This window comes from Leiobunum rupestre, chromosome 3 (genome assembly GCF_980474605.1).
Source record: "Leiobunum rupestre chromosome 3, qqLeiRupe1.1.hap1, whole genome shotgun sequence".
In the NCBI taxonomy this organism is placed as follows: domain Eukaryota; kingdom Metazoa; phylum Arthropoda; class Arachnida; order Opiliones; family Sclerosomatidae; genus Leiobunum; species Leiobunum rupestre.
The window spans coordinates 5,566,045-5,696,918 of NC_143386.1; the positions used below are offsets into that span (position 1 = coordinate 5,566,045).

Consider the following 130,874-nt stretch of genomic DNA (forward strand, 5'->3'; position numbering starts at 1 on the left):
AGGAAAAAAGGAGGCGGTCTTATTTTTTGCGTCCTCGCAGCAGCGTTAATCGCCTAGAAAAACGTCATTTTTAAGAACCAATGAGATTGCAGTATTATTTGATTTTATTAAAGCGGAGGAGCATACCGGGGGCCCCAACGGGTGGAATTGGAGAAACGCTAAAAATAATCCCAACATATTCATTCTCCCTAAGTATAAATGAATATATTCTTGGTTTTACTAAATGATAAAAAAAAGTGTACGAAAATCGATTTTGGAAAATTAACAGTTACTTAAAAATAATAATTTTCAATTTTTATAAAAAGTGAAATACCTTTCGAATCGGAAGACTTCTTGAAGATTTATCCGACGTTTGGTAGGCTGTTACCGAACGACTTTATTTCCTTAGTTTTAGGGCATTTCTGATTCAACGCCGTAACGTTGATTTGCTCGTTCCGCATTTTACCTATTAATGAAATTAATAATAAAAAAGGCCAAATATTTGAACTGGTTACAATGAATGCCAGTTATAGGCAGAGCGCATTGATTATGAATACATTTTACTAAAAAACCTATTCAGTGCTTTCTTTCATCGAATTGGGGTTAGTCATTGTATTATGTTGTTCAGATGATAATTTGTGTGCCATAAAATCTTCATTGATGTGGTCAATATCCATGTTGTCAATCACCACTTGCACGTCGTGTCTCTTTCATGAAGTAAGAAATATTGCTTTATGTCTCTATAATTTTCTCCCCCATGCAACACGTTATCGCACTGAGAGTTACTAAGTACTCGAAGATAATGGGGTGGCGGAGTGGTTAGCACTTTCGCCTCGTAGCAAGAGGAGCCGGATTCGATCCCAACTTGTGGCACTGGGTGAAAACTCGGAACAACTCCTTCTGCGTTGAGTTTGCAAGTTCTCTCCCCCCTGGTTTAAGGGGTTTTCCCCGAGATCTTCGGTTTCCCCTTCCATAAAAACTTGTTGAGGTTAACGGTAATAGTTAGTGTAGGGAGCTGTTGGCTCGCGTGGCTTGTAGGGCTTGCCACCACCCTCCTACGCATTGTAACCTGGCCTCCTGAATTAAAGGCTTTAAAAGTCGCTCGATGACTTAGGCCTAGGGTGGTGCCTTGAGTATTAGCCTAGCTGATTATTATTATTATTTATTATTAATTACCAAAAGCAAAAGTCAATAGGACTTCGTACAAAAAGTCTCGCTCTCACTCGATTTCGTAGCTTTGGCCATGTGATTTTTAAAAGGAAAGTAGTACGGTTGGCCTTCTGCTCTGTGTTTTAAAGAAATTTAGGCGGTGGAAAAAGTACGGCGTGAGTTTAATTACATTTTACCTAATTTAAATGCGAAATTGAAAATTTATAATGCCGCGGAAGAGAAGTAAAAGCCAGTCAGAAATTCAGTTAAAACAGCAATCGTCACAGTGTAATTTTTACCTAAAAACTACAGCTGAAAAGACAGTTCAGTCAAGCCTTGGCCCTCTATGCCTGACAAAACCCAAGACCATTTCTACTGTAAATTCAAAAACACAGTGTGATTTAGCGCCTATTAAACTATTAAAGAATTCAGAAGTTCAAACCAACTTAGAAGTAACTGAATATATTGGTTCAAACGTATCGAGCTTAGAAAACATTACGAAAGTATTTGTCAATGATCTTCCCATGCAATTGAATGATAAAAGGAAAATAGCTGAAGAGGAACTGTTAGATCCTAAACTTGATTTAGGCCCAAAGGTTAAACGTTTGAAGTTTGTTAACCCACCCTAATCTATTAATTGAATATAGTGTGTCTGTTTTCTTATGTCTAATAATCCTTGCTTGAATCTTTGGTTTATCATTTTGAACTTCTTCAGTTGAAGCGGGATTGCTAAATCTTAACTCCGCTACAACATCGAGAAACCTCATTCCATGCCAGTGTATTGTACAAACAACTTAACTTTCTTCAAAGTTATAGTTTTGGAAATTTCCCAACGGATCAGTAACATATTGCATTAAAAACTCAGACCATAAGAAAAAAAATGAAGAATATGGTCCTCGAACACCTTTTAGTTTTACGTTAAGTTCGTTGTACTTCTTTTTCATATTTTCAAGAAGGGAATTAAGATCACCTGTTATTTTCAAATGTTCTATTAGAGATTTTCTCTTATCACAGCCTTCGACTTGAAAAAATGCATCTTGGTATTGATTTATAAGTTTATCTACATTCAAATCTGCAGGAAGAGGTGCTAAGCCTTGGTCTTTGTCCTTTTCTTGTGTTTTGGATTTTTTATCCTTTCTTTTTGCCATGATGAAATGGACTTATAACTGGGGGAAAAAAACAATGAAAAGTCGGTTGTAGTTATATAATTTTGCCTTACTTTATTTTATTTAGTGTAAAAAGCTCCCAAGTCACCTTGACTTTTGCTTTTGGTTATAGCAGGACTTTCATTCCTCAATTTAAGTGCTGACATCCCCAACCAATGATATGAGAGTATTGTATTACCTCATCAAATTGTCATTTTTAAATACAAATTGAGCTAATAATTATTTAAATAATAAATAATATTCCTATTAAATAGCAAGTCATAATGAAATCACCAAATTTACGACGAAAATTCATTGAACTCTTTTTATCGCGGCGGAGCCCCTATAAGATCGTATGTACCTGCGAAAGTCGGCCTTAACTGTGGCGGGAAAATAGTATCCATCCGCGTAAGAGTGGAAAAGCAATAGAAATAACAAGTTCCTGGACCCCCATCTAAAGCGATACTTTTTGTACGAAGTCATATTGACTTTTGCTAAAAGTGAAAAATATTAGGTCATTTTTTGGAAACTTTTGAAAAAAAAAACCATAAAATACTTATTCTTCTTAATAAAATTTCATGAAAAATATCATTCGACTAATATAATTTATAGACACAATGTCTACGAACAATTGCTAGAAATGGTCGGTAATGGAAATTGTTATTCACTGAGTGTTTTTGGTTGGGCAAATTGGTAATTTCGAAAACCGCATTTCAGATAAAGTTTCCCAAAATAGGTGGTTCTATAAAATAGGAGGGGTTTTGAGGGGATAATGTTGCTTGTTACGTCGTTCTGGCAAGTAAGAGGGCACTCGTATTCAGAATGATACGATTCTGGCGTTTCTGAGAGAAAGAGAGGCGCTCATTTCCGGAGTTATTTCAGATATTTTTGGGCGGTGAAACTGTAGTCGGTGCCTTGGTGTTTTAATGTAATATTTTTATGATTTATTAACAATTTAATTATATCTTACCTTCTAAATTATATTTAAAATAATCGGTGACTGTATCGAATTTATGGCATTTTAACAAGTAATTATTAGATATTTAGTGTAATTTATATCCAAGCCTTGGCCTAGATAATAACTTGCTCTTTAAAACTCCAGTCAATAGTTTTGAAAAGTATGATTGGTAGATTTTGTTGTGTACCTAGTTGTACGTCAAGTACTTCGAACAATCGCAGTGCAACCTTTAGCCCATTTCCAACAAACTAAAGCTTGATACATTGTAAGATAAGGATTATAAATAGAAATTCCCTGGAAGGCCTTAACATATCTTTAAAGAGACCTTGTAGAACACCTGTATCTACGACACCCTTAGGTGGTAAATGCCAAGTAGTGTGTGGATTTAATTTATGGAAAATGGCAGAAAAAGATACGAAGATAAACTTCCAACAAATGTTATGGTAATCGTGTGGATGAAACGGTATTTCGAAACTGGTGCCGAAATAGAAGTCGATTCTGTGATAAATATAACACCTACAAATGGTATGTATGTAATTGTATTTAACCCTACTAGATATATAAAAATTTTGCTTACACAGTATTTTTACTTTTCAAGAACCATAATATAATTCGCTTAATGAGTTGAATTTGCCCGAGCGAAATAACTCCGCTGATACTGGAACAAATAACGAAGATAATGGTTTGTAAATAAAACTTAATGTTTTTAAATATTTGAAGTTTATCTCTAATCTGTTATGAAATTGTTCATTCTAGATCATAATTATTGTATTCCAAACAACGTTGAACGTCTTTCCAAACTTATAAAGGTCTATCAAGGTGAAATCTTACCGTTACAGAAGATGACGAAAGATGTGGCCAAGATCAAATCTTCGAATGAAAGCCTTCTTGAAAGGAATAAGAAACTTACAGCTGCAAATTTAGAACTCTCAGATAAACTATAATTATTTAAATAACTTAAAATAAATAAGTCGGTCAAGCCCGTAATATTATCTTTCCTCGGAGGGGTTTCAGTTTATTCCCCATGCATCGTCTCACAACACTATAACTACGCTTAATCAAAACTGTTATAACGGCGATACATTTATTTTGGAAAAGCAATTGAGAAAACGAGCCGAAATTTTTAAAATTTAATTTAGAGTTTATATATTTCACCAAAATCCCCACGATAAATTTACGAGATTTTAATCCCGTTGCTGCTACATCGAAAATTTATTTGGTACCAGGTTGTTAATTCCGTTTGCAACGGTGAAAAAAAAAACACAAAAAATAGTGTATTGTTCTTTAAACCGGGTTATCAAAACACTTACTTAAACAATTATTAGTTATCACAGCGATAATGTAAAATTCATTATAAATTACACAATTCTAAATGTATTACCACTTTAGTAATTAAGGTGAACGAGAACAGGGTTGGTCTGGATCAATGCAAATAAAACATCGTAGACATGAATTCTCCCTCACATTATCAACACATACGATAAACAAAATAAAACATGAAAAATAACTGATAAATACACAGGGTGTTTTTTTTGCTCGAAAAAGTGATTTTTTCAAAAACTATGTTTTCTAGAAAGTTGAAATTTGTACTGTACATTATACGTGCTGGGGGACACTTTCTAAAAATAGACGTCTTTTTCACTGACAAAATACGACTTGAAAAAGTGCAAAGTTGGGCAAGCTAAAATAACTTTTTTTGAATTCCATTGGGAGAGTAGTGTAACTTTATGAAAGTCAGACATTTATTAATCTGGTGTTTAATACAATAAACACGGCTGAAAAATCGAGGAGACAATGGCGAAGAAGGTATTACACGATTTAATTTCGTAGGATGAAAAATGCAAATTTTTTAAAAAACAAAGAGACATTTTATTTATCTACTTACAAACAAAATTTATAAGTACGTTTCGAAAATACCACCTTCGGCTGCGATGCCGGCTTGGGCGTGAACAATCATATTGTCGAAGGCGGCTGGAATCATTTCCGGGGCTACTTCTCGGCAAGCACTTACAATTCGTTGACGCAGCTCTTCAAGGGTCTCAACCACAGTCTTGCTCATTACCCACGGTAATGAAAATTGTAATAGAAAAAACCAATAACACCTTACCGTTAACATTTCCCGGCTTCTAACGCACACAAAAAACCCTTAACTGAATAGTGAAGGCTAAACAACAGCGCATATCTCAAAATAAAAAACCAACCTAACCACGTTAATGAAAATGTATCACACATTTAAAGCCGATAAGAAATCACGTAAAATAAATTACATTGTTACGAGTAAGGTAAGTAAAACGAAGAGGCATAAGAGCGCGATGTATACAACTTCAAACTCTTTTCATAAATGACCCATTTAACTTCAATGACGAATTCTTATCGAAAAAGAAATAAGAAGCTTTAAAAAAACTTATTAAATACTGTTTTTCCTAATAGTACGCATAATAACCCAGCAAACACAAACACGTCCTATGGACATCCGATAGACGTCACACTCGGATCTTGCCTTCGTCCGTAGGACATCCCAAAATCCGGGGTTGACGTCGGTTGGACGTCCAAATGTCCGGTTTGTCTATAGCCGTAGTACGTCCCGGGGACGAGTTTTCGGAGTCCAACGGCGATTACGGCGGTCGTCCCCTGGATGTCTTTCTATAAAACCTAGAGATGTACAGGTCCAAAATGAACTTTAAAAACAGCGAACCTTCCCTAACATTCGGAGAATTCAACGCAAATCTTACTTTTGGAATTACAATTTAACTATATAAATTATCACAGTATAAAATATAGCTTTAGGCGAACCACTCAGTGAGAGTAATGAATAATAAACCTAAAAAGTTAAATTGAAACATGTACAGGTCCAAAATGAACTTTAAAAACAGCGAACCTTCCCTAATATTCGGAGAATTCAATGCAAATCTTACTTTTGGAATTACAAATCCAATATATAGAATATAACAAAATGAAATAAAGCTTTAGGCGAACCACTCAGTGAGAGTAATGAATAATAAACTTATAAAAGTAAAATTGAAACATGTACAGTTCCGAAATGAACTTTAAAAACAGCGAACCTTCCCTAATATTCGGAGAATTCAATGCAAATCTTACTTTTGGAATTACAAATCCAATATATAGAATATAACAATATGAAATAAAGCTTTAGGCGAACCACTCAGTGAGGGTAATGAATAATAAACTTAAAAAGTTAAATTGAAACATGTACAGGTCCAAAATGAACTTTAAAAACAGCGAACCTTCCTTAGTTTTGGAGAACTCAACGCAAATCTTACTTTTGGAATTACAATTTAACTATATAAATTATCACAGTATAAAATAAAGCTTTAGGCGAACCACTCAGTGAGAGTAATGAATAATAAACTTAAAAAGTTAAATTGAAACATGTACAGGTCTAAAATTAACTTTAAAAACAGCGAACCTTCCCTTACATTCGGAGAATTCAACGCAAATCTTACTTTTGGAATTCCAAATCCAATATATAAAATATAACAAAATGAAATAAAGCTTTAGGCGAACCGTTCAGTGAGAGTAATGAAAAATAAACTTATAAAAGTTAAATTGAAACATGTACAGGTCCAAAATGAACTTTAAAAACAGCGAACCTTCCTTAGTTTTGGAGAACTCAACGCAAATCTTACTTTTGGAATTACAAATCCAATATATAGAATATAACAAAATGAAATAAAGCTTTAGGCGAACCACTCAGTGAGAGTAATGAATAATAAACTTATAAAAGTAAAATTGAAACATGTACAGTTCCGAAATGAACTTTAAAAACAGCGAACCTTCCCTAATATTCGGAGAATTCAATGCAAATCTTACTTTTGGAATTACAAATCCAATATATAGAATATAACAATATGAAATAAAGCTTTAGGCGAACCACTCAGTGAGGGTAATGAATAATAAACTTAAAAAGTTAAATTGAAACATGTACAGGTCCAAAATGAACTTTAAAAACAGCGAACCTTCCTTAGTTTTGGAGAACTCAACGCAAATCTTACTTTTGGAATTACAATTTAACTATATAAATTATCACAGTATAAAATAAAGCTTTAGGCGAACCACTCAGTGAGAGTAATGAATAATAAACTTAAAAAGTTAAATTGAAACATGTACAGGTTGTAAGGGCCGCAAGGTGGCGCCAGCCATAGGAGCTGGCATATCGCCAGCTGATAAGAGCTCTTATCCCTTTATAAACCCCAGACAGAGTAAGAGTAGAGGAGAAGGGGGTCTAGACCGGCGGTTGATGTGGTTTGTTAGTTTGGGGCTCTCAATCCCAAGGGGTAATTGAAAGCAATAAAGCATATTGTTGATCCCATAAATCGTTCGTCATAAATTAGTGCGTTACATTTGGTGGCCCATGGGGGGAATTGAATTGGGAAATTAGTTACAAAGAGTACGAGAACGAAGACGGGAAACTGACAAAGCGGAATCTGGCAACACGGGAGAACAAGTTTCATTTTAATCCCGCCAACGTGCCAACGAACACGCTGAGAAACATCGGCCACAGGAAGAAGAAAAAACCCCGACTCCGAAACGAAAGGTTCGTTGAATAATCAAATATTAACAAAACAAATGACAAAATAGCTTGGTAATTACGTAAAGGATAAAAGAAATAATCCGAAAGCGTAAAATAGAAGCATCATAATGGATGCGCAAACAAAAGCCAAGGCCTAAGAAAATTTGTCCTTTTTTTGTTCTGATATTTGAGACTACTTTTGAACCCATACAACAATGTGGTCTGAGGTAATGTTACTTACTGGTTATGTGCTTATATGGTTCTTAACATGGATCGCAAGTTATGCGTTTCCAACTTCAAGACTTTGGTATATTTTGTACAAAATGCTATCGTTATGGCCAAAGGTTTTATGCCTGCTATTGGTAAGCATATTTAGAATAATTAGGAGTGGAAGTCGACTCATAGAAGGTTTGGTAGTAGGGGCCGACAATTTCCTAGATGGCTCGTACCAATGGACAAGAAGACCAAGACCTAATACTAATATTTCGTCTAGTCACAATCCCACTCCATCCACACCACAGCAACGCACTAGTCTAACAGTGGCCTCAGCCGAGCGACGACACCGTGAAGCCTTGATGATGTTCAGACAGGCAACTGGGCAAAATGGAAACCAAACACCACAAGGCACGCCAGTTCGAGGTAGTCCGGGATTACCAACAGGGATAGCTCCCATGATAGGGTCATCTACACAGAATCTATCACCACGACATGTACATTTTCATGGTACTGGTGTTCAAGGGTATGTACCGTCACCAAATAGATTATCTTTGGGTTCAACTATCCAGCCAGGGACGAGATTATCCTCAGGAAGCGGACACAGTGGAAGTACGGCAGGAGTAAACCCGTTCCAACAAAGCCAGGGACTAAGTACTACAGCTGGTGCGAATGTAAGTTCTATCAAAATACCAGTACCGACTTTTTCGGGGGTTAATGAAAATCCAAGAACGTTTATGAAAGAGTTATATACATTTGCTAATATTAAACAATTGAGCCTAGAAGGAATAGCAGCCATGTCCAGAAGTATATTCCTTGGTGAGGCGAGAGTATGGTACGAGGAATTTGAACTAGAACATGATCCCTCTACATGGACATGGCCACAGTTTGAAAGAGAGTTCACAAAGAGGTTTATGAACAGTGGTCGAGAGGATCAAATTCGAATGGAAATCGATTGGACCCAGCAACAACTCGATGAACCGGTAACACAATTTATATATAAAATAGAACGTAAGAATTTGTCGCTGTTACAACCAATGACGAAACAGCGATTAGTGGAAGTATTAAAACGAAATGTCTTGCCTATCTATGCACATCACTTGGTTACATTTCAAAGTGACAATATAGGAGATCTGAGACAAATGTTGATAAAGATGGAACAGTTATTTGGTCCGAAAGATATCTCAACGAACGTCGCAACAGAAATAGAAAAAACTATATATAATCAACCATGTTTGAATTGTGGAAAAACAGGTCACCCGCAGAGTCTTTGCCAGTCAATATCGGGACCAAGGGTCTACCGTCCCCCAGCATCTAGAGGAGGCAGAAATACTTATCGACAAAAAAAACCTGTCCCGACAACAGGAGAGTCTGGTGAAACGGGAAACGAGTAAGGGGATTGAAAGGTGCAGGGCATCAATCCACCACAAACGAACCTGCCATAATGACGATGCAACTTCTACAATCATTCGGTATTTATATTACTTTAAACAATACCAAAAAACAGTTGGCCTGTGTAGACACAGGTGCTGAAGCAAGTTTTGTGACCCTTAAATATTTAAAAACGATATCACTAGACAGTGAATTGATTAAAACTAATGATATATGTTTTCAAGCTAGTGGCGAGACTTTACCAATTTTTGGCCAAATAGAGCTATCAACCAATCTTGACGGAATCCATACGGGAGTAGTACTTTTTAACGTTGTTGGATCTCTACCATGTCCAATCCTGCTCGGGACAGACTATTTCACAAGCCTTGGAGCAAAGATAGACTTCAAAGAGAATACCTTTAAGTGGGACAAGCATTCAGTTACGTTGTATCCAATGACAACAGAGGACAGCGCAAAAGAGCGCTCTGTCTCGGAAAAGGTCATGGCTGAAGTGAAATCAGTAATCAATATAGATAATACAACAGAACAACAACGTGGTGAGTTAACACAATTACTAAAAGAATTCCCAGCAGTGGTAACTGACAAGAAAGGCAGTACCGATTGGATCTATCATAAGATCACTATCAAACCTGGTACTAAGGTCGTAAACCAAAAACCACGCCAGCTAACGAGAAAAGAACGAGCCATTGTGGAAGGTGAAGTAGACCAAATGCTACGAGATGGGATAATAGTACCCTCGACATCACCATATGCTAGTAGAGCGCATATAGTTGGTAAGAAAGATGGAGGGTTGCGATTCTGTGCGAATTATAAAGAACTGAATGAATGCATAGAAGACGATCCATATGGTTTTCCACGAATAAATGGTATTCTTGATTCAATAAAACAACCTAAATATCTAAGCAAACTCGATTTAAGAGCAGGTTTTTGGGAGGTGCCAATGGAAAAAGGAAGCGAAAAGTATACAGCGTTTGTGACGGAAAGTGGTAAATATGAATTCAAGTACATGCCCTTTGGTCTCAAGACGAGTCCAGCAACCTTCCAAAGATTGATGGACAGAGTCCTAAAACATGGAAATAGATTGGGAGTCGCCTGGTACTTGGACGATATCATCATAGCTAGTCAAACCTGGGCCGAACACCTAAAGGCTCTGAGATGGGTTTTGTCACAACTACAAAAAGCCGGCCTAACGCTCAAGCTGTCCAAATGTTCGTTTGCCTGCAATAAAGTGTCAATATTGGGACATCAAGTCAGTACCGAAGGGATATGTATAGATCCGTCTAAAGTCAAAGCGATCCGAGAGTATGTAATTCCAACTAACACCTCGGAACTTGCTACTTTTTTAGGAATGGTAACTTATCATACCCGCTTTATCCCAAACTTTGCTGATTTAATAGCACCGTTACAGTTTCTAAAACGCAAGAATGTTCAATGGAGATGGACGAAGGTAGAGCAAGCGACCTTCAACTCACTGAAAGAACAGATTGCAAAGGCTGTAATGCTGCATGTACCAGATCCAGACCTGCCCTATATTGTAACTACAGATGCAAGCCAATACGCAATTGGAGCCATGTTGTCGCAAATCCAAAATGGAATAGAAGTACCGTTATCTTACGCCAGCCGGATTTTCAGAGGACCTGAGGTACGATATAGCACACCCGAAAAAGAATGCTTAGCTATTGTTTATGCCATAGAGCAATTTCGACATCATTTACATGGTCAACACTTTACAGTAGTTACCGACCACAAGGCTTTGAAGTGGTTATTTAATTTAAAGAACCCTAAGAGTAAACTATTACGATGGGCTATTTTGTTGCAAGAATATACTTTTGATGTTGTCTATATTCCGGGGAAGGCGAATAGAGTCGCTGATGCACTGTCCCGCTCTGTAACGGAATTTGATAAAGGCAAAATAATATCATCAAAGACTCTAATGACTATCTATTTAGCCGCAGGAAGTCAGATGTTGGAACCCATTACAAAGCAAGACATCATGAAAGAACAAGAGGGAGACAAACAATGGGAAGACATTATGGTTGATCTCCGGAAAGGTAAAAAACATGATTTATATGAAATATGTAATAATATTCTGTGTAGAAAGGCCACACCATCGAAACCAAGGAAGATAGTAATACCCCATGGCCTACATAATAAGATGTTCGAGATGTATCATGATCATCCTGTTTCTGGCCACAGAGGATATACTGCAACAGAGAAAAGAATCACCACCAAGTATTACTACCCAGGACTGAGAAAACTGATAGCGGAAAGAGTACGTAAATGTGTCACCTGTCAACAATACAAAGCAACAAACCATAAACCAGCAGGTAAAATGATGTCCAATACCACTACCGATGGTCCAAATCAATTGGTTGGGATTGATATGATGGGTCCACTACCAACAACCGCTCGAAATAATCGATACATCGTAGTAATAGTCGATTACTTCACTAAGTATGTCGAGTTATTTGCAATTAAAAACATAACTGCCTTTACAGTCGCAAATGTGTTCCTAAAATATATATCACGTCATGGCTGTCCCGAACGCATCCTTTCCGACAATGGGACGCAGTTTACGTCAGCTGTATGGAACGAAACGTGCCAGCTATTGAAGGTAAAACCTGGACTCACCACCCCATATCACCCTCAAACAAACCTAAGTGAACGGGTCAACAGAGTACTGGGTGAACAAATAAGTATATACGTAGGTAACTCTCATAACAAATGGGACTTGGGCCTGGATTTGCACCAATTAGCAATAAACTCAGTATACCACTCTACGATTAAAACGTCCCCATTTTATCTAACTTATGGTAGAAATGTTACTCTACCGTGGGATGATGAGAACCAGCATAAAGCAGCAGATGAAATAGATCCAGCCACCTTAAGGGAGTATGAACAAAATACGTTAAGCGAGCTACATAACGCCTTAGATAGTGCACGCAAGTATGCAGTCATAGCACAAGCAAAACAAAAGTTGTACTACGATAAGCAATATACGAACTCTGAACTAGAGGTTGGCCAATTGGTATGGAAAAGGTCCCACAAACTCTCCAATAAAGAGGCAGGTGTGATGGCAAAATTGTTACCAAAATGGGAGGGCCCGTATAAAATAGTAAGGAAGCATGGCCCGTTAACATATGAGATACAAGATTGGCAAACTGGACAATATAAAGGCAAATGGCACATTAATGAACTAAAATTTTATATCAGACAGGATTCTAATGGCGACTTTCCTGACGTAATTGATGTCACTTTACCTACAACAGAGATGGACGAAGACGATTCAAATACGACCGAGACGGACTCAATACCCCAAGAGGAGGGTGATCAAGAAGCAGAAATGCTAGAATTTAGTCTTATAGAACCAGAATCAGTATTAGCAGAACAAGAACAACAGACCGAAACCATAAATAACGTGTCCAATGTGGTGAACGAAACATCGTCTGATCCCACATACCTCACGCCTTTATTGAAAGGTTGGGTCCGAGAACTAGTCTATCGAAAATCCCCAAAACTGGGCCGAGTAGGTGATGTATACTACTATACACCTATACCTACCGTACAACAAATACGATCTCTAAAAGAATTAGAACGGAAATGGAGGTATTTGGGAGATGCTACCAATGGGTTGGATACCAGTATGTTTTTATTTAAACCCACTCCACTTCCTGGAGCACCTACCACCCAAGAAATCGTCCGAAATGCAAAATAAAGGGGCCGATCTATATATTGATTGTCCTAAGGGTTGTTAATGATGATATTCTGACCCGAGTGTTTATAGATATTATAGATAATAATAAAACATCTTTCTATTATAGAATGGAGAAATCCTATGTCTTGTTCCTAGGTGAAGATGAGTTGCCAGTAAGGGCAATCGTCAGAGGTAATCTGCCATTTCCAGTGATTCCAAAGCACATTATCCGTATGCTGAATTACCAAGGTGACATTACGCACGCTGATGAAGATAAATTTCAACACCGATACGGAGTAGAAGGAGTAGTTTGCACCATAGTAATCCCAATGCGGTTTGGCGAGGAAAAAGCTTTAGACGTTCATGTAGGGGTAACCTCCATCCAACAGGATAACATACTTATAGATCCAGCTACGGAATACAGACTGATGGGACTCCCAGAAGAGGAACCATTGCCCAGAGGACCTTATTCCTTTTCTTCACTACCAGACACTCCACCAAAAAAGAGCGAACCGACTGTGAAGTTCGTGTCATCAGGATGTTCGACTACAGTGGAGCAGCGCACGGTTTCCTTTGCGCCTTCTGTTCCTAAACAATCTACAAGCAGGCAGATCATCCTCCGAGACGGCCAACAAACCACTACAAACAATGATCTGTCACAACGACGACAACACTGCTATAGATGCGGCAAAAGAGGACATCTGGTGAGGCAATGCCACACACAACGGAGGGTATTGCGTACCAACGAGCAAAGACGAGTCCACGGGTTGAACGAGCAAAGACGAAGTGCACTCCCTAGGCCGTACAAGTACAGATTCTAACTTTGTTAATAGTATAACGGACTAGTAGCTCGGGAATAAGAAAAATTTGACTTTGACGCGCATATACCAAAAGCATATATCATTAATTCAAATTAATTAAGTGTTTAAAAATTTTATAGTGTAGAATAACAAGTGTATAAAAAAATTAACCAACTAATAGCTTAGTATAAAAATTTGTATTAAATAGTAACAAAAATAGATATCAAATCGTATATTAAATAATTGTACATATGTGGGAAAAAGAGAGACCGAAACTAACAACAAAAAAAAACGGGGGAGAATGTAAGGGCCGCAAGGTGGCGCCAGCCATAGGAGCTGGCATATCGCCAGCTGATAAGAGCTCTTATCCCTTTATAAACCCCAGACAGAGTAAGAGTAGAGGAGAAGGGGGTCTAGACCGGCGGTTGATGTGGTTTGTTAGTTTGGGGCTCTCAATCCCAAGGGGTAATTGAAAGCAATAAAGCATATTGTTGATCCCATAAATCGTTCGTCATAAATTAGTGCGTTACAAGGTCTAAAATTAACTTTAAAAACAGCGAACCTTCCCTTACATTCGGAGAATTCAACGCAAATCTTACTTTTGGAATTCCAAATCCAATATATAAAATATAACAAAATGAAATAAAGCTTTAGGCGAACCGTTCAGTGAGAGTAATGAAAAATAAACTTATAAAAGTTAAATTGAAACATGTACAGGTCCAAAATGAACTTTAAAAACAGCGAACCTTCCTTAGTTTTGGAGAACTCAACGCAAATCTTACTTTTGGAATTACAATTTAACTATATAAATTATCACAGTATAAAATATAGCTTTAGGCGAACCACTCAGTGAGAGTAATGAATAATAAACCTAAAAAGTTAAATTGAAACATGTACAGGTCCAAAATGAACTTTAAAAACAGCGAACCTTCCCTAATATTCGGAGAATTCAATGCAAATCTTACTTTTGGAATTACAAATCCAATATATAGAATATAACAAAATGAAATAAAGCTTTAGGCGAACCACTCAGTGAGAGTAATGAATAATAAACTTATAAAAGTAAAATTGAAACATGTACAGTTCCGAAATGAACTTTAAAAACAGCGAACCTTCCCTAATATTCGGAGAATTCAATGCAAATCTTACTTTTGGAATTACAAATCCAATATATAGAATATAACAATATGAAATAAAGCTTTAGGCGAACCACTCAGTGAGGGTAATGAATAATAAACTTAAAAAGTTAAATTGAAACATGTACAGGTCCAAAATGAACTTTAAAAACAGCGAACCTTCCTTAGTTTTGGAGAACTCAACGCAAATCTTACTTTTGGAATTACAATTTAACTATATAAATTATCACAGTATAAAATAAAGCTTTAGGCGAACCACTCAGTGAGAGTAATGAATAATAAACTTAAAAAGTTAAATTGAAACATGTACAGGTCTAAAATTAACTTTAAAAACAGCGAACCTTCCCTTACATTCGGAGAATTCAACGCAAATCTTACTTTTGGAATTCCAAATCCAATATATAAAATATAACAAAATGAAATAAAGCTTTAGGCGAACCGTTCAGTGAGAGTAATGAAAAATAAACTTATAAAAGTTAAATTGAAACATGTACAGGTTCAAAATGAATAGACTTTGATCAAACATATTTTCTTCCTACCTCTGTAAAAGACACATTAAAAAAATCGAGTTAAAATCATTTAAAAAATCCAACAGTTTTTTAATAAAATACTTACTCTTATGATATATTATACTAGAGATTACTATGTTATAATCTTTAACGTTTGTGTAGAACGCATTATGGACTTTATGGTGACCGATTCCAAACAATCGAGTAATGGCGTCGTACAAAAGAAACTACAAACTGGGCTACCAGATATTTTAAAAGGACTTTAGCTCGGCCACCTTAGACACGGCCCACTGCGCATGCGCTCGCGTTCTCTCGCCCCATAGCGGCCCGCTCAATCAGCCCAAAATAGAGAATGCCATTTGTGGCCGCTACGTAGGCTGGAGCGCTATAATCTGACCCCTCTTTAACCTTGAATCCTACGGAGATATGTGGTTTTTTGATTTATTATGAAAAAGATTAAGAATTAATAGGCATTTTCAAGGAAATGAAAGGCAAATCAACTATTTTTATACGTTTTAATCACTTTTTCAAAATTTTTACGTTTGTTTTTCCCGCCGAAAATAATATTTTAAAATCACCAGATGTCAGATGCTCTCGCTACTGAGTCAGCTGTTACAGTTGACAACACGTCGATGAAAAAGACTGCTGGGATAATCACAATTAACGCTTGTAGCTAAGCCAATAGCAAATATTTTAATAACTGGGAAATGGAAAGTAAGTTATTATTTAAATATTTACAATCCATAATGTGGAGAAGTTTAAACAAAGTTATTATTTATCTGTTTCCAGGAATGACTGCCGTAAATGTTGTATTGGATGTTTCACATTTAAAGAAACTTTATCGTTTGAGGCTTAAAACTAAGTTCTTTAAGTTTCTCGTATCAGCCTGAAATTTAACCGTGTTATATTATCAACTAAAGGTGGAATTATTTTGTCACAGATAAATTTTGCAGAAGTTGGAAGCATGAGTGTCATTGCAATCACACTGTAAAAGAGGACATTTAGAAAGCTTCGGCAAATTGTTACAAATTCCAGGAGTTTCTCGTAAATATGGAATCGCTCCCTCTATGAAGGTCAAAACAATTGAGATAATCAAACAAACTTCTGCTTTGGATATTTTAAACCACCTCTGTCTGATAGTTAAATTAAATCAAGGAGCGGAGAGTAGTAAATCCCAATTCGAAATTTGATTCATTTAATCAATAAATCTAATATTTGTTTGAATTTGGTTACTTGATTTTAAGAGGCAAGGAAATGACTAAACATTATTTACATTTTTGAGGGACTACTAATTTTTAATTTCAGGTCAGTATATCCCACCCCCAAGGGTCTAGAGACGCCAGTGCATTTATAACCAAATTGTTTACAGGTTCTTTGAAAATGTCAAGCCCCACAATTGTCTGTTAGAGATGAATTCTGTACCTTTATCTGTGTCACTAAAGTGTAAACTGCATACTACACTTGATGCTGATGTGTCATTTATTTTGTAATTATCACGTGATGTGATATGATTTTCAGCCATCTTTCTCACAGAATTTCATCACTTTTTTAGATTTGCAATAAGGAACGCAAAAGCATTTTAATCTTGTTAAGTAAGGGTAACTAAATTGTTGAATAAAAATTACTTAATTTCTAATTACCTGTAAACTGTATTATTACATTTCAATAGTTTGTATAATCTAGTGAATCCATTGACTTATTGATAAATGAAATTCGAAACCATATAAATATATGTTGGAACTTATTCTTAAAAGGGTTTCAAACAATGTAAATCTTAGAACATGTTTATAATAAAAATGAACAAATTCCACCTAAATAAACATTTTATTTTCTTTAGAAGATAATGAAAATTATATAGTTATATCAGAAATGCATGTATTTCTGGTTATATGTATGGAAAAATGGCTACAAGACAAGGTAAAAGTTGTAAATAAAACTAACTAGGGTTAACTTTCTTGCTAAACAATTTGAAAAAAACTGAATTATAACCTAATTTTTTAAATTATAAATGGAAACATAACTTTCAATTACAAAATAAAAATGAAAAAAATTAGCTTTAAGAATATTTAGGTACTTTTTAGCAGCACGTACTCATCAGTTGTTGAGTTTCCCACCATAGAGTATGATGTTAAATCGGTTGTAAAAAGACGCGTTTTTAGGGTTGGGACGAAGCGCTCCCGGCGGACGACGATGACACTAATCGCTAAACTTTTGATTCGCGCCAATACATGGATTTGAAATTCTTTGAGCGGGCCGCTATGGGGCGAGAGAACGCGAGCGCATGCGCAGTGGGCCGTGCCTTAGATCAGCTTTTTCGCAGTAATTGGCTGTGATTGTAGAAATAATTCAACAAATGAAAATAATGGAAATAAAAATTAAGAAAATAATAATATAAAAAAATATAAAAATTAAGAACAGATAAAATTAATTAAATAATTAAGTAGTTTTGATTTAATACGTAATTTCATTAATTCACGTTAAATAAACTCGTAAATTTAAATAATAATATTCTTAATAAAATTAATATTTTGTGGTTCATTAATCATTATCAGCTCAAATACAAATACAGGTGAAAAAAATTAAAATTAATTGCTGATAAACGCACCTCTAGATAGCATTAATGGACGAAACATTTCGAACGAATAGTGGAGATCCATGCGACGTCGATTGGGCTGAATATCGGATGTCGCGAAATTGGTTCTACGAGGACTAAAATGGGACGTCCGTTATTTATCCCGTAGGACGAATTTTGAACGGGACCAAGCTGGGCTCTATGGACCATGCTGGGACGTCCCAGGGATGATTTGTGTTTGCTGGGAAGTTGAATAAGGTATGGGAAATATGTTTTTCCTGGTTAATTTTTGTAATGAACCTTTACTTGATGTAACAACTCTGTTAAAAATGATATCATGGTATTTTATCGCAATAAACTTTGTTACATTTCCCCTAGTCATTTAAAATTCATCAAAATATCACAGAACGTTCAAGATCTGTTTTGTACTTCTAGGTAGGGAAGGCCGTGATCTCAATAAAATCCCAACAGCTTAGGAACAATTTCAGAGTGGAACAAATTTGGATCAAAAGGGTTTCTATCCCAAACAGGCTTATCACCGCAAAAATCAACTAATAGGTCATACCAAGAGAAACCGGTCAACCCCATTTGACCTGGGATTTGGAAAAGCTTCTTCAATATTAAGACTCTTTTTTTTAACATTTTGCCAAGGTCTTAATTTCGAGAAGTCCATACCCTGTATTTTGCTGATGTACCACATGATCTGGCGAGGCACCAAACATCAGAAGAGTTGGATTGACGCATGCAGAGTCTAACTGCGTACGTTGTGGAATTAGGATGTATTCTTAGGTATTTCTGGGTTGCAATTTCTTCGTTTTTCAATCCTCCTTGCACGTACTTGTTTTTCGAAAGGTCAGCCCCTTTGAAGATGGATTTTAGAAATGCTTTATTTCTTTACGTAGCTTCAGGTGGCCCCAAATTTTTAAGCAGTAAATCTCACCTTCCGTTCGGAACTCTTTTACAGTCCAAAATGAACCACAATAAAGCTTCAACGTGCTTACACACACCTACATGACATCGCCATCCTTACATCCGCACCAAGCTCTTTCTATAATACTATCGGAAGCAGGTATTTTTATTGCTACATAATATTTAGAATAAAGGGTGAAAGAGCCCTCTACTTTACGTTTAATACAGATTACAGATTCCTCTGTTGCTGTAGGACCTGGACTTACACCTTCGGATACTTTATTGCATTTACACATCCTATATCCCCAAGTTAGATGTTTTTCGGCCTTTGTTGAAGAATGGTGTTTGGCGATTGAGCTTTCTTTAAATATTAGTGGAACTAACTTTAGTTGTTTTGTCCAATTACCAATTGAAAGTTTTACCTTCTTGTTTACAGCTTTTTTCTTCATTTTTGTTACTGAAAAATATATTTTAAGAATAAGAGAAAATTCAAATATATTTAGACCCTTAATACGAACATTTTAGAAGTTACTTCCAGGAACACAAATAGCAGACGATATTCAAATCAAGCGGTTGCAAATTTCCGACTTGAAAGGCAACATAAAATCAAGTAGTTGGGCAAGCCAAATGGCGCAATTTATATTATTACCTATTAACAAGAATTGTATCGTTTACATTATTATCGTTTAAGTACTGCTTGGATTCGTTGTTAATGGACAACGGATGGACTGGATTTAAAAATACCATTAGCCGTCGAGGCTCTAATTCAATTATAATTTTTAACACCTTGGAAGCTTGGATTTGATATATGATAACAATATTTAAAGTCTTTATCACGTACAGGTACATCATGCAGATCAATTCTTAAAACCAATTAATTGCACAGATAATTTAAAAAATCATACATATAAAGCTAATATGATCTGTTCGACTAGCTCATCATTCCATGAAAATGTAGTGTAAAAGGAAATATTTTCTATAGGCAGTTAATGTCCGTGGTTTTACTTTTTATTTGTAGTATAAAAATCTGTAAAGGTTATTTGAACTTTTGAACCGTTTAAATTTATTTCAACATTTCTACGACTATCGAAACAAACTAAACAGATATTTTTGTGGATTTTACAAATTGGCGGCAAAAACTCAACACCGAGAATAAAAGACACCCAAACAACAATTGCAATTTAAGTAAAAACGTCCTTAACGACTTGTCAAACTATAATTTCACTGGAATTTTGGTCCAAATAGCGCAAAATATTTAAATTTGAAACCTGGTGACCAAAATAACGATAATTGGCGTTCCATTGTGCGCCAATATTATAAAATTTGGCATCATAAAGGTATGAAATTTTTTAAATAGTTTTGAGACCCAATAAATAGTTTTAATCTTATTTCATATAATCGTACTCATTTTGCACCATTATCTTAAAATAAAACTTTATTTAACTTACGTCAAGTTGCAAAACAGCCAATAATGTGTAAAATCAGTAATGTTTTAGTGTTAATTTTTTAATAATTTGCATAAATTATGTGCACAAACGCTCAGTATTGTGATTTCAATGGCTTTCTGATATTTTTACATTGTTTATCAAGTCGCAATCGTAGAAAGGTTTTGAAAAAAAAAACCAAATTGTAAACTTTGGTACGATATTTGCTTTAGATTTCAGATGAAAACCTTTAATGGGAAAAGTGTGATATAACAATGTTAAGCCATTAAGACCTAAAACAAAAATAATATATTTTTCCGTCTGGTACTAAAAGCCTTTTATACCAGTTGTTTATTTAAATAAGTGTATCACTTGCGCGATTTGAATTATATCGATAATTATGTTATTACAACTTTGTTGTGCCAACCTCTTACAAGAAATCAATGTTGGCTGGTCTACTTCTTTAAGGATAACCTTTCATCGACCAATTTGCCAAGCACTTTTCCTCGAAACTTGTTATGGTCAGAATTATTTCTATTGAGCTTTGATGGTTCGAAATAATTTAAGCTCAAATGAAACATTTACCTAGTAGTTAGTATGATTTGGTGGTTAAATATAATTGTAATGAAACGGGAGAAATTGCCTACTAATTTATATTCTACTAAGTTTGCGGTGAAATGGAAATCGAGAAATCCCATTTTAATTTTTAAAATACAATAATTACGAAAAAAACCAGATTCCCTCTATTTCTTTTTAAATTAAAAATATTGATTGATAAGAAACATGAAAAGTAAAACACGATTTTTAAAACTAGTCATGGAAAGTCGTCGTTAAAAATAGGATTAAATGTGGGCTAAAATATAATTAGAATAATTTATATCAAACCTGCTTTTTTCTCTTTAGCACATTGCGAAAATGTTTAACAAAAATAAAATATTGTTATTTTTTCCATCTGAGCAAATAAGTTGATATATATAAAAAAAATCCAACACAAATATTTAAAAAGAAAACGCTATCACTTATAGTCAAGATTGTTTCGAGCTAAAATGTCATCGACGCTTAGTAAAAGATATTGAAAGATTATTGTGCACTGCAGTCACTGCAGATCGTGTTTTTTGAGTTATAACATTTTATCGACCTGACAGTTCTACATATTAATTTTAGTGTGAGCAGCGCTTGTCTGAAAAACATTGATCCAAAAATTCAATATGAAAGAGTACAGCTTTAAATTAAGAATATAAGCGTAGCAAGGAAAGTCAAGATTCCGTCAATCTTAAAATTCCTTTTGCTTGTGAAAAAACTAAACCTTCTTAATGTAAAAAAGCAAGTAAATAAATTTACTTAATACCGTAATGTAATGGTTGTGTCGTACGTAAAATACAATTTTAAATTCGGTCAATTCTCGTGGCGCGATAATTTAGATGAAACTAATAAAACATTTAACCAGAAACATATTTAAATAAAACTTGATCTAATCTGCAAGTGTTTTACTCTCTTTAATCTGAGGAGTGTTTAATTAACGAATAATCTCTCTAGATTGTATGGACATAGCACAATATTGTTAAACAATTTATACACCGCTGTGGAACTGTTGATAACGGACTTAAAAGATTAAATTTATTTTTTATATTAATTTCAAAGATATACAAATTTTAATAGCTACCAACTAACAAGTTGTAAGATAACCCACCGAGAATGACAAACATCCAACTTAGTTTTTATGAATCGCGAGAGGCTTTGAGCAATCTGCAATTGAAATATTTGAGTTAATTGTGTACAAGTATCTTGTTAATATTTTATCTCCGTTAAAGCTGATCGATTTTCAGCTAAGTTAAGGCATACTTTACATTGCTAATATGTCGTTTTCTATACAACTTATAATTTCTTTTTAATCTTAAAAGTTTTAGAATTTCTGTTTAAAGTTGGGTATTTTTTGGTAAATTTCTGATCATACTTTCCCGATTTGCTGCTTAAATTTAGGGTAAGTTCTGTTTCTTGGAGGCTATTCTTCAAACTGAGAAGACTTTCCAAACAAAGTTGTAACGAATATGATCAAATTTCAAATTTGAGTATTTAATATTTAATTTAAACGGATAATCTATGCAAAAACGACATGTTAAAGGAAGGGCCTCAATCCTATCAAGGGGTGTCCAAAAACAATTGCGGTTTACTTTTTAATTCTTTAAAATTATATTTAAATTTTATTACCGGAAGCATTAAGATGAATTTTCATACAGGGTGTCCACTAAAAAATGAACCAGGGCGATTATCTCAAAATCTGTTTTAGGTACGATTTTAAAATTTTCAAGTCGTATACAAGATGTAGGGGGAAACCTAATGTGAAAATGTCGATGACCTTGAACCATGTCTTCAAGGTCATCCAAAAACTAACTCGAGAACCGTAAGTGTTACAAAGTTGGTTCCAATTAGAAAAGTGTTCAACGTGACTTTTTAAGTACAGGTTGGTTTGACCTGATCGGATTTGACTAATAGGAAGCCGAGAAATGCTAGATGAAAAACAAGAAGGTCGTTCAGTTGATAACGTTTCGAAAGCGAGGTTCGGGAGCTGATAATTCTAACGATACTCGTGTTAGAGTACTGAAATTTGCTTCATATCCGCATCGGGATTGAGGCTCTTAAGTTGAAAAATTTCAATGACCTTGAACAATGTCTTCAAGGTCATCTAAAAACTAACGTGAGAACCGTAAGTGTTAGAAAGTTGGTTCCAATTAGAAAAGTGTTTCACGTCACATTGTAGGTCTAATTAGCTTTGATTCGATCGAATTTGACCAATAGGAAGTCGAGGAACTCTTTTTCAAAATCACAAAGGTCGTTAAAATGAAAATTGAAAGAAACCCACATAACTCGAAACCAATTCGTGTTACATCGAAGTTTGCTAGACAAACTCAATATGGTGGAAGGTTTAAAGTTTGTAAAATTGGATGACCTTGAAGACATGGTTTAAGGTCATTGAAATTATTATCTCGTGATCCATTTGGTTTAGAAACTAGGTTCGAATAGGAAATTTGCGAATCACCGCTTTCTCGTCAAAGTAGTTTTGAACCATGTCTTCAAAGACATTTAAAAATGCCCTTGACTTCCTTTTGGTCTAATCCGATCGAATCAAAGCTAATTAGACCTACTATGTGACGTGGAACACTTTTATAATTGAAACCAACTTTTTAACACTTACGGTTCTCGCGTTAGTTTTTGGGTGACCTTGAAGACATAGTTCAAGGTCATTGAAATTTGAAACTAAAGACGCTCAATCCTGATGAGGATGTGTAGCAAATTTAAGTACTCTAACACGAGTATCTTTAGAGTTATCCGTTCCCAAACCTCGCTTTCAACACTTTATCAATTTAATGACCTTCTTGTTTTACATATAGCATTTTTTGGCTTAATATTGGTCAAAACCGAGCAGTGCAAAGCTATTTGTACTAACAAACTCACGCGGAACACTTTTCTAATTGGAACCAACTTTCTAGCACTTACGGTTCTCGAGTTAGTTTTTGGTTGACCTTGAAGACATGGTTCAAGGTCATCGACATTTTCGCAGTAGGTTTCCCCCTACATATTGTATACGACTTGAAAATTTCAAAATCGCACCTAAAACAGATTTTGAGATATTCGCCCTGGTTCATTTTTTAATGGACACTCTGTATATTTCCAGCTTTATGAAATAAATATGACGGCCTCAAATTATTCTATGGGGTCTAAAATTATAAAAAAAAGTCCAATTTACTGGGTACACCCGACCATAACCTCCTAGCACTGCCTCTGAATCTCCAAGAGAATTTGCATTTACAATGTTTAACATTATTATGTGATTTCAAATTCTAATGTTGTATTCTTTTAAGTACATTTAGAGTTGTGTTTTTGTCTCTGCAGATGTGTGCATCTTGTCAAAATTAGTAGTGTCTCTAAGAAGAGAAGGCCTCACAATTGAAGAGTTTCAAAGCATGAAATCATTAAGATGCCGCACCAATATTTACTGAAACAGTCAGTGCGTCATTTAATTAAAGCTTACCATCCTTTAACTTTCAATTTAAAATCATGGTTAAATTGTAATATTCAACTTTTTTATTTCTTCCAGCGTTTATATTCCAGTCCAAGCTGACACAATTTTACTAAAATTCAATTGCTTATCAAATGGATGAAACGATATATGAACTAACTAACGATTTTATTATAAAATGCATTCTAGGAACTATAGCATTTTTAACACGGTGCTATATACTTACAAGCTCGATGTTAATTAATATTTCATTCGTTAAACTTAATATAAAAAAAATTAAATAAAAAAAAAATTTTAAATCCCGTTTCCTTCTTTTATTACAGAACAGAACCATTAGTCAATTAAGATGATGGTACTTTTTACTGGCAAAGCTTTAACATCAATATAAAAATACATTTAAGACAGAAAATGAAAAAGAGGGCTAGTGTTAAAGTGAAGTCACAAGGAATAACCCTAATGATATTGTGATGAAATTTGTCTTCACTGTTGTAATATTTGGTGGTGGTGATTAACTATTTCAACTAGCAATTAATAATAAACTTTAATACATTTTGCGGAATACAATTTAACAACATCTTGTCACTAACCAACGTATCTATCTAATGGTTTCTTTTTAATAATAAATCCTCGCACGTGAGAGTTAGCGCGCGGTACATTTTAAATAATGAAAATAGTATAAACATGACATCTCCCTTTTCTTTAAGAAAATGTCTTAAGGTAAGGTACTAAATATTTATCACATAACAAAACCCTTTAAAATGTAACGATACAATTAAATACGTCTTTCATTGATGAGCCGTTGAGGTGGGCAATATTCGTGGTCTCAAATTGTAGCGTCTGGGAGTACCTTGTTCGACCGGTGGAGTATCAGATCTTGCTTCGGATAGAACTGGCGTTCTAGGTTCGTTCAGTTTTTTATCTGGTAGTAAGACTGTAGAGGGGGGTGGAATAATTTTGTAAAAAGATGAGTTTCTGGTGATACGTTGTCCATTTTTTTCAGCTGTTATCATGGAACCATTTATGGCTACGATTTGGTAAGGTTCCGGATTAAAGAACGGTGACATTTTGTTGGTCCGATTAGCTTTCACTAATACGTGATCCCCTATTTGAAATTGATGTGGTTTTGCACGTTTTTTTTTGTCATGATACCTCTTCATCTTTTGTTTAGCAAGAGCATCTCGCTTCTGTAACTCAGTATGTTCTGAATTTGATGAAGGCAAAGATGGTAGTTTGCTTTTGACAGTCCGTCCAAAGAAAAGTTCTGATGGTGGCTGACCAGTAGTTGAGTGAGGGGTATTTCGGTAACTTATTAAAAAACGTTGAACTTCATCTTTCCAATCAGTTCCTGTGACTTCGGCTGCGCGAATAGCCTTGTTTAATGAAGCCATGAAGCGTTCAGCTGTACCATTCGCTTGCGGCCAAAGAGGTGTAATCTTTCGATGTTGAATTCCAAAACTTGAAAGATATTCAGGAAACGCGTGTGAATTGAATGGTGGACCATTATCAGATTTGATTACATCAGGAAGTCCAAAAAGAGCAAATATTTTGTCCAGAGCTTTTGTGGTTGCTTCAAATGAAGTTGACAGAACAATTTCAGTCATAGGATAACGAGAATGTTCATCATTAATGACTAAGAGATATTTTCCATTGTTAAATGGGCCAAGGTGATCAATCGCTAGATGTGTCCACGGAGTTTCCGGGAGCGAAGTCATGAGTAAAGGTGTTTTCGTAGTCTGCGGAGCTACAGCGAGACATGGAATACAGGATCGGACTACTTGATCGACTCGAGCATCCATATTTGGAAACCAAACTTTGGTTCGCAAAAGTTGCTTAGTTTTCACTAAGCCTAAGTGACCTTCATGGGCTATTGCGATCACTCTGTCCTGCAGAGACGTAGGAACGTAAATTCAGTGCCCACGTACCAAAATTCCATCCATAACGGAAAGTTCATACTGGACGTTTTTAAATCGTTGGAGAATATCTCTGTTTATGCTGGAGTCTTGAAGTTGCCAAAGATTTGTTTGAAGACACTTGATAACTGCTTTGACAATCTTGTCATTTTCCGAAGCTTCCTTAACTTCCTCATAAGTAACTGCTTTTGGTATAGCATAGTGCACGATCATATTGACATGATTCTCAGTTGCCGGAGATAAGCAACGTAGATGTTCGGTGATTTTATTCGGATGTCTGGATAGATAATCAGCTGGGTTCAATTTTCCAGGCTGATATACAAGCTTTAGGTCATATGGTGCTAATCGAAGGTTCCATCTCTCGATGCGAGCAGAGGTTTTCGCCTTCGGGTTTCTGAGTAAGGTTAATAGTGGAAGGTGATCAGTTACCACTGTAAACTGAGATCCATAAATATAAAGGTGAAAATGTTCACAACTCCAAACAACTCCTAAAGCTTCACGTTCAGTCTGTGAATAACGAGTTTCAACGTCAGTTAAAGCCTTACTGGCAAATGAGGTGATCGCGATTTTGTCTTTGAAGCCTTTTTGAGTCAATATTGCACCAAGTCCAGTAGGGCTGGCATCCACGTAGATAATTGTAGTTTTAGACGGATCAAAGTACGATAGAATAGTATCCTTTTGAAAGTGAGATTTTAGTGTTTGAAGAGCTGATTCGTGATCCTTTGTCCAATTCCAAGGAGCATCTTTCTTGGTTAAACTCCTCAATGGTAACATGAGGTCAGAAAAATTTGGTATGAAACGCGAACAATAGGTAGCCAGACCCAAGAGACTTCTAATCTCATCAGGAGTTTTTGGTTGTTCGATGTTTTGCAATGTTTTGATTTTTGTTTGATTAACGGATAGACCTACTTCTCCAAACACATGCCCGAAAAACTTTAATTCCAATTTACGAAATTCGCATTTATTGGCGTTGAGGGTGATATTATTTCCTTCGAGTCTTTTCAGAACTTGTGTAAGGGCTTTATTGTGGTCCGCCATATCCTTTCCGAAGACTAAAATGTCGTCAGAAATATTAAGCGCATTCGAAATATCTTGTATAATGCAATAGATGGTGTGGTGAAAAATTTCAGCTGCTGAACTAATTCCAAAACTAAGTCGCTTATATTGATAGAGACCTCGATGAGTGCTGAAGGTCGTAATTGATCTTGATGATTCGTCCAGCTCAAGCTGGTGATATCCTTTATTTAGGTCTAGTTTCGAAAAAACGCTAGCTCCATTGAGCTTCTGAATTACGTCTTCGATAGTAGCCATAACGTGACGGATTCTAATTATAGCTGTGTTGGGAATTCTCATATCAACACATAAACGAATTTTCTTAATCTCGTCAGTTAAAAGAACATCTTCAGGATTCATTATTTGATCTTGTGAAGTTGAGATGTCCTGATTAGAAATTTTCGCCTTCTGAACTAAGACGACTGGTGAGACCCAAGTCGTAGGACCGGTTACTGGTTCAATTATGTCATCTTCCAATAGTTGATCGAGCTCTACATCCAATGCTTTTCTCAGATGAAAAGGAATTCGGCGATGCGGTTGAATAACAGGTTGCACACTTGGATCAATGTCGAGTTTGACTTTGATATTTTTAACTCTGCCGATCCCGTTAAATAACTTAGGATATTTAGATACAATATCTTCATTAGTTAGTACGTTGACAGTTGATTGAAGGCGATTCGGTGATATGACTTCTAATTCTCTTAAAGTTGGATAGCCAATGATTGATGGTGATGATTTCCCTTGATCACGGGTCACATAAAAAGTTGAATAAGTTCGATTGATATTGGTGCGTATGGTGGTTCCAAATTTTCCGAGCAATTTAAGTGGCGTACTGGATCCGTAGGAAAAAACCGATAAGGTGGTTGGTTCAAGATGCGGTCTGACATTCATATTTTGATAGGTACGGTTATTTAAAAGGTTTATACTTGCTCCAGTGTCCATAAGTAATTTTACTTTATTGTCTCCGATGAAAACCTCCAGTAGGGGTAATTAACTAGATAGTTGATCAGAACAATGTGAGATGGTAAAAAGGAATTCAGACTCGTCATCCTTTTCTGATGTATGCCCAGATTTAATAGCGTTGATTCTACCCTTTGGTCGCGAAGTACCAGAGTTATTTTTCGGTAATGATGGTTTATTATTATTGAAAGGCATGGAAGTACTTGAACGGCAAACGTTACTTAAATGATTTTGTTTTCCACAACGCCGACATGTTTTCCCTTTCGCTGGGCACTGAGATTTATTTGGATGTGGGTACGCACCCCCACACAGGCCACAGGTTTTGAGTGAAACTGTAGAAGCTTGACGGTTTATATCACGGGAATGATGTGATTGAGGAAATCTACTTGGTTTGTTTCTTAGATGATTGGCAACTCCTTGAGTTGGAGTTCCATTATGAGCGATTTTCTCAATTGTGGTTGCCTGTTTTTCTGACATCTCCATTAGACGTGCCTTTTGAAGTAATTCATCCAGAGTTAAAGATTGATTTTCGAAAGCTAACCGCCGTAGCTTCTTAGATTTGCAAGTTTGCACGATATGCCGTTTTAATTCTAAAGCGCAAAACGTTGCTAAGGCTCTTAAACGAACGTGGTAATCGTCTACAGATTCATCTTCGGTTTGTCTAGATTCTCTAAATTTGAATACTTCAAAATCTTCATTTTGTTTTGGTGCAAAATGTTTAGTTAAAAGAGCCTTCGCGTCTGTATAGTTGGCGGTTAGTTTATTTCCTGGTAAAGCGTCAAAAATATCTTGAACTTTATCTCCAGCGCAATGTAGCAAAAGTGCTTTTTGGCGAACGACGTCTTTTATATCAGATGCTAATAAATAGTTTTCGAACTTGTTAGTCCATTTTGTCCATGCCGCATTCAAATTCGCTGAATCGGTGTGAACATCGAAAGGTGGAACGGAGGGAAGATACAGCGCCATTATTTGTTTTCAAAACAAAAAATTTCAAAAGCGCGTGATTTTTTTTAAAAGCTGACGTGGCAAAAAAAAACTAAGGATCAATTAGTTAATATTTGATTATTACGATTGTAATTGGTATGATTGTTTCCCCCGAAGATTCGAACACTGCTCCGTCGCCAATGTAATGTTTGGTGGTGGTGATTAACTATTTCAATTAGCAATTAATAATAAACTTTAATACATTTTGCGGAATACAATTTAACAACATCTTGTCACTAACCAACGTATCTATCTAATGGTTTCTTTTTAATAATAAATCCTCGCACGTGAGAGTTAGCGCGCGGTACATTTTAAATAATGAAAATAGTATAAACATGACAACTGTGATTTTCCAAATATACTTTTACTTGAATCTGGGCGCTTGGGAGAGCATATAAGACCAGTAGACGGTCATGAACACGCACATTAAAAAGGGGAAAATCCATCGCGAATATTTGTCAAAGGGGTTGGAATCCGTTCTCATTGGCGATGAATCCGGACAAGGACCAACTGACCTATCCAGAACATCACTTTCCTGTTTAGAAATTGGTTTTACCTTGACCGTGACGGAAATCTTGTACTTGTGTCGGTGTTGGTAAGCAACGCAGTATTCGATAAAAGAGAAGAAGATGGAGATCAGGCAGGCGAAGAGCCAAACATCAAGTCCGGTTATGTACTGCACTGCTGGCAACACGGACCTTGCTTGCACAATTTGGGTGACAATGGTCAACAGTGCCGTGACTCCGATGGACACTCTGGCAGGCGCCGCTTCCACGTCAATGTAGAATGATGTCCAGGACAAGAACACAACGAGCGTGCTTGGAATGTAGAAATTTAGGAAACTACCAATGACTCTTCGGTGGAATGTGATATTGGTCCATAACTCCGTATAGTTGCCTGAAAATATTTAAAATGTTTAAATGATAATTTATTATTTTTTAATGTTGCCAACAATCTATTCACTTTAAAGAGGATTAGAGAACTGTATGATTTCTAGCTGGTAAGAACTCGGTACGCAAGTAGGATGAGTTTCCTAATAAAAACTGGGCTAATATTGAACAAGACGAAAATGCAAAATTTCGGAACACATGCTATGACGCAAGTTTACGAAAACTATTTACTCCCAAAAGTGAATACGAATAAAGTTAGTGGGACCTGTCTTTCCTAGAATTAATTAATATCCGAGACTTCTAAAGTGGAGGACGTTTAAATTTAACCTGTAAGGGTAAGGGCATTTGTCTAAGAAATGCAATCCCTACAAGGTCTTAATTTAACCCATTTTAAATTTGTAAGGTTGAATTTAAAAACAGCTTTACTTTGAAAGACAAAATTATTAAAATATAAGCTGAAAATTGAGAAAGACAACGAAATGGGAATAATTTATGAAATTCCTTTTCAATGTGAACAAAAGTATATTGTCATATATGTAAAATCCCAATCATAAAATTAATTAGAATGAAACTAAAATATTAGATAAAGAAATAAATTTTAAAGAATCGGTATACATAAAAAAACTAGGAAAAATAAATCAAGACAAAGGAAAATTGGGCTGATATAGAGATAAACAAGTAAAAGAAATCAAATAATAAAAAACAATAAAATTTAAACAAAACTCGCGGTTGATTTATGTAACGTTTGAAGAAATTATTTTTGTGGTAAGCCTCGACTTGAAAAGGAACTTCGGGTTCGAAAGCTCGTCAGACATGTATTTTTAAACATATTAAATTTAGTTTTATATACCAGTCATGAAGTATCTTGTCTCTTAAATTAGTTTATTTTAAAATTCTGTTTTAACCATGACTTTTAATAATTTTAAAATATACGTCTATATTACCGAACTATAGGTTGTTCTGAATATGCTGATCTTTCCTTCAGTATGAGTACCTCGACCTTAAAAATATTTCATAGAGAAACATTCTAATAGTTTATAGCAAAATTTAAGATAAACCTTTGTCAGATGAAACAAGACGTACGACGGTCAGAAAACACATAATCCTTCTAATGTGTTAAGTTTTTTGAGCTATTCACAGCAACCTGCAACGCCGGTATCACAACCAATATATATCCACGGTCACAGATATATACATATTTACACTTATTTGTTACTTATAGTCATACTTTGAAAGCATCGAAGATTCCTTCGATAAGTGTCACTCTTATTTTTTACTTCTGATAACACTTATTTGTTACTACTAGTCAGCCGTTGAATGTCACACTTATTTCTTCTGGTTATACGACAAAGACTAGTTCGATCAGTTTCATACTTATTTGTTACTTCTGATCACACTTATGTGTTACTTCTGATCACACTTATTTGTTACTTCTGATCACACTTGTTTGTTACTTCTGATCACACTTATCTGTTACTTCTGAACCCACTTATTTGTTACTTCTGATCACACTTATCTGTTACTTCTGATCATATTTATTTGTTACTTCTGATCACATTTATTTGTTACTTCTGATCACACTTATTTGTTACTTCTGATCACACTTATTTGTTACTTCTGATCACACTTATTTCTTACTTCTAATCACACTTATTTGTTACGTTGAGTGTCACACTTATTACTTCTGGTCATACGCCGAAGACTAGGTAGATCAGTGTCATACTTAATTGTTACTTCTGGTCATACGTTGAAAGCGCGGCCCACTCTGAACGGCCTTGAAAAACGCCAGAGGGAAACGGGCGCAAAGACCTCTATAAACACGCGGATTTACAATGTTGGAAATTGCGGGGTCCGTATACGCTGCCCAAAAAACCTAACTTAGAATTAAATTTAAGGAACGTTTTTACAATTCTAGGTTATTTGTAAACCACAGTTATTCAAAAATATAACTTTCATGAAAATCGGACTTAAATTAAGGAACTGTATGTAGATTTTTAGGCGAAAATATAAAAACACGAAAATTGGGGTCCCGTAAATTACCCTGAAAACTATACTTAAATTTAATATTTACTGATAAAACTGAAGTTGTAGGTCCGTTGAATCCTAACCTATCCAAAAAAATATTTATCGTTACCGGACTTAATATTAATGAAAATATCTACCACATAAAGCGAAATCACCGAAAATAGTAAATTGGGCAAATGCCCAACTTGTTGGGCTCCGATTTGAAAACTTTATGAAAGGCTATCAATGGCAATGTATGTACATTCGAACGAGATATCATTAACTCTTCTAGGTATAACCGTTGAAGAGGTATGCGCGACACGGCATCGGCGGCAACGGCTACACTGTACGTGAGACTAATACACACAAATCCTTAGGATTGTGTGTAAAAAGGGGTAAAGGTCGGTATTGTATATTTTATATCAATTATTAATTTTTTTAATATATTTGGATATTTAATAATTACGGATAATTAAACACATTTTCTAATATGTTTCATCTAATTAATTTCACACCTTAAACAACTTATAAATTCTTTAACTAGCCTTCGATATAAATTATTTAAATTATTCCAAATATACTTTTGTACTAACTTTTGAGAAATTATTAAAATATAAGTTGAAAATTGAGAAAGACAACGAAATGGGAATAATTTATGAAATTCCATTTCAATGTGAACAAAAGTATATTGTCATATATGTAAAATCCCAATCATAAATTTAATTAGAATGAAACTAAAATATTAGATAAAGAAATAAATTTTAAAGAATCGGTATACATAAAAAAACTAGGAAAAATAAATCAAGACAAAGGAAAATTGGGCTGATATAGAGATAAACAAGTGAAAGAAATCAAATAATAAAAAACAATAAAATTTAAACAAAACTCGCGGTTGATTTATGTAACGTTTGAAGAAATTATTTTTGTGGTAAGCCTCGACTTGAAAAGGAACTTCGGGTTCGAAAGCTCGTCAGACTTGTATTTTTAAACATATTAAATTTAGTTTTATATACCAGTCATGAAGTATCTTGTCTCTTAAATTAGTTTATTTTAAAATTCTGTTTTAACCATGACTTTTAATAATTTTAAAATATATGTCTATATTACCTAATTATAGGTTGTTCTGAATATGCTGATCATTCCTTCAGTATGAGTACCTCGACCTTAAAAATATTTCATAGAGAAACATTCTAATAGTTTATAGCAAAATGTATGATAAACCTTTGTCAGATGAAACAAGACGTACGACGGTCAGAAAACACACAATACTTCTAATGTGTTAAGTTTGTTTGAGCTATTCACAGCAACCTGCAACGCCGGTATTACAACCAATATATATCCACGGTCACAGATATATACATATTTACACTTATTTGTTACTTCTAGTCATACTTTGAAAGCATCGAAGATTCCTTCGATAAGTGTCACTCTTATTTTTTACTTCTGATAACACTTCTTTGTTACTACTAGTCAGCCGTTGAATGTCACACTTATTTCTTCTGGTTATACGACAAAGACTAGTTCGATCAGTTTCATACGTATTTGTTACTTCTGATCACACTTATTTTTTACTTCTGATCACACTTATGTGTTACTTATGATCACACTTATTTGTTACTTCTGATCACACTTGTTTGTTACTTCTGATCACACTTATCTGTTACTTCTGAACCCACTTATTTGTTACTTCTGATCACACTTATCTGTTACTTCTGATCACACTTATCTGTTACTTCTGATCATATTTATTTGTTACTTCTGATCACACTTATTTGTTACTTCTGATCACACTTATTTGTTACTTCTGATCACACTTATTTGGTACTTCTGATCACACTTATTTGTTACGTTGTGTGTCACACTTAACACTTCTGGTCATACGCCGAAGACTAGGTAGATCAGTGTCATACTTAATTGTTACTTCTGGTCATACGTTGAAAGCGTGGCCCACTCTGAATGGCCTTGAAAAACGCCAGAGGGAAACGGGCGCGAAGACCTCTATAAACACGCGGATTTACAATGTTGGAAATTGCGGGGTCTGTATACGCTGCCCAAAAAACCTAACTTAGAATTAAATTTAAGAAACGTTTTTACAATTCTAGGTTATTTGTAAACCACAGTTATTCAAAAATATAACTTTCATGAAAATCGGACTTAAATTAAGGAACTGTATGTAGATTTTTAGGCGAAAATATAAAAACACAAAAATTGGGGTCCCGTAAATTACCCTGAAAACTATACTTAAATTTAATATTTACTGATAAAACCGAAGTTGTAGGTCCGTTGAATCCTAACCTATCCAAAAATTTTTTTTATCATTACCGGACTTAATATTAATGAAAATATCTACCACATAAAGCGAAATCACCGAAAATAGTAAATTGGGCAAATGCCCAACTTGTTGGGCTCCGATTTGAAAACTTTATGAAAGGCTATCAATGGCAATGTATGTACATTCGAACGAGATATCATTAACTCTTCTAGGTATAACCGTTGAAGAGGTATGCGCGACACGGCATCGGCGGCAACGGCTACACTGTACGTGAGACTAATACACACAAATCCTTAGGATTGTGTGTAAAAAGGGGTAAAGGTCGGTATTGTATATTTTATATCAATTATTAATTTTTTTTAATATATTTGGATATTTAATAATTACGGATAATTAAACACTTTTTCTAATATGTTTCATCTAATTAATTTCACACCTTAAACAACTTATAAATTATTTAACTAGCCTTCGATATAAATTATTTAAATTATTCCAAATATACTTTTTTACTAACTTTTGAGAAATTCGTGTTATCTGAATTATAATATAATAAAATCTTCGATTTAGATTTAAATTTACAAAACACGATTCATTTGAAAACCAAATATTATTTTTTTTGTTAAAAGCAACAATAGTTGACTTTAATATTATTATCCAGAGATCAAAATATGACAATTGAAAAAAGAAACTCTTAAATAGGCAATTCTTTGAAAACACTTTGCATGGCTACATTAATTTAAACATTTTATAAAAATATAAAAACTTAAAATGTCCTCCATAAAAATAGACATGGCATATCTCTTAACAAGCAACTATCTTATATCCGGTTTAAATATTTTTTCTAAAATAAAAGATAAAGTAACTTTGAATAAGCCACCATAAACTTATGTTGGTGGTTTGCTAATCTTACTGAAAAACATGCTCAACATATGGAATATTTGACATAAATATATAAGTGCTTCCGTATTGATTATTGTTTTTCTAAGAACAGTAAAAATGACTGAATTAATCTAAAGCCTCATGTGTGCCCGTGGGGTGAGAGGGAGGGGGGAGGGATGGCAAACAATGAGCAGAAATTCCTATAAAAATGTTGGCAGTCTGCCTCTGCTACTTTCTTATTTTACATAAATAACCTAGCTTTTGGCGCTTTTCATTATGCACGGACATAGTATATTTAGAAAACGTGTCGATGCAAGTGGTTGTGACATTTCAAAGGATTTGTGTGTGCGCCTAAGGCTTACTTCTTACATCAGTAGGTAAGATGTGCACTCTCTTTACTCTATTTTCATTGAACCTTTTACAGCTCGATAAACTATCCAGCGATTCCTGATTTAAACAGAGCAATTTTATGCCGAGCAACTGTCAAACTAACATAACTTTAAATGTTTAAGTCGATCCGAGCTAAGAGCCAGACGAGCCCGTCGAGAAAAAAACTCAACCGAGATAAATTCGATCCGTTACATATTAAATCGAGCTTATATAGAACCCAGACATGAATGAACCGAGTAAGCTTCGAGACGGGCCAAGTCAAAATTGAATCGGGCTAAAAATTCGATTTGGCTTCTTCATTGGGCTTCTGGTACTGGTTTAGTTAGGCTTTTAACTTACCAGCGATCCAATGTTCCGTCTTCGTATGAAGTTTAAACTTTTCCAAATAAAAGCGCAAAGGCTCGATATGGTAAGAGCTGTACACTCCGTTTTGACTGTCTGATCTTCTAAACCATTGTAACTTCAAAATCTCGTCTGAGCTATACACTTCAAGTAGAGATTAACCATTATATTTTATACTTTTCAAAATATTTGATTTCTCATCATGTAACACATTTTGTAGATTAGAAAATAAGGATTAGTTTTAACGGACATTTGAGGGATAATGTCATTGTGAAATCATATTTACACGTATAAAATGAAAAAACTCTCGCCTGGCTCCCGTTTGATTTGTTCAGTTAATATTTTATCACCAATATTTCAGACCCATTAAAATGACTCTGTATATGTACGCCTGAAACAAGAGAGCTATTGGGTCTTAAAAAGCAGCTTTTCAAATCGTTCTTATTGTGAAACTCTACGAATGCTTAATAATATAATTTGAAACCAGATGCCGTCAGCATCGTTTCTTTTGATTTGAACAACGTTTAATTAATTTGTCTCTAAGCAGAGGAGCTAAACAACTGATCGCTTCGAAACATCTTCTATACCTAAAAGAGCCAGATAGCCATTAAAAATGTAATATTTCCCGCGCTTGAATACGGAAATGAAATAAAACTGACAAATAATGATTAGTCGAATCTCTTATGAACGCAAGAAGAAGAGCTACTTGAAATTCTGGCAACATTTTAAAAACAACTTGCTTGCCTTTTACGTTGTATTTATAAAAAAAAATAAAAAATGTATGATTTTTTAATAAAATAATGCTCTAAGCCAATTCAAGAATATATATAAGAATTGCACTAAAAAAGAACTGTTTTAGAAAAAAAACAAAGGTTAGGAAACCTGATTAAAATGATATTTAATATCATACTTGCATAGTTTTTTGATAAAAAGAGGACTCCCTATTAAACTAACAATAAAATAACAATGCATTCTGGGTAAAATTAAAAAAAAACAAAAATGTCGTTTCATCTGTTTAATTAAAGCTAACGTGTGTCATCAAGCTTATTTCGATTAAACAATTTAAAACTAATGAACGCAATATTTTAAGACTCACTGTTAACTGTACTTACATAGTGCCACTTTTAAAACGCAGTTTTGAGTATCAAGTGGGTATAAGTGGAATATCATAGGACAAGATACTGTTATCAGTAACCTGAAACATCAAACATTAGTAATATATCTATTACAATATAAGTTCATTTTTTAATAGAAAAGTGCAACATTTTGTAAGTTGGAAATGACTTCATTTCAAAATTGTTCCAAAAATTAAGCATATCCCATTTTGTCTTCGATCCAAAATGAATTCAATTTGATAGAAATTTAATGTGTGAAATTCAAAGTTAATAAACATAACTTGATCCAAACATATACAGGGTCTTTTTTTTTGCTCGGAAAAGTGTTTTTTTTTCAAAAACTATTTATAGTACCGATTTCAAATTTGGAAGGTCAATTCTCTATACCGGGGGACATCAGTTTGAGAAATTTGAGCGTTTTCGGTCATGTTTTTAACCAATTTTGAAAAATTATTTTTCGACCACTAGGTGCGAGATAAAAAATTTCTATTATAAAGTTGTAGGCCGTCATCGAAAACCCTTAAAAATTGTTCACTCGACGAAAAACAATTTATTTATCAGTGAAAATTCGAGCTTGAAAAATTTACAAGTTGGTGAAGCCAAATTACGATTGTTTGAAACGATAATTTAAACCGAATTACCTAATCCAGTTGAAACTTTGGTTAAAAAAACGACCGGATTTAAAAAACACGAGGCTATAGGTCAATCCTAAACATGCATTGGGTATTTAAAGGAAAACTTTGGGAGATTATTATCAGTGTTTGATAATATTTCGAACAATGCCGCGTTATTCAGTAGCTGAGCGTACTGAGATAGTTGCCATTTACTATGGAGAAGCAGCGCAAAACCTTAGAAGAGTGACTGAAATCTTCGCAGAAAGACATCCAAATGGAGCACCATCTGTAAATACAGTAAGACGAGCAATTCACGATTTCAATCAATTTGGTCACTTGCAACCTAGGTTTCGCGGATTGGGTCAACCGGATTTAGACTTCGAGAACAATGTACTCGCGTACTTTGTGGCATATCCTCGTCACAGTTGCGCTAACGCCGCTGCTGATTTGGGTTGTTCTGCAAATCGTGTGTGGAAAATTCTTCGTAAGAATCGCTATCACCCATACAGAGCTACGCTCCACCAAGGACTAATTGACGGAGACCATCAAAGACGTTATGAATTTAGCAACTGGTTACTAAATGCTGTCCAAGAAGATAGACAATTTTTGGGCCATGTTTTGTTCTCCGACGAAGCGTCATTTTCTAGAGATGGGCCCTTTAATCATCAAAACAGCCATCTTTGGTCTGACATCAACCCACATTGGGGTTTTGAATATCATCACCAGGTTCAATTTGAACGGGTCAATGTTTGGGTTGGACTTGTTGGAAACCGTTTGATTGGTCCCTTTTTCCTGCCGACGAACCTCAACGGCCAAAGGTATTTACATTTTCTACAGAACGAACTGAGTGACGCAATCGACGACCTTCCATTGGCTGAAAGACGTCAGTTGTGGTTTCAGCAAGATGGCGCCCCTCCGCATTTTTCCCGGCAAGTAACTGAGCACCTCAACAACGAGTTTCCTGAAAGGTGGATAGGGAGAAATGGTCCAGTGCATTGGCCAGCAAGGTCACCTGACCTAACACCGCTGGATTATTTTCTCTGGGGATTCGTTAAAGCAAAGGTATACGCCACGCCCATTGAAACTAGGGAGGAACTCATTAGACGAATAATCAGTGCTTGCCGAGACGTCACACCAGAAATGGTAGAGAAAGCGTTTGAGAACTTAATTGTCCGCGCACAAACCTGTGTTGCAGCCAACGGTGATATTGTTGAAAATGTTTTGTAAAAATTTATGTGAATAAAATATCTGCATTTAAAAACCAAACGTGTACATTTTTTCAAGTGTGAAAACTCTACTACGTTTGTATTAGACTTGTTCCCTTTTCAATTATCGTTTCAAACGATCGTAATTTGGCTTCACCAACTTGTAAATTTTTCAAGCTCGAATTTTCACTGATAAATAAGTTGTTTTTCGGCGAGTGAACAATTTTTAAGGGATTTCGATGACGGCCTACAACTTTATAATAGAAATTTTTTATCTCGCACCTAGTGGTCGAAAAATAATTTTTCAAAATTGGTGAAAAACATTACCGAAAACGCTCAAATTTCTCAAACTGATGTCCCCCGGTATAGAGAATTGACCTTCCAAATTTGAAATCGGTACTATAAATAGTTTTTGAAAAAAAACACTTTTCCGAGCAAAAAAAAAAGACCCTGTATATATATATACGTAATCTTGATTAAAGTTGGATTAAAAATTGGACCATTCCAGCTAGGAGCAACAAACACAAGGAGAACGCAGCTAGCCTTTAAACACGCTAACGAAGGGTTGTGTACGAATTTCATTGGACGAGCGTCACGAGCCTTTACGCTGAACGTTTTACGGGCGGGGGTAAATACAATTTCCGATTTTTCCCCTTCCGATGGCAGCAGGCGCTAAAGCGTCTAGCCAATGAAAAACGTACACAAGAAATTCCACGACTTTTGACGGGTTGCGTTCTCCTTGTGTGGGGTGTTGTGTTTGTTGCTCCTAGATTCCAGACTCGGAACCGTTTAGAGTTTTTACCTTTTATCGTTCCTTAACTTAAATCGAGGAAAATATACAGCGTTTATTCTTAACTAAAACCTATCCTAGGCCATTGTTCTTGGCCAGTATATATAAAACAGCACGTTAGTGGAACAGTGTGAGTAGATTTCTACTGACCTACTCTATACGACATAATAATAACCTAGGAACAACAGCTCGCGAGTGCTTTGAAAGCAAAATGTAGGGTACACATTTTTTAAGATTAAGAGTCTGATTAATTTAATACAAAATTTAATCAAAACACGCTCTACTGTCAATACACGGAATAATGCGATGGGAAACGATTTAAAAATTTTACCGAAATAACTTGTGTGGTGTTGTTAACACGATCGATTCAAATTTCTTTTACAAATCCTAATTTGGCGAAACAGTTCAGTTACGATTATAACATTAACTTTTATTTTTAAAAAAGCTTTAATATCTTGTAACGCCAGTTTTTAGGCATTTATTTAATTTATATATCATTTTAAATCGTTACTTGCTTAGTTTAATTATAATCGGCTAGGCTAATACCCAAGGCACCATCTTAGGTCTAAGTCATCAAGTGACTTTTAAAGCCAATAATTCAGGTGGACGGGGTAAAAATGCGTAGGAGGGTGGTGGCAAGCCCTTCATGCCACGCGAGCCAACAGCTTCCTAAATTCTAACTATTACCGTTAAGTCTCTCTTGATGCCCTATTTTTGTCAAATCAATTTAATTTTTAGTCTGGCCGATATTTTCTGTGAGCGCTGGTTGCTGAATTCAGTAATTGGATCCATATGTATTGTCACCTCCTCCCCAAGACGTTGAAAAGGGACATTTCTAGGAAGGAATGACTCCATAGGCCTAGGGGTTGTTCTTCCTATTGCATCCTTATTTAAGCTTCCACTTTTGTATTGGTGGTAGCCGCGTTCATTTCCCGTCTTCTTAACAGTACCCATTGATAAAACGTCGTAGCCCTTCATTAAAGTGATTTCCATAGTTTTAGCCCCCGTTCACTATAATGTATCTAAAGAAAATAAGGATTGCCACGATATTTCTGAGTTGTTTTCCGACTCCCGAAATGTTCATTTTTAAGTTTTGGATTTCCTAGAACTCCGCTCCTGGTACCACTCTCAGCCCCTTCATTGATTTCTTAGAGCCATAAATAGGCGTGCGACCCATATTTCTGTGTTCCACAAAAACTAAAGGACCTCTGTACTCAGGATAAGGGGTTGTGATTCTTTCCCTTGTCACCAATTTGGCAGAACTAAGGTAAGTCCCTTGTGATTGGCAAGGGTGGATGATAAAAAGTGTTAGGATCTGTATGCAGGGGTCTTCCTGTGCCTGGATCATAAGAATCTGTGAGGTCCAGAAACTTTAAGTTTCGGGAACCTTCGTTTCAATAAGTACGCTGAGTTACAAAAAACCCTTCGAGAAAGAGGTAGTGCCGCACGCGTTAATCCGCGACCCGTGTGCTGGGCGCAATTAAAAGATCGAGATATCGAGCCCTGGTGAGTGATGTAATTGCTTGACTCCTCTACGCGCAGTGATTCTCGAACATCCACAGAGTAGCCGGAACCTCATTCCTGAGACTAACATTCACCGTCTTAAGTATGAGCGTTTATTGTACGGGACCAATACTGTGTTGGTCGGGTACCAAGTGGGCTAGGAGCACTCATAAATGTTGAGAGGGTATGTCAAATGTAAATAGTTTCCGTTGAGTGTTTTATGACTGTGGTTTTGTTTAAATATCAGCTGGTCGATTAAAAGTTGATTATATTTAGTAGTCTCTGTTTATGTAAGCCCATAAACCCTGAGTCGCTGACCCAATGGTGAAAGGTACGGCAGAGACCCGGGATGTTTAACTAAATGTAGCGGCCTCAAAATCAGTCGGCTATGTTTTCTAAATGCTAATTAAATCGCTACAACCTTTCAAATCGATAGATTTCTTGATTTTCCCTGAAGTGGTATCCTACGTTGGGAAGGGTGTTTTCAAACGACTTAATTTCCTTGGTATTGGGAAATATGACGTCGGGCTTCCACATGCATTCGGTCAGCTGTTTCGGTAACATAATGGGCCACTTTTGATTAATTGACGTCACATTGATGTGCTCGTTCTGCCAGAATAAAAGAAAGTAGCAATGCACGCGAAATTCCTGAAAAAAAGTTTTTTTTAAATAACAATTTTATCTCTTAATTAAATTCAAAATAGATATAAGGAAAACATTTGTATGCAAGTTTTGGCAGAAGAGTATTTACTATAAAACGCTGATATGAAATTAATTAGTGGTTCTGTTTATATAGAAATGTTTAAGTAATTGTATATATATAACTAATCACATATAATCTACGACTTAGTTTTTATATTTTCATGATTGTTTTTAGATAAATTAGTTACCATGAAATCTTCATCAATATGGTCAATATCCATTATGTCAATCGCAACTTTCACATTTTGTTTCTTTCCTAAAAAAAATCGGTTACTATCTTTCGCTCTCTTTAAAATAATGATTTTCACATATACTAAAATAGCACGTTACAGAATTGGGTTAAGTTCACAAAAATGCAAGAAATAATAAATCAATGATTCTTATGGTAAGGCGTTTCATAAATAATGTTGCGCTCTATTGGGTTATTTCGGAAAATTTCTCATAAGCACTTCAGAAATTTATGTACGTTTAAATAAATAAATTTCAGCTTTGAGTAAATACCTACTTTCAAATGAAAAAAGTAATAAGGGTGAGGCCAAATTTGATCTTACCACCAGCAACGGGGTACACTTAAGAGCCTAAATGCGTAAAATCCAATCCAGCTTACTTCAGTCAAGCATAATTCAATCGAACGAATGGGGTAATTTTGGTAATTTTATTGGACAAATTGGATTGGTTGGACGGATTGGGTTATTCTGAATGCCGAAACAAGTTATTCGAATTTATTTCACACGGATCCCACATTTAAGAAATGACCAGATTCGTAGCGAAAGCATCACGGATGTAGTGCATTCTTCAAAATTACAATCAGTTGATGCTCCAATAAAATTCCCATTTGTATTATCCTGCTGGTTATTTCTCATTGTTATGAGGCTGACCTTTAACCGTGGGATTCGATTTGTGAGCACAATCTTTTAAATCTTCTTCACGTACAGGTATATCAGGGTCAATTCTGAAATTAAATGTGATAGGAAATAAATGAAATAATTCTTCTAAAAATAGTGTAACTCATCATTCCATGAAAATTCAGATCTTTATTATAATAATAATAATAATAATAATAATAATCAGCTAGGCTAATACCCTTGGCACCACTTAAGGCCTAAGTCATCAAGTGACTTTTGAAGTGATAATCGTTCCGTCCAGTACACCAGCGCAAAGTTTCAGACTTATTGCTCACCCAATATTTTAAGAAATACAATTTTAAACTATGAGCCAATATTTTCATGTTCACAAAAGATGAAACTTACATTGTCTAGCGCAACACTAGATTCAAATTAGAATCACCAAACTTAATGTTTTTAAGCCTGTTAAAAATTTGTGACTGAACTAGAAAGTCGATAAATAAATTGAAAACCTATTTCATAATAGCTCATTCAATACGAGCGATAACGGACCACCAATTTCACTTTTGTTACCGTTAATAGTAATCTTCTTTCTACTTACGTCAAATTTATAATTTGTGAAGTTCCACTACAGCCAATAATTTCGCAAAACACTTGAAGAAACAGTAAGGTTTTAGTGATCATTTTTTAAATTTATATATTCAATTGTACTCATAACCTTATTTTTATACTTTAAGAACTTTTTGCGTTAATAGTTAGTTCTGATTTGAAAACACATTGTAACAAGTTTCCGAAATAAAACATAATTTTTAACGCCGGTAGGAACTGTAATATATTTGACTTGAAATAAAACGGATTAAAGAAAATGATTTGATATAACAATGTTACGCCTTTGGAAATACAAACAATGAAATATATTCAACATCGCTAACAATAAAAAGCTTTTAATACCAGTTGTTTACTTACTTAAGTGCTGATACAGACTTCGACTTTAAATCGATACAATCTCAAATAAAGGCTTTTGTGGTGTCAACCTCTTACGATAAATCTATTTCTGCTGGAGTACATTTTTAAGTAATGAAATCTATCGACCAGAAATTAAACATTCGCCTGAAAATTGGCCGGCAGAGATCAAGGAAACTCTTGAGCAAACAGTTCAAGTTTAGTTTGGTATATATTTGGTTGTTGAAACAAATAAAGGAGTGTGGGATTAATTATCTTAAGTTTTGAAGACTAACAATTTGAATTTAAGGAGTAGTAACCAAAACATAGAACAAAATAATTTAAAATTACATTAACTTGGGTAAATAAAAGCATTCGATGTGATTCGATAAACCTTTTAATAAAGTTAATTCCTTTACCAAAGTGGATTTAAACTATAAATACTTTAGGTTCTTACCCTTGTCGAAAACAATCCTGGAACAAGTACCGGGCGAGTTGGATAACAATTGGCTGTAAATCACGTTATTGTTTAGCGAATTCTGCGTGGTCAGCAATTTCACCCGAATCACGTTCAAAAGGTTCAAGCTCTGAACGATTTAAACTTTTCTTAGTGTTTGGTTGACAAAGTAGGTCGTGACCATCAGTTTTCGAGCATTCTGTTGACAGCTGATGAAGCCAATTTTTCCTTTGACGCTAAACTCTTTTTGCACAACTCTCACTAGGGGAGTCAATATAACCCTCACAGGACTAGTGCTAAATCAAGTATGTTTATTCTCAATGTTTCGTGTAGTATTGTGGGTGACCATTTAGTTGGTCCTTTTTTTCTTCCGCCTAGGTTTAATGGTCAGGCATACATACAATTTCTGAATTAAAACTTTCCGGAGCTACTGGAAGACATACCGTTATAAACGAGAAAGCGCATGTGCTTTTTTCACGGTGGAACACCACCCCATTTTAGTCGTGACGTAAGAGCTCAACTTGATGCGACTTTTTCTTTAAGGTGGATAGGTCCTGGTGGACCAGTTGTGTGGCCAGTACCAAGAACTAGACGTTGACAACCTTTGACAACGCATTATTGATGGCTGTTAAACTCTCCGCGACACATTAGGTATCTTTGAAAGAGCTCGTTACTGTATAAGAGCCCGAGGTGGCCATTATGAAAAATGTTAGTATTTTCAATGAAACAGATATTCGCATTATTAACTTATATTCATTAACATTTATATCAATTCTTTAAAAAACTTAATACTCAAGTCCATTACTGACCATTATAAAACAAATGATTACTAAATGGAAGCAATTGTAAACATTAGCAAGTACAATTTCGCGAATTCAACTCTAGCAAGTACCATTCCGTGTCTTCAACAGTAAAAGAACCATTCCGTGTCCTTAACACTCGTATTTCGATCTTGTGTGCTTTCAAAATAAGAATCACTTTCCCAGCCTTACCCTCATACAAGTTGCTTATTTACAAAATTTCTGACTATGTCGATAAAACATGATTTGCTATTGCTTTTATCGCTTCAAGGAATTCCACATTTAACTTGCCCTGTTAACTCAGTTTTAATAGGAAAAAAATAAGCTTAAGATCAAACATCACCTAACAATTTTTTTTACCAAATCATTTAAAATTATAAATTATAAAAAAAAAATTAGCAATATCTTGAAATTCCTTTTTTTTTGCCAGTTGTCAATTTCATTTACTTTCTTATGGTCAACGTATGCATAACTGTTTTATTTCGTTTGAACTACAACAACAGTCTATACCTCAGATTTGGCTGCTTTTCCAGTTTCACTGGTGTGCGAAATTTGGTCCCACCCTGACTGGAACTTGTTGGGAATAAAGATTGATAAACTGGGCATTTTCAACTTTTAATCTCCCAGGTATGATTCGTTTGATTTTGCCAACAAGGCCCTAAATTGAGCAGACTAAAATCTCCGAAGAGGGTGGAGGTTTTTGAGTGGGTAGCGTTTTTTAACTTCCAAATTCAAAGGTAAGATACGCTTGATGTGGCCAACAAGGTCTAAATTTCCCGAACTTTTAGCAAATTCGGGGGGTGAGAGTGTAATGGGGGTGCTTTTGAACTTGAAAACTCTTAGGCATGATATATTTTACTTAGAAGACCTAAATATTTCAACTATTTAAATAGTCAAAGGGTTGAAATGAGTGGAAAACAAGGCCGTAATTTGGCAGGTACACAACTTTCCGGGGCTGAAACTCAAAAACATGATTTGCTACATATTTACAACTACATGTAGGTCTAAATTTTACAACTCTATTTAATCACGCTTTTAATTATAACTCCTAGGTATTTTTGCCAGTTTTTTCTTTTGGTCAGCTTAACGTGGTTACAATTTAATATTCTCGAATCTCTGCGAAAATTAACCAATTGTTTTGAGATTGGAAATTATTAAATCGCTCTTCTCATTTCATTAAATTTTAAAGGTTTTGTTACATTTATTATAACAACAACTAGTGGGGCTCCGGCGAAGGCTGAGATGTCCAGCTAATTAAAAAAAACATTGTCAGTTGATAAAGAGCTTCAAAAACGTCCAATTAAATAGTTTTTAAAATGGAAAAGTAATCGATGTGTAAGTCTTTTTTTAATGAAATTATATTTGTATTATATTTTAAACCATTGGCAAAAGTAGTTTTACCAAACCAATCTGAACACATTAATGCACCTTATGTTAGTGCAGTCCTTAATCACCGGTTGAACAAGCATAGCTGAGAACGCGCAATGCGTAATCATAGTGTTTCTTTCCAAATGCTGATGACAACCAGGCCAGTGTCCCAATGGCAAATGTGATATCTGGTCTTGTTTGTAGAGCCATTTATGATTGAAAACCAATTATTTTACAATACGGTATTTCAATATCTTCTGCTGTTGAACAGTCCTTTTTTGTTATTGATATCCCTGGTCATAAAGGAATGTTCAATTTAGAATCTGGCATAAAATATTAATCTTTCGCAATGTATGATTTACTTTGGGTTTTCATTATACCATTTCTCTGAAAGTCAAATTTAATTCCATAAACAATAACAACTCTATTTGTACCAAGCGTATACAGGGTCTTTTAAATTGATCTATCCAAGCGTTTTTCTCAAAATCGACGTGACGGGGAAAAAATGACGTTCAGGGTATATACAGCGCAAAGTAATCAATTGAATTTGTAAATTTCAGCAAAATCAAACATTTGTGTGCGTTTAAAAGAAAATTGTTTCACCGGTAGGTCGCAGACAATAAAAAGTGTCAATGTGAAAGCTGAAGCTCATATTGAAAAAAGTAAGAATACGATTGGTTCGGTCAAAATACGATTATTTTTATCCTAGTTTTAAGAACTTGAAAGAAGACAAGTTGGCAATAGCTTCTTTTGAAGCAAATACCAAAAATATAGGTTGGTTGGAATTAAAGCTGCGGATTTTGAAAGTCCAACGATTTCTTCAAATACGTCGTGTTACTTCATAGCTTCTTACTCTTCCAACATCGCCGTTTTCCAAGAACATAATCTTAGCGATCAGGACTGTCAACACGGTAGTATCCCGTACAAAAATCTGTAAATTTATTTAAAATTCTTTGGAAAACATAAGGTTTTTATGCAGTTTTAGAATTTATAATTGTTTTTACAAAAGGCAGAGCTTTATATAACAACTTAAAATACGGCTCGCTTTAAGGTTCGCTTGCTAGCTCAAGGCTATACCCATAAATTTGGACTTGATTTTAATCAAACCTACGCACCAGATGTAAAATTAACTTTGATCATTTTTTTATATTTGGTCGTCGTGTCCCTTGATTGGATGCATCGTCATTTGGATATAAAATTAATCTATCTAAAGTTGTTAATTAAATACGGAATAATTTCCAGAAAGTTTCCGAAAATTGAAAAAATATATATCAATTATTCTGAATACGAATTAGATATCTTAATATAATTAAGTTAAAGTATTAACACATTTGTAGTGCAAATAAATGCCTAAGGCTATATAATTTGGAGTTAAAGGATACCTAAACTTTATACAACAAAGAGTAGAGCTTATCTCATAAGGAGGAAAACATTGTAATCATTATTATACAAAAATCGACACTAAATGGCTTTATCATTTGGGACAATTCTATTTATATATCAAGTTCAACAAGTCAAGGTTATTACATGGTAGAGTTACACTAACTGTAAACCAAGGATAAGTTAGCGAATTCTACTATTACCAACAAACAAAATTGTTAAAGCATGGATTCTGGAATGGGGCTACCTGGAACCCCAGGGCTCAAATTAATAGTCTAGGGGCCCCACAATTTTTTGAGCTGTTCTATGATGAAATTAGTTTCAGAAAAAAAAAATTGAAGTGCAAACTTTTTTCCAGCGATGCTTCCACGATGAATTTGAACCTGAAATGGGTTTAACGAGGTGACAAAGGTTGAGAACCACTAGTTGGGTTGAAGGATTGTGTTCCGTAGCAGCATTGAACTTCGATACATTGGCTGTTATTCTTTTTCTGACTTTTAACAAAAACTTATGTGTTTAAAACTAAAAAAATATAATATCCTTCAGTTATTGAGTTTTGGTGATCTAACAGTTTCGGTAAAAGAGTTAGTTTGTACCATTTCATCCAAAAGTTCTAACAACTGCTATCTATTCACTGAAAATTTATTGATGATCACCCATCCTTCACAAAAAGGAATATTAAGTGTTTAAAATAATCTACAGATTGCTAAATAGAAACCAAAAAAGTTATAGTTTACATAAATATTCTTTAATCAGACCAGTTAATTTGAAACATGTATTTTAAAATGAAATGATATAAATATGGGATAGAAACGATGTAAAATTACTTATGAAACGTGCTAAACGTTTAAAATCAGATTTGTAACTTCATAAAACTTTAACACATCTAAATTTAAGTGTAGTTATGTTACATAATTTATCAAGTAAATATATTATCGAAAATTCACTTGCATACAACGTTGCAAACACTTTAACCGTTTAATTTATTTTATAATTATACAAAATTTTAATTAAATACATGAAAACCCATGATAATTAGGTTAATATACAAAAATGCGAACAAAACTGCAGGAAACTGATAAAGTCTTTAAATGGATTACGAAAGTGAAGCAGACGATGACTCCCTAAATATCAACAATAACAGGCCCAAATATATCGAGGCTCTTAATTTCGCACCCTGTTCATTTTGAATTGGCTACTTTACTTCGTCTGCTAAAGATTTTTGCGGGTCGCAAATTCACCTCTTTCTAGAAGCTAGCTCGGGATTTTGGTATGTAACTTAAATTTAGTTTTTAAATAAATCAACTTAGGGAATTATACGAGCGTATAACACGAAGTATAAATATATCATAATATATTATTCTAAACTATAATATTTTATTCTAAACTATAATATATTATACTAAACTATAATATATTATACTATACTATATTATATGATATTTATAACATTTTAAAGTAGGGTAAATCTTATACAGATTTATTTTCTTTGGGTATCGGTGATTACACGATTGGTATGAAAAGAAATCTACACGTGACTCGTGAGTTTCAATCAGCTAAACCAAAGTAACAGTGTAATTTTCTTTGCGTGGTGATTATTACCAAATTGAAAATATTTACTTAAGTCGTTTACTTATCAAATATATAGAAATATATATTACGATAGCAATTTTGTTAATATTTGTCTTTTCATTATAATAATATGAATTACAATTTCCATAGCGTGTCGTTCTTCATTATTTTTAATAATATATTGTTTGTGAAAATTAAAACTTTGACTATGAAGAACGTTACTTTTAACTGTTCGATAGATAGATTACTAGATTTACATTGTTTCTTTCGAGGGGTAAGACAGTCTCAGATAATCTGTGCACGCTCGTTGTATCTCTGTCCTGGACATCTTTTTACATTGAGGTGGAAGCGGCACCGGCCAGAGTGTCCATCGGAGTTACAGCGCTTCTCACCATTATCACCCAAATCGTGCAAGCGAGATCCGTCTTGCCAGCTGTGCAGTACATAACCGGACTCGACGTTTGGCTCTTCGCCTGTCTGATCTCCATTTTCTTGTCTTTTATCGAGTACTGCGTTGCTTACCAACAGCGTCACAAGTACAATTTTGCCATGACGGTTAAGGTTTCAGCAATATCTAAAAAGGAAAGTGATGGAAGAGAGAAGTCAGTTGGTTTTTGTCCCGATTCACCTACGAAAATGGATTTCCACTCATTTAGCACTGTTAAAGGTACATATTTTCAAGAGTTCGCGAGTTCCATTTAGCACTGTCAAAGGTACGGCAGTGTACACCGAGTTCGCAGAGTGCCTTACCCCTCGGTTTCTTTTTAGATCAAAACACGAAAACCACCGTTGTTGGTCTATTCTTTTTCCGATATATTTATACTTTGTTTTATAAAATTTAAGAGGGTTGATTTCTTTGAAACTAAACTAAATTTAAGTTACATTTACCCTACTTTAAAATGTTATTCATATAATAAAATAAAGTATAGAATTATATATTATAATATATTTATTATTTGTAACATATAATTCCCCAGGTTGACTTCTTTTAAAATTAAACTAAATTTAAAATATATACCAAAATCCCGAGCTATAATTGTTTTTCGAAAGCTTCCAGAAAGAGGTAAATTTGCGACCGACAAAAATCTTTAGTAGACAAACTAAAGTAGCCAATTAAAAAGTGAACAGGGTGCGAGATTTAGAACCTCGTCAAATATAAACTTTCCATTACAAAAATCTAGAGTCTTCTTATATGTTCCTATCTAGTTTTCGGCGACCACAAGAAGAAAGCGTACGGATGGTTATTGTTATACAAGCACGCTAGCTACAAACTGAGTAGTTCAGTAGAATAGTTTCTTTAATATATAAACCTTGGAAGAACCGAGGGGTTGGAAATTTGGCCAAATCACATCAAATATTTTGATAAAAATCTACAAATCCAAAATCCAAGAATTTCGTATCCATAGACTTTGTATTACAAATCCACAATAAATAATCCAGGATTTTTCAAAAATCTAAAATCCCGCACACAAAATATGTAAATGTCCGACCCCTCGGGAAGTGTACACACGTTCTCCATTACAATTTAATATTTTACCAAATTACTAGTACTGTTTCAAGGCTCACATTTAAGCAAATGGTTTTAAAATTAATACATTTACGTGATATAAATATGTACATCATTTTACGTAAAGGTGTCAAAAATTTACTACATTTACTTACAAACATTTGTGATTTATTTTCTTAATTATTATCTTAATATGAAATATCAGATCGTTGATAGGTCCGAACTTAATCCGCTTAATTTTTTGAATATTTCTAAAAGCCTTTCATATTAAGGGAACTGGTATTCTTGATGCAACCTATTATCCAAATTGGATTATTAACGTATTGAATATATTAGGTAGAGTACGTAAGTAAGCACTTAATTGTTATATGAAGCCGCTTATTGTTTGTATAATCCAACCAATGGAATAAGAGATGGATTCATTATAAGTCGCTAGATGACTTGGGCCTATGGTGGTGCCTTGGGTATTAGCCTAGCTGATTATTATTATTATTATTATTTTTATTATAAGAGGATTCTATTATGTTCCACTTTAAATTCCGGACATTGCTAAGGAATTGTCTTTTTAATCAGAGCAGATTTTATCATTTGTGCTATAAAGGAGATGGATGTCTTAGCTGCTGTCTTTATCTCGCAAACAAAGAAAGATATACAAGACAAAAACAGAGACAATGTGCTCGAAAAATAATAGTTACATTTTATTTTGTTATCATGATGATATTGTAATGACCTTATTTCACTGGTAATTGCCAAATTTTACTTGTATCTTGGCGCGTGTGAGAGCATATAAGACCAGTAAACGGTAATGAAGACGCACATAAGCAAAGGAAAAATCCATCGCGAATGTTTGTCGAAAGAGTTGAAATCCATTTTCGTAGGTGAATCGGGACAAAAACCAACTGACTTCTCTCTTCCATCACTTTCCTTTTTAGATATTGCTGAAACCTTAACCGTCATGGCAAAATTGTACTTGTGACGCTGTTGGTAAGCAACGCAGTACTCGATAAAAGACAAGAAAATGGAGATCAGACAGGCGAAGAGCCAAACGTCGAGTCCGGTTATGTACTGCACAGCTGGCAAGACGGATCTCGCTTGCACGATTTGGGTGATAATGGTGAGAAGCGCTGTAACTCCGATGGACACTCTGGCCGGTGCCGCTTCCACCTCAATGTAAAAAGATGTCCAGGACAGAGATACAACGAGCGTGCTTGGAATGTAAAAATTTATGAAACTTCCAATAACTCTTCGGTGAAATGTGATGTTCGTCCATAGCTCCGTATAGTTGCCTAAGAAATTTTGAAATTATGATTGTTAAATGCAGACTTTTTGATATTTTATCAAAATTAGTGAAATATTAATATATTTGCTTTATTTCACTTCTTGAAAAGGTATAAATCGCTACAATACCTTTAAAATTATGACAATAAAACCAGTGGATTATGGAAATGACATGTTATATTTTATATTTCATTCTGAATATAATTTTTTTAACTATGTTTTACTAGTCATATATCATTCAGTTCTTAAATATTTTTTTATATATTCATATGGGATGATAGTTTACAAATGACTTTTGATATTTCTCAGGGATCCAAATTCTCAAATTTTTTAGATTCTACTTTTAGTATAGAGTCAGAATATCACAATAAAATGGAATGTTTTAAGCCTTATCAATGGATAACGGCTAACGTTTTACAAATACGAAAATGAAAAAATGTGTATGAAACTTCGAAGATATGCGAACCTGCAAACCTTTACTTTCTGCTAGATAGACTTACCAGCTACCCAGTATTCTGTCTTCGTATGGAGTTTAAAATTTTCCAGGTAGAAGCGCAAAGGTTCGATGTGGTATGAACTGTACACTCCGTCTTGTCGCTCCGATCGTCTAGACCACTGAAGCTGAGCAACATCATCTGTACTAGACACTGTACGTAAAGAAAAAACGTTTTTATACAAGGTAAACTTGAGAAGCCATCACTGAAGAAAAAGCCTTCAAACGGCCTGGATTAAGCTTTTTGTTTATTAAGTAAGTGAGGTAAGTGAAGCTAAATTATTACACTGAACCCAATTGAACTATTTCTGACTATTTTTGGGTCAAGAAAAACGAATATGGCAATGAATTTTTTTATTAACTACCGTTTCCAAGATACATAATACATAGACATTAATGCATAATACATATACATTAATATATTATGGGCTATTTCTAATGTTTCGAAGTAAAATGATAATCGGTATGAAACGAAGCAGCCGCACGCAAGGGGAAATAGGTCAGTAGTAGAGCATTCGACTGCATATAAAGGGTTCCTTAGTTCTTAACCGAAATCCCCCTTCGTGGTTTCGCTTTCTTTTAACAATCTTGATTAAATTAATTAAATCAATTCACTGAACATTAAAGAAAATGTTTCAGGCTGAAAATAAGCTGATATTAATGTATTTAATGCTAACCAACATTTTTTATTGTCATATTCGTGTTCAGCAGACAAAAATACATTAATATCAGCTAATTTTGAGACCGAAACATTTTCTTTGTTGTTCAGTGTTATTTATCAGACCTCTTGCAGTAATTCAATTTTTAGTAATTTTTGTTTTTTTAAAGTTCCAAACCGTTTTGGATTTATTTTTAAAATAAGATCCCTAGTGCGTCAATTCACGTTCTACGTTTATGTTTGTATCAATAAATTTTAGATTTTTAGTGTTATTCTTTAGCAAATCGCGGCAGACTAAACAATATTGTGATAAATGAGTTTATTAGTATTTGAAAATAAAAAAAACACGATCCATCTTTATTCAAATACTTATTATTCGACCTTAAAATCACCAACGAAGAGATCTATAATCTACGGCGTAATCGTTTGGCAACTAGCTAGCGATAGAAAGATAATTGAGATAGCACACCAAAATGATATTGTGCCCTAGTTATCGCTTTATAAATTTGGGCGCTCCCTGCTCAACTTTTGCGGATAGGCTGTTCATCGATTTTTTAATAAAAAGAAAAATTATACATCTATTTAAATGTCATGTTGCTGTTTCCATTTAGCCAGTGGTAAAGAAACTCCGCATTGGTTGTCCCTTGAAACGTTTGGTATTGAATGAAAAATGATGCAACAATTGATAGTATTTCCTACACATTGGGGGAGAACGGGCCCTCCTACATATTGGGGATAACGGGCCCCCAAACGCCACAGACATCTGGTTTAATAATATATTCTTGGCAAAAAGTAACAGACATATGCTATTTCTAGCGAAAACTCAAACTAATCAACATAAGCAACAGGTTTACCTATAAAAATTTGCTGTTAATAAAGTAGTACCCTGTCATTTTAAATACCTAAATAGTTAAAGGAAAGGTTCAGGTTGTTTTTATTTTATGCTTAAAACATTTTACGTGTTTTAAAAAAACCAAAAATGCCAATAAATAAAAAAATAATAATTTCAAATTTACCTAATTTAATTTTTAATCATTGAAAGTGCTAGCAGCCATGTTTTTGTATTTCATGCTTCTCCGCATAACACGGAGGCACAGCGACCGCATTGGTTCTAAAACTAACCAATAGTAGACTGTGTCTAGATCACGTGATACATTTTTTATTTCAAACTTCGGTGTCTTCGAGTTAGGCCTAGGTGGCAAAGTAATCAAAATGCCAGTGACCACATTCACAGCTGTTCCTCACTTCGTCGATATTTAAAATATTTTCTAACTCGATTACATTTGGTCTTCCTTGAATTTCCGCTTCATTTTGTATTCTTTTTAGTTCCCCCTCATTAAAAACAGGGTCCAAATCATACGAACTTAAATTTCTTGCCATAAATAGATGACTTAAGGTTCTACAATAATTGAAGAAGTTAAACACCACTAAAATACTTTCATGCAAGGCTGTCTATTGGTTATTATGTGAGAGCACGGCCCCCTGCACGCGCTCGCTTCGCGTGCACTCTGCTCGTGGTGAGAGAGACTACTACATAGTATTTTTTTTCCGTCGATGGTCAGAGCCAATCAGATGTTTGTGCCTTCGGGCTCTGCCGTTAAGCATATTTCAGGTATATGGCTGCGCCCATAAATTGTACTAAAATGCTAATTATTTTAATTCCATAATTAATCATGGTTTTTAAATTCTTGTTTTTTTATTTTAAAAGCATCTTGGATCTTTTAAATAAAAATAAAAATAGTAGCTGGAACTTTCGTTTAATCTGGCGTAGCAGTCGAGCTCTACCAATGTTGCTAAAGGCATATTTTAGCAATCAAATTTCGTAAAGCATGAATTTTGTTCACAATAACAATTACAAATTTGATTAAAGATATGCATTCTAATCGCAAAATTGACAAAATATAAAATTTCAAAGTAAATATTCGGCAAAATTGAACTACAGCGGCCTACTGTAATTTTTTTTGGGTGGAGAATGTAGCCCTTGACGCGTAGATTACGAAACTATTTTTTGGGCCGCAAATGATTATTTTTTTAATTAACTTAATTTTAAAAAAGTTGTAATTTTATGGGATTACCTTTTTTTTGGTAGCGCTTGACGCGTAGATTACGAAGTGGTTTTTTTGGGCCGCAAATGATAATTTTTTAATTATCTTAATTTTTAAAAAAGTAGTAATTTTAAGGGATTAGTAACGTTTTTCTAAACAGTAGTTCCGTCGTGTATCCATCGACACCACTTTTATGAAGCGCCCCAACCCCATTCCGAGCATTGATGATGGGCCTACTGTAATCGTACCTAGTGGCAACGTAATTAGTGAAATCGTATCAACTTAAATAGTAACAAAAATGAGAACAGGTTTGCTTCCAAAACACGTAAAAGACGTTACTAAATTCCCCGTATTGGCGCCTGACGCACTTTGAGATTCACCGTATTGGCGCCTGACGCACTTTGAGATTCCCCGTATTGGCACCTGACGGCGCCGCGCACTCACTTCGCGACTCCCCAACCCCATACTAAAAAAAGCGATGGGCCATCTATAACGCGACCTAGAGGAAAGTACCAAGCCTTACGCATCAAGTACATACTTTTAATATCAACCAGAAAAAACACAAAACACCTAGAAAATGAACAAAAACTGTAATTGATTTTATAAAGTGCGAGAATATCACGTTTAAATCATTAGGACACCGAAACTGTGGTGTCGGCGAACACACGACGAAAATAAGTACAACGAAACACGTGGAAAATGCCCAAAAATGAAATTTTTTTAAAATTACATTAAAAAATTAAATAATCATTTGCGGCCAAAACAAAATACCCTCGGCATCTACGTGACAAGGTCTATCAGGCGGAACCAAAATTATATATAATATTAATTGAAAATGAGAAATATTTAAAATGAAAAAATTACATTAAACAAATTAAATAATCATTTGCGGCCAAAAAAAATACCCTCGGCAACTACGTGACAAAGTCTATTATAGGTGCAACCAAAATTAATATAAAATTCAATGAGGCCGCTGTAGTTCACTTCACCCAAATATTCCATAACTTCCATTTGAAAAAAAATATTAACTATCTGCTTCCTGGCCATTCTGTCGGTACCGAAGAAATTAAATAGGGGCATATATACTGTGATATTTCTGGTTCAGAATACACGATACCCGTGATATTCTGTGCCAAAATATTTCAGAGACTTATAACAAACGGGAAACTTTCGTCATGACCATATTTTACGTCAAGATTTCCATAACTATAATAGACTTAATAAATATATTGCTCTAAATAAACACTGATTGAATTTTTTTAACTCGAAACCACCGAAATTTTACATTACAGCGATTCCCTTTAACACTGGCCTTACTAGCCCAATTTGCAAAGTCTCGATTGCATGTACCGTACAGGTTATGTAAATTTATAAAATGAAACATTTCGATAAAAAATGCCCATTTCAATTTATAATGGTTTTAAATTTGTTGATTGGTGGTCAAATCAGATCGAGTTAAAATAGGTTCTCGCTTTTATGTTATAAATCACACTTTTGTGATTTTTTACAATTATATCTTAAGTTTAATTTCAAAATTTAAAAATTTATATAATCTTTTAATTATAATGATTGATCAAAGGGAAAACCTCACTCTAAATACAATTTGTTTTAAAATATGCAATCTAAACAACATTTTTCTCAATCTATTTAATTAAGTAGCATTAAAAACTTTAATAATAATTAGCTTAAGCTTTTGATTTAATTTCGAAATAATATCCCACGTTTAAACAATATTTGACTAAGTGTTATTTTACTTACTTAATCCAATTTTTAAAACGCAGTTTTGTGTATCATAGGGCAAGATATTGTCATCAGTAACCTGAAACATCAAAATATATAATAAATCTTTTACTTTTTGAGGAAGGTACCAAATGGCTGGATTTTACTGGCCATCCTTGGAAGTATATATTTCATAATTATTTATGAAACATAGATTATGAAGTCCATATTATGATGTAAAGTTGTCCTTTTTTGGTGTTCTTCCAACACATTTTTCGGAAACAAAGAATGTAAAAATATTATATAATATAAAGGTTGTTTCATTTTGCTTTCCGTCTGGTCACTCCCTTTATGATCCCTCGTGCGGAAACATGTTCATAATAATGAAAATTGTAAACTTTGAATTTACACGAAGCAAATGAAACGTGTTCTGTTGATAGGCAACAAATTAGGCACACCTGAAGTAAATTTGCCACATTTTCTTGTAATGTTTCCTATGGCCAACTTGAGATATTTCATATTTATGGAAAATCGTTTTTTAACCAACTTAATTTGTACTTTTCAAGTATGCTCTACAGCATTTTTATTGACAACTTACGTTTATCACTTACCGGTCAAAACATATCTATAAAAAATCTTTAAAATACACTTTCATAAAATAAAGAAATAACATATTTCCTTTCTTCATACATTTAAAAACTCTACCTATTATAGCTTTTGAAATAAAAACCCTTTCCGAGAAAAATGAGACACCGTGTATATCTGAAATCTTAGATATTATAATAAATTTAAATATTTCGATAAAAATTAAACATTTAAACTTATGTTAGAAATACTCGATTTTGATGGCTACTTAACACTTAAGTTATAATAAAATGAATATTATAGCTAATCAGTGTTTCTATTGAAATAACTTACCTTTCGAACCGATATATTTCTTGATTTTCCAGGTAAAAATACCCGGTGCCGGAAAGAGTGTTTTCAAATGTCTTTACATCTTTCGAATTCGGAAAAATGATGTCCGGCTTCCACATGCAAGCAGTGAGCAGGTTGGGTAACAAAATTGGCGTTTTTAGTTTTAGCGATGTCACGTTGATGTACTCGTTCCGCCAGAATAAAAGAAAGTAGCAATGAACCCGAAATTCCTGCCACAAAAAAGGAGATTTAAAACAACAATTATATGAGTAAGAAATGATTTGCTATCGCTTTAATTGTACGCGCTAAGCTTTATTCAAGACTCATTTGAGACTATCCAACAATCGATTTTGAAAGGCCATTTTCTTTAATTTACAATCAATATACTAGCTTTTGCTTAAAAGTCATAACCACTTTCCAGACCGAAAGGAACTAATGATGGCAAAACAAAACAACCCTTTTAGGGTGTGATTAAAACGCAGTTGAGTCTGTACAGTCTGGACTGCAGCGAATGACAGGAATCTACTTTCCTACTATATACGTAAAATTACTATGTCACGGGAACAAGTTCACATATGCGAAACTTTGTCCCATATTCTGGACGAAGTGACTAAATTTAGTCTGGACAAATATTATCTTTCAATTCTAGTCTGGACGAAGTGACTAAAATGGAGTGATGCCGTAGTCTGGAAACATATTACTTTTCAATTCTAGTCTGGACGAAGTAACTATATGGAGTGATGCAGTAGTCTGGAAACATATTACTTTTCAATTCTAGTCTGGACGAAGTAACTAAATGCAGTGATGCAGTAGTCTGGACATATATTATCTTTCAATTCTAGTCTGGACGAAGTGACTAAAATGGAGTTATGCAGTAGTCTGGACACATATTACTTTTCAATTCTAGTCTGGACGAAGTAACTAAATGCAGTGATGCAGTAGTCTGGACATATATTATCTTTCAATTCTAGTATGGACGAAGTGACTAAAATGGAGTGATGCAGTTGTCTGGACATAAATTATCTTTCAATTCTAGTCTGGATCAGCCCTGGATTAACCATTCGGAGTAAAATATAAATAAAATATAAATGCATCTGTATTAGTATTATCCAAGATTCCATATAAGAATTTTGTTTTCCCGAGTCTGGCGTCTACTAACTAATGAGGGGTCACCAAAATTCTTAAATTGCTTAGGCCAGATATTGGGGTTAATCCGGCCCTGGTCTGGATGAAGTGACTAAAATGGAGTGATGCAGTTGTCTGGACACATCTTGTTTTTCAATTCTAGTCTGGACGAACCCGTACCAAAATATGTCTATAGAAAACCCACGTTTTATCTCTATAGCTTTTCCTTGGTTTTTTAATGGGTTTTCTTTAGAAATTTGGGTCAATTTTCTGTAAAAAAACCCGTTTAAAGTTTTCTCTATAGAATTGTCTGAATGGCTTTTGAGGAAACAAACACTGTTTCACTGGTAAATATAGTGAAATTTCTGTAGAATTTACCCTCGAATTTACTGATTGGTTTTTTTTTTAGAAAATATAAATTTTTCAATTTTAAATATAGTGCCATTTCTATAGAATAGGCTGATTTGTCTTTTAGAAAACACTAATTTTTAACTGTTAATTATAGTAGAAAATCTATAGACTTTACCGAATGTTATTTCAAAAAACATTATAACCCATCGAAAGATGTTCTAAACAATATCTTAGAACACTAAAAGTTTTTCTTGGTTTTTTTATAGAATATCTATAGTATAACTTTCGAATTTTATTAGAGTTGTTATAGCTTTATTTATAGAATTATTTTGGAGTGTGTTATAGAATTCTTTGAATATTAAAATATCTTTTTACGAAAACTCTCTTAAAAGCTTGCAGAGGAGCTCAGATTCACTTGGGGTATATGCCAAAACCCCTAACATCCGAGTAAACTTCATTGAGAATATTCAGAAAACAGCTACTTCACTTTGGTCTTAGCGAAAAGGCCGAGAAGCTAACATCAAATTCGAGATATAAATATTCATAACAAATTATGCAATTTATGAAAACGGTAGAATGCAAAATAAATTAAAAATTACGTCAGATGTGGTGAACCGTGGCATCCCCAACTCATACGAACTACTAGGCCTGAACAATCCTAATCGAAACGGTTTCAAATATAAATTTAAATTTCACTTAGAAAAACAATTATTGAAAAACCGGAAACCAAGACTTTCAGATAAGACGGAAGACCAGAGACTTGTTACCAGAACAAAGTGGAAATTAGATATCAGAAATCGTCAGAAGATGATCTTCCTGGCGACCAGACTTTCCGGCAGAGACCTGGAGACCAGACCTTCCGACGTAGACCTAGTGGCCAGACCTACCCGGAGATCAGATCTTTCGGCAAAGACCTGGAGAGTAGTTCTTCCGCCGGCGATCTAGAGACCCAAGCGACCTAATCTTCCGACGGAGACCTTGAGACCATATATTCCGAATGAGACCTTGAGACTTGGATATCATATCTTTCGGTAGAGACGGAAAACTTGTAGTCAGAGACTATTTATACGCTATGACCGGTAACACTGTGCATAGTCAATTAAATACACCTTATTTCTGATACACGACAAGGCTTCATTTCGTCAAGTTGAGGGTATTTTCTTGAAAAACATCACACTGTCTGCAACATAATAAGTCACGGGTCTTTGCTATTAATTATCGTTTCCTCTGTTAGTTGTGATACATGTAAGTAGGCGAATAATGTTTAAAGGATGATGCTCATACAGTTTATGCAATACATATTTCAACAAGCCAAATCTGGAACCCGCTACCCGGTTACTTATGCTGTTTTCCAAAAAAAAACAATTGGTAAATCGTGTAGAAATTACACTAAATATACAAATGAATAATTGCTGTTTAAAAAAAACGGCCAATTGAAAAATAATATGTGTCCAGAGTACTGCATCACTCCATTTTAGTCACTTCGTTCAGACTAGAATTGAAAGATAATATATGTCCAGACTACTGCATCACTGCATTTTAGTTACTTCATCCAGAATATTGGACAACGTTTACCATATATGAACTTGCCCCCGTGACATAGTAATTTTATGTATAGTAGGAAAGTAGATACCTACCATTCACGGCAGTTTAGACTGCCCAGACTCAACTGCGTTTTAGTCACACCCACTATTTTATTTAATTTTTCTAATATTGATTTTTTCGTTTCTGTAATGTTCAAAATGACATGAAAATATATTGAGGTACCCGATTTGTTTGGTCTTTATGGCATTTGATTACAAGAAGTAACCGTGTATATAGTTTTGGTTGAAATTTATATATCTTAAGAAGAAAATATCTTAAAAAGTCCATTCTGCCACTGAATCTAGCGGATAAACCAAAGTAAATAAATTCAGAAACCGTTGAGATAATATTTGTTTAAATATTGAATATGTAATTTAAAAATCGTCAGACTAAATGCTGGTTTTGCCCCTTAAATTAAACTATCAGAAATAAAAATAATCTATTGCTCCGTGATTCTGGAATTTGATATACTAAAAACCGATAAGATATGTGCTTAATTTGTCTAGGTAACCCGAAAAGGAGTCCAAAATGACCGAAAAACTATCTGATATCAGTATAATTGTTTAAAATATTATTTAAAAACTGATCATTTTTAACTAAAATTTTCTATTTGAGTAAGGTTATTAATATACCATAAAATCTTCATCAATATGGTCAATATCCATAATGTCAATCGCAACTTTCACATCTTGTTTCTTTCCTAAAATGAAAACAATTAAATGTAGTTATCTTTATTTAAATTATTGATTACTTAAGAATTGAATTAACAAGTGCGAAGGAACGCTCTAGAGTTAGGTTATACGGCTTTAAAAAAGGGATCATCGTTAAACTTAATAAAAAAACTCAATTGCATGTTTCGTTTATGTAACAAACAATCGACAACTTCCACTATTCTAATTTTAATAAATACACATTTGGCACCTTAAGAAGTACATGTAGAGCTAGGTTGACTGAAACTCCGTCCAAGAGATTTTATATCTTTGATCGCTTTCACACGAGTCCTCGGAAACTATTTGTATCGTTTCGATTTATCAGCCGTTTGTAACATTTAATAAACACTTTGTTCAAAATTGAATGACAATAACGAGTTCATCTGAACGAACGTCTGAGTTAAGCTTTTACGCTCTCAGGTCGACATTTTTAAATATCTGATAATCTAGATAGTAGAAGGTGGTGTGGTACGAAAAAGCCCAAGTGATGACAAAATGAATCACGATCAAACTGTTGGATTCAACCTATGCGACCCGAAACGCTTTGACGCAGTACTGGTGAAAGTTCACACGACATTATCCGGACGTTCTATCATCGTTTTACGTCGTTTTCCTTTTGCGTTTCTGCCATTTGATGCTCTTCGTGTGGGTTGTTTGAAGTTTTATACAATTGTTTTAATTTAAAATCTGAATCGGCGATATGAATTCTCTGACTACGATTCGAATTTAAGTCAATTTATTTGAAAAATTAACCAAAGCTGGTGTGAAAGTCATTTTCTGTCGCTTAGTCTTGTATAATGACGTTTTTAATTATTTATCTACAACTACAATATGAGTAATCGAGGGAAGCTTCGGCTAAGACGTCAAAAGGTGCAAAAGCCTTAATTCATCAAGATATGTCGTTTCCTTTCATTTCACCTTTACTGACAGTCAATAGTAGTTACATGACTTACCTTTTAATAGTGGGTCTGATCTGTGAGAACAATCTTTAAGATCTTCCTCTCGTACAGGCACATCAGGGTCAATTCTGAAAATAAAAATCGAAGTCAATAGAGCCATACTTTCGTACGAGCTTATCAACTTGAAATTTTACGAAAATAAAAATATTTAAAGAACAAACTTGACTATTTAATATATTTCGACTCCCCTTAAGCCAAAAAGACACTTCTTATGATCCCTATCTTAACTTAAAATAACTAACTCAATCTGTACATGTGCGAAGGTGTCACGAGGAGTGGCCAGGAGAAACAATAGTACCTTTCAATGTTTTATAAACATGGCCGCTCATTGTGAAACCTTCACACTTAAGCGGTGAAACATTTGATTCACCGTAATTAAATTTTAAATTGAAGGCCATCTTGGGTATTTAAGAAACTAAATTTAAACCTAGGTGAGCTAAATAAATAAAAGCTGGTCAATTTTTGAATATTAGCTAAAAGTATGTGGCTCCTATGCTACGACGTTGAAACCGTAGTGGCTTAAAGGCCGACTACATAAATCTTCGGTTTACTCTGTCTTTCATTGGAAGTAGGCTGACTGCATGGCACCCGTGTATTGCAGTAAGCCTACTCCCAGTGAAAGACAGAGTAAACCGAAGATTTATGTAGTCGGCCTTTAAGATCAGTCGTGACCCCAAATTTTCCAATAAATTCCACGATCGATAATGGAAAATGGTTTTATAAATGATGGCTCATCATATAAGAATTTTATTCTATAACAATGATGTTTAATATAATATATTTCTGCCATTTAGTATAACCCCAGTTTACTTATTTAAGGTTTTAGTTCTCTTCTACTTTTTCTAGCCAAAATATTGCGGCTTTTGGGCTATTGATAACTCATTTAAAATTTGAAAATTACCTTATTGGGAATTTGCGCGTAGATCAAAAAAAATTATAAAATTGAATTAAAATAAGAGTCAATGTTCTTGAACTCGTTGATAAAAGTTCCAGATGGCAATAGCGCGTTTTTTTTTTCACTCTTATTTCGTCTGTGCAGAGAGTGTGAATATACCTAAGAAGCTGAATATTTCCATATCCTTCAGTGGTTTTTCAATATTCTTTCACTGCTTACAATCTTATATAATAAAAGACCGTATGATGTACTGAGTCATACAATATAAAAAAATCCACATTATTGTATGTGGTTCTTATTCCAAAATTTTGGATCTTTGGAACACTGTGCGGCTCTTGGCAGCTATTTGGTGTCTTTCGTTTGTCGTAAAAGTTGAAACACATGAGGGTGGCGTGTTAAAAAAGACTGCCGTGGGAAAACAAGTATGTTCATTCTATTTCAAACTTGAACCAACTAACGGTTTTATCATTATAAAACCTATGCGCGTCAAAAATAGCAGACGGTTTGAATTTCCATGGCAATACAAACCAAGTTTACGGTCCTATTTTGCTCTACTTACGTCAAATTGATAACTTGTGAAGTTGCACTACATCCAATAATTTGGCAAAACAAATATATTAACAGTAATGTCTTATTTATCATTTTAGTATAGTTGAAATTTAAATCGTCAAATTGTGTAAAACGTTAACACAAGCTTGGCTGTGCTTCTTGCCATACTGTTTATAAAAGTTGGATATGGTAGTAAATGTAGAAAGGCGCTGAAAAAATCTAAAACTGTAAAACACCAGTAGAAACCATTATCTTTTAATTGCAACTAACCAAACCAGATTCTAAAGCCCGTTGTTTTCTCACTAAAGCACTTAAAGTGATTAAAAGTCAAAATCCGTACTTTTTGGATTTCAAAGAAATAACTGCGTTTGTTGTGACAACCTCCTACCAGAAATCTTTTCTGCTACAGTACTTGTCTCAATAATGATATTTTATCGACCCTGCAGCGTGCGATTTGTCAGGCCGTCATCGAACTGTTTATTAATAACAGTAGTTATTATTTATTATCAAGAAACGTGATACAAATACACTCAAAATGTCTAAGGATGAAATGGCTGCCTAGACGTTTGTCGAAACGGGCGGGGCTTAAACTTCGTCAAATGAAAGATTTCACGCGTATTTTTAATATTACTGGCTGGACGCCATAGCTGACGAAAATCTTGGCACTAAACCACGCCCGTTTTTAGAAGAAACTGATACATTCCAAGTTTATTCGTATATAACTTACGGTTTCTACGTAAATCGTGCGACTATTTGGTTCAGATTTATTGCTATCGCTATCATGTTCGAAAAAAATCTAACTCCACGAAACTTTATACATTGTACATGGCATATAGTTGTTGTTTAATATATAGTTAGGGAAAGTTGACTACAATTTTATTTTTCAATAATTGTGTACGTTGGTATAGTTTTCGGACTTTCGCTGTCAATCTGACAATATTGTAAATCAGGGGTAACTGGCTCTATTCGGAAAATAATTGATTACGATCTTCAAAATGATTATCCCGAAAATAAAATCAAATTCCAACTAATTAATATTTCTGATAAACCGGTTGATGTAGGCCTAGATGGTGATCTTGGCTTTCAAAATGGCAATCTTTTAAGGGGCCGTTCACAAAATAAGTAACATTATAAAGGAGAAACGGGTTTATAAAAAACGTTACTAAAGGTTACAGGGGGAAAGAAGGAGTCATTGGACATAATATTATTTAACATATGATATACCGGAACCAGGTTACCAATTTTTTAAAAGAACATTAGTAATTTACTTTTTATTTATAGTAGTATAATTTGTTTTTTAGAGATCAAATTATACATAAATGATCTTAATTTCAAACGTTTCATGGTTATGTAAATTAGGAGGGTCTACTCTACATTATGAGATGTAGGGTGGTCCAAAGTTTGTACTTTGTGAAAACTCATTAAATGGGAAATTTGGGTTTAGTGTACCTTACATATGTTAATGCCATTCAATTTAAATCTGTTATACTTTATAAAAAATAACTCACTAATCAAAATACAATGTATTTAATTAGGGTAATCGTACTTTATTTCTATTTGCTTAAAAATTGTATAGGCTGGTACTCACTAAGTTCAAAACTCTTTGGCAAACATCGCTTAAAAAATGGATTGAAAATAACAAATATTTTTGCGTGGCGCTCGTGGTCGCTGTATTAATTACTGTAGTGAAAACCATACATGAATAGCTTGGAATAAAACCGTTTTTATAATTTTAGGGTACATAATTCAAGAATATGAATACAAATGAACGTATGGTTTCTTAAACTGCTTACCTGGAGTCAAATTAGCCTTTTGATTTAAAACACCAGATAATTTCCCAATTTTAATAAAATAACTAAATACAATTTAAAACTGCAGAATTTCTAAGCTGCTACGTGGGCGGATGGATGACTGTGATTTAACAAATTTTAGAGGAAAGCACCTTTTGGAAAGAGTTAGTGAACATTGTAACATCCTCTGTTCATTATTTGTCTCTTTGAAATATAAATATTCATATAAAGCAACAACTACAACTAAAGTATAACTTTCATTAAAGATCAATGTTTCCGTTAAATTTCTTCTTTTGTTTGGTTCTTATTGATAATTGCTGTACGGATATACCATATGCAGGAGCTGTGACCTTTGGTTATCAATGTTATTAACTTTGCAAACACAGATAGTCCCGTACCACAATTTCCAAAGTAGAATTCAATAAATATATTATTTGTTTGTCCTCATTGAAATCAATGTCACTTTGGAAAGCCTCGCGTGTTTGCTTAGCGTATGCACCTGAACACACTGTTTGACTTACAAAGTTTACTTTGACCCATTGTCTACGAATTCGATTAACCGAATTCTATGAGGTAATTAAAAATACGGGTACTTGATAAATGGGATAAATTGTGTTTCACTTCAGGTAAAAGCACCCATTAAAAACATCAAATGATGTGAATTGGAATTCAATTTAAGGGCTTGAAATATTGAACAGAGTAAAAATGTTTGCGGTTAATGCGTGGCCCATTTTACTTATTGTATTTATATTGTACTTGGAAACAGGTAGGTAACATTTTAGATTCGCTTTTTATTTGATGCGTTATTTTTCGTTGTATTGAATATCTAGGTTTAATATGATATTATCCTGATAATGTATAGTTATTTTAAAAATAAAGGTTTTAAATGGTTGCAATAAAAAAATATTGAAAATCGAAAATTATTTAAAATTTTAATTAAAAGAAACAGAATACTGTAGATATTTTACAAAGGGTAGCCCAATATAGTATCTTTTAAAAAATGTGGTTATTGTTTCGCCTATAATGGCGTTCAATTTACAGATATATCAATTTAAAATATCTCGCTTGCTTTCAATAAAATCTACTACTAGTCGTATAACATTGCTATAAGTACCTGGAAAATTTACCTTTTATTATCGGTAGCTTTATTATGTGTCACTAGTTACCTAAAAAGATCATCCCACAAATCGATTTTATAAGTTTAAGCTCATCATGACCAATTGGAAATATTATTAAAATATACTCTAAATAGGCTATCGCGACTTACAAAATGTTTATTTAGGTTTCCTTAAACATCTGCAAAGGGGCCTCTTACCTTATTTAGTGGCAGGGAACGCTACTCTACATGCGAAAACTTTATCCTTAAATGAAAACCTTGCATTCGGCTTATGTCTAATAACTACCTTTACATCAGATTTGGTATGAAAATATTTTTATATAAAATACCGTCTGGAATATTTATATTCGATCCATTGGTTAAGTTTCTATTTTAATAAATCAAATAGAATATTTTCGAGGAATAATTATATCCTTAACGTGAGGTTCAACAAAGCCCTTTAATCGCTTTATCAGTAATATCCACATTCTTCAATATTAACTTACAGCTCTAGGTTAACGGTTATAGTGAATGTAAAAAAAAATAATTATCGGCTTTCGTAGTATTGCAACCCAGTCAACTCGATAATTGACATTAAAATCGCTAATTGACTTGATGATATGTTCGGGTATTAGCCTAGCTAATAGTTATAACCAATTTTCAGGGTTGATCAAAATGCATTTTGGAAATTCAAAATGCAAAATGCAAAATTCGTTTTTGTATTTTGAGTTAGAAAAAGTATTTTGCATTTTTCATATCGCATTTTGAGTTTCTAGGAAACTATTTTGAATTTTACATTTTAAGTTTCTAGGAAACTATTTTGCATTTTGTGAGTTTGATATGTGGAAAAACCTTTTCAAAATATTTTACTCTATTACCATCATCGCAGCTCTTGTAGAGATAGTTCGTCTGCCATTTTCTCCACAGTAGTTGTAGATGGCGATACTCAGTTACTCACTTACTCAGAAGCAGACGAACATTCGTACAGTGCCGCCGCTTTATTTCCCCAGCTGTTAACTTTGAAATAAACTACGTAATTATTATTAATTACTGATTAATAATAATTAAAAGCAAACCGAGTGCATTTGTAAAAACATTTGGTATTTTGGAAAATCATTTGCAAATGCATTTTGTATTTTGCATTTTAAATTTTTCATTTAGAAAAACAAATTTTCAAAATGCATTTTCTATTTAGGGGGGGAAGTATTTTTCATTTTGCATTGCAAACAACCCTGGCAATTTTAAAGATGAAAATGTTTATGTTTATTTTCAGTCCAGGGTCTCATAACGTGCGAATCGGGAGAATGCAAGGTTTTCAACAACGACACCAATCCAAGGTTGAAACGCGCGGCCAGCTCCAAGAGTAGCGTTCCCTGGAGGAGGATTTACTCTTTTACGAAGAAGTTCAGCAAAATTTCCGGAAACAATGCTTTATTAGCCAGCATGAACGACATGATAACAGCAAAGATCGGAGGCGTTTCGAGAGCCTACACTTACGGATACCGAGGTGGCTATGGTGGCTACCGAGGTGGCTATGGAGGCTACGGGGGTTACGGCTACTCCCAACCTATCGTGTATTACGTTCCTGTGCAAGCAGCCTACGTGTATCCGTTTAATAACATAAACGGCTTCACCAACGGATTCGGAGACGTCGTCAGCAACCAGGAGCTGCTCGAGCAATTGATTCAGCTGATTCAACAAGCGCTGGACGATAGCGGAGATGGTTCAACATAGATCAATTTAAATAAAAAATGTTTTTATACAGCGCGGGAAATCAATTATTTGGCAAGGTTATATTAATACCAAAGAGAGTAGAAACATTTTGATATTTTCTAATTAAGTTTAATGACGGAATCCACTTTTGAAATTTTAAAGGGAAAAAAATAATTTGCTGTTACAGTCCCTTACATATATATATATATAGCACCAGAAAAAAATAATACATCTTGAGAGTTAAGAAACCATTTTATTCGGGAAATTGAAACAATAACCTTGGTAAATCGTAATGCATTACCTCGAAAGTTAACTGGGTGTTTTTTCTCGCCTACGACATAAAATTCATTACACCGCACGATAATTTTTTCTTAAATAATAAGATTTAGTAAAAACTTTTTTTATTTCGCTTCACCATTGTTTTTAATTGTGAATCGTATTTTCAACTGGAGAAAAAAATATCTCTCTTACGGAAAAAATTTAAAAAAACTGACCAAAAATATTTGTTAATACATTTTGACCTTTTCTGGCGGGGGATATTACAATTTTAATTTAACATCTTTAAAACTTTATATCTGCTATGGTTAAATTTAAAATTTACTGAAATAAGACTTTATTAAATCACTGAATATTAAAAGTTATTCGAACTACTGTTTACTGGTGCTATTTTTGTTGGATTGGTCTTTGAGCGTAGCTCTTTATTTTAAAATTATTCGGACCTAGTAAATAGTAATCTCGACCTTTAACAGAGCGACCTCTGCCGTAAATATTTTAACTTTGAAGTCATTCTTACATGTTTACCACCATAATTAGGGCAATTTCGATGTAAAAAATATTGATTCCCAACGTCAGAGTCGTTATCCCCACCTTTTATTGCAAATTAATTAAAGTTTATTTTCAAAATTTATAAAATTAATTTACAACCACAGCGAAGGAAAGGCTTAACAGAATTAAATATTTAACTTTGTAAATTTTCTATTTAACAATGTAATTCGCTCGTGTCATCTTGAACCCGATAAATATCGTCAGAAGTTGATTAATTAGTCGCGATGTTTGAATTTTTTACAATTCATTGGCGACCACTGTTAGTTGATACCCAATTTTCAGTATCGTGTACAAAACATACGTTATCTGGATATCTTTTCAAGATAAATATTCATTTTCCTCTACTACCAATGGTATTTACACGAAGCCTATACGTTCGCAGACTTGAAATTTTTTTTAAAATTCGATTCGGAAAAAAACTATTGCTCAAAGTAAATTAAATTATTAAACAGATTTTCTAAAATAGACAAATTCTTGTGAAGGTAATTAACAAGATGGAAACAACTCTCATATTTTATATTTCTAGCGTAACGAATTGTTCAAAGTGAGAAGGTTTACTACAACTAAATTATGTTTTTACGAAAAAAGTCAAAATCATTTTAATTTGTTTTATATTTGCCAAGAATTTATGATAAACAATATTAATTGGAAATATTCTTATATAATTTTATTATTAATTAATTTTAATTAAACGGTTTAAAACTTTCAATTTGATACTTTCGGTTATAAGGGAAATTGTAATAGTCTCGGGTTTGGTTTATTGTTTCTAAAAGCTTTTTGGAATATTTCGTACACCAATAAAATTTTCAATATTTTTTTGTTGTTTCCTAGTAGGCTTCAAAAATCGTGAGATAGTCAAGAATCGCTTATCAGGGTTCTCAAAATGTTGTCGAATTAATAAATATTACGGGTCTTTGTCAAGCCAAGAATGTATTTATTTTTAATCAGGGAGAATGAATATGTCGAGATTATTTTTAGCGTTTCTCCAATTCCACCCGTTGGGCCCCCCGGTATGCTCCTCCGCTTTAATAAAATCAAATAATACTGCAATCTCATTGGTTCTTAAAAATGACGTTTTTATAGGCGATTAACGCTGCTGCGAGGACGCAAAAAATAAGACCGCCTCCTTTCCCCCCCCCCTTAGCGTGACGGGGTTAGGGCCTCAACGTGTCCGTCGATAGTCTCGACATATTCATTCTCCCTGAGTATAAATAAATACATTCTTGGTCAAGCATTGAGACTCTAATTCTGCTACTTTTTCTGGATTTAAATTTATATTATTTAAGTATTTTAATGTTAAAACATTATCATTAAACTGCAAATATCACATATTTAGTTAAATTCAATTTACACGTACGAAGGCTAATTTCATGATGTATTAAACATACTTGTTCACCCAACCCATGTGGATTTTGTTCAAATGTTATTTCTGAGTTCTTTACAACTGCATTTATTTACTAAATATTGCTGAGATTTTACAATTTAACCCTTTTTTGTTTATGGTTAAGCAACAAAAATTATTTATCGCGATCCAAAATTCTTAAATTCGTTATATTTTCCAATGTATCAAAAAATTGAGGACGAAAAAAAAATTCGCTATTGCAATTTTTGATAAGGAAAAATAAACATTACTTTCAGATTAATCTCCTGGAATGTACAAGTTGCGTATTTATCTCAAATTGTTGAATATAAATGCTGAATTTAAATTGGTAGTCCAGGAAAAACTCGTAAAATCACCCGTATTAATTTTTCTGTAATCGGTTAGAAACCCAATTTAATCAAAATAAATGGAGTAAATAATTCCTGGAATAATCCTTATATTGATCTATAGTCATTTATACCATACGCATCGTTGAAGGTGTTGGATAAGACGTTAATGGTTTTCTTACATTGTTCTCTGACCGGAAACTAGTGGTTTCTTCTGACTACATTATAATGGCTATACACACTTATATTATTTAAAAAGAAAATATTATTATTAACAATAGTTATAGCCCCAGTATGAGTAATACATGTGTTTGGAAATTGAATTTGAGCTGAGAAACACAAACAATGCGAGTTATCCATTTCAAACTAGAAATCATTACTTAGAGAACTATGACTGGGATTTGCTTGGCATTGACTTATTCACTTTGTCTGAGAGCAATTGGAGAAAAACAAAAGACCACTTACTGAATTTTTGAATCCTTTAAAAGTACGGGTGAAAATACCAAATGATAATTATACATCACCAGAATATATTTATTCTTTGAAAGAGTTACTTTCTTTAAATAGTGTTCAGCGTTTATTCTGATCCACTTTATAGTCTACAAATACTTAAAGGTCAATCAAATCAAGTCATTGATCTCTGGTACCCAGAAGATATATTAATGTACAGCCAGAATTTCTTCAGGAAATATTTTTACTCTGGGATCCTAGTGTACACTCTGTTCAAAAAGTCTTTGCCCGTGGGAGATTTCGAACATTTTCGCCCGTCATTTCTTTTATAGTTGCATCAAGTCGAAGCGGACATCGGTAATAGATTAATAACAGAGAGTGTAAAGATTATGAGAGGCGTCTCTTCCTATTCCCGTAACGTTAAAATTTCGTACAAGATTTTGAGAGCGCGCGCCCATAGGAGAGGTTACGATACTATCCGACACACGATGTCGCTACTGGAAAATTTTTAAATTTTGTAAACATCCGGAAAGTTTTTCATCAGTCATGGCTGTTAAACATAGTTGAATTATGCTAATTTAAAATTAATAAAATTCAATTTCATGAAAAATAAAGAAACGTAAGTACAAGAAAGCGGACTATTTATAATATTTTGATACTTAAAGAATTATTTGTTTGATTAACCAAGGAAATTCATTGGAAATTTTATGAAATGGCCGAGGCTTAACGAGAGCAGAGCGTTATAAATTAAAAAATACGAGGAAACATTGAAGTTGGTAAAATGAGATTAATGTTGTATTTTTAACAGTTTCCTATCTAATCTTTTCTGGGTTTTCATGTATTCATGGTTGAGATCTTGTTTCTTAAGGGAACTATGTATGCAGAATTCTATGAAAAAAGATATCATATTTTGGTATGCAGTTGCACATGGAGAATCTTCATTAGCTCTAAAATATTTCTTGTCAATTCTTTGAATGATGAGTCTCTCCAAACGTCCTTTAATATTTGTCATGTGCGATAAAAGCTTAAAACTGGTGTCAAATACTTAATTCATTTGTCTCCGTTACAAATTTAAAGAAACTATCAGTTGGTACGATGAGGCTGCTGAGCAGCTGATAGAAGAATTCTTTGCTGTTTTGAAAGCTTTAAAGTAAAAGAGCAGATTTGTTGGGTCAACAATTGGATTGTCTTTTTTGAGTTGACTTATGCAAGAAGAGCATTGAAGGTTTGAGTAGCAGCGGTGAATTAGATATCCTGAAATGTAACTAAGAACATTTTGTTTTTGCAGGTTTGGACTTCCAATAGAATTACAAAATTCTAAGTCTTCATCGGAACATTGCCCCTGGCTTTGCGAGACTACAAGATTTTCAAAATTAGAATCCGGTGGTTTCAAGAGATTATTCACAGAGGCCGCCCTGTATGCAGCTCGAAATTGTTGTGGATTGGGATGATCACGGACTCACGGTTGCCTCCTTTCTGTCTTATAGATCCAAGAAAATTATCTACAAAATCTTGGCTAATCCTGTCCTTTAATAAAAACTTAAAACCAAATTATCCTTTAGATCTTCCCAGAGGAGTAGCAAGGCTTGAATTGAAATTACCATTTTCTGAAATTTCCAATGGTCATTAAGACTGAAAATTGTTGGCACAGCGGATGGTGTGAGCCTATTTTAAGTTCTAATATTCATGAAACTGGCATCAATGAAATGATTCGCGCAAATTATATGGTTAACGTGTAAATATCCCGTAGTTTTATTTGTAAGCCCATCATTATTTACATATTTCAGCCACAAAATAGAACTAAACTTTATATTAAGTTAATTTGCCAATAAGCCTATCTAATGAAAATGCGAATTTACCAGTCTTTTTCCTTTGGAAACTTATAAAAAGATAAACAAGGATTTCTTGTTTTCGATATTTTACAATTTAAAACAAAAGAATATACCCCAGACCTACTAAATTATTTAAAAACCTTGTAAAACTAGCATTAAAAATCTGGAAAGTTTTTGCGTCTCTTTTAAACCGAACATCGAAACGCACGCGCTGTGAGAACAGCGCCACTGGTGGCGCCATCGCTCTTACGGTAGTAGTGGACATTTTTGGGAAAAAAAAGTTAGTACGCTTTTTTGAAAGAGAGACGCCTCTCATAATCTTTACACTCTCTGTTAATAATATGTTTAGCTACAAATTGGCAAAAATCATTTTCTGAATAGACTTATAATTTGGCCTATTTTGGCCTAAAAGAGGGGGTGTCAACTTTTTTATTTTTGATCTCAGGTCATTTAAAACCCGATTTTCGTGTTCTCTGGGGTTGATTTATATTTAGAAAGTGTTGGAATTATTCAAATCGCCGCATTGGTTCAAAAGATATTCACCAAAGAAGTTTTCACAGAAATTGAGAATTATCTAAACAAGACATTTAAAATAGTAAATGGTAACGGGTTTTGTCGCCATCTATAGTTCCTCGAAGTAATCTTTTTTGTTTAATTCTAAATGTGTAATAAATTGAAGGTTAACATAAATATTTTCATGTGCTCATTTGAGAAACGAACAGGGGCGACGTCAGAAAATATTTATGTTAACCTTCAATTTGTTACATATTTAGAATTAAACAAAAAATATTACTTCTAGGAACTATAGATGGCGACAAAACCCGTTAACATTTATTATTTTAAAAGGCTTGGTGAGATGTTTAGATATTCCTCAATTTCTGTGAAAATTTCTTTGGTGAATATCTTTTTAACCAATGCGTCGATTTGAATAATTCCAACACTTTCTAAATATAAATCAACCCCAGAGAACACGAAAATCGAGTTTTAAATGACCTGAGATCAAAAATAAAAAAGTTGCCACCCCCTCTTTTAGGCCAAAATAGGCCAAATTAAAAGTCTATCCAGAAAATGATTTTTGCCAATTTGTAGCTAAACATTTAATTAATATATTACCGATGTCCGCTTCAATTTGATGCAACTATACAAGAAATGACGGGCGAAAATGTTCGAAATCTCCCACAGGCAAAGACTTTTTGAACAGAGTGTACTTTGTAGCTTAAGTTTGTCAGCGTTTTGCTATTTTATGACACATATCAGGCTGTATCACCATCTGTATTAATGCGGTAAGAAACATTACATGAATGTCACGAATATTTGAGTACAAAAAATCGCTCAGATGTATAAAATATAATTAGAATATTAAATTTAAATTTGAAAACATTTTAAATCATCTTATACATGAACTTAATAAGTGAGGACCCAATAGGTATTTGGTCCAAATTAGCGTTTTCTGATTATTAAAAATAAAGACTTAATCACCCTATTGTTTCACAGAAGTGATACACTAAGCATATATAACCAAGGATCAATTTTAACGTAAATAAAAAACCATGAGCACACCTTTTTTAACATGCTGTCCATTAATTATGAACAATATTTCAATCATCCAGTACATTAATTTAATAAGCGCATTATAACATTCTTCGTTTGAATTTTTCCAAAATGATAACTTTATCAACCAGTCTGTACAATAATCACCCTGTACTTTAATATAATCAGGGCATTAATCCTTAACAAAATAAATATAACTTTAACACAAAAAATTAATAACAATCACCATGTTCAATATTAACACTATTTCAATCACCCCGTACATCAACTTGATTAGCAAAATATAACAACCTAAAATAAATTTTTACCAATGGCTCCATTGGCTGCGTTCAGTAACAGCCAATGGATAGAATTCGTTTCCTAAGAAGATAAATCGATGAGCTACGTGGTGTATGAAGTTACTGTACGATTTCTTTGAATATTCGCTTTGAAAGCATATTGTCGTATATAAGTTTCAAGTTTATTGTTATTTCATGGTGAATTTACAATATTATCTGAGACAGAAGGAAACAGAGAAAAATAATGTTTAAGTTCACTAATTAATGACCTTGTTAATGATGATTTGGTGTAATTAAACGATGTCCATTTGAAAAAGCACCGAAAATTATTTTTAAAGAAACAAAGATTACTACAATTAGGGCTTTATTGTAAATTAAAGCTAGGCCTTGTTCCTTTCATTCAAAAACCACGTTTTTATACCTCACTCAACAGTCACTCATCATAAAAGCGCTTCCTCCAACCGATGACCAGCGTGACGTCAAACTAGAAACGCAAAAAAGCCTTAAATTAGAAACCGGTGTCAGCGGTTACACATTGGTGTCATTGGTGAGAGTTACTGAACGCACCCAATAGCAGCACTTTCGAAACCGCCTAGTGCATTACAACAATCCCAATCACATTATCAGTGAAATATCATTATTATCCAAGAATATGATTTTAATAGCTGCAATAACCAGCACCCTCTATAAAAAGAAGACGCTAATAAAATTAATCTACAAAAGAACCTTACATTGCATAGCCAACAACTTATCTAGCGATATCGAAGATAGCTTAACGAATAGTCAACACTTTATCTAGAAATAGCCTAGATAGCATAACGTAGCATAGCCAACAATATATTTAGCAATAGCCAAGATAGAATTACGTAGCATAGCCAACACTTTATCTAGCATGAAGCCAACAACCTGTTTAACAAACCTAGGAGCAAAAATAATATAACTAAGTACCCTAGATTCGAAATCACGGCGTTTCTCGATAGCGCGTTTTCTCGTGAGGCTTTTACTGCGTTCGCACCGGAAGTCGGAAAAATCGGGCCCAGTAGGCTGCCGCGTAGCATGCGCCATCTATTGATCAAATAATGAATTTTTGATTAAATAAACATTTGACATTTCCAAGATGGGGAAATCATGTCAATATGAGTTTTGCTAAAACTACGGTATATCATTAACTAACAGTTCTGTTTGTTTAAAGTTATATCTACTTTTATCGAATACATTAAATCCTTCAACTTAATATATTGATAAATAACTTAAAGCTTCAACCGTAAGACCAGTTATCTGATGTTCCCTTAATTCTTCAAAGCAAGTCTATATAAAAAAGAGTATTTGAGAAACGCATAAGCTGAAATATTAATCATGCAATTAATCACTTTCCCAAAATGGCATGTGCCGTGCTTCAATTTCCTCTTTTTTAACGACTTCAGTTTCGATGCATTTTTCAAAATCTTATTTAAATGTTCGTAGCTAGAATTTTCGTCAAATATTACTCCTATTAATATTTAAAATGAAATAGTGCTTTAGAATTGTTTGATAAAAGCATAAATGTGTTTATGATACATCCATGATGAAAGCGTAAAATTTCAATAGATAACCCAAGATTATATTACTCACCTTTAGTTTTATTTCATTAAAAAATCTTTTTAGAGCTATCGGTATGATCCATTATTGTTTTAAAACAATATAACGCAACAAATATCTGGTATCTTGAAAACAGCAAGTCAAAAACCGCGGCACAATTTTCAATAAAACTTCACGTTTTAACTAGATGTCGGTAGCGCTGCCACCTCCATTTAGGCAGATTTTTCCGACTTCCGCCGGGAACTCAGTAAGAGCCTGCGTTTACGCGCAAGGAGCTTGATTTCGAACACACCGATTTTGTTCAAACTCGGGGGATTGGTAGACCTTCATGTAACTTGAAAAATGCTAAAGGGACTTTATTCAATGGGCAACGGTTTTGCCATGGCAACGAAAAATGTTTTTGACAACATAAAATAACATGGGATTTTGACCGATTTCCCTGTGAAAAATATTTAAAAAATTGATAAAAATGTGACCAATTTTGATTTTTTTCGTCAATTTTTATCAATTATTTTTATAATTTTGGTATTTTATTTTTTTTTTAAATTTTTAAATTGAATAGGTCAAAATCCCATGTTATTTTCAATGAGAAAGTTTCCATTTTAAGTTATCAAAAACATTTTTCGTTGCCATGGCAAAACCGTTGCCCATTGAATAAAATCCCTTTAGGATTTTTACCTTCTCGAAGAGGGGTTATACAATCACCGTGTCTGTCTGTGGGTCTGTCTGTCTGTCTGTCAGGCCTGCGAACGAGTTCGCATTTTCGGTGCAAAATGTAATCACTGCGTTCGCAGTTTCTCGAAGGGTTGGCAAAACCACCGTGTGACGGTGAGCGTTAACGGATTCATTTGCGGTTGGGTTTGTTTGGTTGGTGTTTTTTCGCTCACCGCCGTGACGGTTTGGTGTATTACGTTTTTGTAATGTTTATACGTAGGTTGTGAGTGTTGAGTTTGTTGTGTTTGTGTTATGATGGTTGCGCATGTTGAGTCTGTTGTGTTTGTATGGGCGTTGTCTCTCCAACTTCTTCTTAATGACTTTGGGACGGACCGACTGCTGAGTGTAATGCTACCTCTCAACGTCCAATGGCAGGGTTTCCACCAGTTGTACACGGTATTCGTCTTAGTATCAATTTGAGATCGCATCGGCCGGGATTTGAACCCGAGACCTCCTGCTTGACAGGCGGACGTTCTACCACAGAACCACCGACACTCGTTACGCTTCATTGAAAATTAGACCTTCAGCTTTATCGGAAGCGTATTTAATAGAGTACGAATTTTTGGTTCAATTGAAATAGAATTGAAATTGAAATTATTGCATCGAAGAAATTCTAATTTAGCGTTTCTCTATTGATTAAAAACAAATGCGCCACCCAGGTTTCGAACCCAGGCCTTTAGGCTTGGCAGTCGAGCGCTCTACCACAGAACCACCGATAGCTGCTTAGGTTCACTGAAATTAAGACACTCATCTAAAGCATAATAGGTAATAAAGTCTTTTTTTATGAATGAATTTATGTAGGCCTAATCTGTTTTTTTACAAATGCAATTTTAAAGGTTAAATCTTGTTTTAGCGCAGTCAGACGAGATAAGAGGGTTAAAGGGTAGACCCTGTGGGTGGTCCACTTTGTTAGTTTTTTGTTATTTATTTACGGGTATTATTAACGACCTATATATACTGTAGTTGTGTTAATTCAAAGAAGATAATTTAACGTTTATTGCTTTACGAGCTGGCGGTTAGTCAAGTTGCTCTCTGTGCTTTGTTGATGGTAAGGTTTTTGCTTTTTGTAAATATATTTGGTGTGGATATTTGGATATCCACGATTTCTAACGCAGTCAATGATTTCCTGGGTGTGTGAGTCATTATATGATATTGGAAATTGGACGGCATTGGTCTTTTTCATGCGGTATGTGTCACAACGTCAACTGGAAGTCTACGAGTGTTGAAATAAAATGAGCGTTAAAGATGCGGCAAGTATTTCGTAAGCAAGAAAAATACAATTACCATCTGTAGATATTTCTTTCATTAAAATTTGCTTAGTATTATATTCAACTGATAAACATGTACTGTAAAAAGGGTTAAATTCAATTGTGCATTGTTTTAGTAAGTCTAACTCGCTGTTGTAACTACTTAATTTATAATATTCTGAATAAATTAAACTCGATTGTTTCGTCTCAATTATTTAAAACTAAAATTAAAATTTTATACCGGGCAGGGTTTGAACCGAGAATACGTTTTTCGTAAATAACTCTGAATTGCGGAGATATCTTTGGGGGTCGTGTCGAGAAATTAATACCACTAGGGACCATTCTTCCGAGGAGAGATATATTTTGGCTTGCCAACTTGTTCAAGTTACATGAAAGTCTACCAATGCCCCGAGTTTGAACAAAATCGGTGTGTAACACCTCGGGTAGTCTCCTTGTTAGTTATATTATCTTTGCTAGGAGCAACAAACACAAGGAGAACGCAGCTAGCCTTCAAACACGCTAACGCAGTGTTGTGTACAAATTTTATTGGACAACCCTTTACGCTGAACGTTTTACGGGCAGTGGGGAAGACAATTTCCTCATGTTTCCCTTCCGACGGCAACAGGCGCTAAAGAGTCTAACTAATGAAAAATGTACACAAGAAAATACACGATTTTCGACGGGTTGCGTTCTCCTTGTGTGCGGTGCTGTGTTTGTTGCTCCTAGAACAAACGTCCGTTGCGGCACGTTAAGGTAAATTGTGGCACTAGGCGCAGTTTGACTTTGGGGCTTTTTACACACAATCCTAAGGATTTGTGTGTATTAGTCTCACGTACAGTGTAGCCGTTGCCGATGGCGCCGTGTCACGCATACCTCTTCAACGGTAAGGGATAGAAGAGTCAATGATAACTCGTTCGAATGTACAGACATCGCCATTGATAGCCTTTCATAAAGTTTTCAAATCGGAGCCCAAGAAGTTTAGCATTTGCCCAACTTACTATTTTCGGTGATTTCCTTTATGTGGTTGATATTTTCTTTAAAATTAAGTCCGATAACGTTAAAAAAAATATTGTTGGATAGGTTAGGATTCAGTTGAACCTCAACTTCGGTTATATCAGTAAATATTAAATTTAAGTATAGTTTTCGGGGTTATTTACCGGACCCCAATGTTCGTGGTTTTATATTTCCGCCTGAAAGTCGACATAACGTTCCTTAATTTAAGTCCGATTTTCATGAAAGTTATATTTTTGAATAGCTGTGGTTTACATTTAACCTAAAATTGCAAATACGTTCCTTAAATTTAATTCTAAGTAAGTTTTTTTTGGTAGCGTATACGGACCCCCGCAATTTCCAACATTGTAAATCCGCGTGTTTATAGAGGTCTACGCGCCCGTTTCCCTCTGGCGATTTTCAAGGCCGTTCAGAGTGGGCCGCGCTTTCATCGTATGAGCAGAAGTAACAATTAAGTATGACACTGATCGGGCCTAGTCTTCGGCGTATGACCAGAAGTAACAAATAAGTGTGTTCAGAAGTAACCAATAAGTGTGATCAGAAGTAACTAATAAGTTACTAGCAGAAATAAGTGTGACACTCAACGGCTGACTAGTAGTAACAAATAAGTGTCATCAAAAGTAAAAAAAGTTGCAGGTTGCTGTGAATAGCTCAAACAAACTTAACACATTAGAAGGATTGTGTGTATTCTGACCGTCGTACGTCTTGTTTTTCACAAGGCCATTTAAGCTTAGGGCGAATCCATTATTTCATTTCGGGGGGGGGGGGGATTTTCAGATTACGGATAGCGTAGGTTAGTATGGCCTGAAAATTTTATTACATGTTGAAACTAGTGTTGTATGTAAATAAATAATTATTTATTTATATAAATTTAATTTTGCTTAAAATATTTATTACGAAAAATAAAGCTACTTAGCACATTTAAACATTTCTAATGGTAGTGTTATGTCGCATTTGGTTGTGGCCTAAGTACAAATGACTTTTCAATTTATATTGACTCGATCTCAGACTCTGTGATCTTCCTTTTAAAATATTGAGTTAAATTTCTGTTTACTTTTAGTTTGGTCACCCATGCTTTAACATTTCGAACGAAACAACTAATTAAATTTTTGGATATTGCAAAAACAAATGAAAGTATAAATACCTTTTTTACGCTAATAATTAAAACATGTGATAAAATTAGTACGGTCGACCCCAATTTGCGGACCTTTACGGTTCTCGGTTGCACCAATATTGAAAAATTCTGCTATAGTTATAAGAAGAGTATATGAACTTAATACATAGTGAACATCAGGGGCGTAGGAACCAGGGGGGGGGGGCAAGGGGGGCAATGACCCTCCCTAGAATTTTGCTGGAGGGGCAACTAATGTTATTGCCCCCTCCAACTTTTTGGTCAGTAGAAATCTTCACAAGTCTCAAATTCTCATTTTAAAAGCATAAAAAGCTTATAGAACCTCAACTGTGTTTAAATTTCAGTCTTTTCCCGCCAATTTACATAGTAGTAAAAGGTACACATGCATTCGGAGAAGCTACACTCGATTAAAAATTCAAAACCATTCTCCAGACCCCTTTTGGTTTCTCTTTGCCCCCTCCAACTTCTAGAACGTTCCTACGCCCCTGGTGAACATGGTACGCTAAATAAGTTAAAAGTACAATCATGGTACAATATAAATATTTTTAAGAACAAATATTTCGGAATTTAATAATGATTTAAAATATAGAAGTGAAAATATAACATCAATTTACTTACCTATTGCAAAGGCATGGCCGCCTCCATGCGCTCGTTCCGCGTGCGCTCCCTCTCGCGCCAGTAGCGGCCTGGACAATCGCTCTAAAACCGCGAAAGTGATAGGGCGGGGTCGCCAACGCCAAAACAGAGTCGCGGGAAAAATGTAAACTAAACTTTACACTGAAATGTTAGGGGAAAGATTACGAAATTTTGGTATTCCGTTACTTATTTAGAAAATATAAAATTTTGTGATAAATTACTTATAACATTTTTAAGTTAATTATTAATGAACAGTTTAAATGCATTTCGAGATTTTTTGAAGCTAAAAATTTCGCGGAATAATTTATTAAAAATCGGCCTTCTAGCAAAAGACGGCGCAATCACCGTTACTCGAAAAAAAAGTAAACAAATGAACATGTGGTTTTCAGAAGAAGTCATTTTCCTAGGAGGTTTTTGGTCAGTAAGTAGGTGTAATATTTACAATTCCATTTCTAATATAAATCATTAGAAGCTTTACAAACTAAGTAATTATATTTTTTAGATTTAAACAAACTAGAGTAAAGGATCTAATCTAATGAAGTTGTGTACAAACAAACTATGAGCTTTTTCTTTCTACTGATATTAAAAAGGTAGGTTGTGGTTCAATTTATATGTTTTTACAACTAAATATACCCAGATAAAATGTTTGAATTTATAAGTAGTTGTTGCTTATTCACCAAATTTTATTAATTATAATTCTGATTATGGTCATATTCCAAACATGAATTCTAACGGTGGTCTGTCATTATTCATTAACAGCCACGGACCTGTTACTTGATTTCTAAGATGCAATCTACGATGAACTAAGAGTCAAAATGCCAAATGATGTTCAAAATATTCAGTTTATTGAGTATAATATGAACAGTGTCATTGAAGAAATACATGAAAATTAAACACCCAAGGTACTAAATGAGAAGTCCAATGGGCTTAACCATAAAAGAATTTACTTCACTGTGCATAGGTTTTAAAATAAGCCATACGTATGTAATTGTAATAATTTAATTATCTTTTAAGCAGAAAGCGTGTACCATTTAGCATAGGCCGTGAAAACTAATTGCATTTCTAATTATGTTAATACCAGTCAAATGGAATCGAAAGTTAATAAGACTTATAATGAAGTGTAAGATAAAGATTTTACTGAAATTCATTATTGAACAATTTTGTTTTAATTTTCAATTTATCACAATGAGTTTTAAAACCTAAGTTCCCAACGCTAAGCCACGTGGAGGCAAGGTACGCCGCACATGTTAGCAACGATTTAACAAAGCCAACTTCTAGCATCTCAAGTCAAAAGTACAAAGCAATTAAACTTCTAAAGCGAAATACAGGAAGGTTCCGATGGAAGCTATCGTGTTTGTACTTTTGACAGGGGCCTTTAAAGATATCGTGAAAGCGTTACTTTCACCATTCCTTTAAAATGGCCAATGATCACCTAAAAAATATATTTGTTACTATTTTGGAAGATGAAGAGAAATAAGTTTTGAAAACTTACCGTAGACTTGAAAATATGTTTAATACTTACAAAAAATTGTATATCAGACCAAATAAACCTTGCAAGAAAGAGGGTTGGTGACATGTTCTTTCACTCGCAAATCCAGTGGATGTTGATTAGGAATTTAGATGGTGGTACTGCCTTTATTATTACCTTAGAAGAAATTTAAAATTATAACCAACATAGAATGAAGGTTAAGAGAAAGAATTAAGTAGAATTCTTACCATAGACTGCATGTTAAGGCACTCTTAGAAATAATTTGCAGTATGGGCCTTGCGAGGAAGAGGTAGTAGCATCATGTTCTTCCACTCTCTCATATCGTTTTAGGTGGTATTGGTCATAGTCAGTGGTAATGGTCATAGTCGGTGGTAATGGTCATAGTCGGTGGTAATGGTCATAGTCGGTGGTGCATAATTACACCTTGTGGACTTTCCGAGAAAGAGGTTTGGTGACTAGTTCCTTCACTCTCTCGAATCGGGCGGATATTGTTTTCGTGATGTTAGTGACAATTGGTGGTACAACTTTCTTGCAAATAATTTCTGCGATTTGATTTGAATGGTCGTCATTCAAATCACATTGAATGTAAGGGCACGCAGAAATTCTTGGCATTAAATGAGATTCCAAATTTTTACATATTCCGGGAGATTCTCGCAAATTGGGTACCGCTCTCTCGACAAATCTAGTCACAGTCGCAATTAGCATGATGAAAGATTGTTGTTAATTTTATCAGTCCAACTAATGGTGAATTGGAATTAGCTTGTGAAACGTTTTCCATGCATAACTGACAAAAATTCTTTTCTTCCATGATGCGAATAACATAACCAGCCAAGTATGCTATACTCGCCAGTCTTAACGTTGATCTTTGAGTTTCTGGGTGCTCATCCAGATCATTGAGTAAATCGGTGACTTCGGATGGCAATGATTTGTCTTCGTTAAATAAATTGGACATTCTTTCAAATTCCTCTAGTTCAGCATCAAGCCTGGCTTTGAGATCTACGAAACTATCTTCAGGAACATTAGATGACTTTGGTTTAGATATTGTGAGTGTCCCTTTCTTGAGAATGGTTTCTAAACTGAAAATAGTCGCTCTTGCGTCCAGCATATCGTTGCCTCCGGCCATTTGTCTGAGAATGCTGAAAAACATTTCGACAGCGTCGCTGGTTAATTTCCTCGTTAATACGAAATGATATCCAGATTCAAGGGGGTGTTGTACGCAGGATATTGTGGACAAACTAGTAATTCTAAGAGCTTCGTATGTTTCGTTTGTTAGAACTGGCTTCTGACATTTCGATAGAAGATCATAGAGATATGAAGGGAAATCATTTTCGAGCCAGGCTAGTCTCTCATCGTTGATTGAAAAGAATGGAAACTTGTTGGGATTTCTCGTCTCGTATCCAATACTCTTGGTGCCTACATTGTGCATGTCATACCACTTTTGGATAGTCTTCATGTAAGTGATAGTAGGCCCAGCTGTTTTGAATTTGTGAGCCGATGGATGGCTTCCTGTGTAGGTCTTTAGATACTCAAGAGCGGCTATAACTGGAGGAGAAAAGATATCTATCGCTCGTTTCACATTCATCTTTTCAAAATTGCTTGGATAAACCGCTTTTCTTGTAAGGCAACGAGTGGCTTTGATGTTTTCATTCTTCTGTAGCTCATAGAGCCAGATGACGTACTTGCCTGACACGTCTTCTGAACCGCCTTCTGTAACTTCTTCCGAACCTTCTTCACTGAGAGTTTCCAGAAATTTATTTCTGATGTTCTTGATAATGTGGCTTGGATCGAAACTAAGATGTAATTGTCTCGTCTCTTTATCCATTGGATGAGGAACCGTTGGAATAAGGGCGCTACGTGGACCATTTCCCAACAAGCGGAACATTGCACAATTTGTTTAGTTATCGGCTGAAATCCGGATGATGTAAAATCCGCAAGCTTCTATTTGTTGAATAACTGACAGCGTCAATTTGTGCAGCTCTAAACCCGTGAGTTGTTTTGAGAAAAAGTATGCACCAGGGATGTTAAATGAGATAGAAATTCCGCTGATCAAAAAGCATAGAAGTTGATTGGCGACAACTGGATCCTGCGGTCTTCGTAGCTCAACTTGATCTAATGTACTGACACAAGGCTGGATCTGCGCTGATGTACTGGCAGTAGCTGAGGAACTGTTGATATGCTTCGTAGTGTCTTTCAATCCAAAGATTCGGTCTAACTTCTTATCGTAGGTGGCTTGCGGTTTGATGGACATTTCGTCGATAATGAGTGAGACAAATCTATTCTTAGGTTCAAGTTGGCTGGCTTCTAATCTCAATCTTTCTTTAACGACTAGTGACACGCCTGTTTCTCCATTAATACCTCCAACGTACCTCTTGAGAGTTTTCTTGGATGGTAAAGATAGGATGCCATGACTTCTAGGATAGTTGTAACCTTTTGGAGAAGAAAAGTTCCACGTAACACATTGCCTAACGCAAACTTCATTCCATGTAGGGCGCTTTTTCTTGTAGTTGCAAACTAGGTTTAGCAAGAAAATAGCATCCTCGTTTCCTTCGTCAGCGTCAGTCATTAGTTTTTTAACCTTCTTTATTGGAGGTTTATCAATTTCATTGAGTTGTTCCCATAGAGAATCCTTTTCTTCTTGCAGATCCTGCAACTTCTGATTTTGCCGCCACACTTTGCACCTCAAGTTGTTAATGGACCTTTTCATGTGCTCGATATTTTCTAGAGTTGGATTCTCTGGAAAATTAACAGGCATCTGCAGCGCATCAACTTCATCTGGCACTAAATTTTCTTCAATACTAGAAGCATCTTGATGGACTCTCGCTTCTTGCAATGTTAAAGATGATGCTCCCTTTAAGATCTTTGATGTTTGACACTCTATGGAAGTAGTCTTTCTGGAAACTGTTTGTTTTAGTTGTAGGTACTTAGGATACTGAGGGAATACAGTTGGAATGGCTCCCTTTTTAAGCTGGCGTCTTTTGAGATTTTCGCGGTAATCAGAGTCCTTGAAATGCAAGCTACAAACCAAATTTGCTTTTGAGCTGTAAGCTTCATTAACACCAAAATCCTTTCTTGACATTTTCTCAACCCATAATTGGCAAAAATCTTTATTTACAGGAAATTGATGAAACGCTACGCCCTTGTTTTTAGATGTAGATAAACAAAGTGGAACACAGCAACGATGGTACGGCATTTTGCAGCTTGCAAAGTTAATCTGTAAAAGTAAATAAAAATTCAACACATATACAATACAATACTGCATAACACAAACAGTAGGCTAATATATAATTCAATGGAAGATTGAGTTTGTGAGAAAATATACTTTAATACTCAACCAATTTGTTTAGAAATTATTAAGTAAAAAATAAACATTTATAATTGGTACCCGAACTAGATTTAGATAAAATAACCAAAAGTTATGATTAATAAATAAAACTAAGTTTAAAATACAAATCATTATAATGCAAAACCATAGGGAACAATAGTTAGGCTTAGCGATTAACTGATATCATTCAAAATATTGCAATATTTTAGAAAAACCAACTCTTTAATTCGAAAGCTAACCTTTTAACGGTGAAATGGCGGAAATTTCCGGTAAAATTCGCAATAGTTCTTCTGTAACAGTTCAAAATAACTCGAACAAGTTAAATTGACCGCCGTTGAAAAGCATTAAAAATCGACTGAAATATTTAAATTTAGGGCGGGCCCGACAGCGCCTCTAGCGGAGATTTCTCACTGTCGCGAAAATACATGGGATGAGAATTCTTTGTCCAGGCCGCTATCGTCGCGAGCAGAGCGCACGCGGAGCAAGCACGTGCAGGGGGCCGTGGCAAAGGTTACAAGTGCCCGAGTAATGGCGCGAACAGACGTTACTTAACTTACTTTAACATGTCGCTAAAATAATTTTTCTGATGCTATTGCTTTCTCGACTGAGACTGGACTGACGACGTTATTTAATTAACGCGTTTGTTTGGATTACACTAAATCAGTATATCACCGAGTGAAACTTAACCGTGTTAGGTAAGCTAAGTTGCTTTGGCATGAGGAAAAATAAATACACCCTTGATTTAAGCTTATATAATATATATTTATATAGTATTATGGGATTAAACGGATTACAAATAAAGAGCTAAATAATAATGAAAAGTTTATTTTCGAATATTTTAAATTGACTTTTTTCTACAATTCGATTAACAAATGTATTAATAACACCGTTAAAGTCACACTTTTCCGTTTCAACTGATTCGATGTGAAGTATTGCTGAATTGGCCAATGGTTCTTGCCCAGTAGAATTTCGTAAGTAAGTTTTAATTATCTTTAGCGCAGAAAAAGATAAATTCGTAATAGCGTTTCAATATTCGGAAATGTAGATTTTAAACCCGGTTGTATATTTTCATACATTTGTGATGGCGATTGAAGATGTTCTGTTTTAGAATAGATAGAAAAATGAAACAGTGCATCCCTTGTCTATTCAATATCGATATCATCAGATGTGGATAATGGGGGGAAGTATGAAACGCCCTGTTGAGTCAATGGTAAAAATCGCGCACATGAAAGTTTCCCCATAAAGAACATAATTCACTCGAGAGCGATGGTCTTTGTGCTGGACTAGCAGCTATTATAGTGGGAGCGGCTCGTGGCAAATACTGGAATTATTCGGCACTTCGTATTAGAATTGTGCCACTTCGTACACTTGTTCCCTAGACCTATTAGAAAGATTTGAGTCGCAGAGCCGGAAGTTCCTCCCATTGGGATTTGAAATGGCGCCAATTTTCAAAATGGCCTCCAAATTTAGGGATTATTTTTCCCGAAACTAATTATGACGTCGGGGGTGTCGATTTCAGGGTTCCCGAGGGTTAGGATGTCAAAAATAATATTAAAAATGACTTTCAATGCCAAAATCATGCTAGATTTTTCATATTTAGGCCGACTTTACAATATATTTTAAGTCTTGAAGGATTTGAAAGTTTTGACAGATTTTCGTAGTTGTGGAGTCGTTTCCAAGGATATTAGGGGCTAGGTTGACGAAAATGACCTCGATAAAGACTAACTGTATTGCTATACCATAAGATAAATACAGTTTAATTTGTCCCAAAAGGACAAGAAATTCGATCGCTAGCTCGACTCTTAAAGGCTGAGAGGAGAGATTCTATTTTCTCGTGCGCAAATTGGCCCGATCTATACAGTGAGGAAAAGTTTGTTCTACTTTTTGCACCTTTACACATTGAACAAAACTTTCTGCGTGTATTGGGGCAACTATTGAATGACAGCGGGTGGATTGGTGTCCTTGCAAGTTCAGGTATCACAACGAAAGCAAGAGGCGAAGCAATTTTAAAGGTAATGAATAAAATTTTAACCTTACAGGATAATCATCCCAGTACATAAAATATGGTCTTTGTATATGTTTTTGAATTTTCAGGTATCAAATGTGAAAAGATCGTGATTATTCCATGAAGTTACAGCTGCCGTGCTGCATAGCTTGAGAAATATGTTTCCGACGGGGGCGACGGATCACTTGATGAATGGTTAACATCAATGAGCACTCATTGTCCAACTTTTATATATTGGTTGACAGTTTTAAACCTTGAAGTTCTCCTGCTCACCTTCGTGGGATCACTGAGGGAGAAAAACTATGATGTTTTTTTGAGATGCATAAAAGAAATGGTTGTCTGGTTTTTTGCCTTCGACCATGTAAACTATGCACGGTGGATTTCCGTCCATATCAAAGATTTAACAGAGCTGGAAGTTAAATCTCCTTCTATTCATCAACAATTTCGTTCAGGTATGACTACATCTATCAGTGAATAACATTCATTACATTGAAAACATTTCTTCTTAAAAAAAATTAATTATTTTCTCAGGAAACTTTGTCGTTGAGAAGACTGGAAGGCCATTCTCAGCTATAGCTATCGACCAGGCTCATGAACAACATAATGCTGAAATCAAGGAAACCGGTGGTGCAAACAGCCTTTATCAAGATTTAAGCTCACGGCGTAGAGTTATGTTTTCAGCTCCAGAGATAAGTTGCCTTGTGACTTCATTTGAGAATGTATCTCCGTCAACCCCAGCAAAACATCATGAGCAGTACTCCTCTTTCCAAAGAAAATTTCTGGAGCGCTGTCTTGTACTGAAAGATGCTTTCCTCAGTGTAGGGAATCCCTTTGAAGAGCAGAGCTGCGATCTGGTTTGTCTGGATAGCACAATAGTTATGCAAGAAAACTCTATAAAGGCGTTACATGGCGCAGAAAGTGCTGGTAGATATGCATATGAGACGTTTGTTCAGGAAAGGCTCATCCCAAAATCCAAGTCATTATATGAACCTGTAAAAAAATTTGGAACAAAATTTTTTTATGTTAAAAGTAGGAAACCAGCAATCAACACCTAAGTAAAAATTATCAAAGAAGAAATTCAGTTATTTTCAAGGCTATTCATTGTGGCTAAAGAGAGAGATCTAGACCTTAACCAGTTTTTCCTTTATGAAAATCTGGAATGCCCTCCTTCATTGTCTTTGAATGGGAAACTCAGAACCGGAAAGAAAGCCGAACTGTCTGAAAACTTGGAAACATTGGTAGAACCGGTTCCAAGAGCGCGATAATCTTTTGATGGTATTATATATGACGGACAGGCGTTAATACAGAATTTCAGGCAACGCATTGGCAAAACTTTTGAAGAATACTCTAAACTTGACTTAAAGGTAAACATCTTTCGGCGAGTCACTACTACAAGGGCAGTGCGCGTCGATTTGGTTTGGGAAATCTACTGGCCCGATAGCTTGAAGAACTCGACTCGTGAAGATCGAGGGTGTGGTCTTCGACGAAAGTTTCAACCTAAAAGTGAAGTCCCTCGTGACTGGGCACACTTCCTCCGAAACTCTGAAAACAAGACCGCAGTTTTTGAGTACCTCGCTGACAACTTTATTTCTGATTTTTCAATGGCGACGGTAGTCACAAATCGGGGTGAAACGATCATAGCATCAAATCATTCTCTTACCTAACTGGATGGAAATAAATGCACGCAAGAAGAGGCGGACGGGCGAATTATCCTACATGCTAAAGACATGGTAGAGCATGGAGCCAAGTATATCCTCGTCGAGTCTTCGTTCTTCTTTTTTCTGAAAGCACTCGGACTGCAAGAACTTGGGATGCTGTCAGGTGCCGGTGCAAAGCGTTGATACATAGCAATCTCGCTTGATTGCATTAGCACTTAGAGAAGAAAACTCACAAGCCCTACGTGGCTTCCATTGTTACACAGGCTGTGAGACAACGTCCTTTTTAAATTATCTTAGTAAAAAGAAGGCTTTTATTACCTGGATGAAATGCCCGGACGTGACAACAGCTTTTCTTGAACAGACAGAAATTACGGAGGAAACACTGAAAAGCTTGGAAGAATTTACTGCGGTGTTGTATGACCCCAAAACACGAGAAAAATGCACTACTAACGTGCGAAAAGATTTGTTTTCAACGAAAAACAAACTTGTGCAGTTCCTTCCTCCTACGCCCTCTGCATTACGGCAGCATGCTCTGCAAGCTGCTTACCAGGCAGGTAATGTGATGGGCCGATCTATTTCTGCAACTGATCGTCCCACTGATCCCTCAGCATGGGGGTGAAAGCGAGGCAAAGTGGGCTGGGAGCCGAACTGGATCAAAGAGGCACAAACATGGAAAGAGCTTCCAGTCCTAGAGAAATGCGGCTGCAAGTCTACCTGTGAGACCATGAGATGTTCATGTTTACACAACAGCCTTCCATGCACTCTACCATGTACTAACTGCAGAGGACACTGCAGAAATCAGAGGTAAGTAGTTTTACCTTGAAATTTTATTCACATTAGGTAAAAACGGAACGGTCGCAGTTTGTTTTTTTTAAGCCGAGACTAATTAAGTTCTTTTTTTCAGCTTGACTTCTACAGATGACCTTACAGATGACGAAATGTTCCTTGGTGATGAATAAAATATCTAGATATTTTTCTCATACTTATACGTTTGAATAAATAATAACTTTCATTTATTTCTTTCCTTTGTCACAGCCTTTTTATTCCAACTCCTCTTCTGCACACTTAAAATGGCATAACAAGTCTTTATCGAGGTCGCTTTCGTTATCCTAACCCGAACTAACCACGGAAACGACACCCCAACAACGAAAATCTATCAAAACTTTTAAATCTTTCATAACTTGAAAAATATTGTAAAATTAGCCTAAATATGAAATATATAGCATGCTTTTATCACTGAAAGTCATTTTTGATATTATTTTTGATATCCTAACCCTCGGGAACCCCGAAAACGACACCCTAGACGTCATAATTGGTTTCGGGGGAAAATAATTCCTAAATTTGGAGGCCATTTTGAAAATTGACGCTATTTCAAATCCTAATAGACGGAACTTTCGGCTCTGCGACTCAAAACCCTCTAATAGGTCTAGGGAACAAGTGTGCGAAGTGGCACAATTCTAATAGGAAGTGCCGTTTGTCCCCACGAGCCGCTCCCACTATTAGGGACGTCACCCGCGAAAGTAGTGGCGCCTGACCTTCAGGCGGGGTTTGAAAAAAAATGGAGGCACGAACGACGGCCACTTTATCTTCTCAGTTTGGCCCAGATCTTAAATCAAAACTAGTACAAACAACTGTAAAATATAGTGAATTGTTGAAACGAGATCATAATTGTGTCTGTCCCGAAATTATAGAACTCCCCAAGAAAAAGAGGAAATACGACGAAAAACTTTAGGTAAATTTAAGCCTTGCTCATAATAGTTTCAGCTTTCATTCAAAGATATATTTCTTAAAATAATTATATTTTACTATCTACTATCATTTAAATTACTCTATTTATTAATTGCAACCGCTTTCTATAAACTATTAACATGCTTATAGGAGTTATTAAAAACGTTGACAAGTACAGGAAATCTTAACTTCAAATTAAAATTAAAATTTATTAGCTACTTGTACAAAAATACTGAATAAAATGAAAACAACGATAGTTAAAAGTGCACAAGAAAACTTTTCATAATAAAATGTTTTTCTGCACTTTTAACTATCGTTGTTTTCATTTTATTCAGTTCAAATTCAAATTCAAGTTTATTTATTTTATGAATGTTAATGAAAGTTATATATTTTTGTTTATTAAGGGCCAAGTCGTCTAGCGACTTATAGCCCTAGCTTTCAAAATTACAACTCTTATAAGTCGACACCATAATAACATTTTATAATTCAAAGAACAGCAAGTGTATAATATTTAAATTAACAAAAAAAACAACAAAATTTCACATTTAAAAAAAATTCTATTATTTCTATTTTTAAAAACTTTTTAACAGCATGGAGGGTTTTCCCTGATTTTTTCATATAGTGAGTTGTATAATTTTACGCCGTAATAAAAAATTTAACAAATTTTTTTGGTTGTCCTACATTTGGGCAATTTCAAAATATTATTTGATCTAGTTTTAGTTTCATTTTTAAATGTCTGAAATAGTTGAGGGTTTCGGCAACTTAGAATTTTAAAGATAAATAGTAAATTACTGTAATTACAAATCTGCTCAATATTTAAAAGTTTGCTTTTTTAGAATAGAAGTTTTGTTGGGTGTAGCCAGTCTACATTATAAATGGTTCTAAGAACTCTTTTTTGAAGTACTTGTAATTTATTTAAATTATGATTAGACGTATTTCCCCACGCTATCGTTCCATAATTTAGATGCGAGTAGAATAAGCTATAATAGAGTTCAAATAGTACATTTCTCGCAAATAAATATTTACATTTTCGAATAATGTGCGCAGTTCGAGATAACGATTGACAAAGCTTATTTATGTGTGTATTACAATCTAGCCTTTCATCAAACCACACTCCCAAATATTTATAGCTACTCACTCTCTTAATTTCGACTCCTAAAATTTGGAAATTACAAATGGCTGTTTCTATAATTTTTCCGGGATTGGTAAAAAGAATATATTCCGTTTTGGTTTTATTTAACTTAAGCCCATTTTCTGTAAGCCAAGAGTTTATTTTACCCAAAAAATATTGGCAATTTTAAAGAGGGTTTCGGAACAGAAGTTACTTAGTATTAATATTATATCGTCAGCATATAATTTTAAGGAGCCAGTAGGTAGTATATTTACTAAGTCATTTATGTAGAGGTTAAATAGTAAAGGTGATATAATGGAACCTTGAGGAACACCAATTGTTATATTACTAGGAGTAGAATCTGTCTGATGAAGTTTAGATTGACATTGCCTGTTTCTTAAATAACTTCTTATCCAGTAAAAGGATAAACCTCTTATCCCTATTCTTTCTAATTACAACAAGTCTATTACGCGGTACACTATCGAATGCTTTTCCGAGGTCCAGGAAGATTCCGAGACCGTAGTAAGAACTATCTAACGCATCCATTAACGAACTATACACGCTAGCTATCGCCAATTCTGTTCCTCGTCCAGTCCTAAAGCCACATTGAAAGTAAGAGATTAAATTGTTTTTAACACAGAATGAGTTTAATCTATTTAAAAAGCATTTGTCGTTAATTTTGCCGAACACCGAAAGAACCGAGATAGGTCTATGATGTGTTAAAATTTGAGGATCCTCTTTTTTATATATCGAGGAAATTGGGGCTTTCTTTAACCTATCTGGGTATATACCGTGAGAGAAGGACACATTTATTAAAAAAAACTAATGGTGTGAGTATATAATTCGTTTATTGGTTTTGGGGTGATCTATTCCTGGGGATTGCGGAAGTTTTCCTAATATGGCTTTCTGTCAAACTCTAACTGCGATTTTAGTAATTGGTTTGGATTAATAATTGTAGTGAAGTGTTTGTTCATGGCGTTCGGCCTAATGTACTCCGGGATTATATATTTACATTTATTTAGACTGGTTACTTCATTAATAATATTCCATTCTTCCTTATTATTTTTAGACGAGACTATCTTGTTATGGTGAGGTTTGACTAACCCTATGCATTAAAATATTGAAATAAAATAAATATAACCACTTTTGCATAGTAAAAATCTTTAAAACACATTTTTAAATAAAGTGTTTTAAAGATTTTTACTATGCAAAAGTGGTTATATTTATTTTATTTCAATATCTTGTTATGTATATAAGTACTCCTTGCGTTCCTAATTTGATTATTAAAAATTTTTATGTATCTACTATATGACGCGTGATTTATGTTACTAGGGCTACGCTTGAATATTTTATACAATAGACGGTAAAATAAATTCCAACGGCTTCCCAGCCTCTGAAGGGTTTTTGAATTTGGGGGTAGGAAAAAAGGGGAAACGTTTCGTGACAGCATGGCTGCAAGCCTCTCCACTTCGCGACTTCAATTGTCACTGAAGTCAATTCAATCGTTTTTCACGTCTATTACGATTGATCTCAATTAATAATTTGTATTTTAATTTAAAGAATTCAAGTTATAGGCAAATTTACAGTTAAACAACCATTTTGTCTAGCTTTTATTCCCAAAATATAATGGTCAGTTTACTTAGATGGCACCACGTGCTCTACGAAGAATCATGATTTAGATATTTGTTACTCGGCTACAGTTAAAAATTGGTCTCTGCGCATGCTCCAATACCAAACCAATCCGCTGTTCCCTCCCTGGCTAGTGTCCAGATTTTAAGTGGCAATGACGATTTAAAATTCCACCCCCATTTATTTTACCGTCTATTTGCATTTAGTTCTTATTATATTTTTTATGTTCTCAGTTATCCAAGATTCTTTAGAGAGTTCAATATTCTTTAGGGGAAAATGTTTAAAATACGATTCTGAGATCGTATCTTCAAATAAATTGTATGCCTCATTTGGGTCATTAATAGAGTAAAGACTATCCCAGTTAGTATTAGAGATGCTAGTGGCAAATCTGTTTAAGTTTTTTACTCTTAGGTCTCTTGTTTGAACTTTGTTACACAATTACAAATGTTCCCAAGCCCTTCAACATTGGTGGTGAAACTCCTGCTACATAAGAAGGCGCCTCGACGCATACTCTTGGAGAGTAAATTTCCACCCTCGACTTTTGTCATGGGTTGTCTCCAGGACCAATATATTTTGGCGAGCGTGGGTCATCCTGAGAGAGTCCGCCAGGAGGTCGGAAGAGAAAATAACAAAGTTAGATTTGGATCCAACGCTGAAGGTTGAACTAAGGAAGATCTTGTGGGTTGAACGATGTTCTCGTAAGACTATTGACCCGCGAAAGGAAAGTTAAACGTATGCGGTAAACAAACTATGTAAAAAAATAATCTACGATGACAACTAAGCGTATGCGGTTTACTATGTTCTCGTGATAAAATTAACCTGCGATCTAGTTGAGTGTATTCGGTGATTGTGAGACGCCGGAGCCAAAACCACAATCGTGTTTCACCGCTATTTCTGTACACTTCGTCATCAAAGCGCCGAATAACTATACAATATGGTACCGTATAAACTATTAACTAAATTTAGGTTCGTTTGGTGTTAGGCTAATGTTGAGTAGGATTATTAGTGTATTAGAATGTTATATTATTAGTGTTGACACTATCTTAAACTAAGCTATAATTCCTGATTTAATTCCCTAGATAACGAATGAATTATTTCCCCCTCATTGGATCGGGAAGCGTCTCAAACGTGACTTCCCGATGCGGACGTTTCAAGCTCATGATAGTGTGAAATCCGGAGGTGAGCTTTGCATAACGAAAAGGTCAGGAATCCACGAGAGACCACGCCGATGTGTTATCCTGTCTGCAATCATCCTTAAGCACAGCGAGTGTAGAAGGGAGGAGAAAGTCAACCCTCGCAGTATATTGGTGACCCCTGCAAGGCCTACCACCATTTCATTCGCCCGGGATTCTGACGAGAGTCGGACACCACTGCAAAGTAACGGGACTCGGATACCAATCGCTGTAGTATAAGGGATCAGTAGAGCACTAGGGAAACGTTGCGTGGTGATGGTTTGTCTTGAAGGAAAGGCTCATTTGATTAGCGAACAGTTCCTTTCGGTTGATTGGGTGCCCGGAATACACATAAGACGTCATTAGGCATAAGGAATTTAGAGCGAAGGCCGCATCCACCATTCCCGAATCCGGGGGAGCTGAGCCGTCAATGTATATCATGGTCGCGTCCATGGCGTAATGAAGGCTCAAGAGCCGTGAAGAATAGTTGAGTCGCGATTGTGAGCCTCTTTCGGAGGAGAGGACCAACGAGGAACAACTTCAGAAGAATGTGTCACCTGGATGTATTCAGAAGCCAGGTCAGTTTGTGAAACTGTGACAGACGCTACGCTCTGAGAAGGAAAGGAAACCTGCCAGTATGGAAGTGATGCTTGAAAAAAGCGCCCTCCAGGAGTGGTGGGTAGAAGTCCGGAATATCGGCCGCGCCACACGGAGCAAAGGCGAGTAGGTTCAGTAGGTAATAATCAGCTAGGCACGACCTTAGGCTAAAGTCATCAAGCAACTTTTAAAGCCATTAATTCAGGTGGCAGGGTTACAATGGGTAGGAGGACAGTGGCAAGCTTTTCATGTGCCACGCGAGCCAACAGCTCCCTACACTAACTATTACAAGTTCCTGCGAAATGAAAGTACTAGGTATCTCCTAGAACTAAGCGAGGGATTGACTGCTTCCGCTTCCAGACGATGAAGCCCTAAAATAATACCTAAAGCCGCCTTTTGGACTTTATCCAACTTGGTGAGCAGGGTTACCGTCGCAGACACAAATAGAGGACGGGTGTACTCCAGATGAGTTAGCAAAATGTTTGCTGAGACTGCCTGCAAGAGGTTGAATCGAGAAGAAAGTGAGATTGTTGATTTTAAATTTCCAGGAGAGGATATTGTACATTATTCCCCAGTAGTTATTGAAAGGAGGTACTCTAGTCAGGAGAACGCTACCAAGTTTGAGAGTGAGACCTGCTGGTATACTTTTCGATTTGGAGAAGACCGCGTACTAGTACTTAAGCGCCTAAAATTTGAGGCTCCAAGTGACTCCGGCGGCGGTATTATTGTCCAGACTGGTTTTTATTTTCGCTTACGTACTTGGACACAGATAGTGGAGTCCGTTCAGTATTACGCTAGAATAATGGTGCTGACAGAACTTCTCTAAGGAGCGCCTCACGTTATAGAAAAAGGTGCCTAGAGCTCTCCATTAAAACTGACTTGAGACCCTAAATATTTGTAGTCATATGGCGCTTAATTCGTGGTACTGAATTCAAATATGAGAATCGTTATTTTGTCCTGTGATTTGGCGATAAAATTTTTTCTTAATGCAACCATTAACGCAGTGGGCAACTGACAAGGATTGATTATTAATATAACTTTCAACGAAATCAAACTTAATTTAATAAAAATAGATAGATTCCGAACCCAAAATTGCTAAACTTCACAAAAATGGGCCACTTACACACTTGTAGGTCCCAGATCATCAAGAGCACGATTTTCTTTATCGATTGACACATTACTGACTCTTAAGACATAAGTTTTAAAGAGCTATGTAGAATTCTATGCCACTATCGGTGTCATCGGTGGCTACATTGATCATGAAACTAGTATACACAATTACCTTCAGGATGTTTGGTCAAAAGAAGACGATATAGTGTAACTGGGATGCTACTAGATGTAAATGCTTTTTTTTCATATTATTGTACCACATACAGGTGGTTTCAAAAGGTTATGTAAAAATTTTAAGGAAGTTGTAGGGGGTGAGTTGAGAAGTATGCCTATTTTTTGTCCAATTTTCCTACGATGAGTTAAAAGAGCGCCATAGAGTTTAAAAGTGTGGCCTACTAGCCCCTGGAAGTAGGCTGCAATAAGCACAAATCCTAGCAGCAGGGAAATGCGTACATTTGGGTTAAAAAGGACTTTGTAAACAAATCGGGGTAACCAACGTCAAAAAGTAAACTTAAAAAATATTTAAAGTCGTGATGGACCGCGATTTCTCATCACTTTCAAACTGCAACAATGGAGTTCACTTCGGAAGAACTGTCGGATATTCATTTCGTGTATCGACTAGCTGATGGCAATGCTTTGGCTGCTCAACGTCTATACAAGGAAAGGTACCCCTCGTCTCACGGACTTTTACTTAATTTTTTACTACAACTTATCTGCGACTGGTTCTAAAAAGAGGTGCTAGAGGCTTTCAACGACAACCCGTCAACAAGCACACGTGCTGTAGGACACGAAATAGAGCCAGTCATTCGTCCGTTTGGCGGGTCATGCACGAGAAGCTTTGGTACCCATTTCACAGACAGAGAGTACAAGCGTTAAATCCGGTGGATTGGCCATGGCAAGTGGACTTCGCACGGTGGTTCTTGGAGCGTTCAAAACCAGGTGTCCCTTTTCCTAAAAGCGTCCTTTCCACTGACGAAGCTACTTTCGGAAAGGAAAGCCCATTCGACAACCACATCCAGCACGGGTTTTCGCTCGAAAACCCACGTGCCACGCTTCCACGTGGTTTTCAGGAGCGATTATCGGTTAACATATGGGCTGGAATAGTTGGAGACGTCTTTGTTGGCCCTAACATGTTGCCGCAACGATTCCCCGGGGCGTCTTTCATGCTTTTCCTGCAATATGTCTTGTCTAATCTTCGGAACGACGTGCCACTAGTGACTCTGCGACGAATGTGGTTGCAGCACTATGCCTTGGCGGTCCGGGAAGAACTGAACCAGCGATTTCCACGCAGATGGATAGGGAGAGGAGGTCCAGTCTTATGGCCTTCGAGACCACCCGACCTAACTCCGCTGGACTTTTTCTTGTGGGGATGCATGGAGGATCTGGTATGCGCCACGCCAGTAAATTCTGACATTGATTTGGTGGCAAGGATCCAAGCCGCTACCGAACACACCGGGAGTATTTCAACATGTACGCGATTCCCTCCTTAGACGCTGTCGTCTTTGTGTAAGAAGTTGGGGGAAGAAACTTCGAACATTTATTGTAACTTGGACAAAATACTCATTTTTCTACTTTGTTCTTCTGTATTTAATTAAACTCATTGCACATTTGTTATTTACTTATTTGTTTTTTGTTATCTCAAATCCCACGCATTCGCAAATTCATCGTACCCCTGAAATCGCATTTTCCTGCTGCTTGATTTTGTTCTTGGTGCAGTCTACTTCCAGGGGCTAGTAGGCCAGACTTTGAAGCTCTCTGGCGCTCTTTTAACTCATGGAAGAAAAATGGGGAAAAACAAGCATACTTCTCAACTCGCCCTCTACAATTCCTGAAAATTTTTGAATAACCTCTTGAAACACCCTGTATATACATTTGATAGTTTTCGTAGCCTTCTTTTGGATGTGGCTTGCGGTCGTTGACGTGGTAACGCGTATACGTCTGACGTAATATTAAGACCCCCATAGTTGTCTCGTGATCTGTGAGGTGAAAATTAATGTCTTGGCGGCCGTTTCAAGGCGGGGCTAATAATGACGTATACCTACAACGCAACGAGCAACCACCCAATAGTCCACATTCTGAACTATCTATAAAATTTGAAAATACATAGAATTAGTCTCCGCACAAAAAATACTGCAAAAATTTATTTTTTTTTACTTGGAAAGCTTAATAGAAAGCATTAATAACCTTTTAATTGATAAGCTTGAAAGCTTCGTATTCGACTGTTAGTTATTGCAATGTTTATAGTTTTTGTAATTTTTTTAAAATTATTGGTAGTATCTATTAAATGTGGGTTGAAGTATTTAAAAATTGGCCGTTGCTATTTACCCCCGATTTTTGGTGGTAAATAGATACAGGCTATTTACCACCGAAAATCGGGGGTAAATAGCGCAACCGCGCGGCCATTGCTATTTGCCACCGAAAGTCGGGGGTGTTTGATTTTCGGTGGCAAATAGCGTAGCCGCGCGGCCAAAGCTATTAGTCTCACCAATGATGGAGGCTATTTTCCACCCTAAATATGAAGTTTTTTCGTTTCGGTGGTAAAAAGTCTTCGCCGCGCGTATCGTGCTATTTGCCACCAAAGTCGGGCTTCCATTTTAATGCTAAATACAGAAATCCGCTTTAATAATACGATTATTATTAATTTCAGTTTCTTATATATGTATGGTTTTTTTAATTTATGGCTACTAGAAGCGTCGGTTTATATGGAAATAAAGTAGGGGTCGTCTCTAAAGAAAAACATGCTTCATGCTATTTTTAAATATAAACAAACAGATACATCATTTCTGTAATACGCGAGATTTTTAAATGTTTATCATTCGACATTGTCCATTATTCAGGGGCTGTTCATATAGACCAAAAGGTTATAATAAAGTTTTGATAAAATTATCTATATCAGCTTATTTTATTTTGAAATAAGTGTTTTGAAGGTGGTTATTCTCCATTTTCTTATGTAGTCAAGTTGGGATAATCTTTAAAGATTTAGTTGTCGCTGTTGGTAGTATCTGTTATCCTTAAGAAAGGGTTTGATCGAAATCTGAAAATTGATAATCAAAAATTTTACGGATCAAATCTTGATTAAAATTCGATGAACTTTGGTTTATATTATAAACTTTTCATCACGGCTTGGTTCGTCGATTTAAAAAAACACATTTTGCGTACGAGTATTTATCTAGAAATGTAGGGGTTGTTCATATAGAATGAAATGTTACTATATGTATTATTTTTAATCAATTATCAATTAATTAACATTATTCATTTTAGTTTATTCAAGTGTATCTTGAACTATCAGATTGGGGCGCTTAATTCGGTGATCAATTAGGGGTCGTCTATAAAGATTTCTTTCTTTGTACTTGTATTTGAAAAATTATATTTCCGAGCTTACCTAAGCGTTTATTTGGCTTTGTTCGGATTGCCGTCTTATATTTCACGATACACAGGGGTTTTCCATAAAAACCGAAAAGGTAAAATTTACCTACTTTAGCATTATTTTCTTTAATTGTCTGCCTGTTGGTCATTTTAGGTAAACCTTTCATCGCGGCTTCGTCAGTCGATTTAAAAAAAAAAACAAACACACATTTTGCGTACGGGTATTTATCTAGAAAAATAGGGGTTGTTCATATATAACGAAATGTTACTATATAAATATATATATCCAATAATTTTCACTTAATAAACGTTATTCATTTTAGCTTACTCAAGTTTTTGTTAATTAAATGATCAATTAGGGGTCGTCTATAAAGAGTTCTTACTTTGTATTTGTATCACCTTTCAAATTTTATATTTCCGAGCTTACGTAAGCATTTATTTGGTTTTGTTCGCATTGTCGTTTTATTTAACGATACATACTCTGGTAATGTATACAGACAGAAAAGAATAATGTAATTATTTTAATATTATTTTCTTTTACGGTTTGCCTGTTGGCAAAAGTGGGCCAAATCGTACTTCGCTCTCTTCTCTTGTTTTTATACTTCTAATTGGATTGCAAATAATTCAAAACTTTAACTACAAATAGTTAAACTAAGCTTACGGTTGACTAAGGTAATAATCATAACATGAATTAGTATATATTAATCAAGTTTAAAAACTCGCTAAGTTTCAAGCAGAATATTAGAGAGGTTAAGCAGAGCGCTCTAGAAGTTTCAACGACAACGTCGGAGCTACCTTGACGTTCACGAAGAAAGATTCTACAAAATCCGTTAAGCTCGCCTTCATTACGAGGGATAACGAAAAAGAACACATTACCGATACAATTTTAACACACTAAAGCACGACGAAAACAGGAAGGTGTTTGAACAGGACTAAAATAGAGGCGCGAAGTGACCAGAGTAAATGTGGCCCGAGTAGCCAACGAAAAATCCCATGCATTATTTTAATTTAAATTACATGTTTTTTCGACCTTTTCCCCATTTTTAGGGCCTTAGTTTACTTTAACTTTGCGCCCCTTAAATATTGTTCATGACGGGCCCCGGCCCACCCGGAATTACCCGGGCAAACGCCTATGGACTAAAATGTGCTTTACAGTATTTGAGTATTGTCTAAGTACAAAATGTTTGTTTTAGTTGTTTCGCGTATCCGTTATATCCGCAAATGTATACTCGTAAAGATTTCTACTTAAACTATACAAGGCTTAGTCGCCTAGTGAACTCTACTAAATATTTGTTATTTCTTGTGATTACTGAATATTTTTTTTAAAGGGAACAGAGCCTCAGATGTGGCATACCAACACTTCGAACATTGCCCGCTACTTTCTAGGGTTTTAGAAATTTTTCGCGCTAGTGAGTCAAACCTTGCTTAAATTGTTAGCTTTAAAAACGACTTTAGGTTATATTCCCTTTAATTCTTTGAATTCTATGATTTCGAGATATTTTTATTTCTGAAGTATTTCTACTGATTACTTTTGAGTAGAAATCATCGGTCAACGTTGCAAGCCCTTGAAATAATCGAGGCTAGAAATCATTGGTTCTTCTTGAGACGTCAAAGGACTTCATTACGAGCCCTATATATCATTACGGGTCCGAAACATTATCGGACCTACTTTCACGTTCTAAACGTATTCGGGTCTCATTTTCGGGCCCTAGACATCATCTGTCTTCGTTACGGGCCCTAGATATTATCTGGCCTACTTTCGGGCCTTGTTACGGGTCATTGACATCAAATGGTCTCGTTTCGGGCCCTAGACATTTTTGGGGCTTCTTTCGGGCCCTAGACATTTCGGGTCCCGTTTCTGGCCCTAGATATAATCGGGCCTCGTATCAGGCCACAAACATCATCCGACCACGTTTCAGGCCCTTGACATTATTGGGTGTCGTTTCCGGCCATAGATATTATCGGACCTCGTTTCGGGCAATACACATAATCAAGCCCGGTATCGGGTCATATACATTATTGGGCATAGATTCGGGCCCTCAAGTTCATTGGGTTAATTTATCGGCCCTAAAAATCAGAAATTATCAAACCTGGTTTCTGGTCCAAGATACCAACAGGTCTCGTTACAGTGCCTGGAGGTAATCGAGAATCGTGGAGGCCAACAAACAATTTATTCTCGGACGGCCCCTTAACCTTATCAAGTTGCGTAACGTTCCCTAAAAAGTATTTAGTGTAACGCCCTTGAAATTATTTGGTTGGGTAACGGGCCCTGGAAATTATCAAGTTGCGTTAGGGGCCCTGAAAAATACCTAGTTTTTCATTACAGTCGTGGTCTATAGTTTGGTGCCAATTACGTTTTCTCTCCAAAGCACATTTTAGGTGGAATAAAATAAATAGGTTTACGAAGAAATAACCCGTGAACAAATGATAAAAGTAATTTAATATTTTGATTAAAAAAATTGTCGAGACGTTTCGAGCCGCTGCCCGTCATTTAGTCTGAATGATCTAAATATTAGGTAATTGTAAAAAAATTACGCAGACGGCACTTCCAGCGGCAATTAGAAAAGCGTCTGGCAGTTTCTATTTAATCCAAAAATACTGTGATTATTTTGATGACTATTACTAAATACTACTATTTTACAAATATTTGATTTCGGAAATCATTATAGGTGTTCATTTTGGAAAATGTGTGGTTACAAATGAGTCCTAAAATGTTATTATTTCCGAATTTTTCTAGAGTCCTATTGTTTTCCTGTGATTGTTGGTAAATTATTTTTTATTACCAAAGAATTCTTATGATTACCGTTGAATTCTGGATTTTCTCAAAATATTTTTAAATTCCGCGTGATAACCCATGATTTCGGAAATAAGTTAATCGATTTCAGTAACTATACCGATTAACTTATTTCCGAAATAAGCTTGGGCCCTTGTAGCTAAAAGTATAGGATATAGGTGGTGGCAAAGAACAGTGCCATAGCGGCCCCCTTAACCCGTTTTTGGCGTGTTTTCACCGGGCCTCTGAATTTGAGCTTCCACTCTGGACAGCCCTGTGTTACATTTATAACATTTTCATTAAATACCTAAAATACGCAGTGTTTCAAAAGCCCGATTTTTTTGGCCAAAATTCCAGAGAGTGCATATAATAAATATTTTTACATATTTCGTTTATTAAGAATACCTGGATTTATCAAATCTAAATATTTTTTCTTGCGACTCCTAACGGCCAAGTTAGCTTCATTTTGAGTCTTGGACCATGTTGACTTTTACATTGTTTAGACTAAGCTATTCATATCACGTAGTATTTTTTGGATGGCGATGTCCCGCATATTAATAAAGATCGGAACGAAAACCATCTCAAAATGCACAAAATCAGCCATCTTGGACTGGATTTTTCTCCAAACGTTGCGAGCCAATTGCGTATATCTTTTCACTGTGGGTTGACAAGATCTCTTTTTTTTTATAACGGTGCCAAATCTGTTGGCTCGGAAACTATTGATGTTAATCTATGATAAAACCATTTCTTTAATATAGCAAGAGTCTAGCTAAGATTTGGGTGTTTTTGGGCTAGATAAATAAAATGTTTAAACAAATTTCGAAACTTAAATTATCTCAAAATAGTATTGACTGGAAATGTGAAACATTTCCAAGTCTCCGTTGCAATTTGTTAAATTACGAAACGAAGAACAAATCGGGAAAATATTCGGTTTTTAATCGCAAATGGAAGATGCGCAAGGTCCTACTTTCAACATTTTTAAGCCTAAAAATGCCAATTTGCGAATGGGTTTTTGACGTTTTTAATTTTTTTTCAATGTTGGGTCACGAAATTTTAGTAGGAAACCTCAGATTCAGATTCAACACCCCAAAAATCATATAGAATTTTCCGGGTAAAAACATAATATGGGTGGACTATTACTAGACGGAAGGAAATATTTAGGGTATAGGTTTTTCCTTTTATTGGTGGAGCCGCTACTTGTGTTATGAAATGTTCCTCACTTATACACGTGATTTGCCACCAGGGACGGAGTGGCGGCTTTATAGTCAGTTGAACATCTGAGCCTCACTGACCCCAACTCGTTCTTTAACTAATATTTTTCGCGAAACCGTAAGATTTAACCAACTTTCCCGTGGCCCAGCGGCGTAGCTAGGGGGGGGGGGGCGGTCCGCCCCGGGTGCCACCCGTTTAGGCGTGATTTGGGGGTGACACCCGACCGTGAAAAAATAAAAACTTACACAAACTAGAGACTAGTAAGTAGCACACCATGATATCCGCCCCAGGTGTCACCCATGCTAGCTACGCCACTGCCGTGGCCTTCCGCACTTGGTTCCTACCCTAGTAAAATAGCCTTCTTGATAAAAGACAAGCCTGTTTTACCAGCTTTCGCCCCGTCGAGAGTTTCGCGTAATGGAAAAATGTCGGTACAGCTTCCTTTTGGGGCCCTTGGCTAGAGAATGAAGAAGGGGCCCCTTAAGGGTCGTCCGGGCTGTGCGGGGAGTATGGAATAAAAACTAAAATGGCTATTTATAGGGCAAAAAAAACAAACGCTTTAGATTAAAAAAAAACATACCTATTTAACATCTAGAAAAACCTCACTATCACATCACCTCACATCTCAAACCTATCACCTCACAATATCAACTATCACTTATTACCTCACATCATTTCACCTCACTAACTCACACCTATTACCTATAACCTGATACTTATCACCTTAACTCAGCTATCACATCAATGATCACACTTCACCTATCACCTAATATCACCTATTACCTCAAACCTATCACCTTACCTATCACTTATAACCTTACCTATCACCTTACCTCATATATCACTTCACCTAACCTACAACCTCACACCTATTACCTATCACCTACCTCACACCAATTACCTTACACCTATCAGATATCACTTCAACTATCACCTCACACCTATCACTTCACACTTATCAGCTTTCACTTCACCAGACGTAAATAGGATAAGTGGACTTTTCTATCTTTGGCTACTGCAAGACGTCCATTGGACACCAGTAAAACCGGTTTCAAAATGAAAATTTAAAATAAGAAAGTAGTTCTATTTAGTTTGGCTCTATCTATCTTGCTTTAAACATCCAATGACACGTTATTTGCTATTGATAATCTATGAATGAACAAATTTGAAAATTAGACGCCTCTCCAAAATCCAGAAGAGGGCCGCTTCTCATACTTACTTTTGCTATCACCTGTACCTCATCTATTACCTTTTACCAATCACCGTACCTATCATCTATCAACTATCACCTCACCTAACCTAAACAATACTTTAGTCGCAAGGAAGTCACTTGGGGCACAGAAGGTGACAGCAAGTTCATAAAAGTAGCGTTGATTTGGAAAAAGAAAGTCGGGAACGTGGTGAAAATTTTAACATGTTTTCAAGTTATTAAAGGGACAGACATACATACATCCATCAATACAAACATACAGGACAAACTGAGAAATATATTATAAATATTGTAACTGGATTACCTAAAATGACCAACAGGCAGACAATTAAAGAAAATATTGTTAAAATAGGTAAATTTTACCTTTTCGGTTTGTATGGAAAAGCCCTATGTATCGTGAAATATAAGACGGCAATCCGAACAAAGCCAAATAAACGCTTTCGTAAGCTCGGAAATATAATTTTTCGTTAAAAATTAGTGATATAATTCGTAGGTCATAATTTCCAAAATTTTAAGGGGTATTATATACCAAAATTATTCGTAGTGGTGTTTGCGAAATTAAATGGGTTGAATATGCAAAATTTATGAGAAAGTGTAACCGCCATAGATGTCCCGGGTTGTTTTTTTTTGCTGGCTCACTTGTTTCCAACCTTTATGTCAAACCCCTATTTGAAGTATCCCGCTCTCTCTATATATCTTTATCTATTGCGCCTCTGGTGGAAGAAGTAAGTCTGTAGGTAACGTCCCCTTGATTGCTCCAAAAAGTGTGTCGCAGGTTAAGCTGACTATGTCTACATCATATCACATTATAAACTAGTCCCGTCATTAAAAAACTATCAAATGCAATGTATAATAACGCAAGTCCCATGGTAACATGATTTAATGTTCCCCTAACTTCACTTAAGAAATGGTAAATATAATAAATACCACTTTAAACCAACGAATGTTGGTCAGAATCCACAATTAAACAAGTATCGTTATGAAAAGTTCACGTAGAGTCATTTAGAGGAAGCCCCCTAATAGTTTAGATCAGTTAATAATTAGTGTAAGTAATATGTTTGAAGTTAAAATGCCAATTAATGTAAATCGTAAAAGTTAAGCCTATGCCCCATTTATTACCTCACCAGTAAATTCAAACCCAAGGGTTTGTCAATTCCCAACGAAAAAACCTTGAAAGTGTCATAAAGTTTCTAAAAATAGCCGTAGCATAAATAGTGCATTGGGTCCTCGGCAATAAGGCCAAGGTCACCAAAGACGAGATAGGCGAAAAGGACCCCCAGCTCTCCACCGACTTCAAATTTGTCAAGTCATTCCGATAACCCAGAAACCACTGTAGAAGACAGAAGCCACCCCCATATGACCCAGGTACCCAATGACCAAGTTAAACGCGATCATTAAGAAATGATAGACAATACCAAGGGGATAAAAAGGCTCAGGACCCGGAGGAAGGGGAGAACCGAAAAAAGTGATAGCAGGCGGAAGGTCCTCTCCGCGATGAAGCCCCCGATAGAGAAATATTTTGAAACTTAGACGAAGCTAGAAAACGATCCAAGTTGAGAGGAAGGCGCTAAAAGGTCCCCAAAATCACATGAGATAATATAAAAACGAGAGTAAATCCCCAGCTGAAACCAACTGAGGAGTCCGGTGTCTTAAGCGTCATCAGAATCGAGAGCAAGAGAGAACCCAATCCAGAATCAAAATCCGGGAGAATCCGTGCAGTAGTCCGAGATAATCGAGTTCAGGGAACTCGAGATATTCCGAGATAATCCAGAGAGTACCCCAGGAAGGCCCCTTCGCCGCAGCTTTGGTTCGACAATAGACTGGGACGTGAAGTTCAGGGAACTGTCATCGTCAACTGGTCAAGTCATTGGAGTTCGCCGTCAGGGACGTGCAACTCCATAACCGCGTGTGTCGAGCAGAGTGCGGGTTTCGCGTAGACTAACGTCTCACCCTACGTTTCGGGCGAATGAATAAATGCCCCCGGGTTATGTGAAGAGAAGGTATTCTCCCGAGCTCCGAAGAAGAGAAAACGACGGACAGAAGAAGGAAGATAAGTAGTAGATTTCTCCGATCGCTCCCCCTAACGCGTGTCACTGGGTCATGGCCTAAATCCTTTAAATAGCCCCCCCCCCCCCGCGTAAAGTAAAATAAATCCTAGCTATAGAGTTTCTTACTATTTGACCTACCAAAGAAAGCCCGTGTGCCCCAATCGCGAGAAAAGTAATTACATTTCGTACCTGAGTCCCCCAAGCGCCAACAAGGCAGAGCGAAATTAGAAAGCTAAGAGTAAGTGTTCGGTATTTTCCACAGAGGTGTTTTAGGTTATTTGTAACGGTTTATTGTATTATTTACTTTTGTGTTTATGGCGTAATTAAAGGAATATTAACTGAGATCATGGGTTTTTCCGTCTGAATACCCGAACCTTCCCTTTCCCTTTCCCTTTATGTAATCTTGCTTTGGTCGGAGTGGAACAGCCCATATAACAACAACGATAGATTAATTTATAATTAATCATCTTCTGACTCGAACCAAAAGTAAGGGTTATAAAAGATTATAAGCTTAAATATTTTGGTACTAATTGCAAAAATTATGAGTATTGCATTCTTAAATTATTGGGTATTAATGACAAATGTTTTTGTAAATAATAAATTTTATAATAATTGAGCACTTTTTGAAAAATTATGAGGTATATTGTACGTTAAAATAATTGGGTGCTAATTGCAAAAAAAACATGTGGTCTTGTTATATGTTAAACTAATTACCCAAACAAATATAAAATTAGGAAAATAATTTTTGGAAATGTCACGTCAAACATTGAAAAAAGAATATAATTTTTATTATTTAACTGCAACATTAATTTTAAATATAAATGATTCATACTGATATTTAAAAAACGATTTTTCCAAAAAAAAAACGCGCAGCTCTGAGAAAGCTCTTTTTTTGGAATGAATTAACAAACTAAGTAAAAACAATTATTAAATTAAGCAGTAGATATGTGTTTTAAATAAATTAAAAAACAGTATAAGGCAAAAAAATAAATACTTCAGATCATCAGATGAAACACAAGAGCAATTAAATTAAGCTGAATAATAAATAAATAATAATCAGCTAGGCTAATACCCAAGGCACCACCCTAGGCCTAAGTCATCGAGCGACTTTTAAAGCCTTTTAATTCAGGTGGCCGGGTTACAATGCGTAGGAGGGTGGTGGCAAGCCCTGCAAGCCACGCGAGCCAACATCTCCCTACACTAACTATTACCGTTAACCTCAACAAGTTAATAAGGTTATATTGTTCTTCTGTGAGATGTTTAGTATACTTCAGATGAATCCTTATAGCAAATAATCAATGGATATTTTAATTAATGGCTGATGAATTGTATTAATATTGAGCAACGTAGCTGATTGTATTAAAAATAAACACTCTAACTAAAACAATTGATTGTAGATTTTTCATAAAAGCTTCAGCCACTACTTAGTTTATTTGACAACGAGTTTACGGATTAATCGATATCATCGATTGTTTTGAAAGGTTCTCTAAACGTACACTCCTCCATCTAGCGACAATAAAGTAAGGTTCTAACTCCGGATCCGTGATTTAATTATTACGAAATAATTTAAACTGTTGTTTCGTTAGATTCGTGTTATTTTCCAAGACATTTAACAGAATAAATTATTAAAATACAACTTCGTTTTTTAAATTTAACGTTTCTTAATAGATTGAACAAACCGTTGTTTATAATATTTTTTCAAAAATTTATAATTCAAAATATGATAAGTAAATTTGTTAAGAAATCTTGTGTTAAACATTTAATACTTGTCAACCAAATACAGAGCAAAATAAGATATAAATATTTATGCTTTGGTTATTGCGGTGTTTATTTGTCAATCTTTGGACTACTGAAATGATTCTTCATCGGAAACATTGCACTTGCCTTTTAAATAATCTGACAGTCTTCTGTTGCATGTGCCGCCTCTGCTAGATGTCGTAAGATCAATTTAAAAGTATTTAATTACAATATATTTTTATTTTTCAGAAATATTTGATATGTTTGCAGAAAAATATCAAAAATAATTTTTTCGTCTAAAACCTTCAGCATTTTGTAATTGCGGAAAACCAAAATCCTTCTAATCCTTCTTGGTTTCTTGAAATCCACCACAGACATAAGGAATTCAAATTCAGTCACAAAAAGAATTTAATGAGATTCTACGCTATTTCCTCCATAATCAAGAAATCGTTTTGTTATGTTACAGTTTGCTATATTATGTCGATATTTCGATATATTTTCTCTCTAAATATCAACTGTCCCCCGAAAAAGCCACATAAATGATAGCCTCTTATAATAATAAGTACCCCTAGATCAATTTTTTGAAATATATAAATTTATTAAAAACGTAACTTTTGATAATCTTAAATTTTACCTCTATTCTAATTTTAAACATAAGAAATACGCAAGTAGAGGATTAAAGCGTAGATCATTTTTATATATGATAGTAAAGTATAGGGTAATCAAACATACAAGGAAAAAGTTAACATACATTAAATAAACATATAAAAAGTATACTGAGAAGAAATATACATTAAATAAATATCTGATCTTTATTGGCTCTTTCCTATAAAGGTTTAACGCTGTAAGCCAAACACAACAAATCCAAAATAGAGTTTTGCCTCCCGTGATATTTGGAACCGCGCTTAAATCCACGATTCGGTCGCTAAGGCTAGCGTCGGAAGCTCCCTGACGTATATTCGATAAAAGTTCACGAGCTCGAAAGGCCCAGGCGATGACGTCACTCGGCCGCGGCCAAAAAGAATCAATACTTCCGCGGAAGAAGAAAAAACTATTCTATTTTTAGAACGAAGGGGAAAGTCTCTCAACGCGTAAAACTATTTTTAGGATACAGGTTTCCGGAAACAAGAATTGTGGTTTCATTAATAAGTTGTTTCAGCGGTGTCTCTTAAGGAATCCACAAACAGATTTTTACCGTCGATCTGAAATATTTAAAATGCATTTGCATTGTTGCTCTTTTCGGGCCATTTTGATAGTTTCTTAGAAACAAAAGTCTCGCGGCAATACATTAACTATAGAACGAACAATTTCCATAAGTGATACAATAGCCTATAAATTTTCTTAAATCTGTTTTTTTTAACAAACTGATATAATTTAAAAATAACCAATGAAATATGACGGCATTTTCTTTTGGTACTAAAACAACGAAATTAAATTATTTTTCATAATGCAATTAAAGAAAAGTTGGGTGACCGTTATAATGATCTGATACATTGAGTCGTATTAAAGTTTTTCGCCTTGAAGGCCTATCGGCCGTAGTACCGCATATTTTTCCCCATTAAAGCTTAGTTTTCTCCCCTACTTATTGGTCTCTTTACTTGTTCGCGTTTTTACTCCTCACTCTCTAGACCATTGGTGGTTCTCGTGTTTTTGCTCTAGCTGATAAATTTAAAGAGCAGTTTCATTATCAATTTTCTCAGGACTTTTTTGAGAACGGCTTAAAACTAATGCTAAATTAAAAAGTAATTTTAAAATATAGTATGAACGTAATTGAGAGGTAGGGCAACAATTTCAATTATCTGAAATGTTTTTCACTGCCACTCTTCCCTTGGATTTTTTGAGAATGTCTTAGATCAAATGCTCGAGTGACAGTGAACCTTTTATACAATTAGCATATTGTTTATACAACAGACAATTTATTTCCACAGTTCTGTTTATTTGTTTTATCAATGTAAATCAGAACTAAGGTATGTCTTTTTTTCTTCTGACGCGATAAATACGAATTAAAGAGGTTGGACAACCACTAATAGGATATTTCACAGTGCATTGCAAACGTTAAGTTCGTCAGTTAAAGCATTCTAAGGAACAGTGATTTTTTTATTCTCTTAAATGAGCTTAGGAATGCGGTTACAGATAATTTATTACCTTCAATTTCATATTTGATATTGCGCCAAAAACATTTATTCGCGATAACTATCGTGTGCGCCACAAATTACAGAATGTGTATTTTAAGGTTGAATTTATTTCAGTTTCTATTAAAAGAATAAAATCTCAGTCTCGGGAAATTTTTAAGGTTGTTCACACTGGCTCCAATTAGGAACCGGAAATTGTTTTGGCGAGGCATGATATTTTAAACTACCAGCTTCAATTCCTTTTATATTTGTATATTTTTAAGAAGAGGGTTACTTAAGATTCTACCAGAGATTTGGCTGTTATTTCGCGTGTGTTATGTCTTTTACTGGGGCGATGTAATAAGAATAACAAGTAAAAGGTAAAAACTGGATTTATTCCGTTGATGATAATTTGTAGTCGGATGGTTACATAGCTAGGGATCTCTGCCCTCGCGGTTACAAAACATACGTTTATATACACCATATAAAAAATATATTGTACATCGATAGAGATAAAATAATCGACCTTCGGAATATAAATCATTAAAACATTAAAACATAACAGCGTGGATGCTGATAAAGGTTAAAAGACAGCGCTCATAATTTAATCCCCAAAGATCAATTAAAGACTACAAGTAACTTTGGTTTTTATTCTTTGGAAGGATAACTTTTTTTTTGGAAAATCAGAAGAAAAATAATTATTGTATTAATAATGTTGTAGTTATTCATTTGTTTGGTACATAAATTATTGTTTTTAAGTTGAGACATTATTTAATAATAATATTAATAATCAGCTATAGCTAATACCGAAGGCCTAAGTCATCAAGCGACTTTTAAAGCCATTAATAACATCAGAATTAAAATCAATACTAATACCGTGCACGGTGTTTCATCTTTGAAATAATGAAAATCCATGTATTACTAATTGGCTACATCGCCAGTCCAACTTAACTAACTTTACAACTAACCTATAATTGCCACACTATAAGGATAAATTTAATGATGATGCCTTGCCTACTAAACTCTCTCATATTAAACCACACGTAACGTAATAAACATCGAACCAAATGTAATGAAGCCCGGAGTACCTAGGCAAAAGAGATAATCAAACAATTATATTCCTCGAAATTACGAACGGAGGATCTCTTGATGTAGATTTCCCATCGTGAATTCGGTACGCGAAAGGCTTAGTCATTAATCTAGCGAAGGGACGTAGAGATAGGTCGAGACAATATATAAACTAATGGTCTAGGTAGAGCAGCCAAGTCGGGGCGAAGTTGCAGAGAGCGTTCGGCTCCGTTAACCCTTTACAATAAACCACGAAAGGGAGATGAAATGTTTTCACTGGCAAGAAATAAACTCAGCTTGTTCCTAATTACTTCTCCTGGTACAAGTACCGGCCCCGTATGATCGTACCTGACCGCGCGTGGGGTAATCTTCTCTAAGAGATCGAGAGGAACCTCACCACAACAAGATTCGTTCTGATACGTTTTTAGGTCAAGCACGTGTGGATGAAATATGCCCTACCTAAGATGAGACTGCCGACGAATTCGCGTAGGTAAGGAATGGAGCAGGTAGATTTGGAATCCTTACAACGGTATTGAGAACAACCTAAAAATATGATTGCCTTAAAAGTGGAAGAATAATAGAAATGAAGTAGATCCGTAATGACGAGAGAAACTAGATAAAAGAGGTCATCCGAAAATAATGAATATATGCCCTTTTTACAAAAGGAATTACCATTTAAATCAAGTTTTTAAATGTTTAGTACTCGCAAATTAGAGTTGGAAAATCCGCAGTAAACGTGATTTATAACTGTAAAAAGTGCTGAATGATTTGCAAACCTTAAATTGTAAAATTGGTCTTCCTAGCTGCTGGGAAATTAAGTAACTTTTAAGTTTGAAATGACATTATATATGATAGCATCTTGGATCCAAAAAACGGTCCATTTAAAATGGAAAAATATTATCAAAACTATTCGTTTTGGTATTTTGTTTTTTTCACAAAACTGGGAATTTTAAAATTTCAAATATGATTAATTTGAATCTGTTGAACTGATCAAACTCAATGTGATTTCCTATTATTGAATTCCATTAGAGGACTTAATCCAAATCGACTAAAATCAACGACAACTATCACTTAATTACTTTGGTTTGTCCGCCATTTTCTAACGAACGCAAAAACTTTCTACCTTATTCCATCAGGAACGTTTATTTTATTTAGTTACTAACAGATTAAAAATAGCTTTCCGGTTCCGTAAAATCCTCTATTAACCTCAAAAATTCATAACGTTTCAAGAAATTCCTGAACATGGATCAAGCATCGTAAGTTCACAAAAGTGATCTTTTTTCGGATTAAGAAAAGAGTTCAGTCGCTGAATATGCTTTAAAAGTAGGCACTATACCTAACATGTAAAAATATTTTTTTATTAACAATTTTTAACATTTCTCAAAACATTTTAACTCGTACATTTTTTCTACACGATGGCACCTCTCTTCATAGTTATTACCAAAATTGATTTTATCTCTGCACAAAGTTTAACGATCATAAATTTTTATTTTTATTTGTCTTAACCAAATTGTATTTATTATTCTACTAGGAAAACTCCCTAGACGATAATAAATATATACGCTACCGTACGCGTCATAAAATTTAACTAAAAATAACGGTACAGACGTTTGAAATAAACCCGTAAGCCATTAATATAAAGCCACTTCATACTTAAATAAATCTCGGTTGAATTTAGGATGAAAGGATTTAGGCGCTCTCAGCCTCCGAACTTCAAAGATTGAGAAGGTAGGTGCCGCCACCGTCGCCGGAGGTTACTGAGGCGTCGCGTAATGTATTCCTTCCCGCTGCGTCTTTTCCTTTGAGGCGGACAACCATGAAGTAAATGAGGATAACGGTTATCGGAGGGCAACGGGGCCCTTGTCTTCGAGACGGAAACCAACAAAGTCCCTGCTGTCTTCGGCCCCTCCGCTTAAGCTGCCGCCATCCGCCAAGTCAACAGATCGCCCGTGAATAGAGGCTCTATTTTCATTGGAGCGTTTTCTCTATTCTCTTTCGAATGCGCTCGCTTTTAGCCAGAGTCGCTCGGCATTTAGTTTCTCAGAAATCGCCCAACCGAAAATAAAAGTCGCCCAAATTTGGTCAAAATCTTATAACGTCTCATAAAAGTAACCAAATTGGGTAAGAATCTTATAACGTCTCATAAAAGTAACCAAATTTGGTAAGAATCTTATAACGTCTCATAAAAGTAACCAAATTTGGTAAGAATCTTATAACGTCTCATAAAAGTAACCAAATTTGTTAAGAATCTTATAACGTCTCATAAAAGTAACCAAATTTGGTAAGAATCTTATAACGTCTCATAAAAGTAACCAAATTTGGTAAGAATCTTATAACGTCTCATAAAAGTAACCAAATTTGGTAAGAATCTTATAACGTCTCATAAAAGTAACCAAATTTGGTAAGAATCTTATAACGTCTCATAAAAGTAACCAAATTTGGTAAGAATAACATAACGTCTCATAAAAGGTCAGATATTTGGTGATAATCATATTCCTTCTCATAAAAGGTCAACGAATTTGGTAAGAAAAGTCAACCACCTATTTAAGGTCAGGCGGCAGGTCACTAGGACTATGGGTGTCCTAAATATCATGATTAAATTATAAAAAATGAATCACGAGTTTACACCGGCAATCGCGATTTAATAATTTAAGGCGTTAATTAATCATTTCAACCACGATTCAATCATTTCAATCACGAATTAATCATATCTAGCGCGATATAATCATTTCAATAACAATTTTATCGTTTATCTTACAATTTTACCATTTCTATTACAATTTTATCATTTCGATTACAATTTAATCATTTTTATCCTTTCAATCGCGATTAAATCATTTAATAATTTTAATCATGATTCAATAATTTAATAATTTTAATCATGATTCAATAATTTAATAATTTTAATCATGATTCAATAATTTAATAATTTTAATCATGATTCAATAATTTAATAATTTTAATCATGATTCAATAATTTAATAATTTTAATCATGATTCAATAATTTAATAATTTTAATCATGATTCAATAATTTAATAATTTTAAACATGATTTAATCATATTATTCATGATTTAATCATATTAATCATGGTTTAATTATTTTAATCATGATTTAAACATATTAATCATGATTTAATAATTTTAATCATGATTTAATCATATTAATCATGATTTAATAATTTTAATCATGATTTAAAAATTTTAATCCCGATTAATCATTTTAATCATATTAATCGTGATTTAATAATTTTAATCATGATTTAATAATTTTAATCATGATTTAAAAATTTTAATCCTGATTAATCATTTTAAACATGATTTATTAATTTTATCATGATTTAATCATTTAATCATTTTAATCATGATTTAATCATTTGAATCATGATTTAATCATTTGAATCATGATTTAATCATTTGAATCATGATTTAATCATTTTAATCATGATTTAATCATTTTAATCATGATTTAATCATTTAATCATTTTAATCATGATTTAATCATTTAATCATTTTAATCACGATTTAATCTATTTAATATTGATTTAACCATTTTAATCGTGATTTAATCTGATTTATTCTTTAGAGGGTGTGTATCAATCATGATAATGACCTTACCCTCGTTTAAGGCTTATAAAAGTAAACCAATTTATGTAGTGTTGCGTCTCATAAAAATCGCGGAGTTTTTATAAGTGGGTGGTCGTGTTTTATAAAAGCTGAACCACAATTGCAAGAGTTTTGTAAGGTCCCTTAAAAGTGGCCTAATTTTTGTAAGTATCCGAATTGTTTTCGTGAAAGTAACACAATTTCGGCAAGAATCTTATTAGGTCTTATGAAATCTCAAAACTTAAATATGACCGAATATTGAAAAAATGAAGGTTTCCGTAGCACTTACCATTATTTGGGGTGGCGGAGTGGTTCGCACTTTCGCCTCGCAGTATGCTAGGTGTTCCTATTATATTTTTGCTTAAGGCGTGTTAGTTGCTGTTACTTTGGTTACAGAAGTAGTCATAATTCTTTCCGCTATTTTTACTAGCTTGATCTTGTTGAAAATCCATTCCCCAAAAACTATTTAACCTCAGTGTCCCATCAATACAACCATATGTAACATAATCACTCATAATAATGTCATAAAAGCATTTTCTTTAATGAGACCTTGTTTACGCTATATAACGTAAATTACGTCACTTCCAACTCCGTGACGAAATACGCGTCATCAACCTTACTGATGAGAAACGGAAGTTACTGAGAACCACTCATGCGTTTCTGGTCAATCTATAGATAAACTCATGCTTCACGATCACGTGATTTCGTGCGGATTATAAACATTTTTGCATATTAGGGTCTGCTTATTGTATATTACATTGAAATTTTTTATACGGGAATTTTATAAATAGGCACACTTATAAGTGATTATGTTATATATGATACAACGAATAAAGTTGTGTTTTCGGGAAAATATGGAGAAGAAAATTTACACTCTAGATTAAAATGATTTAATGATGATTCAATTTGAAATATTTATTATTATAACAGCATTTACTCGTAACTTCGAGACTTAATATAAAGCAACGCATAAAATTAGCCAAATTGTGCTATAAAACGGCCAACTTGGCAACTCCGTTTGTTTCGAATATCGGGCACGCGAGCGAGCGAGTTAAATATACATGGAGAGAGACTGAGTGAGGTAAATGACCGAAAAGTCTGTGAGTGACATTCAGGAAGCTTCGGAGCACATTAGCGAGGCAATAAAACGACGTGCGTAGTCGTACAAACACCTCAAAATAAACATTCTGTTTTGAACATTAAGAATTACTAATGTTTTGACATTCCATGGGGACCAGAAGTAATAAAAATTGAATCGGAGTCGAAAAACATTATCACCATTTTGCCTTTTTTATTTTTGTTTTCGTTCTGGAAAGAAAAGTATATACTTATTTTTTTATTCGACGGGGAATCTCTAACAAATATATAAATTTGTTATAATATTTTATTATACTAATAGAAATTAAATTGTTCTTGTTGCTATTTAGTTATTGTATTTTGGCGTCTATAAAGAAAGAAGTCTGTGCGGATGTCTTTATGATTAAGGCTTTAAAATTTACTAGTTTCGTACCGTTTCTTTGGTTCTGGTTTGAGCTGTATTTTGTGGAAATAAAATTGAACACCTCTGATGACCAGAGTTGGCAATGTTTATCTCCAATCAGCTGTGCTCCGTACGTGTTTGGCTTCGGCCTAAGCTAGAAAACAATTTCGACAAAGATTTGAAGTCGCAAATCCTATTTCTTTTAAATTCTTAAGATTATGATATATAATTTACGGTCACCTTTTTTAACATCAAAATGTTATCTCCTGGACTTTTCGAATCCCAATCTCCTTTTAATCTTATTTATAGTTTTCTATTAAAAGAAATTTCAATCTAAAAGCAATGTTTGCAAAGATATAATAAAGACCTTAAGAAGTAGTGTATTTCAGATTTATTTTTAAAATTTGTATTAGATATATTCAGAAGTAAATGAACCGAAATTATCAGACTGCTATACTCCCCATGTTGGAGGCGTTTTCCTTATGAAGTTACATTTTGACCTCGAATTGGATTTTTCACTCTCCTAGACCGAAAAACAAAACGTTTATCTTTTTATGAAACAATTTTTTTATAAATAGAAATAGCTATACCCACAATTCCCAAGTGCAATTTATCGCGTCCAAAGATGGAGATGGAAATTAGCTTTTGTTTGACTCGATTGTCTCATCATAAGCATAAGAAAAACGCCCACCGATTATGAGCGCTTATTCGACAACTTTGGTTAATTTACTTCTGATACATTGAAATTTTGGGAAGTAACTCTCAATTTAATAGATTATTAATAGACATGATTTCGTTTATCAATTTAATTACTGGAAATATTGATTTTAAATTGAACCAGACTTTAATAAAGATGTTTATTATTTAACTTCCTAATAATTAATTAAATTACACCTTTTTTAAGTAAAACTAAATATTTAACAAGTTCGTATCCACACTGCGAGTTTTACAAAAAGACAAAGGTTTATTATTTTATATATTACTCAAATATCATTATGTTTTTATAACTCAAGCTCTAGTTAGCCTAGCTGATTATTATTATTATTATCATTATCGCGTCAGTACCAGAAATAAAACCACAAAAGTAGAATTCGAATCTACTATTAGTACAAGCTCGGCCAAATATTGTTTCAGCGATCCCACATTCCCATCACCTGTCCATTCTTTTCGACTCCTCGCGTTTGACCGCCTCGAACTCTGACCTTTAGAAACCAATTAGCTTTTAATTCTTGTTACTCTCGTTGGATTGAGTGACAGGCTTCGGAAGTAATTTGAAACAAGGCCACGTACCAGTAAGGATGAACTGAGTCATAGAGCAAAGGTCAACAGCGTAATGTCAGTCGAGTTTTTGCCTTTGCTGATAAGGTGATGAACAACCTAGAATTAGGTAGCTTAGAGCTTCTGTTATCAGCAACTCGTGTTTTAATTATTTTCGTCCGGAAATGTGGAGTTTTTCCTGCTGAACAGCTAACCAAAAATGTTACGTTTACTTTATAACAAAACCAAATTAATTTTTGTCTTAAAAAGTATAAGTTGTTATTTATTATTATTATATTAAGACCACAAATTTTGATTTAATATTTTTGATGGGATAAAGGCTTTGGCTCTTAGGGAATTATGATTATAAACCTAATTTAAAATTGAATAGGGAAAAACGCAGTTTAGACCGGGCTAAAAAGGGAAGTAGGTACAGTCTGCTCTGCCAGCACTGATAGATCGTTGTACCACAAGTGCTTCAAATAATGCGGATTCGTAAATTAAGAAAGTTGTCATAAGTAGTGAAATTATTGGCCTGATTACACTCTATATTGCAAATCTGGGCTCGTTTTCTCGAATGAATTTAGATAAAATCAAATTTTTATTTTGCCAATAGTTACTCTTTCATTAAAGCCACCGTACTAATCTTCGTATGAGGGTCCAGGGTTCAGGAGGAAGGAAGCGAAGTTCCCTAAACTTCAAATAATATTTCAATCCAATATAATAAAATTGTTTTTAACATTTAAATTACTTATTTGCACCAATTAATTCATCTTTTAAAAATGGGGTTTAATTTAAGTGGAAAACGGGAGGCAGTTCTGTGGCACCAATTTACCAAGGCTACCACGACATAAAAGCGAATGTCATCCCTTCAAATAAATATAAAAACTTGAAGTTAATTTGTAAAGCAAGTTAGCAACCATTTTGGGAAAAGTGGCCTTGTAAAACTTAATCGAAATTCCCGTCAGCAACAATGAAAATAAAATTGAGAAACTTCGTAAATAATTGAAAAGTAACCTGGCCACAAGGGACGCAAAAACATAAGACAGACAGGAACCGCTCATATGATAATATAAAATAACGAATAGACATTGGCGAAAATGGATTACCAATCTTGAAGTCATATTTTATTTGCAATATTAATTCAAACTTGAATATTAAGTTTCCAAATAAACGAATAAAACATCGCCTTTAAATGAACGAGTATTTTTAATACTGACGTTTGAACAGACACTCAAGGAAAGTACCCGAGGTGTTTATTGCCGATTTTGTTCAAAGTCGGGCGTAATGTAGACCTTTATGAGATATGTAATTTCCCAAAAGGAGACGTTGCACTACCCATTCAATTTGCCATGGCAACCGAATTTTTTTGACCACTTTAAACAAAAATATATCCTTTAAGAAAACATGGGATTTTCTCGGTTAAAAAATTTGGAAATCACGAAATGGGTTATTTGGACCACATTTAAGTGTGGGTGAATTGGAATATTTTGGGGAAAATAAGTAAAAAATACTATTTTTGTTTTAAGTAGTCATAAACATTTTCAGTTGTCATGGCAAATCGAATGGGTAGTGCAACGTCTCCTTTTGGGAAATTTCATATCACATATAGGTTTACATTACGGCCGACTTTGAACAAAATCGGCCATAAACACCTCCGGTACTCTCCTTGTTAGTGCCATTACAAGGCATACAACCAGCGTGGAGACTCGTTAGATAGTAGTCCGCTTCATTGGCATTTAGTTGTTTTGGTCTTTGCAATGGAGTTAAATATTTTTTCCGTCAATTTATAAAAACAAAATTATAATTTATCGTGACAGAAAATGCCTTTTTATATGTGTTTTGAAATATTACGAAACGCTGGTGTGATGGATATAAAATTGGGACGCGAAACCTTAACAAAACTGATATGACAGAGGAAGTCGAGAAATTGATTCCAGGTGGTGTCTAAAAGGGCTTATAACCAATGGTGGAATTTAAGTAATATAAACTTTTTCTTCAAACCATACCAGAAATTATAATAAAATAAAATTAGAAATAAACTAAAACCTTGAATGATTATTTCACCTTATTATGTTAAGATATTAATTACGCGTTAAACAATTATAGAAATATACTACATTTATCCGAACCTAGATTTTCTGTCTGATTTAATCTATAGATTGCCAATATAAAAGATTATTTTTTATTTCTTTTTATATGCATTCCGTTCTGAGTGCTTATTTCTTTTTGGGGCTTAGTTACATCAACCTTACGCTCTCTAACCTTCAAAAGTTAAAGTTTTGCTTTTTGCAAAGGGCTTTGGTCAGTTTACGTAGGATCTTATAGAAAAGACTAGGTCTTTTCCAAGTTACTTATCCTTATTTCCTTATTTGTCTATGAATAGTTAAAAAAAACATCCACCGTTAATATTTATTAAATATTTACCGAAACAGTCAAAATATGTCAAATCAAGAAGAATTTCTTCTATCTTGTCGTTGCATCACAAAAAATTAGTAATTGAAACAAAAAACGTCAAAATCTATATGCTCAACCATAAAGGAGTAAGAAGATGTAGAATTTTAATTTAGAAGCTAAGAATAAAAAGCTCTTCGAATTGAAACGAGATACTAACATTACAATACCTATCCTTGAAGACTTGCTTCAACGAAAATAAAAACGTCAAAATCTATACCTTAAACTATAAGCTATGACATGATGTAGAAATTTAATTAAAACTCCGACTACAATTAGCTGTTACGGGAAATAGTAAGGACTGTATGATGGATAATAAATTTTATCAAGAAGCCAGATACAAAAAGTCGTAAGTATTATACGGCTTTGTTCAAACAACAAAGAGTTCAAAATGGGGTCCACAATATAATCTACAATATAAAGCTAGCATTGTCTCGGTTCTGTTATCGAGAGCACGAGCTACTCTAGAGCTATATCGAAGAATGCAATCTAAGGAAAAACACAATTGTTCGCCAAACTATTTGACCTATTTACTCCAAATACTTCTAATGGAATTCAGAAAGAACCCTTCATTGTAGGGATCATCTTTAAAACATAAAAGATACTTCGCAAGAAAGAATTTCTCTGCAAGTAAATACTTCTTGGAAAGTACACTAGGTTGTGTCATTGTTAAGCCAGATTCAACAAACTGTACAAATTTTATTCGATTTTTATTTTATTAAGCCCTACTTCTTGATTCGATATATGAAAAACAGTGGTGTGTATCGTTGAGTTTCGTGTCCGTACCCTATTTTCTTCGATCGAACGCTAATCTACGAGCAGTGGGGTAACCAGAAGTTGGGTTCGTAGATGAAACACAAATGAAAAAATAAACGAATTTAATTACTAATTGGCGATATTAATACATTTTATTATTGTTACTCTTATCTAAGAACTATCTCTTTCCATGTAAATTATGCTCAAAGTGCTTATACTAATTTATAACTAATAGTCAAATCTTTAAGGTACATGAGAACAAGATTATTAAGTACTTTAAAAAAAACAGAAGGATTGTAAAATTAAAAAATGGTTTTTAGAAACCAGGGTGTATAATGTAGAGCTATTGTATAAACCAACGAAACCTGATATAGAAAAATCCAGCGTTTTCGGTTCAAAGGTTTGAGTGGTTTTTGTAGGATCATAGGCGTCATCAGCATGGGCAGAGCTACATGTATGCTGCGTTAATGCGTTTATGTGGGTTTTCAGAAGGGACTTACCGAATTGGCAGTTGTATTTAGACACCTCCCACTCCGCTGTCTGGTGAGTTCTACGCAGCGCGAAATTAAGTCACTGATTTTGAAATTATCAATTTTCTTATGTAATTTAATATATTTTTTTTTATATAACCTTAAATTAAAGACCGTAAATTTCTAAACCTTATTAAAACAAAAGTAGCTTTACAGCCACGTACCACTTGACCAAGAATTAATTTATTTATACTTAGACTGAGTGACTTGTAAGCCCTAAAAAATATATCAGCTGGGTATCTCATTGGTTCCTTAAAACATTTGTCTTTCGAAGCATTTTGCCTTCCGGCGGTCGTGCCAATTGCACCACGATGACCGCGTATAGTCTCAACACAGTAATTATCCCAAGTATAATGCTTGCTTTTAAGTATTTAGTGGCGTTTTAGATAATGAATTATTTAAAAGACGCAATTTAGCTATATAAAATATTGCTATAAATAGAGGTATTGTAAATTATTTATTTTCACCTATAGCCTACACACCTTTTCTTAAAGTGATATCAGTTTAATCATAAACTTATTATAAGGTCCCCATAAGCAAATTTCTAGACCAAATATTGACGATCACATACCCGTTATTAAGAGACGGTATTCAAAATCTGAACCTCCTAGTGGCTACGTCCTCAACTATGCATTCCTGAAATAAATTTCGCGAAATGCATTATGAATGCGCAAAAGCCGAGCGCAAATGTTTTTAGCCCCGTAGGCAAAGCTTATTCACAATTTTATCGCTTTAAAACTTAAAATTAACACTTTTCTTAGGAATATGATTCATCAGAACCTAAAACTGACTTTAAGAAATAAGAGTTTCTGAAGGTATTTATTTTAGAAATTTGAGATTTCGACGCGTTTAGTATGGCATTTATCAACGCGAGCGTGGCTGCTCTACCAAGTAGGATAATATTTTAGACGTAGAATTTTTTAAAAAAGATGTCGCGACTGCCCTATCGTCGTACGTTAATTTTCGTATCTCCAGGACAAAGTCGTTACCATGGGCCCTGTAGACCTTTACTTATGGGGACCTTAGGATAGGCTTATGGGTTAATTAAGTATGCAGAAATTTTCTTGGTATGATAAATGTTTAGAAAATGGCAAGCTACTCCGTTAAAATTGTGATATTTAAAAAAAAAACTACTCTTAAACAGTACGATTTCTACCTTCAAAAGGCGATATTTTAACGTGCTTTTGTTTAACTTCGTAGCAGAAATAATGAATTCGTTGACCAACCATAAACATAAAAAATGATACACCTTTTAAAGACATAGTCAAATGGTGCGCAAAATGGTTTTTTGACACTGTCTCCCAAACCAATTCCAACGGGGGCTTACTTGTCTATTAAGCCCATGCACGGTCTTTATCGTTAATTTTTTTTAACCAGGGATTTTATAATTGTATATATTATGTTAAGTTTCTTTGCATGTCTGTTTGTCGGTCTCGCAATAGGTGTCAGAACGTTTTCATTATAGCTCCCAAATTTGAAACCATTTTTCGAAGGGTTAAAAGTAAGGGAATAGGGTTACTGATGTTATCTCTTTAAATTGAGGTTCTCGAGGCCCAATGGTTTTGTAACAAGGCTCTCTTTTCATCTCATTCATGAATATAATTATAAACAGCTAGGTTGATACCCAAGGCAATACCCTAGGCCCAAGTCAATTAGAAACTTTTCAAGCTTTTATCTCAGGTGGACGGGTTAAATTGCGTAAGAAGGTGGTGGCATGTCGTTTATGACACGTGAGCCAACAGATCCCTAAGCTCACTATCACCGTTAAACTCTACAAGTATTTATGGAAAGAAAAAACCGAAGAACTCAGGGGAAAATCCCTCTAACCAGTGGGAATATAACTTGCAAAATCTACTATAGAAATCTGTATTGGTAGTCGTCATTTTAAAACTCCTTTAGATTTTAAATTAAAGTCATGTTATTTCTCTTAAAGCGGTAATTTTATTATCTTAAAATTGCGGAAAATGTTTTATTTTCTTTAGACTTTGTAGGTGGGTGATTGGTTACACTATATATAAACGTTCATATCAGCTGGTGGAAGGTATAAAGAAGGAAAGCTTCTCAGCTTGTTATTAAATAACCATGCGTGCCTGGTTTAACTAACTTCAAAAAATTTCTTAATTTAATACATAAATGGATTTATAACGTCGCAATTATATGCGTAAGCTCCGCCAACGCAACAAATCCGCCGTTCAATTTCAACCTTTGAATGAGGCAATTAACTTTGAATTTCTGTTTTGGAAGCCGTCACTGGTAATTTCCTCAAAATGTGAAAATATAACTTTTCTCTTTATTACTAAATTTAACGTCAGTTAGCTCCAAGCAAAAATTCAAAATATTATACTTATATTCTAAGTGGTATTTTACTGCGTAGGAGGGTGGTGGCAAGCCCTTCATGCCAAACAACTTAATTAAAAAAGAATAAAATACCCGCAGCATATCGTTTTCTATAGAATTCTTTTAAATTTATAAGTTTTTAGAATACCTTTGATCCTAAACAAAGAAACATTTTTGCCTGACGTTGCCTTAAAATTTAAGCGCTTAAGAACTAAGAAAAAGTTAAAAGCTGTTACTTTATTGATTTTGGGTCACTTATTAACTGGTTGTGGTCTCGCACATAATCCTTACTGCGAGATATCCGCCTTCTTGTAAAATGTCTGCCAAAATAAATAACATTAACCTTATCTCGTTTTTACTAATCTACTATGGCCAGGTTTTAGCTGTTGGTTACCTAATACAGCACTTATGATAAGCGATTACAATATCCCTTGAAGCTAGTTTTCACGGCGAGTTCCTCTCAATTTCATTGACCAACAAAAATCTGGCATTGAAACCGAGATCAGCTAGTTTTGAAGCTCTAGTGTGACCGATAATTTTGTCGTCGAGCAAACCGGAATCTCACTAAAAGCGCAATTAATACTTTTCATAAGAACTTTCTTATGGTTATGAAAATCAACCAAACAAAATAACAATAATGAGAGTTTTCTTATGTGATTTTTCAATATGTTTGTTTAGAGTACTTGTTAACTGCAGCCTAAAATTCTCAGTCGAGTCTCCTAGGAAAAGAAGCTCGTGCTGTTTAAGACGTGAGCCACAGACGTTCAGGGCAGGAAATAAACATTCAGTTTTATGTTTTTCTAAAATGTTTTCGAAATGAAAATAATTTTAAGTCTTGCAAACAAACTTTTACCTCTGTTCTCTGGTGGTCTCTACTGTTAACAGAAAAATCCTCAGAAAAACTTTAGATTATCGTATTACACGAACCTTCTTGGAAATGTTCTAAGCCATCCTTTTCAAACATTTATCTAAATAAATTAGTGTGCATTTTCCAATTAGAAGCTTCTAACAATGAGAGGTGTGTTATCTTCCAAGTTTTAACGATCGTTTTACGGTTTTTCAAAACATAACTCTTCATTGAAGAACTTGGCTACTTATTGGGAAACACGTCTGACACACTATCTCGACAGTCTGCTGCTCGGCGCTGTTGCTCAGAGCGATGAAAGCGATGAACGGGGAGACTCATTGGGAAAAAGAGAGACGTCATAAGATAGACTAAATATAGCACCTTTTTCCTCGGAACTCTTAACGTACGCAACACTCCTTTAGCCAGGCCTGGCGCTTCGGAAATGACAAAATCTATTAACCAACTATTTTGTACGTTTTTAATTAGTAATAAATTTTACGTATAGTAGTAAATTTTTGTTATTCTACTTAGGTATGCAACAAATAATCGAATTTATACATTAAAATTATAGTTTTACTGTTTTTAGTATAATGGTGTTAAGTTCTTTTAATTTATACTATACAGCTAGAAGTAAATTTTAAAATTTAACTAGAAGTTAAAACAAGTGGTATTGCTAGTAGTGTATCTTAGGTTTATTCGTACTAGTAAATTTGAGGTGTATTCGTAGTAGTAAATCACAGGTATATTCGTAGTAGTAGATCTCTTAAAACATTTTATCCCATAAAACAAAGAAAGGGTTATACCGAGGCTACTGTTTGTTTATTCAACAGTCAATGCTCTTACGTTTACTGGGTATAAATTCTTGGCGAACACGAACATATTATGTAAACCAAAAATGCTAGGAGCACCGATTACAAGATGCGATATATTTTGATTTACTGTAATTTTTTCATAAGCCACGCCAAAGTACCTTTATGGCTTTGCAATGGCATAATTAAACTTCCAACAGTAAAATCTCCGAAAAATATTATATAATCATTCATTTATTTTATTAGTTAAATCAAAATTTCGGATAGCTTAACTAACCTACCCCTCCCATAAAGCTACGAGTCAGAAAACTTAAGCCAGCACCTGCTATAGGCTCCTGGCAAAAAGCTTTAGTTAAAAATTAATACCCGGAATTTCATTCCTATGGCTTTTTGTCACGAGAGCGACAGCGGCCGGGTCGCAATATTTTGGTGTCTCCGTTTGCACAACTGCCAAATGTCTCCTTTGCTTTTCTACCATAATCATTTCTTTTTGATCTTTCGCTCCTTCTCAACTACTCTCTATCTCCCTCTATCTCTCTCTATCTTGCATATCTTAATTTTACCGTGTCTTATTCGGTTGTAGCTGCCAAATTCTGTCTCCGCAGTTGTGTCATATGCGGCTATGGGGTATGGAAAACATGGGGTTTTTTGGGTATGTGGGACTCCGGTCACGGGATGGCACTCCGTTCCTGATTTTGGCGTTAACGAGTCCAAACACATGGGACGGCTTTCAAGAGTCAAGGCTGTTGCTATCAAATGACCACATCGAGATAGTCTTTATTATAAATTCAAAAGTGTATTTTATAAAAATAAAACTTGTGCAGTCAGTAAATTATAAATGTCCTTAATGAACTTAAAACCTCTACAAACAAGTAAACTAATAGACTAAGGTAAATTTGATTTTTATTGAACTTATAGCTCATTCTTCCATGAAAGTGTAGTACTTTAATATCCTTTTCAGACAATGCTTATATTATTGGGTTTTAGTTTTTTATATGAAATTTATTTATTACTTTCCTCATGTATATAAAAATAAGATTTAATTTACTTAACTTGGTTGGGTATAACGCTTTAGTGATGACCTCTTTCTGAAAAATCTTGACATCTATATTAGAAGTGTTTAATTAATTAATTTTTAATTCATTTAAATCAGGTGTTCGAGTAACAATAAGCGAGTTTCCATAACACCTAAAACATGCGCAGATAAACGAAAAACCAGACGTACATGGTATTTTGACGTCTTACCTCAGAGCCACCTCGGTGACCTATGACGTCAGCTTAGGCTTCCATTTCTGGTGACCAGTACCTTCCTAATAGTTTTTTTTAAAGCCGATATGTAATAGGTCAATTCCGAATATGAGGTGCCTTGAATAATAGCATAGCTGATTATTAATATTATTATTATTATTATTATTGTATTTTATTTCTCCCATCTTGTGGAAACTCACTTTTTGCGCCTCAATAGGTCGTCTATTTGGTAAATCTAATCTCCGAGGCTTAAAGGAAGAAGACGGAACAGACGACGTTATGAAGTGTGGGAAGTTAGTCTTCACACTATGAGGGAACCAAATTTTCAATTTGTAACTTTCTAAATCAATGTATTGGTGACGCGATAAAACATGAGGATTAAGTCTCACACTCAATTTCATAGAAGAAGAAAAAAGCTTAAAAATGGTTAAATAATGATCTCCCAAATATCTTTCAATTGATCGAAAATCATACAAGCATGCGTGATAAGTTAAACCAAGAAAGAATCTGCAATATCCTCAATCGAAACAATCTTAAATGGAAGCAAATAAAAACGGCTTGATAAATACTTAAGGCACGCCAGCACGTTATTTTTCTTTTTAATGAGGTGACTTTTGCTCTGTCGATGAATTTCCAATAAAAGCGCCCTGATTGCCTACTCTCCAGCCAAAGGCTTAGGCCTTCGAGGCCTATCAAATCACAAGGAAGAAAAACAGCTTGGCTGGTTCGTAGAATGTTTTTCTGGCCCTTCTCTAAGAGAGATAAAATAAGAGAAATTCCCAGCCGTCGAAATGGTCGAAAAAGAGAGAGCTCAATTTGTAGTCGACCCCGGTAATAAGTTGACCGTTAAAAGGTCACGCAGGCGCCGATAGCGCCGCCGCTTGATGTTTTTATTTCTCGTGTCGGCTGACGAGTGCACGTCAATTTACACGCCTAGCTGTGTTTGATTACCGCATTTCGAACGCCGTCTTCCACGCGATCTTCGCCTCTTTGAGTTAGTCTCTGCGCTACACGCACGGAGCACAAACGAAAACACAAAGCTTATTGCGTCACCTTACAACAAAACCCACGTAACCTTTTAGAGGCGATTTTATTAAATACTGATATAAAAAAATTTTAATTTCTACTTGTTGCAAAAACGGTAAACAAATTATCTGATCAGCTATTCTAGACCTTAACTATGGTTTTATGGTACAAATTATCTTATATAGTGTGGTCACCCTACGCTCCAAAGAGGCGGCACTTAATTGTGTTTAAGATATTCCCAATATTTCGTTAAATGAGTTCAACATAATACTGTTCATTGTTAAACATTAGCGATAGTTAACAATACTTAAACGGCATTGCGAGCCACGTTAAAATTAACAAACAATTAACAGAAATAATTAAGTATTCATTTTTCTTATGAACTGAAAAATAAAGTATTCATTTTTCTATTACTGAATTTCCATTACAGAAAATCTTCGAAACACCGAATTTTACTAGAGACTAATAATGGACTCAATCTAGGCTGTTCCTAGGTTCAGTGATGCTTTTAAAATTAGAGAAACTGTATCAATTCAACAGCATATTCAAATTATGTCCTACTAAAATATGCTTGATAAAACAGGGCACACGGCGGCGAAATAGAAAGCATGGATTGTAGTTTTTCGGGCTTTCACCAAATAACTGCTTAATTCCAATCACTTTTCTTTCTTCGCGTACCCTGGTTTATCTTGAAAATATGAAAAAAAAATCATTATCCATCGAATTACCTGCCGAGCATTCTTCGTCGTCTTCGAGGTCGTTTGACGTCAAGGTGGTTTGACGTCGGGTTGGCGCATCCAGTAATGAAGTAACTTTGGTCCTCGTTCTCTACACACAGGCATCCTACAAAATAGACTGTGTCCCGAAAACTGTTGGTAATAGAAAACTAATTAACGAAGGTAAGGTATAAATGAGCTCAGACTAAATATGCGACAGCGCCCGTCCGTCGCAATTAACCGTCTGAGTGAAATTAAAAGTGAAGCCTAGATAAACCGTCGGTTAGTCATTATTGCAAAGATAAATTTTTAATGTTTAATGGTTTTGTTTTGCGCTTGAGGGGGCCCGGGCCCAACAGGCCCAATGGGAAAAACAGCACTTTGGCATATTTATCTGTTATTATAGCTATCCTCCGTTCCGCTTTGTAAGTGGGGTGGCGGAGTGGCTAGCACTTTCGCCTGGCAGCAAGTGGAGCCGGGTTCGATCCCAGCTTGTGGCACTGGGTGAAAACTCGGAACAACTCCTTCTGCGTAGAGTTTTCAAGTTCTCTCCCCACTGGTTTAAGGGATTTTCCCCCGAGATCTTCTGGTTCCCCTTCCATAAAAACTTTTTGAGGTTAACGGTAATAGTTAGTGTAGGGAGCTGTTGGCTCGAACGCATCTCATGCAGGGCTTGTAGGCCACCCTCTTACCCATTGTAACCCGGCCA

At 34.8% G+C, this 130,874-nt stretch overlaps 4 protein-coding genes across 4 annotated transcripts; 1 reads left to right on the top strand and 3 right to left on the bottom strand.

The window, feature by feature from the left end:
- The first annotated feature begins 7,368 nt into the window (after positions 1 to 7,368).
- On the top strand, positions 7,369 to 14,365 carry LOC149949213 (uncharacterized). The gene is made up of 2 exons (XM_090167676.1): positions 7,369 to 7,786; positions 13,189 to 14,365. The coding sequence occupies exon 2, from the start codon at positions 13,190 to 13,192 to the stop codon at positions 13,880 to 13,882; it is 693 nt and encodes a 230-aa protein (XP_090023802.1). The 5' UTR covers positions 7,369 to 7,786; position 13,189; the 3' UTR covers positions 13,883 to 14,365.
- Positions 14,366 to 28,382: 14,017 nt separating this feature from the next.
- LOC149949214 (uncharacterized) lies at positions 28,383 to 29,318 on the bottom strand. The gene has a single exon (XM_090169386.1). It carries the CDS (start codon positions 29,316 to 29,318, stop codon positions 28,383 to 28,385), a length of 936 nt encoding a protein of 311 aa, XP_090025512.1.
- A 382-nt stretch (positions 29,319 to 29,700) lies between these two features.
- LOC149949215 (gamma-aminobutyric acid receptor subunit rho-1-like) lies at positions 29,701 to 46,664 on the bottom strand. Its single transcript, XM_090169387.1, has 2 exons — positions 46,541 to 46,664; positions 29,701 to 30,233 (listed from the first exon to the last, which is right to left on the bottom strand). Exons 1-2 carry the CDS (start codon positions 46,662 to 46,664, stop codon positions 29,701 to 29,703), a joined length of 657 nt encoding a protein of 218 aa, XP_090025513.1.
- Positions 46,665 to 49,691: 3,027 nt separating this feature from the next.
- LOC149949216 (gamma-aminobutyric acid receptor subunit rho-1-like) lies at positions 49,692 to 64,839 on the bottom strand. The gene is made up of 8 exons (XM_090169388.1): positions 64,826 to 64,839; positions 62,745 to 62,818; positions 61,714 to 61,781; positions 58,102 to 58,251; positions 57,146 to 57,206; positions 52,692 to 52,838; positions 51,674 to 52,199; positions 49,692 to 49,923 (listed from the first exon to the last, which is right to left on the bottom strand). Exons 1-8 carry the CDS (start codon positions 64,837 to 64,839, stop codon positions 49,692 to 49,694), a joined length of 1,272 nt encoding a protein of 423 aa, XP_090025514.1.
- Between the last annotated feature and the right edge of the window lie 66,035 nt (positions 64,840 to 130,874).

Coding starts and splice junctions, on each gene's coding strand:
- LOC149949214 (XM_090169386.1), bottom strand. CDS start 29,318: ATGGCGCTGTATCTTCCCTCCGTTCCACCTTTCGATGTTCACACCGAT.
- LOC149949215 (XM_090169387.1), bottom strand. CDS start 46,664: ATGGCTCTACAAACAAGACCAGATATCACATTTGCCATTGGGACACTG. Junction 30,234..46,540: donor CAGCTATGCTTGTTCAACCG/GTGATTAAGGAC, acceptor AAATATTTTCAG/GCAACTATACGGAGTTATGG.
- LOC149949216 (XM_090169388.1), bottom strand. Junction 58,252..61,713: donor ATATTGATGAAGATTTTATG/GTATATTAATAA, acceptor TTTTTGTGGCAG/GAATTTCGGGTTCATTGCTA. Junction 52,200..52,691: donor GACAGAATACTGGGTAGCTG/GTAAGTCTATCT, acceptor AAAATTTCTTAG/GCAACTATACGGAGCTATGG.
- LOC149949213 (XM_090167676.1), top strand. CDS start 13,190: ATGGAGAAATCCTATGTCTTGTTCCTAGGTGAAGATGAGTTGCCAGTA.